Source organism: Periophthalmus magnuspinnatus, chromosome 9 (assembly GCF_009829125.3).
Source record: "Periophthalmus magnuspinnatus isolate fPerMag1 chromosome 9, fPerMag1.2.pri, whole genome shotgun sequence".
NCBI classification, from domain to species: Eukaryota; Metazoa; Chordata; class Actinopteri; order Gobiiformes; family Gobiidae; genus Periophthalmus; species Periophthalmus magnuspinnatus.
Genome location: NC_047134.1, coordinates 7,406,488 through 7,550,666, shown reverse-complemented (window position 1 = coordinate 7,550,666; position 144,179 = coordinate 7,406,488). Strand labels below are relative to the sequence as shown.

Genomic DNA, 144,179 nt, shown 5'->3' with positions numbered 1-144,179 from the left:
TTTTCTTTGTTTTTATGTCATTTTATGTTTTTATGCCGTTCGAAGTGACAGTATTCAATGACCAATACACACTGAGAGGAATCTGTATCTGCACACCCAGCTGCTCTATTACTGTACATTTACATATCATATCAAAACACAATGTATATAATGTGTATTTGCAAATAAAATATATTCAAAACAAGTGGTATAGGTCAAAATAAATACATATTTACAAACCACACACTGCAAACAGTGAACAAACACACACTGGAAACTAATAATACACTGTGCATGTGACAGTGTGAGCGTCATTCTGTGACAGAGGTTGGAGGATCGAGTCCCGCTCGGAACCAACGTCTGTCATTGTGTCCTTAGTTTTGTCATTGTGTCCTTAGGCGAGACACTTCACCAATCATTCACGCACACTTTGGTGTGTGCGTGAATGATTGGTGGTCGGAGGGGGGGGGTGCAGATTGGCATTAGCTAATGCTAATGATTACACATTTGACCCACAATTAAGTCAATAGAAGAATAAACCACGCTTACCGATCAGGAACAGCATCCTGTCCATCAAATCATAAGGTCCTCTGTTCCTCAGTCCCACCATGAGATTTTCACTCGGTTCCACGAACCGCTCCGGGTCCGAGATGCCTCTAGTTTAACTTGTACAAACATCCAGTGTCCTCGGTCACTTACTTCCTTTGTTTTGTCCGTTTCGTCATGTTTAAAACGAAAAACTGCTGCAAAACAGTGCGTAAAGTTATGCAATTGCGCGTGCGTAATTTTACGTGTGGATCTTTGCCTGAGGGCGGGCCGTCGGAACGTTAAGGGAACGTTAATCATTAGCGAGTTTTCACTCCACGTCGGCCACATTGGCTAAAACTCTGGTAGCTGGTGGCTTTCCAGTCTTTTACTTTTAGTCCATCTTTGGTGTCAACTTTGTAGTTTTCTTTCCCATTTTTATTTCCTCAAATTTAGTCCAGCTTTTAACTCCTAGGGAGGTCTCTATCGCTGGAATACAACAACAGGTTGGTACGAGTGATTAGTGTGGTATCTCTCACTTTAGCCTCAGCAGGCGGAGAGATCTTGCCTCTGCATCCACAGAAATACACCGTATTTTCCCAACCGTTTTGGTATGAGATTCATCACCTAGTGGTTCAGAATCTCCACTCACACATCTCTCTCTCACACACCCTTGCTTTTTTATTTACTTCCCACGGTTTTGTACCAGCCAGTAAAATGTCACTATTTTACTCGGTAACGGGACTCCGTATCCGTCCCTCTTGCCACGGTTTTGTACCAGCCAGTAAAATATCACTATTTTACTCGGTAACGGGACTCCGCATCCGTCCCTCTCAGTACTACTACTACTATTAAAGTTAGGAAACCCTAGTTACATACACATACTCTGAAAGGGAGGGGGGCATATACTTTGCAAGCAGTGTAAAAACATATGACGAAATTCACAGAGAAATATATTCTGTTTTTGCATTTCCAGAAGGTCACTCTTTCCACAAAACATCCTCCCATGATGTTTCTGTTTTAGGTTTCACAGTGACCTTCTTCCCGTGGGATCCTGCACTTTCAAAAGACATTTTCTGCAAGACTCAAGAACAAACATTAGTGCAGATTACATAGTTTACATAGTTGAATATAATGACTATAATAAGAGTGAACATTACAGTACCTACAGTACCTTTAAAATTAACAGTGAGATAACATAATATAACTTGAATATATATTTTGAATCCATCATTAGGCTTTAAGTGCCTTAAATGAGAGAACACTTTAGATCGCTTAACAGCACTCCCCAAACCTTTAATGTTCCAGCTAATAAATCTGACATTTGAGCCTGTTAGGCTATTCATAAAAAAATCAGTATAGAAATTTCCAACCACCAGCCTCAGGGAGAAAGGAAAAAAAAAATTTTTTAAATTAAAATATTAACATTAAATGTTCTGAACTCAAACGAAAACCCACAACCTCCCCCCAGTGCACCTTCCATTACCCCATCCCCAATCGATAGGATACCAGTGCAGACTCAAAAACCTAAAGGAAAGACTCAGGGTTTTGGACCCGACAGTTATTTTCACAGCGCTCCAAACTCAGCAGGAGCTCATGCATATCATTCACAAAACAAGATAAGGGCTTAAATGGCAGGGCAGCTAGCTCTATGAAACAAACTAAAAAAAAAAAAAAGTAAAATCAGAATAATAATAAATAGAATATTAGTTATTATTAGTGCATATAATGGTATCAAGTGTATGACTAAATCTAATGTCATTATAGAACGTTAACCGTGGCATAATGATCAAAAATATAATAACCACTATTGGCAAAACACAACATTTGACATTTATCATCATCATTATCACCTTTGATGGGACAGCTTTGTGGTCACAACACAAGTCTACTTGAGTGATTTGACAAAAGTGTTAGCCTCTTCTGGAGATGCAAACTACCTCGTGACACCCTTACTTGTGATCTGGAGACGAGCTGGGTGTACTATACCAAACCGTACATCTGGTATATCCTTGAGCTGGTGCCGGTCATCATTGAAGGCAGCGCAAGCTTTGGACTTAAGTGCCATATAGTCTGGAAAAATGGTGATCGATGCATCCTTAATCTTGATCCGGCTGCTGATCTCTGGCAGTCCGATGCAAATGCAAACACACCACGATGGGACAAGGACGCACACCAAACCTGGACTGAGGGGACCTGTGCATGTGGTCTACCAACGGTAGCGTATCCAGGCCGAGTGCCTCCTTCAGCAGGGTGGAGACAGAAGCTGTGGTGATGATGCCGTCTTCCTCAGGTAAGCCCAAAATCCAAATGTTTTTGCGGCAGGATCGCACCTCCAAATCGTTGCATTTGTTCTCAAGACAGAGTCAAATTGGGCTGATAGTTTATCGACTCTAGATCGGAGTGAGACAACGTCATCTGTACAGGTTGTTAGCGAGCCCTCCATTTCATGTACCGTCGCCTTTATATTGCCCATCTCTGCCTTAACAGTCGCAATGCTACCACTTAGCTCGGTTTTCACATCTTGCAGTTCGGACTTTATTTTGGTGTAATTGTCAGACATGGCTGTCGTCAGCTCAGCTCTAAAAATGCTTACTACCTCGTCTCGGAGGCTAGCGAGCAGTACAGTCTTAAAGTCTGCAGAACTCATGTCCGAAGCAAGTGTAGCCGCATCCAGAGGAAACGAGGGGGCCAGAGCAGAGTCTCTTAAAGGCGGGGATGTCATCGTGGCAGAGGGCCGAGCATGTGCTGTAGTGTAGATTTTGGAGGCATGTCGGTGCTCTGTCATGTAAAAAATAAACTCTTGTCCTAGAACGTCTTGCCACAGTGTCAATAAAAAAGCCCTTATAAACTTTAATTGTTTTTTGTGGGAGCCCCCTAGTCACACATCCTATTCCATCAGTCGCTGAACCGGAAGTCCTTAGCCAACATTTTTGCTAAAATTTTTTACATCTACCCACAGCAATGAAATAGGACAGTAGTTACTGCAAAGACAAGACTCTTTATCTTTCTTTAAAACAAAGGAGATAGTGGCTTGCCGCAGAGTAACTGGGAGAACACCAGAATCAGCAGATGCCTGTAACATGTTGAGCATCAGAGGGGACAACTCATCAATAAAAACCTTGTAATCAGGACCAGGAGTTTTCCCACTCTGCATAAACTTGACAGCATTCCTAAGTCCCCAACGGTGAAGGGCGCATCCAATCTAGTTGCTACATGCGGCTCAACTCTAGGCGTAGTAAGATGTGCAAAAAACGTTTCATAAAAGTTTCCGTTGTGTATTTTGTTAGGCTTATCACCAAACTCATAAGAGCCATGTCGGGTCTTGGTTATTGACTGCCCAGCCTTATCAGTGGCCGTAGAGTCGAATTCAGCCATTTTAATGAGCAGTTCTTTAGTTCTGCATTATGGGGTTCTGCACACTTAGTTTGCAATTCAGATATAGCTGTGCAGAGAGCATGCATCTTTTGAGAAGCAACCTTACTTTGGTGAGCTGTAAAAGATATCTCAAAAAAGCCTTACATGCTTCTTAAATTGTGGCTGCAGAAACATCTGGTGTGACATTAGTTGATATAAAAAGGTCTATATGCTCAGTAGTCATTTTGACAGATTCTTTGTCATTGAGCAATTGTGGGTTCAATCACCCTGGAGAGTGCAACAGGGAGTTGCCCTATAAAGAAATGTCCAAAGTACTGGTGCATGGTCCGATATTACTATGGGGTGTACTCACAGGATTTCACTGTAGAAAGCAGGCTATTGTCCACCAAGAAAAAGTCTATTTGAGAGAATGTGCTGTGCACTGGGGAGAAAAAGGAGAACCTTTGGGCACCTAGATTAAAATAACGCCAAACGTCTGAAACTCCTTATTTCTGCATAAATAGTTGTATAACTTTAGAAGTTTTTTTCGGGAACGGTCAAGTGCTGGATTGAGACAACAGTTAAAATCGCCTCCAACAATAAGGCTATTCTTCAAATCAGGATGTAAAAAAACATTTTCTCAAAAAAGTCCTCACAGTCATAATTCGACATTTATACATTTACTAGAGCAAGGCTGTTTCCACCAATTTTATATAAAACTATAACATAGCTTCCATCGGGGTCTGATATCACCTCAGTCACTGAAATGGAACAGCTTTATGAACAAGGACAGCAACACCCTGTGCTTTGCTGTTAAAGGAGGATTAGTATAATTGCCCCACTCACAAAAACCTGATGATCTACCATTTTCAAATGTGTTTCTTGCAAAAAAGAAATTTTTGTGTTTAACAGTTTTAAATGATTAATTACTTTCTTCCTTTTTACTGGAGGAGTTCAACCCCTTCACATTCCAACTAACCAGCCTTAGTGCACCAACTGGTGGCAAAGAAATTTTAGCACTCAACATACCATATTAAGTGGCACAGGCCTTTATTAATTCAATTCATTTATTTTTGTAACGCCCAAAATCACAACAACAGTTGTCTCGAAGGGCGTTCATGTTTTGGTTGATGGGGGAAACCGGAGTACCTGGAGGAAACCCATCCAGACACGGGGAGAAACATGAAAAACTCCACCCAGAAAGGCCTGGGCGACCCGGGTATCAAACCAAACCCTCTTGCTGTGAGGCATGAGTGTTGCCACTCAGCCACCGTGCTGCCTACACACAAAAGCAAAACAACAGGAAAAATCAGGCAAAACAAGAAAAATCAGCCAGGCGAGGAGGAGGAAGACCAGACCAGGAGGAGGAGAGCCGGGCGAGGAGGAAGAGAGCCAGGCGAGGAGGAGGGCCAGGCGAGGAGGAGGAGAGGGTCCAGCTGTCATCAGGGCATCTGAAAGAGTTACACTCCACAGGGGGAGTGGGACAGGGGACAACATGTGAATAGCATTGCTGATGAGAAAATAGGACAAAGCAGAGGATAGTGCTCAGGTTGCCATACTTCCCCCAGCTAGTCAACTCCTACTGCAGCCTATCTTATCCCGGGTTTTAATGTCCCTAACTCCCTCACTATGTAACCTGGTCATACGCTATACCGAAGAGGAAGGTTTTAAGCCTGGTCTTAAATACAGAGACTGTGGGGGCCTGTTTAACATCAGCAGGGAGTTGATTCCATAGCACAGGAGCTTGGTAACTGAATGCTCTCCCTCCCACTGTACTTTTGGACACTCTAGGAACCACTAATAGTCCTGCATTCTGAGAGCGGAGTGCTCTGTTTGGCCGGTACGGGACAATAGCATCTTGCAGATAGGATGGGGCCATACCGTTTAGGGCTTTGTATGTCAGGAGGAGGACTTTGAATTTGATTCTAAGCTCAACAGGAAGCCAGTGCAGATATTTTAGTACAGGACCGATGTGGTCTCTTCTTTTAGTTCCTGTTAGGACTCTGGCCACTGCATTTTGGACCAACTGGAGGCTCCTTATAGTACTTTTGGGGCAGGCGGCGAGCAGAGAATTACAGTAATCAAGTCTGGAAGTAACAAATGCATGGCTGAGTTTTTCAGCATCGTTTTTAGGTAAAATATTTCTAATTTTAGTTCTATTTTGCAGGTGAAAGTATGTGGTTTTACAAGCTATGTTTATATGGGCTGTGAATGAGAGATTTTGATCAAATATTACTCCAAGATTTTTTACAGTAGGGCTAGAAGCTATACTCACATTGTCGAGTGAGATTATCTGGTCCGACAGAGAATCTTTTTGACCTTTGGGACTAACGACAATGACCTCTGTTTTTTCAGGATTTAAGAGCAGGTAATTCAAGGTCATCCAGGTTTTGATGTCCTTCACACAGGCACTGAGTTTATCTATTTGATCAGTCTGATTTGGTTTCATTGATAAGTACAGCTGAGTGTCATCAGCATAGCAGTGAAAAGTAAAATTAATTTTCTGATAATGTTACCCAATGGCAACATATACAGAGTAAATAGGATTGGACCAAGCACAGATCCTTGTGGAACACCACAGGCTACTTTAGAACAGGGAGAGGTGCACTGGTTTATACTAACAAACTGGTACCTATCTGATAGATAGGATTTAAACCATTTGAGGGCAGTCCCTCTGATTCCAATGTCACATTCTAACCTCTGCAGTAGAATGTTGTGATCAATGGTGTCAAACGCTGCACTGAGGTCCAGTAGGACCAGGACTGAAGCCAGCCCATTATCAGCAGCTAGTAGTAAGTCATTTGTTACTTTAAGCAGTGCAGTCTCTGTGCTGTGGTGAGCTCTGAATCCAGATTGAAATTTTTCAAATATATTATTGTCCTGCAGGTGGCGGCAGAGCTGTTTCACCACCACTCGTTTTCGAATTTTTAAGAGGAAGGGAAGATTAGAGATAGGTCTATAGTTGACTAGTTTATCAGGATTTAGGTTAGGTTTTTTCAAAAGGGGTTTAATCACAGCATACTTAAAGGACTGAGGAACGTAGCCATTTTCTAACGACATATTTATTATGTTATGGATGGAATCTATTATTAGGGGGAGGGCTTCTTTGAGGAGTCTGATTGGAATAGGGTCGAGCATACAGGTTGATGGTTTGGACGACATGATGGCTGAGGTAATCTCCACCTCATCAACAGGAGTAAATTTATCTATATATTATCTATTATTAGAGGATCCATGTGGGATATTGGCATTACAGACTGGATTAACTCAGAGCTGATTTTTGGAGTAGCTTTGTTGATTTTGTCTCTAATGGTTGTAATTTTGTAATCGAAGAAGTGAAGAAGTGAAGATTTATTAGTATCCAATGACTGAGATTGATACACATTTTGCAGCACATGTCAGCTCTTTCACAAATAATAGCAAAAATAAATTAAAGCCGCAAGCGGTGATGATGGCCCTCGCCCCCCCGCGCGACCGCCCGGGGCCGGCCACCACCCCCACACACCATTTTCCCCGCCTGGCCACCCCACGGCCGCAATCCGCCCCCCTTCACACAGTTTCTATATAAATATGTGTGACCAACACATTATAATGGAGGTCCACTGCGTTGAACCGGCAACCTCGTGCACAATAAAGGTATAGTGTAATGGACTTTTTTTCCTCTTTTGAGGTGCACAATGATCTCATCAACTTTCATGCCAATCGGACAAAGTTGTGTTTTTTACCTGTACAGTAGGGGGCGCTATGGAGGTCACTGGCCACATGTTTATTATGGTTCTCTATTCACAATTTTAATCCGCATCAGTGATTAGAATTTGAGCTTTTTAGGCTGATCCATGTGTCTGTGAGAGGGAATCAAATATGCAGGAAAGCAGTCATATTTTGACAGTGTGCTGTGCATAAACCAGAAAGAATATCCCCAAAACGTGGATGATTATTGACAATAATCATGTGTACATGCTGTATGTGGAGTTTGAGGTAATTTGGATGAAAAACCTAGGACTAGATAGGTTTCATTTGCACTTAAGTGAAAGTTTCAATCCAATGATGAAGTCATACTTTGAGGGCCTACTACATGTAAACCGTACGAAATATCCACAAAATGTGGATGATTATTGACAAACAACATGTGTACATGCTGTATGTGGAGTTTTAGGTAATTTGGATGAAAAACCTAGGACTAGATAGGTTTCATTTGCACTTAAGGAAAAGTCGTGTAGGAATTTAAATCCAATGATGAAGTCATATTTTGAGGGCATCCTACTCATGAACCATAAAGAATATCCCCAAAACATGGATGATTATTGACAATCGACATATGTGCATGCTGTATGTGGAGTTTGATGTAATTCGGATGAAAAACCTAGGAGTAGATATAATTCATAGACATGCAAGTCAAAGTGCCAAGTGCCAATTTCTTTTCAATTCATTGCGCCCATGGTGGCCAACAGTGGAAACAAACCCATGGCCATAATGTAATTTTTTGTTTCTTCTGAGACCATGAATTGATTCCCCAAATTTCATAGGAATTGGTAATGTTGGCGTTTCACCTCTATGGTAGGGGGCGCTTTAGTGTTCATTTTGATTAAAATTAATATTGCATTCCATTCATGCCCCAACCACGCATATGTAATGTGAATGTGAGCTCTGTAGGGCAATGCCTGAGAGGACATTGAAAAAACAGGAAACAAAGGCGTTTTTCAGCGGCGGTGTATGGGCGAACCGTGTGGAATTCGGAGAAAACGTGGATATTTTATGAAAACCTACGTGTTTGGATGTGGCATGTGAAATCTGAGTTCATTTGGACTAAAAACCTGAGACTAGAAGCGTTTTGAAAACATGCTGCGATTGAAGTGGCAAATATTTGATCCAATATGGCGGACTTCCTGTCCGTCATACAGCAGCACTATAATTATGTTTTTGGCTTCTCACAATGAGCTCTGTCACTGGTGTGAATTTCGTCAAAATCTGAGTCGGGCCTTCAAATTAAATTTAAAATGTCAAAATTTGTAGGAGGCGCTGTCGAGCCGGTACACTTTGGAAATAGTTGCGATACACATTTTATGAAATTTTTCACCGAGCCGGTCGATTCTATACCTATATGTGGGACTTTTCGTCGATGTTCAGGGGGTGAAAACTGTGATTGTTTTGGCGGAAAAACAAGAAGAAGAAACCCAGCAAGAACAATGCCCCTCTCCATCACTTCGTGAGTGGCGAGGGCCAATAATCAAAGATAGCAAAGATAACAGGGAATTGCGAGGTTCAAACGATGCAAACAATAAAACTAATTCGGCAGCATGCAAACGTTTTACGCTAGCTCCAGTGTCAGTGTCATGTCTAAGCTCATGTGTTCATCACTATCATGTCTAACCTCATGTGTTCATCATTGTCATGTATAACCTTTCTTCTGTTCTAGGGTCCTGCTGGTACCCATGGAGAGAGGGGCTTCAGGGGAGAGCCGGTAAGGACTTTTTCACATAGGTCTGATGTTTGTTTCTTTGTAGACAGTGCATAATTTTCATGGTCGCGAGGGTAGCAGTCTAAGCAAGGACTTCCAGACTTCCTTCACCCCAGACATGTCCTCCAGCTCCTCTGGTGGGACTCCAAGGCATTCCCAGGCCAGCCGAGAGACATAGTCCCTCCAGCGTATCCTGGGTCTTCCCCGGGGCCTCCTCCCTAGGGAAGCGTCCAGGAGGCATCCTGAACAGATGTCCAAGCCACCTCAGCTGGCTCCTCTCGATGTGTATGAGCAGTGGCTCTACTCCGAGCTCCTCCTGTGTGACCAAGCTCCTCACCCTATCTCTAAGGGTGCGCCCAGTCACTCTGCGGAAGAAACCCATTTCGGCCGCTTGTATCCGTGATCTTGTCTTTTTGCTCATTACCCAAGGGAACGTATACAATGACCGCACCACTGTGAACATTGCACCGATCTGCCTGTCAATGTAATGCTCCATCCTTCCCTCATTAGTAAACAACACCTTGAGATACTTGAACTCCTCCACTTGAGGCAAGGACTCACCACCTACCTGGAGAGGGCAAGTCACCTTTTTCCGGTCAAGAACCATGGCCTCAGATTTAGAGGAGCTGATTCTCATTCCAGCTGCTTCACACTCTGCAGCAAAACTGCCCCAGTGCCTGCTGCAGGTCCGGGCTTGATGAAACCATCAGGACAACATCATCTGCAAACAGCGGAGATGAGATCCTGTGGTTCCCAACCTGAGCCCCCTCTGGCCCCTGGCTGTGCCTAGAAATTCTGTCCATAAATACAATGAACAGAATCGGTGACAGAGGACAGCCCTGGTGGACTCCGACAGGCACTGAGAACAGCTCTCACTTACTGCCGGCAATGCGAATACAGCTCCTGCTTCGGTCATACAGGGACCAGACACTCTTAGCAAAGGGCCCCGGACCCCATACTCCTAGAGCACGCACCACGACCCTAACTCTTCTCCAGATATGTGGACTGGTTGGGCAAACTGCCATGAACCATGAAGGATCCGATAGAGAGTATAGAGCTGGTCCAGCATTTTGCAACCAGGATGAAAAACACACTACTCCTCCTGAATCTGAGGTTCGACTATCGGCCGGATTCTCCTCTCCAGTATCCTGGAATAGACCTTACCGGGAAGGCTGAGGAGTGGGAGATTCCTCTTTAATTGGAACATACACTCCGGACACCATTTTTAAACAGAGGGACCACCGCTGTCAGTCCAGCGGTACTGTCCTGGACCGCCATGCGATGTTGCAGAGACGTGTCAGCCAAGACAGTCCCACAACATCCAGAGACTTGAGATGCATAATTTGATTGAAAAACTGACAGCAAAATGGTATCTAATGTTTTAAGTACAATCAAATCTCACTATATACACATTGAAAATGTAATGTAATGGTGCCAACACAGAAGTTTTAGGGACACCATTAAAGCTTGTAGAATAGAGACTGACATGAACTAATTTTGAGAGGTACAGAGTGTACAGATTGTCATGATATCATATTTGATATCATAATATGACATTTATCTAAATATGTCCCCAGGGAGCACCAGGTCCAAAGGGAGAGCCTGGAGAGAAGGGGTTACCGGTAAGATTGAGTACAAGATCTTTCATAACTGTGCAGATATGTGTCTAATCTCACTGTTCTCTTTACCTCCTGCTCAGAGCAATCTCAATGTAAGACTTTTTCATTTACAGTTTAAAGAAAACATATTATGGCAAAAAAAAAAAAATTGACCTTTTAACCATGTTATATTTTTGTCCCCTTGTCAAAAACATACCTAGTTGTATTTTGTTTCATTCACTCTTGTTTTATTAATGCATTAATCGTAAGGAAACTCCTCTGAGCACTCAAAAATGCTTTGTTTGCAATTTGCCCATTTATTTGCGTCATAGATAAAACTCTAGACTTTTCCTGTGCAGTTTTTAAGCTCATAAACGACCACAAGACTCATTCTATGGTCAAATCAAACAACATTTTCCAAATTCAGATATTATTAGAAGTTAGAAAATGTAATATATTTATCCCAAGGTGACCAAAAGCATGTTTAAAAAAGAGTTAAAGCCACACAAATGCATAATATGTGTCCTATAGGTGTATTGGCCAGCTGTTTTTGGTGACCCTTTACCTCTGCAGCCTGGGGTGTGTGTAGTTCTTTCAGAAGAAGTGTGGTGTCTCATGTACATTTGTGCTGTGTATTTCTCATCGGGACATGTTTCATATATTCATGTTCATGTTGTTGTGGTGTTTGGGGTGGGGTTTGTGCCCTGTCCTGCTTCTCACTTCTGCCCACGGCTTCTCTCACCGCTCTCTCTGTCTTTGACATATACATTCACCATATTAAAATCCAGATTGATAAGGGACAAGCGCAATGTGTGACTAATCCATTTGTCACAATATTTTAAAAAAACGTATTAAGCCAAACTAGACTTCAGAGTCTACTATTGCACTTCAGAGTGCAATAGTATATGCCAAAGAGCCACATTTGTCATATATATGTGTGTAGTGTTTGGTATAGTGGGGACACAGGTTTTCAGTGGAGTGGATACAGCTGCCTTTACTACTCCATAACAGTGCATGACTATGAACCAATCCAATAACTCAACTGTTTGAAATGTGCTATATATTAACCTCTTGTCCTCCTGCATGCGCCTTTTGTCCTGTCTCTGCCTAACCATTCTTATTTTTTTCAGAATACGTGTATGAATGTTTCACTTTGGGTATAACAATTGCAATGGGATAAAATATAATGAGCCTCATTCACCAATGTTCTTATGAAGTCTCTTTCACACACACTATATCATAATTTGGATCCCATACTTAGACTAAACCGGAAATAGACCAGGATTACAACAGGATCAATTTAAGTCAACAAAAGATTTTAAAAAGTAGCTGCAAAAATGTACTTGATTACAATTACAAGGCCAATACAAAGTATACGTGAAAAATAGTACTCACTTTTCTTTTTTATTCGATTTTATTAGCATCTTAGACCAGCCTTTTTGCCAAAATTTGATTAACTAAACTGTTAAAGCTGAATTAAGTTGCTTTGAACCACTCTGCACAGCCAATCACAGCAGGCAATGCAGTGTTGTTACGTGTTTGTAGAAGAGAGGAAACAGTTAGAGTTATTTAGTTTGCTGTACAGGACCCATGTACAGAAGCATTAATCAAAGAAACATTGAGGAGATGCTTTGTACCTGACTCTGGCTCTCTGAGCTAATTTCCATGTGCAGAGCCTGTGACATACAAAACACAGAATACACAAATAGAGATGTAGACAAACAATGCCATCTCTATACACAAATAGTATAATTATTTCATAATAAAATTACAATGACAATGACGTGGTAAGACAGCAATGCATTGGGGCAGTGCTGTACTCAGGAACTCCTATACTCTGTAACTCCTATGGTTTTAAATGTAATGAAGTACAATTACATGGCTAGAAATATACTCAATTACAAGTACATTACATGTTTCAAAATCTACTCAAAAATACAGAGTATGTGTTACTCTTTACATCTAGGATTAGGTTTAGGTATAGCACAGTAAGACCCTCAAAACTTTTAAAAAATATATTTTACAATGCACTTGAGGAAAGGGGTCTTAAGGACACTTTGGTGAATATGGCCTCATGAGTATAGTATATAGCACAGTGACTCCTGTATACCTCTGGATGTAGAGTGGTTTGGACTGGAGCCATCTGCCTGTACTACATGGCATGAGCGATCCCACAGTGGTCTCCGACATGAGCTGTGCATGGAGCAGCATGGTCCAGACTGACTGGCCAGTGTAGTGACCAATGTATGCTCAAGGAGTTAACCCTCTAACTGCCTGTGCCTGCTTACTGCTGTATCTTTCCACAGGGAGACGGCATACACCAGATCAGAGAGGCCCTGAAGATCTTAGCCGAGAGGGTTTTAATCCTCGAGACTATGATCGGTATCCATGGTGAGTAGGGCTGTAGGTCGATAAGAGTCTTAGACAACCAAAATCTGTATTACTCAACTAATCATTTTATTTAGATGATGAGGAATTATATGGAACAACAGCAGAAAGAAGTTAATGAGTGAGTTAGTTTAATCTTCATTCACAAGTTTAAAGGGCCCATATTACAGTACTTTCTGATCTATGTGATAATGTTCTCATCACAACCATGCCTGGAGTCATGTTTTGTGTCATTCACATATGTTTAACACACAAATCATGCATATTCAGATTGAGTTCTTCCCTAAAACAGAAAACACTCTGTTCCATCTTGTCATGTTATAATACAGGAAAAGCTCCACTGTGTTTTTAAACTCCATACACCTTCAATAGAGAGGCCAAAAGGCTGGTATGAGCCTCAATTGTGAATCAGAGTGCCTATACTAACTGTGACTGTTGGTACTGAAAGCCAAAAGAAGACTACCAACACGACACTGGAGGCCCTTAACACAGCAAAAATAAAGATCAATTTTTTTTTAAGTATTGTCTGAAATGCAAAGACACAGATTCCATATTCTGGGAGTAAGTGGAAGCAGATGGACAGAGACAGAATAAGAGCGGGACAAGATGATGGACAACACAAGGGCTTTACTACTCAAGAAAGCAAAAGAAAAATCTCTAATGGAGTGGAAACCAGTATCAAGTAGAATAATAACCATGCGGGAAAGGGAAAGTAAGTCTGTATGACTGTATTCCAGTTCCAGTCCAATTTAAATGCAAAGGTAGGCTCCAATAATGAACTTTTCAAAAGAGCAATGGTACCCTTTAATGTGGAATAATGAACAAAAATGGAGAAATGCTTGTATAATTCTGCCTAAACTACAATTTTGTTGTAGGAGAGACTCTGTTTCCCCATCGAGATATTTACAAGTTAAGGTGGTATCTCCACAATTTAAGAGACCGAAATCAAAGTGATCATATCTTTATTAATGGTACCTGAAGATGGCCCCTTTTAGATATTGAAATTAAAAGTGGAGCTGATGTAGAAAGCGTGCCTCTATCAGACTTAAATTGCCCAGAATAAACAAGTCGAAAGCACTTTGTAAACAGTTCAACATTCAAAAATTTAAATACAATTATATTAGGAAAGAATATGCCATTACTAAAAAAATGCATTTGTTTAAATATTGAATTATTTGGAATCTAATACATTTACGGAAACCAGTGAGAAAATGCTTAGCAACAACAAGAAAAGAATGGCTAACGGCAGTGACATGGGATGAAGTCGGTAACAGAAAAGGCCTTAAGAAGAAATGAGAGAATCTCACAGCCTGAGTCTCACAGGCTCAAAGAAAGATTGCAAGAGCAGTATGGTGAGTGCCAATGAAGAGTCAAGAAGCTAATAAGAAATGACAGAACACCTAACAATTTGGCCTCAAGAGCACAGAAGCTGCTAACAAGGTTGAGCAATGGTAGGTTTACAAGAACACAAAAAGGTTTAAGCCGAAAATCAAGACCAACTTGAAAAGGCCTAATTAGAGACAAGAATGGTAAATGACTTGCCTCAGAAAAGGAGATAGCACTGTTGGAGTGAACATTTCAGTGAAATCCTAAATAGACCAGCCCAACTTAATAAACCATCAAGGAGATAGAGCTCTGTTGGAGTGAACACTTGAGTGAAATCCTAAATAGACCAGCCCAACTTAATAAACCCACAACTGAAACTGAACTAGCTATTTCTATCAAAGCCCCAGAAATACCTGAAATAATAGAGGCAATTATTCAAAGTCTGAAATGTGGTAAGTGATCATCTAAATGCAGAACTATTTAAAAACTGGTTTAAGGATGTTGGTCACCTGCACTGGATCTACTTTAAAGACATAAAGATACTCAAAAAGTGATCCCTGTTGGACTGTAATTACTGGTGGGGAAACACCTTGCTGTCCATTCCAAGCAAGATCATTGCAAAAACAATAATCAGAAGAATGAAAGCAGCCTTCGGGTCGGGGACAGGTCTCTCACTGTTGTGTCGGCCTACGGGCCAAACAGCAGTGCAGAGTACCCGGCCTTCTTGGAGTCCCTGGGAGGGGTACTAGACAGTGCACCAACCGGGGACTCCGTCGTTCTCCTGGGGGACTTCAACGCCCATGTGGGTAACGACAGTGACACTTGGAGGGGCGTGATTGGGAGGAACGGCCTCCCCGATCTGAACCCGAGCGGTGTTTTGTTATTGGACTTCTGTGCTAGTCACAGCTTGTCCATAACAAACACCATGTTCGAGCACAAGGGTGTCCATCGGTGCACATGGCACCAGGACACTCTAGGTCGGAGGTCGATGATCGACTTTGTCCAAGACACGCAGTCGAAGGTCAGATGACACGACAACACTCGGGTGAAGAGAGGGGCTGAGCTGTCAACTGATCACCACCTGGTGGTGAGTTGGATCCGCTGGCGGAGGAGGAAGCCGGACAGACCTGGCAGACCCAAGCGCATTGTGAGGGTCTGCTGGGAACGTCTGGCGGAGCCCTCTGTCAGGGGGGTCTTCAACTCCCATCTCCGGGAGAGCTTCTCCCTGATTCCGGGGGAGGTGGGGTGGAGACATGGACTCCGAGTGGGCCATGTTCTCCACCTCTATTGTCGATGCGGCTGCTCGTAGCTGTGGTCGTAAGGTCTGTGGTGCTTGTTGCGGCGGCAATCCCCGAACCCGGTGGTGGACACCGGAAGTAAGGGATGCCGTCAAGCTGAAGAAGGAGTCCTATCGAGCCTTGTTGGCTCGTGGGACTCCTGAGGCAGCTGATGAGTACCGGCGGGCCAAGCGTGCCGCGGCTCGGGCGGTCACAGAGGCAAAAACTCGGGGTTGGGAGGAGTTCGGAGAGGCCATGGAGAAGGACTATCGGACGGCCTCAAAGAGATTCTGGCAAACCGTCCGACGCCTCAGGAGGGGGAAGCAGTGCTTCACCAACACTGTATACAGTGCGGGTGGAGAGCTGCTGACCTCGACTGGGGATGTTGTCGGGCGGTGGAAGGAATACTTTGAGGATCTCCTCAATCCCACTGTCATGTCTTCCGAGGAGGAAGCAGAAACTGGGGACCCAGATGCGGACTCGTCCATCGCCCTGGCTGAAGTCACTGAGGTGGTTGGCAAGCTCCTCGGTGGCAAGGCTCCGGGGGTGGACGAGATCCGCCCTGAGTACCTCAAGTCTCTGGATGTTGTGGGACTGTCTTGGCTGACACGTCTCTGCAACATTGCGTGGCGGTCGGGGACAGTACCTGTGGAATGGCAGACCGGGGTGGTGGTCCCTCTGTATAAGAAGGGGGACCGGAGGGTGTGTTCCAATTACAGGGGAATCACACTCCTCAGCCTTCCCGGTAAGGTCTATTCCAGGGTACTGGAGAGGAGAATCCGACCGATAGTCGAACCTCGGATTCAGGAGGAGCAGTGTGGTTTTCGTCCTGGTCGTGGAACACTGGACCAGCTCTATACTCTTCATCGGGTCCTCGAGGGCTCATGGGAGTATGCCCAACCAGTCCACATGTGTTTTGTGGATCTGGAGAAGGCATTCGACCGTGTCCCTCGTGGTGCCCTTTGGGGGGGTGCTCTGGGAGTATGGGGTCCGGGGCTCTTTGCTAAGGGCTGTCCGGTCCCTGTATGACCGGAGCAGGAGCTGTGTTCGCATTGCCGGCAGTAAGTCAGACCTGTTCCCGGTGCATGTTGGACTCCGCCAGGGCTGCCCTTTGTCACCGGTTCTGTTCATTATATTTATGGACAGAATTTCTAGGCGCAGCCAGGGGCCGGAGGGGGCCTGGTTTGGGAACCACAGGATTTCATCTCTGCTGTTTGCGGATGATGTTGGCTGATGGCTTCTTCGAGCCAGGACCTGCAGCAGGCACTGGGGCGGTTTGCAGCCGAGTGTGAAGTGGCTGGGATGAGAATCAGCTCCTCCAAATCCGAGGCCATGGTTCTCGACCGGAAAAAGGTGGTTTGCTCTCTCCGGGTGGGTGGTGAGTCTCTGCCCCAAGTGGAGGAGTTCAAGTATCTCAGGGTCTTGTTCACGAGTGAGGGAAGGATGGAGCGGGAGATTGACAGGCGGATCGGTGCAGCGTCTGCAGTGATGCGGTCACTGTATCGGTCCGTTGTGGTAAAGAAGGAGCTGAGCCGGAAGGCGAAGCTCTCTATTTACCGGTCAATCTACGTTCCTACCCTCACCTATGGTCATGAGCTCTGGGTAATGACCGAAAGGACAAGATCGCGGATACAAGCGGCTGAAATGGGCTTTCTCCGCAGAGTGGCCGGGCGCACCCTTAGGGATAGGGTGAGGAGCTCGGTCACACGGGAGGAGCTCGGAGTAGAGCTGCTGCTCCTACACGTTGAGAGGAACCAGTTGAGGTGGCTTGGGCATCTGCTCAGGATGCCTCCTGGACGCCTCCCTAGGGAGGTGTTCTGGGCATGTCCCACCGGGAGGAGGCCCTGGGGAAGACCCAGGACACGCTGGAGGGACTATGTCTCTCGGCTGGCCTGGGAACGCCTTGGGGTCCCACCGGAGGAGCTGGAGGACGTGTCCGGGGTGAGGGAAGTCTGGGAGTCCCTGCTTAGACTGCTGCCCCCGCGACCCGGCTCGGATAAGCGGAAGAAAATGGATGGATGGATGGATGAAAGCAGCTGTGCATGATAAACTGAGACAAGAACAAGCTGGTTTCTGAAGGTTGTATAGATCAAATATTTACACATATTACCGAAACATTATTGAGTAACACACAGAATGACAAAGGACTCTCTATATCAATTTAACAGATTTTGAGAAAGCTTTTGATGGCATACACAAAGTTATCCTACAGAAGATCATCATGTTATGGAATATCACAACCCATTTGTTTTTTTTACCATAACTGGTGCAAGGTTGGTAATAGTGAGATCCTTTTCACTGTTAAGTCTGGTGTCAGGCAGGGATGCATAACGTACTCTATTCTCTTCATCATTGCAACAAGTAAGCACCAGTAAAGCAATGACATCCTTCCCAGTACCAAATCATTCATCTACCTAGACAGTGTAGATGAAAGCGCAGAGCTGGATATCCAACATTGCCTATCCAAAGTAAGAGCAGAATCATTTGGATAATTTCAGCACTGGAATTACCAAGCTCTACTGAACTAAAGGTGAAAAATAGCTGTTAACTTGAAAACTACCGCCTTATGACATCACAAGGTGGAGCAGAGCATTTTGAGCTTTGGAGATGTAGACAGACTAATAATAAAATGTAATTAATTACTCAAACATGTGTGAGGTGAAGGTAACCGCATTATAACATGGCTAAAAGCTGTCAGGAATACATTTTGTGTAATATAGTATTTTTAATCTGTTTTTAAATAAATACACAAATATTTCCTGGTACTTTTTTTCTGCATGAACTCTTTTCAGAGCAAATTGGGTCAGGTGCATAGGGAGACGTAACAGTTTGGCAGGTCATGTCTTCAGTCAACTACAGCCCTAAGGGTGAGAGCCAAAGCAGCTTGTAGGCAGGGGTGGGTCTCAGCAGACAGACAGGGCACAGACAGGGCACAAACCCCTGGAGAGTCCGTCCCGAGTCCTGCTTTTGGTCCGATCTCGGGGCGGGCTTTTCCAGGACTGGTCGGTCCGGTCTGAGCAGTCTGTGTACGTGTGTGTAGGATGTTAGCCTGCAGATGATCCAGGAGCTGCAGGCAGACCTGGAGCTTCTGGCTCGCAGGGTGACGCTGCTGGAGGCCATCATCTGGCCAGGTAACATGGACACACTCACTACTGCCACAAGGAGAAGGAAGGACTGAAAAACACATGACCTTTACAGGGACATAAGGCAGAGGAACAGAACAGGGCAAAGGGCCTTCTCTGTCAAAGACCTTATTAGAGACAGCATGTATCCACTGTCTAAAGTGAACCATAGCGCCTTGTTTGAAGAGTCCGAAGTGGACCCTGGACCCAATGAGGTCTGGGTCGCTTTGGTTCCCAGATCAGTTTTGCTAGGATATTATTAAAACAACAAAATGACATAATTGACGAGAGATGACGCAGACTCCAGTAAAAACAAGTAAGCAAAAAGCAGATACAAACAGGAAACAACCATTTCTCACCAAAAGCTGACTTGATTTTGTGATACCAGTGATGTGACTTGTGTGTTTTTCTTATGTGTTTTTTTGCAAAGCATGTTGGCTTACATACGACATTTACAGGGGCATAGGACAGAAGAACAGAACAGGACAAAGAGTCTTCTCTGTCAAAGACCTTATTACAGAGAGCTTATCAAATATGCAGAGGTCGCTCGAGCTTATCAAACACTCTTTCTGGTATGACTGTGAGGAGAACAAAACAAATATAAACATTCAGACACATAAGCCTTGTTTCACTCAGGGGCAGACTGGCAAGTGTTTCCACTGTCTAAAGTGAACCCTAGCGCATTGTTTGAGGGGTACGAAGCGGACCCTGAAGGGTACTAGCTCCCAGTGAGGTCTGGGTCACTTTGGTTCCCAAATCAGTTTAGCTAAGACGTAGTTAAAACAACCAAATGGCATGATTGACAAGAGAGGACGCAGACTCCGGTGAAAACAAGTAAGCAAAAAGGAGGTACAAACAGGAAACTATGATTTCTCACCAAAAGCTGACTTCAATTCATTTTATTTTTGTAACACCCAAAACCACAACAACAGTTGTCTCGAAGGGCGTTCATGTTTTCGTTGATGGGGGAAACCGGAGTACCCAGAGGAAACCCATCCAGACACGGGGAGAAACATGCAAAACTCCACACAGAAAGGCCTGGGCGACCCGGGGATCGAACCAAACCTTGCTGTGAGGCATGAGTGTTGCCACTCAGCCACCATGCTGCCTACACACAAAAACAAACAGGAAAATCAAACAACAGGAAAAACCAGACAAAACAAGAAAAATCGGCCAGGTGAGGAGGAGGGAGGGGGGCGGAGGATGGCCAGGTGAGGAGGAAGTGAGCCAGGCGAGAAGGAGAGGGCCAGGTGGGTGGAGAAGGGCCAGGCGTGGAGGAGGAGAGGGTCAGCTGTCATCAGGGCATCTGAAAGAGTTACACTCCACAGGGGTAGTGGGACAGGGGACAACATGTGAATAGCATTGCTGATGAGAAAATAGGAGAATAGTGCTCAGGTTGCCATACTTCCCCCAGCTAGTTATCTCCTACTGCAGCTTATCTTATCCCGGGTTTTAATGTCACTATCAGCCAATCTGGTCATAGTTAGTTCGGAGTGACATTAAACTAAGTAACCTGGTCATAAGCTATACCGAAGAGGAAGGTTTTAAGCCTGGTCTTAAATACAGAGTCTGTGGGGGCCTGTTTAACATCAGCAGGGAGTTGATTCCATAGCACAGGAGCTTGGTATCTGAATGCTCTCCCTCCCACTGTACTTTTGGACACTTTAGGAACCACTAATAGTCCTGCATTCTGAGAGCGGAGTGCTCTGTTTGGCCGGTACGGGACAATAGCATCTTGCAGATAGGATGGGGCCATACCGTTTAGGGTTTTGTATGTCAGGAGGAGGACTTTGAATTTGATTCTAAGCTTGACAGGAAGCCAGTGCAGATATTTTAGTACAGGACTGATGTGGTCTCTTCTTTTAGTTCCTGTTAGGACTGTGGCCGCTGCATTTTGGACCAACTGGAGACTCCTTATAGTACTTTTGGGGCAGGCGGCGAGCAGAGAATTACAGTAATCAAGTCTGGAAGTAACAAATGCATGGATGAGTTTTTCAGCATCGTTTTTAGGTAAAATATTTTAAAATATTTTAGTTATATTTCGCAGGTGAAAGTATGCGGTTTTACAAGCTAGGTTTATATGGGCTGTGAATGAGAGAATTTGGTCAAATATGACTCCAAGATTTTTTTTAAATTTTTTTTTTAAACATGTGTTTATTAAGATTTTCATTTTCATTTGAACAAGAAAAAAACAAAAACAAAACAAAAAAAACAAGGCACTTGGACAAAGAACATAAACAGTAATAACAAAGGTGGTATGAAACAGAAAAAGTTGTATTAGTAGTTAGAATAATGATACTAATAGTAAATTATAAATAAAAGACAATGTGGAAGAGAGAGGCAGATAGAAATTAAATAACAATTTTATATATATATATATATATATATATATATATATATATATATATATATATATATATATACACATAAAAATATATACATATATAAACATGCATACATACACACACACCTACACTTATATACATGTACACATATTCACATACATACACATACCCACAGACTTATATAATTAAATATAATAGTATTGCAAAAAATAATTAAACAGTATCGTTTACCCAGCCGTCAACAGATATGTTATTATTCACCAAAAAATTATAGAATATTGTCCATATTTCCCAAAACTCCTATGTCAAATGTGTCTCTTGTAAAAACACTATCTTAGTTTTTAAATCTTGAATTCTACTCATTACCTGTTTAAGCTTAACAAGTTTGTTTAGACCCCTCACATTCCAAGATGTGAACTGTAGTTCAGACATGTTGACAAACTATAATATTGATTGTGCTCATTATACAATGATATACAATAATAAAATAAGATGTACCAAAAATAAACCACCACAAAACAACAGTGCCTAAAACCAAAACAAAACAAGGTGCATTCCCCCAAATGGAACACACACTACCCTTCCCTGGCTTACTCTTCCAAAAGACCCCCAATGGGTAAAGTCTGGCTATGGAACCAGGCTGGTCCACACATCTGAGGAACAGCATGCCAATAATGATCGGGATATAGCTCCATATATAGTTAAAAGTGTTTCTTTGAATTGCATTACAATCAGAACAGACCTCCAAGAGAGAGAGTTCTCCTCTTTTGTTATTTTCCCTTTAATCAAACATAATATAATATGTAACCTTATAACCAAAGTGCCTATCTCAAGGTATTATTTAGGAAATAGACTTATAGACTTAGGGCAAACAATTGAAGATAAAGAAACTAAAAACAAAATTGTCACCTGTAGATATTAGTCCAACCAAACTATTCAGCGTCAGGTGTTGCTCCGCTCATCTCCGCCCTCAGGCTCCGCACGAACAACTCCGCTGCTGCGGCATCAACAAAAGTGTGGTGTCTTCCTCCGACAGTCACAAGCATTGTGGCAGGATGAACTATTCCGTAGCACAAATCTCGAATGCTGAGATTCGCTAGCTCCTTCTTTACGTGATCAAAAACCTTCCTCCGCTTGAGTAAATCCGCAGACAGATCGGGAAAAAACATCACCTTCTCTCCATCGACGCGTATTTCACCCGTAGTCTTGGCTGCTCATCACACGGACTCTGTCAGCGTAGTTCAGAAACTTCATTACCACTGCCCTGGGACGCGCAGCAGAATCTCGATTCCCATATGACGCTCCACCACGGTCCATTCTGCCAACCCGGTGCGCCCTCTCAATAATCAGTGGTTGAGGGAAGTTATGTTCGCCAAGTGTATTTGGGATCCACTTCTCCAGGTAGGCACACATATCGCTTCCTTCTTTTAACTCGGGCAGACCCACCAGATGCAGATTTGAGTGGCGTGCTCGGTTTTCTAAGTCATCCACTTTACGCATCAGCTCCTCCACACCTTTTGTTGTGGAAGTAGTTTGCGTTTTCACACATGACAGGTCATCCTCAATAGAGCTTATTCTCTGTTCGGCGTTAGCCATGCGAGTTGCCAGTGCCTTTATCTCGGTCTGGACATTGTGAACAGCACTCATAATACCGTTAAATCGCGAAGTGAAATCCTCCTTCATTATCGTGAGATCACCCCTCAGTGAGAGAACAGCATCCAAGATTTCACGTGTACCTTTAGCATCCCCATTAGCTCCAGCGGCCTCGGGGCTAGCCCGACCAGTACAGAACTCAGCAGTGCTAGAAGATTCCTCCGCTGTTCTTGATTTGGGCGTCTTAGGGTTCGCTTTTGGAGGCATCTTAGTGTTTCTTGTGTTTAGCTAGCGTTTATTGGTCTGTAAGTCAACTGACGGAGGTTGTCTGATTGTTTTTTTCAAAAAATTAACTCCGGAGCCCACTTGTACGTCTGCCTAGTGGCGCGCCATAACCGGAAGTCCGACTCCAAGATTTTTTACAGTAGGGCAAGAAGCTATACTCACATTGTCGAGTGAGATTATCTGGTCCGACAGAGAATCTCTTTGACCTTTGGGACCAACGACAATGACCTCTGTTTTTTCAGGATTTAAGAGCAGGTAATTCAAGGTCATCCAGGTTTTGATGTCCTTCACACAGGCACTGAGTTTATCTATTTGATCAGTCTGATTTGGTTTCATTGATAAGTACAGCTGAGTGTCATTAGCATAGCAGTGAAAATTAATGCCATGATTTCTAATAATGTTACCCAATGGCAACATATACAGAGTAAATAGGATTGGACCAAGCACAGATCCTTGTGGAACACCACAGGCTACTTTAGAACAGGGAGAGGTGCACTGGTTTATACTAACAAACTGGTACCTATCTGATAGATAGGATTTAAACCATTTGAGGGCAGTCCCTCTGATTCCAATGTCACATTCTAACCTCTGCAGTAGAATGTTGTGATCAATGGTGTCAAACGCTGCACTGAGGTCCAGTAGGACCAGGACTGAAGCCAGCCCGTTATCAGTAGCTAGTAGTAAGTCATTTGTTACTTTAAGCAGTGCAGTCTCTGTGCTGTGGTGAGCTCTGAATCCAGATTGAAATTTTTCAAATATATTATTGTCCTGCAGGTGGCGGCAGAGCTGTTTCACCACCACTCGTTTTCGAATTTTTAAGAGGAAGGGAAGATTAGAGATAGGTCTGTAGTTGGCTAGTTCATCAGGATTTAGGTTAGTTTTTTTCAAAAGGGGTTTAATCACAGCATACTTAGAGGACTGAGGAACGTAGCCATTTTCTAACGACATGTTTATTACGCTATGTTATATGTTATGTTACTTGATTTTGTGATACCAACAGTGGCTCAGTGGTTAGAGTGTTGGTCCCCCAACCCGAAGGTCAGAGGATCCAAGTTTGTGTCATTGTGTCCTTAGGCAAGACATTTCACCCACATTGTCTAGTATGAAAGTGGTGGGTGTGCACGAATGATTGGTTATAATAGTAGCTCACCAGATCACCAAATGTGGAAATGAATGAATAATGACTATAGTGTAGCACTTTGAGAGGCTTTGACAAGCCTGTAAAGTGTAAGCCATTATTACCAGTGATGTGACTTGTATGTTGTATGTAAGCCAACAGGCATCGCAAAAAAATACTAGCATGAATGCAACAAATTTTTCCTTTTTATTAATACAAATACTTGATTGTATAAATATTGTATTTCCATTGCATAATACATCAAAAGTTAGCAAAATCCAACACAGTGCATAAAGATATGTAGTATAGAAGAGCAGAGAAGTTAAATAAGTGCAGAAAAAGGTGATAATAAACTGGAAGCAGACAACTCGGCAAGAGGGTGCTGCAGCAAACAGACCCGCTCCAAGGCAGCCCCAGAGAAGGCTATATGACCCATTACAAGACCCTGTCTGTTTCCTGAAAACCCAGGACTAGAATAAGCAATATTTCCACCAGCCCTGTTCTGATTGCTTCTACCACACATTGGACTGTTTCCGTTTATTCATCTTCAAAAGCATGCACTGTGTACGTTTTCTGGAGCAGAGTCTGCTACCTGCTTGTCTCGTCCCTTTTCCAAGCTCAGGCCTCGAGGGTTCTGCGCAATATCTTTGAGATATATATATCCTTCAAACAATACATAACAGCCCCAGGAATACACTGTGCTAATGATTAATGCATCCAACAGATACATATGGTCTATACACCCTATGCCCCAAAAATAGGTTGGATTGTATTTTCTACGCATGCACGATGTGCTACTCCCACATGCCTAAAGCACGGACAGTGTGGCCCTCCCCTTTCACCTGGAGGCTAATAAAAACTCCAAATGGCACTCATGTATAAAGGTCAAACATATTATATTTTTAGTGTGTAATGCATGAGCATGAGTGTAATGCATAACATGAGCCAAACATAATGCATTACATAAATGCATTATGTTTTTTTGTGAATCGCTGAGATTGACTATACAATTACAAGTACAATTTAGGTACGATTTAGACTGTATTAATTAAAAAATGAGTTATGTTTAACTGATGTCAATGTTTAACATAAGAGACTAGCTTGGCTGGCCTGGGGCAGACTGATGAAATTTAATGCCATACCATGGAACCTCCCAACCAAAGCCATAACCTAATTACATAGTGCACTTTTACCTGTACCAGGGACTTTTGGGGTACTGGGTTGCTTAGTCATGGTCGTGGTAATACACAGACTACTTCTTACTGCTCTGAGTGTTGGTGGTATCATTGGATATGGTGACACTGTGGCCAGTATGGAAAGAGAGTACAACCAAATGGAACAGGGGAAAGTAGGGCTGGTGGACATGTGGAACTGCACTGTTTGGAGTATTTGCTCTATTGTTGCTAGTACTTACCTTTAAAGCATTGCATTTATGCATGCTATAGCTACAGAGTTGAGAATTGAAATGATAAAACAATTATTTTAACTGCCCACTTGAACGCTCACTCAAACGGCAAATCCCCTTCCGACCGCTGTCTCTCTCCACAGAACCTGATCTGGGGTCTGGGGATGGAGCTTTCGGTACAGCGTCCCCTAGCTTCTACAGGGACAAGCGCACCGGATCCCTTCCACAGCGCCTGTCCACTCTGCTCTCCTCATCTGACAGTAAGCCCCGAAGGAACTAGAACTTTACCATGATCCTAAAGTATAAATAAAGAACTCCAAATGGGAATTATGGCTGGAGGAGGGCCAGTCAAGGAGCATGGTCTCAAGGAGAAGATCTCAGGAAACCCAAGCTGATTTATGGCGGGTTTCACATGGAGTAAGCAATAACCACTTCCATGACTGCTAGGGGAGGAGAGGGGGGTCTTGTAGGGTCTTATTTTAGAAATTTTGAAGAATTAGTTTTGAAAAAATTGAAATTTCTTGTGTGGTACGGCAAAGAACTTCTGGGAAAGGAGTGAGTTTTAAAGGAGACATATTATGCTACGTTTAAAGTGCGTTATGACAGGTTTCAGGTTTTTCTAATTATGACTTGGTTTGGTGGGATAGGCCTGAGGTAAATATTTATCATAGTTTTACCTCAGTGCAGTTTGTGGGGAAGAAAAAAGTTCAAAAAAGTACAGAAATACAGGAAGTAGAAGTTGTAAAATGGAATACCTTTACCTATGTCATAAAAATGGAAAGTTTCATCTAAAATGCAGGGACAATTTTCGCACAAGGAAGGCATTTTTTCTACAGTTGAAACCTTCATTTAACAAAATTTATGCATTGCCATTTATTGTTATGAATCTAATCATAGCTGACTATATATACACACGCACACACACACATTACCTGTGTCAGTAATCGGGTGCAACAACCTGTTTTATGGTCCATTTGAAATTAATTGTCTGGCGATTTGACACATAACATAACAATTGAGTTGAGCATGTAGAAATTGCCTGTGCTTCTAAGTTCATCATGTTGCTAACACATTTGGAATGCTCGGTAGGTTTAAAAGTTCTAGAAAAGTTAGCATAGCATAATTTTTTTAAGTAGACTAAATGAAAAAAGTGCCATAAACTGTAAAACATTTCATATTTCTACTTAGATGCTACATTAGAGGAATTGGTTTAATATAAGACTGTTTTAATTAATTAAATGCAGGTCTTGCCATAAACTTGTTCAATCTCAAAGCCCCAATATGTTACTTTTTGGACAAAAAATATAATTTTTTTTTTTTCATTAAGAATCTGTTTATTACACTCAAAAATGTATATAAACATGCATGCTTGCTATAAGACTTGCATCTCCACACACCTGACTTTTTATTTGGCCTGGAGAAGGGTCTCCTCCAGCTTGGTTCCAATTAAATATTGCTCCATTGAATATAATATTCCACAGTATGGCATAAAGGGTATCTATCTCCATGGAAAATTTTGCAAAATATGGTTTTAACTTTCTATTTACATGAAATCATGCAGTTGACTTTAAACCCCTAGAAAGTTACATACTGTCACTTTAAAGGAAATTCATTTTAATCCAATCAATATCTTCTGATTAAGTCTTAGAAATAATGAAATCTTGTGTATTATAATGACTTGGGAGCAGATGTAATTTATCTCTGATGCCACCTGCTGGTTTCATGTGGCAGATCCTGAGTATGAAATGAAATAACATTATGCAAAATCAGCCAAGTAAACCTGGGCATACATGACCAGTAAATACTTTTACAGAAATGTTTAGGGTTTTTTTTGTTGTTGTTGTTTTTTTGCAGTTGAACTGTCCATAAGTTGGATTCGCATGATGTCTCATCATTCTTGAACGGCTTTTGTTGGTTTACTTAAACTGGAGGACAGGTCAGAATTCTGGGGTTTTCTTTTTAACTGTCAGATTTGTTGACCTGGTTTGTGGTTAATTTCTCTGTAATTACTGGGCTTATCCACACTAAACAAAACAGGCACAAAGTTCAGTGTCTTCTCTGTCAGTATAAGTAAACAAAAGTGAAATTATTCAAGGACGTGATTGTTGACAGTTGAAAGGACTTTAAACAATAAGATTAATATGACAAGTTTGTGGAGCCAATCCCAAACAAATAAAAAGGTTCAGCATTTGTGCATCATAAGTTTGAATATTTTTCAACAACATTGGATCTCCCATAGAGTTATGCTGATAGTTTGCGGCTGGTGTCATCACCTCTGTAGTAGCTGTTATTCAAGTTAGACTTTAAACTGAGCTTTATTTTAATAGACAGAAAGAGTGGACTTGATTGGAACTACAATAGGTGAGCCAATTTGTGTACTTAAAAAAAGTCTGATCCATAAAATTACATTCATGACCCAGCTAGCCAACAGGTTTTCAGTTAGTTACTCTCACCTTTTTGTTGAAAATCAAACACTAAACTGGACCATGAATACTGAATACTGAAAATGTATTGTTAAATTAAGTAATTAAGTAATTTTGTATAGTTTTCAGCAGGGATGTCACTAGACCCTTCCCAGTATAAATCAGGTGTGCCCCAATATGGAAAGATGTACTGCGCAGGAGGCAAGTGCCAAGAGCACATAATGGGAGCCCTGCCCCTGTGTGCAGCTCACAATATAAGCTCTACTGCACATAGGTACAGATTGTAGGTCACAGTTCTATGATGTGTGTCAACCGTAATCATCAGGTCAAATCGGGTCCAAACGATAATCCACTTTATTGTAGTCAGCACAATAAGAATCTCCTGAAGCTTTGGAGCCAAAATATATGAACTTTCTTTAAGCAGTAAAGCGCATTTTAATAAAATGAATGTCACCAAACAATAAAAACTAAATATTTTGCTGTTTTAGTCAACATTGCTGTAGATAACACCATTCAGATCATTGTCAAGATGACAGAACAGACAGCGCCAGAGAAAGTTCAATAGTTTGGATGTGAGAGAAGTGGTGTAAATGAATGAAAATAATAGAACACTGTTGACATGGCGCAGACGCTCCCTTCGAAGTCTGTTCCATATGTGCTCCAGGCGGTGTGTGCAGGACACTTGGCTCTGCTTCAGAGAAGCCCACTCCAGAGGAGTGCTACAGAGTGGTCAATGGAGGAACGATCCTGGAAACATCCATTGTGACTATAAAAGTGATGCTCCAGCATGAAAAAACTAGTCACAGAACAAAGTGTGCTTGTGCACAGAGCATATAGTCATGTTCCTCAAATGGACTTGACTTGAAGTCCACTTCATATTGGCGTAGTCTGATGCATAAATGATTAAGATAGAATAACCATGTGGATTTAATAGTTTTAAGTACTGCAGTGAAGTTTTTCACTACATTTCAGTTGCATTAAAAGCAACATAAAACATGAGGCCAGGTGTCCTAACAAATGTTTGAGGCTTTAGTTTTCTCCAGACTCTGGAGGGTCTGTCCACAGCCCAGTGTGAGGCTGTGACTCACTGACAGGGTGCACTGGAGAGAAAAATGTAGGTACAAATGAAAGGGGCTGGTGGGTCTAGTGATGTCCCTGGTTTTCAGGCTTTTTTGGCAGTGTTTGTGCATTGTGTCACCATTGTAACTGCTGAACATTCTGCCAATTGAGATGTACATAGAACAGCTTCAGCTTGATGTCACTGCAAAGTATCAATAGGCCTCTGCCCTCCATGTGGATTATGACACCAAAATCTAGAACATGAACACATTCACATCAATTTCCTTTTCATCTTCCACTGTGAATGGTTAAACCATCTGTCCCTCACTGGCTGGCCAATAGGAGTATGTGTAAGAGGTGTATTATGTAGCACTGAATCACTCCCAAAAATCTCTCTACAGCCGGTTTCATTCCCACTCTGTAATTACATTGTCTGCTGGTCATCAAAGTAATAATATTTAGATTTTTAAACTGCATTTGTGTAGACTTATATTAAACTTCACATGTATACTGATACTATTTAATTTGTGACCAAAATGGCTACTTTTTGGTCTGTTTAATGTTTATTTAATGTACCTATTCAAATATGATAATAATTATTAAGAAATATGCTGAGCTTGTACAGTCTCCAGTCTTTACTTATGTTTTTATGATGTGTTGGGTATCATGTGGTGCTGTTATAGCAGTTATGTAGTTTTCACAAGTCTTTTTGGTCATTTGGTGAACTTTTGTCTGAAACCAAATAGAAAAATCACGTAAAAAGAAGAAAAAAATTTAAAAAACACTATGCAAAATCTATGTTATGTTTAGAACTTGAATATATTGTATGACTGCTACAGTGTTTTGTTTTTTTTTCATGTTCATGCATAAGGTGTATTGTTTCAAATGGATGCCAATGCTGTAATCTGCTGTGTAACCACTTTATACTTTTGTCATGTGGCCATGTTTGAAACATTCTTGACTAATATAATAAATATTTGTTTTTTACTTGAAGTCCTGGTTTAGTTCTGATTTACACTTTAACGCCTTTGTTTGTTACATTGTTGTGCTTAAGGAATGTATGTACCCTGTGCCCTTAGAGTAAAAATAACAAAAAAAACTATGTACTACAATCACAACTGAACCTGTGTCGCCAGTGCTGTCTGTTTTGCATAGTATAGTTTAAGGACTTTAAATTTTTTCTCAGTAAAGACCAAAAATGTTGTGCATTTTAGAGAATCATTCTTTTTATTTTAACCTATAGTTTCAAAAAGAAGCCTCAGGATATTAAAGCTGTTACAGTAAATTAATGAGCGCTCACAGTAGTTTCCCATTTATCTGTGTGGAGCAAACCCCAGGGCCTTGGCTCCCACTACCACTGCCTCTGAGCCGATACTGTCGTCGATGAGCAGCGTCACGGCACTCTCTAGCTGTTTAGAAGCCGCCAGTGCCACCACGGCCCTCTCTGTGGGGAAGCCCATTCTCTCCAGCTGCTGCAGCCTAAAGCAGGGATCAACAAGCTTTTGGTACATTTAGGACATTAAAACACACCTATCTACTTGTGCTTTGAAGCATTTATTCATCCACAAATCTTTCTCATTTCATCAATACCACTCCCATTGTAACAGACTTTCTAAACTGGATGGAAACTGGGACAACAAGATCACTGGATTTCTTTGCAGTTTAACATAACCCTGCATAGTACTTTTTCCTACATATTCAACTGCACTGGACAAAACAGCCCATAAAACATTAGACAAAAAAAGATGGAATATTTTTATATACATATTACATTTTATATATATATATATATATATATATATATATATATATATATATATATATATATATATATATATATATATATATATATATATATATATACACACACACACACAAACACAATATATAAACAAAAAAATTACTATTGAAATGTAATTGCTTCTAAAAACAATCACAGCTAAAAGTGTTGTGTTTTTTTAAAAGTGTTTTTTTGGTATTTTCTTTGTCTTAGGCCATATTAATATTATTTAATTCTTAAAGTTTGACTTCATAAAACTGGTCACATATTTGAGGAGGGGTAAGTGATAAGGCAATTTGAATTAAATAAAATGAAGAATATTGTTTGGTCAGGGTATTGGTAATGTGTCATCCCTAGTGAACAGTTAATTTGTGATGATTACTAAAATCTTGATATCGGCAAATAGTGTTTATTATTTTCCATAATAGCAAGATTTTTAAAAAAGCATTTCAGACCATCCTTAATCAGCATAGCCACAAAAGACACACAGGCATGTCTTCTCACCTGAGAGAGGACACAGAGGACTTGAGCAGCTCCACTTTAGCCTCTGCTGTGTCCAAGAGTCCAGCTCTGGCACCAGGGCTGTGTGCAAACTCCAGGAGCCCCTTTCCAGCTCCTGGATGAGGACTGTCAGAGGCATCCTGCAGAGACGCCAGCATGCTAGCCTGGAGCATTTGGTCCTCTAAGAGCTCGACTTCAGTTGAATTGTGAAACCTATCCCACATGAGACCTGCCCTGGACTGTAAATGGTCTATCTCCCAACTAAGACCTTCTCTGGACTGTACCTGCTCTATGACCCAATCAGGGCCTTCTCTGCTCTGTAACTGGTCTGTCTCCCAGCCAAAACCTGCTCTGGACTCTAACTGGTCTATGTCAAAGCCAGGACCTTCTCTGGACTGTAGCTGGTCTACCCTCGGGCCTGTTCCAGAGGATAGGTCATAGGAACTCACAGAGGAGCTGGGGTCTTCATTGTGTGGTGCCTCAGAGTATGGACTGTATCTGTCAAACATATGAGAATATGAGCATTATCGGGACATCACTTTGTCACCTTTGTAAGCACAGGTATTGATTAAGTTTGACAATCCAGGTAGTAAACAAGATTAAGGTGGGACTATTACACTTATATGGTGTATTAATTGTTAACACATAACATATTTTGATCACCATGTTACCTTTTATCAAATGCTATATGTGCAGAACACAACATATTAAAATCTGTAATTAGTTTTGTTTTTGACGCTCTGAGTCCTCCCTTGCCATGGGGGAGCATGAGTGACGTAGGTTTGTGGACTGCCCTTTGGCCAGGATCATACTGCTAATCGTAAGGAGGGTTCAAATACGGCCCAGGAGAGATTGCTTGATTACACAAACATGCATGGATGACATCTAAAACCTCTTCAGGCATGTTTTTAATGAGGGAATAAGGTTATAACATGGTAGAAAGCCTCAAAAAGTATGATAGATTAGATTTAAAGCTACCCTCTGTAATTAGACTTGCCTGTTGTATTTTCACATAAAACCACTAGATGCTATCTTCATTACTGCTGTCTGATAGTGTGTCCGCTTTGGCCTGACAGTAAAAGACCATAGAGTGAAAGAGTGGCTGAACAAAGGCCGGGTAATGTGGGAGGGGTTAGTTGATGGGGGAGGGAACAGGTTTCACATGTACTGGTAAACAAAAAAATCAAATAAACATGTGGATGGTATCTTTAAAGTATTATTTTTAATGGCAAACAAAAGTAAAAATACAAATATTTCTTACTAAACTCTGTTAATCAATAAAAGCCCAGTACCAATATTTTCTGCTGCAATGACTATTATGATTTATTATTGTTGTACAATACAGCTACAGGCAGTATGTCAGTAGTAATAGTATTATGGACCTTACCTTTGTGAGGTAGAGTGTGTAGGGAGCCGGAGTCTGAAGGAAGACACATAAGCCCACTCAGGGATGTAGTGCACAGGGCAGAAAGTCTCCAGCCCCTGTAGTGTCCCAATAAAGGATGCACTATCTGGTACTGCTATTAAGAAATATCAACAGGTATTAACCTCAGATAATACATGATAGAGAGAATGGTTAACTAGTAATTGTTAGTAATGGTTACTTTCACTTTAAAAATAACTTTAGTTTTGTGTCAATACCATCTGTGATCTGGGTGGTGGTAGAGTTGCCAAAGATTTTACTCAAGTAAGAGTAATATTACTTCAAAATAATATTACTCAAGTAAAAAGGTATTTGGGAAAACTACTACTCGGTAGGATAGGAGTACTTTAAACAGTAGCTGTCTGGATTTAACATCTGATTTATAATTTGAAGTTAATGTAATTGGAAGTGCAAAATATTAAATAATCTGAAGGAGCAGTGCAAGAAACACAAATGTTCATTTCATATTGTCAACATAAAGCTTCAGTCACTTTAGACTTACTCACAGTAGGAAGAGTAATCTAAAGGTATAATCAAATAAGAATACTGTTACTTTAAAAACAAAATACTCAAGTAGGAGTAGAAGTATGTAGCTAGAAAGGAACAATACAAAAGTACAATTTCTTTAAAAAGTTACTCAAGTAAAAATAACTACCCACTTCTGTTTAGTTATATATTTATGCTTACTACTTACTGTTTACAGAAATAAACCAGGGTAAATTGGGATTGAATATGACCTATACAAGGACTAGGTTCTAAAGGATATAACTGACAAATTCATTCAAATGATCAATATCACTGTATAGAAACACAGCTGTAGAACTGTAGAGTGTAGAACGTCAAATGGATTTCATAGCTACAAGACCAAATGGAGACACAATAGTTCTCTTATCATCTAAATTTAAAATCAGATGTGTAACAGTTTATGGGAATGGACTCAGTGGTGAGATTAAACAATATGGTGATATAACCTGATTTTTAAAAAATGTATACAAAAGTGTTAATTGAGAATTATATATATAAAAAAATATGTTAACATAAGAACTTGTGTTGCTTGTGTGCAAATTGTAAAATGGGTTGACAATCAACAAATAGTTAAGGAGTGGAACTAGAATAAGCTTTTGGCTTCTACTTCTTCTCAAATACTGACTTCAGTTGAACGTTACATTAGACTATTGTTTTGGTTCCTAATGTTTGAGACAAATAAAATTCAATTCAAAATTAATTTCAAAATAAATGTAGCATTTGTTATGAAATGAATGTTTCCCATTATTTGCGCTTACAAAAAACAAAAGATTGTACATTGTAATTTAAATCAACTTATGACAGGGCTGGTGCCTGATTTTAATGTATTCTTCTCAAAATAAATACTCTTTACGCTGTATATTGTATAGTAATAGCTGCTAAATAAGAAAAAAGTAATAATAATAAATCTATTAATTTTACATAGAATTTTCTCAGGTAATAACTAATACCTGACAGGATCACCTCTATTCATCCAATTAGGGACATTGTTGCTAAGAATCAAGGGAAACCAAATGCCTGACACTATCTCAGACACTTGATTCGCTGTCATGGCACATTGTCAAGAGTGAAAAAAAAAATCAAATAGTAGGCAAAAATTAGAGAACTATAACAAAACAACTGTATGCTCCCTCCAGTGGCCAGTGCAATTTTAAGTACTATGTAACATAACACAACACTGCCCTAATTAAGACCAGGTGTTTCTGATTACAAACACCAGGCTGCAGGGCCGGAGTTTGAAGTGTGAATACCTGTTAGAATAACCACACTGTTCCTTACACCTCCAGACCCTCCTCTCCCTTCACTCTTTTCTTCAGTCCTCCAGGTACTGCCCAGTTTAGGAGCTCTATTCGAAATGAAGTTGTGGGCAGAGTGTAGGTGTTTAGTCCTACTTTGAATTGCCCTGTTTAAATGTAGGATACAGTTGTGTCCAATGCAGATGGCACAGAAGTGCAGGAGCACAGGGGTCCCAGGCAGCAGCAGCAGAGCCAGGAGCAGGGCCATCCAGGGCAGGAGCCACACAGGGACACAACTGAGCAGCCTCCTGCCCTTCACCTGGGAACAACAACACAGTCATGCAAATGTAACAGAGAATCAAACCATGAGAATCAACCCTGGCTGAGTCAATGCTTAAATTTCACAGTAGTTAAATAGTTATAAGACATTAAACTGCCAGAAAAATGTGTTTCTTGTGCGTAAATTGTCTCTACGTTTTGGATGGAGTTTTTTGTGTTGATGACATAGGCAGAGAGATTCCATTTTAGAACTCAGCCATATTTTCTGCATTTTTAAACTTTTATTTTTGTTCATTTTTTTACTGAAAAACTGTATAAAAAGACTGCCACTTAACTGATGTAAAACTGTACTAAATATTTACCACAGGTATTATCCCACCAAACCAAGTCATAATTACAAAAACACAAATGCCATTGTCAAATGCACATTAGCTGTGTATATTGCATTTTTGAAGCATTCTCTACTTTTCTTAGTTCATTTATTATAATGTCAGAGTAAACAAGGTTCATTTGCAGCTTTGTGGTTTAAAACTGGGTTAAAACTTAACTACCTAACACTACTAAACAGTAAATCTCCTATAGAAATAGAACCTATAGAGTTACATAGGCCCCTGTCCTCTATCTTAAATTATAACATCATCAAATTCTAGAACGTGAACACAACCTATAGTAATCATGGTGACATGTATCACCTGTCTGCACTGTGCTGTGAAGAGAGCCAGCTGCACTGCTGAGTACCCACACACCCGGCTGGCATCCCCCATGCCCACCCAGAGAACCAGGCTGTAGGCACAAGGTAGAGCAGCCCAGGAGAGAGCAGACAGGGAAAGGAAGGCTACAGTACCCCAGCGGTGCTCCAGACATGGCCCCACCACCAGGAGGCAGCACAGGTTCACCAGCAGAGAGGGGGCGTCATCGTGGCTCAAGGCATAAAGGAAAACATCTACAGAAAGAAAAGTACATGCTCCACAGTACAGCAGTGGTCCTCCAACTACTACAGCTACACTAAGTACCAACTACAAATATTTGGCTAAACAGGACTACTGTATAAGGCCTGTCAAGATAATTAGTAGGGAGCTCAACAGTCCCATCCACTTCAAGTCTGCTATGGCTCCAGAAGTAAAATTCAAATATTAAATGTTCAAAGACAGATTTATATATATATATATATATATATATATATATATATATATATATATATATATATATATATATATATATATATATATATATATATATATATATATATATATATAAATTTTTTTTTTTTTTTTTACATATTTCCCACCACAAAATGCAGCAATACAGACTTGTACTACCATTTGAGACACCTCAATACATCAGGATCCCCTTCAGTAAATAATATGTCATTCAATATTATTCATTCAATTTTGTCTGAAGTTTTGCACTTTTTACACTTTAAGGGGCCCATATTATGCAATTTTCTGACCTATGTTATAATGTTGTTTCCTCCTCACAAACTTTTCTGGAGTTGTGTTCTGTTTCATTCACACCATCCTTGCATATTTAGGCTCTTCTCTCAAAATGAAAACACTCTGTTCCACCTTGTGATGTCCTGTGCAAATACAGGTGTTCCACTGTGTTTTTAAATTGCATACACCTTCACTAGAATCATTTGGACAATTTTAGGCCTGGAATTGCCAATCTCAACTCAAGGTAGCTGTTACCTTGAAAACTACCACTTCATGACATCACAAAGTAGAACAGAGCATTCTGAGCTTTTGCGATGTAGATGGAGTAATAATGCAGGATTATTCAAATGAATCAAACATAACACAACTCCAGGTATGTTTCGAGGAGGTAACATTATAACATGGATAAAAGCTCACGAGAGTCAACTTTGTGTAATGTAGAACCTAGTAGAGAAGTGTAGTGTTCTTTAAAAAGCCAAGAGTATTATGAGTGTGTGATATGAATCTTACCCTTGAACCGTGGTAGATTCCCTTCAGGTCCCAAACTAAGACTTGCTTGAATACCTCCTGCATGAACTGAGAGCATTACAACAACTAACAAAAATGTACCCGAAAAGGAACCAAAGCGATTTGAGCCAAACCAACTGCATAATGTCAAAATGCGAGAGATCATCGCTTGATATTAACTGTAGATTTCCCAAGCTCATATTTAATAAAACAGATTATCATTATTTGTAAGAGTATCAATGCGCACTATCATCCTGTCTACAAAGCACAACCTAAGATAAGCTCAAAGTCTTTACAAAGCCTCTAATTCAGTGTGGTGACTTTTAGAAGTACAATAAAGGCAGAAACGCGATTGCATCCAGGAGCAGTTTAGGTTCCTGATCACTGTTGCTTCCGTATTGTGTCACGTGGAAATGTGTATCTGTGCAGTCTCGCGAGGTTTCCCTGCAAACAGTTGTTCTTCTTCTTTTTAATGGCGGTTGGCAACTAGCTGAGAGGTGCATTTACCGCCACCTACTGGACTGGAGTGTGGACAGGAGCTAAAAAGCACAAAAAAACCCCAAAACAACTAAGTAAATACTATATCCTAAACCAAACTATACTCTATCAATTAAACCTGTTATTGTTAAGTAATGGACAATGACTTTCCAAAGTTTCTGCGAAGGGGCCCCTAGAAGATTTGTAAGAGGTAATTCTTGTCTGTTGTTCCAACACCATGTTACTAAGGTCGTATTCACACTAGCACTGGTTAGTACGCTTTAATCGAACTCTAGTTCTTTTGGCCACAAAGTCCGGTTCGTTTGGTCAGGTGTGAATGCGCAATCGAACTCTGATACGGTCCAAAAAAGCGAACTCTGGTCCGCCAAAAAACCTAGGTCTCGGTCCGGTTGAAGTGAACTCTGGTACTGTTCGAATGCATATGTGAACGCCAAGCGGACCACAGGCCGCTCCAAAGACAGGAAGCGGATTACATGCAGAGCATTCTGGGTAAATAAAACCAAAACAAACACGGGTGCAAAGCTAGCGGAGCGGAGAAATGGCTCGTGGTCAGACATGGAGTGAAGAGGAGGTAAAAGCCCTCATAGAAATATGAATATACGAAAATATATGTCAGTTACTCGTGACCACGCACAAAAACAACGAGGTTTATAAATTAATAAGTGAAAAAATGAAAGCAGTATGATTCCTTTTTTTATTATTATTATTATTATTTTTATTATTATACAATTAGATTAACAGTTAACAAGAGAAAGTACAGAACAAAATAAGAACACAGAATACAGAATGCCAGGGGGGTATACAAAAATAAAAGAAAATTAATTTGATCCACTGTGACCTTTAACAAAAATGTTTAAAGACATGCAGCTTTCAAATGTTAATATAGCTTTTTTGTTTAAGCTTTTGGAAATAGTGGAAATGTACGATTCTATTTGATTAATTAAAACAGGAAAAAAACAAGGATGCATAAGAAAATTTAGATTTATGAATATAAAATTTGCCAAATATAATAATTAAATTAATTGCTATTTTTTATTTGAATCTAAGTTTTTATCATGTATACCAAAAATGATATGTTCAAATTTTAGTAATAATTTAGAATCAATATGTTCTTTTCTAAATTTTAAGCAGTCTTTCCAAAAGGACTTTGTAATAGTGCATTCCCAGAAAGGATGACATAGTGTTTCAGGGTGTTCTTTACAAAAAGTGCAATTGGGGTCAATTGTTTTGATATATCTGAGCATAAATTGATTTGTCGGATAAATTCTATGCATTAGTTTAAAGGAGACATCTCTCATCTTATTATTTATCATAAATCTTTGGTTCAGAGTCCATCCTTTTTTCCAAATAGCATCAGGGACAAATTTTCTCCAGTAAAAAATAGCAGAGGGCACAGAGATAACATCTTGTTGTAGTAGGGTACGTATTTTTCGATTATTTTTACAAACAGTAGAAAAACAAATTTGTCCTACGGTGGTTTTAGTTACATTCAGTGAGCACATATATTTATCAATGTTAGTATTTTTAAATAATTCACATATTTCTTTGGTCACTGCATCAAACACAATAGCATATTCCCGAGGAGTTACAGCAAGGTTGTATTTCAAATTGAACTCATTGTACCTCAGCAAGTGTCCATGTCCGTCAAATAACTGACCCACCAGTAGGATGTCTTTGTTAAACCAGTGAGGATAAAATAATGATTTGTTTTTGTATAGAATGTATTTATTATTCCAAATAAAAAAATTATGAGGACAGAAATTATGTTTGTATGCAAGTACCCATGCTAAGAGAGTCTGCTTGTGAAATGCTGAGAGTTTTATTGGAATTTTGTCTACATTATAATTGCAAAGAAGTAGAAAATTAAGGCCACCCAAGTTTGAAAAGATGTAGTGAGGAAATATATTCCAGATGGAGGTTGGGCTTTTCAGATATGATTTAATCCAATTAAGTTTAAAAGTATTATTTAGGGTTGTGAAGTCAAGGAAGTTCAGCCCTCCATTTTCATAGGAGTTCATTAAGACTGATTTTTTTAAGTAATGTATGCGATTTTTCCAAATAAAATGATATAGAATTTGGTCAATTGATTTAAGTGTCTGATTGTCTACATACAGAGATAGTGCGGGATAAGTGAGTCGAGAAATTCCCTCTGCCTTAGAGAGTAATACTCTGCCTTTTAAACTTAAGTCTCTTTGGAGCCATAAATTAAACTGTTTTTTAGTCTTATCAATTAATGGATTGAAGTTTAATAAAGTTCTATCCTTTTCATTTTTAGAAATAGTAATACCCAAGTATGTTACACTTTCTTTAACTGGAATTTCACAAATAAATCCTAAAGTACAGTTTTTGACTGGAAGGAGTTCACATTTTTTAACGTTAAGGTGAAGTCCTGAAGCTTTAGAGAATGTTTGTATTAGGCTTAGTGCACAAGAAATTTGGCTACTGTTTTTCAAGAAAAGAGTGGTGTCATCAGCTAACTGACTTATTAGAATGTCTTTGCCAAATACAGAAATACCTTTTAATTGACTCATGGATATGTAATCGGCGAGGGTTTGAGTGGCTAAAAGAAATAGGTATGGCGAAATCGGACAACCCTGCCGTATTCCTCTGTTAATATAGAAACGCGGAGAAGTACCATGTTTTAATTTAACTGAGCAATTAGCATTGTTGTATAATAATTTAATTGCATTGCAGAAGACAGGACCAAACCCAAATTTATGAAGGCAACTGAAGATAAAATTGTGATTAATTGAATCAAAAGCTTTGTAGAAATCTAAGAAGAGAATAAAACTCTCATCAGATATAAGATGTGAATAATCTAAAATATCAAGTACAAGCCGAATGTTATTTGAAATGTGTCTGTTTTGCATTAACCCAGATTGTGTTTCTCCAATGATAGAGTCCAACACAGATTTTAATCGTCGTGCAAAAATTGAAGCAAAAATTTTGTAATCATTATTTAGTAGACAAATAGGCCGCCAGTTATCAATATTAAGAATGTCTTTTTTCGGTTTTGGTATCAGGGTGACCACTCCTTGGTTTAATGTTGGAGGAAGTGTGCCTTGGCCAAGGCTTTCTGAGAATACTTTTATTAGAAAGGGAGCAATTTAAATAATTTATAAATCTCTCCTGTTAGTCCATCTGGGCCAGGCGATTTATTATTTTTTAGTTTACTAATAGAAATGAGTATCTCATGAGTGGAAACAGGAAAATCACATAAATCACGTTCAGAAGGTTGAATTGTTTGAGAATTTATATTATTTAAAAATGGTTCAGGAATTTCAGATGAATCATTTGGAGCATAGAGTTTGCTGTAAAAAGAACTTACAAATTTGAAGTTACTTCAGTGTATTTGATTTGGCACGATGCTTTGGCGCAGCCAGGGGCCGGAGGGGGTCTGGTTTGGGAACCACAGGATTTCATCTCTGCTGTTTGCAGATGATGTTGTCCTGATGGCTTCTTCGAGCTAGGACCTGCAACAGGCACTGGGGCAGTTTGCAGCCGAGTGTGAAGCAGCTGGGATGAGAATCAGCTCCTCCAAATCCGAGGCCATGGTTCTCGACCGGAAAAAGGTGGTTTGCTCTCTCCGGGTGGGTGGTGAGTCTCTGCCCCAAGTGGAGGAGTTCAAGTATCTTGGGGTCTTGTTCACGAGTGAGGGAAGGATGGAGCGGGAGATTGACAGGCGGATCGGTGCAGCGTCTGCAGTGATGCGGTCGCTGTATCGGTCCGTTGTGGTGAAGAAGGAGCTGAGCCCAAAGGCGAAGCTCTCGATTTACTGGTCAATCTACGTTCCTACCCTCACCTATGGTCATGAGCTCTGGGTAATGACCGAAAGGACAAGGTTGCGGATACAAGCGGCTGAAATGGGCTTCCTCCGCAGAGTGGCCGGGCGCACCCTTAGGGATAGGGTGAGGAGCTTGGTCACACGGGAGGAGCTCGGAGTAGAGCCGCTGCTCCTACACGTTGAGAGGAACCAGTTGAGGTGGCTCGGGCATCTGCTCAGGATGCCTCCTGGACGCCTCCCTAGGGAGGTGTTCTGGGCATGTGCCACCGGGAGGAGGCCCCGGGGAAGACCCAGGACACGCTGGAGGGACTATGTCTCTCGGCTGGCCTGCGAACGCCTTGGGGTCCCACCGGAGGAGCTGGAGGACGTGTCCGGGGTGAGGGAAGTCTGGGAGTCCCTGCTTAGACTGCTGCCCCCGCGACCCGGCCCCGGATAAGCGGAAGAAAATGGATGGATGGATGGACGATGCTTTTCCAATTGAAAGAAATAAGATGAGTTACATTCACCCTCTTCTAACCACTTTAAACGAGATCTTACAAAGGCACCTTCAGCTCGTTTTTTATAAAGATCATCTAGTTTATTTTGTAAAGAGGCTAAACTAATTTTGTCTTCTTCTGAGAGATCTTTTGGATTTATTGTAGATAAGGTCATAATGTCCTGGATAATTTTATCCTCTTCTGCTCTCCTATATTTCTTTAACTCTGAACTATGTTTTCTTAGGTATTTTGTTATTTCATATTTGAAAAGTTCCCAGTTTTTATTATAACAGTTTTCAGAGTTATCTTTATCAAAATAGTAAGAGATAGTTTCAGAAATCTTTTGTTGTACCATCTCCAGTCTAAATAAAGAATTATTTAGCATCCAGTAGGCTTTCTTATTTTGGGATTTACTTTGAGGTAATTTGATGTTAATGTAGATAGCTTTATGATCAGTGAGTGGAGTAGGGAGAATATCAACGTTAACATCGTCTGTATCTAGACAATCAGACACCAGCCAGTAGTCAATTCGTGACTGCCTGGAACCATTATTGTTACTCCATGTAAACAGTAAATCTGTTTGGAATTTTTCTCTCCAAAAGTCTTTAAGACTGAAACGTTGCATAAATGTAAGTAATTGATTATCAGTACTATTGGTCTGTGGTGGCCATCTATCTAATTGATTATTCAGTACCATATTAAAATCTCCTCCAATAATTATTATTGCATTAGGGTACTGGTTTAGTAAGTCAATTAAATAATTTTCTATGGTGGATAGGAGTTCAGAATTTGTATGTTTTAAGTTGTAACCATAAATATTAATAATAATGAAAGTCTTATTATAATAGTCCAACACCATGAATACAAAATGTCCCTCATTGTCACATTTGTGTGAGAGGATATCACCTTCAAATTTGTGCTTTACCGTGAGAGTGCCAGCCGAATGTTGACTTCCATGTGAAGGGAAAACATTATCATTATCATATAAAAGAAAAAGTCTGTATTTAAGTTTTTAGCAAACAGAAATAATGCTTTACGTTTTACGGCATTTTTTAACCCCCTGGCATTCAAGGAACCTAAAGATAAAGACATAAAAACAAGAGCAAGAACCTGAGTACAGAAGTGCGTGCGCTGTGTTACTTCAATCCAGCGCCATTATTAACAAATAGAGTGGAAGAAAAAAAATATATTAAAAAAGTGAAGAGAATTAACGTTACCTCATATTGCAAGTAATGAAAGATGCTAAGATAAAAAAAAAAAATGCATCACAACCTTTTAGCTGCTAGTGAGATTTGGTAAAAGCTCAAACCAATAATATAGAACAAAAAGTTTGCGTCTAGGACCACAAAAACAAAAAAATTAAGAATATTGGAACAAGTGGTCAGTATTCTTCAAGTTGTAAACAGTTGAAAACAAACGTGAGCTTATACTGGGTGTAGATCAGACCCTCACAAAATCAGGTTCCTGGGAGGCCGACTTCTTTGCCGTTGATGTACGCGCGGGGACCAACGTAGTAAGCGATCTTTCCCTCTCGTCGGGCCGCCTGGACCACTGGCCATAGCGCTGCTCTCCTTTCGCGATCCGCTGGGCAAAGATCCTCCGTGAAGAAAAGATGGCAGGTAGGTTCTGGACGAGAATTGCAGGATGATCCCTCTTGGTCGGCTCTCGTTCTCCTTCAGTTTCCCTAAGCGGTGCACAGTGTCAATCATATCAGGGAGCTTTTGTTTACCTTCAGGGAGAACACTCTGGCAGATTCGAATAGTTTCTTTTTTAACATCTTCTTTGTACACAGTCTCTGGTACCCCGTAAAGTTTCAGATTCCAGCGTCTAGAGTAGCGTTCAGATTCAACAAGTCGTTCCTTTAGCTGGAGGATAGTACCATTTTCGATCACATCAACTCTTTGTTTAATGTCTTTAATCTGATCATAGGCGAAGTCTACTGATTTCTTAAGACCCTCAATCTTCATTGTGTTCGCACTGATCAGTTTTTCTAAGTCGTCAAAACGGGTGTTAATCAGATTTGACAGAACTCCAATAACATCTTGGTCACAGCCACATTCTTTCTTCTCTTCTCCTCCAGGCATCGCAAACAGAGCTTTTTTGTGTGCTGGTTCTTTAGAAGGGGTTCCTTCGACTGAGAGAGGCAGGGAAGGGAATTCTTCTTCTCACGTCATCATATCTTTGTCATCGGGTATTTTGATGTAGTCATGTTCCGCGCTGGCTGTAGTCTTGTTGTTGCTAGCCTTAGCCATGGCCGTGGAAGTAGCTAGATTTTTTTTTCTCTTTGGAGGATCTTTTCCTGTCCCGAGAAAACATTGGGACTTCAGAAAGTGTTCCAGCAGTTTATCAGTAGCGAAAAGGTTTGGAGTAGTGTTTAAAAGCAGTTTTCCATAGCAAAATACGAGTTTTGGCGCAGCCGATTGAAAAAGAGCTACCGCCAAGCAGTAGGATTCCCCAAGCAGTAGGATTCCCCTGCACTGTAGCGCAGTGTTGTTTACATTTCCCTGCGGAAAAGAAGTTGCGTTGTATTGACCAATAGACGAGCGCCGTTTCTTCTTCATGTTTTTTTTGTCTCGTTTCCTTCCATGGTTTTTGGTACAGCGCCACCACATGTGAAGGATTAGACAAGCTTCTCAAAAGGTTTGGTTCGTTTGACAAAAAGCAGTGTGAAAGCAAACCGCTCCAGTTGAAAATGTTAACAATGTTTCAATTTTGGTCCCGAATCGAACCGAGTCTACTGGACTATTAGGTGTGAAAATGACCTAAGTCTGCCCTCTCTCTCTCATATCTGCTGCAGTGGACTATTACATGTTCAACGGTTTCTGGGTTGTGACAGTGGTTGCATAATCCAGTGGGGTGCTTGCGTATTTTATGGAGGGAATAATTTAATCCAGTGTGGCCTATTCTTAAATGGGTGTAAACTCTCTCTTCCCTTGGGCTCCTGCGCAGAGAACTGCGTGAGCCAACGTGTTGCTGAATTCTGTAAAGGTGCCTTCCCGTGTCTGAGATGTCCCAGTATTCCTGCCAATTTCTCTGTATGTGGCTGTTAATGATGGTTTTAACCTCAGATTTACTTATTGGGACAATTACATCAATTGAGGGTAGTTTCAGAGAGTTCTTAGCCAGCATGTCCACTATCTCGTTACCTTCCACTCCAACATGGGCAGGAACCCAAAGAAAGGAGGAGTTCAAGCCTCTGCTATGAAGCATAAGGACTGAGAGAATGAGATCCTGTCTACAATCAGATTTTCCAGACTTGATGCTCCGTAATGCTGAAAGACTGTCTGAGGCTATTACTATGCTTTGATTTGGTGAGTTTGTTTCTGCCCATTGCAGTGCCAACTGTATTGCCATTAGTTCTATTGTGAAGACTGAAAGATGGTCTGCCAGTCTCCTCTTAACTGCTATCTCAAGGTGAGGGATGAAAAAAGCTGCACCAGTGCACCCACTCTCGGGGTCTTTTGAGTCGTCTGTTAATATATGAACAGCTTATCAGAAAGCTGATTGATTTGCTCTTGGACAAGAAACTGAGGTGACTTTTTAGATTTTCCTTTAAGCTTCGGGTGTAGGCTAGTATCTACTGGAGCCAAAATGAATTTCCATGGGGCAACAGTTGATAAAGGCACAGTGGGGCTTAGATTAAGCTCACACAGGCCAGCGAGCTGTGCTTTTGCAATTGCTACCCAGCCAAAGCTGTGGTAGTCAGTTCTGTAATGTTCCCAACATTCTTTAATAATTTCTTTTGCAGGGTGAGCCCCAGAATGACCTTGGACATTCACCCAGTAGGCCAGCATGAGTTTAGGCCTTCAAAGCCGGAGTGGCATCTCTCCTAACCTGCATTGCAGAGACAGGAGACGTCCTGAAGGCCCTGCTACAGATATGAAGGGCCTGGGCCTGCTCTACCTCAAGCTTCTTGAGGTTTGTTTCCGCTGCAGACATGTAAGCAATAGAACCGTAATCCAACGTGGCTCTCATAATGGCCCAGTAGATGTTTAGGAGAGACCTTCTGCTAGCTCCCCAGTCCTGCCCTGTTAAGCACCGCAGTAAATTATTCACTTTTTTACACTTATTCTGAACTTTTCCTATATGTTGCGTTCAAGTGAGCCTTTCATCAAAAATGACTCCCAGGAACCTAACTTCTTTGACCTGTGCAAGCTCCTGTCCATAAAAATTCAGGGATACTTCCTTGTGACGGCTATAAAAGCAAATTGCCTGGGACTTTGCCACAGACAATTTAAATCCCCAATTCAGTGCTCCACTTGCTTTATTGCCCCTTGCATTTTCTTCTGGATATACTGCAGATTCCTTCCTCTCAGCCACAATGCACCATCATCCGCATAGAGTGACCTGCCAATTGAGCCATCATAGATGTCATTATTCATAACATTGAACAAAATAGGACTACACACACTGCCTTGTGGAATTCCATTTTCTACAGCATATACATCAGAATATTCTGTACCTACCCTTACTTGAATTTGTCAGCCAAACAAAAAACTCCTCACCCAATTGAACATTTTCCCTCCTACTCCAAGCTTGCGTAATTTAATGAGAAGACCCTCCTTCCAAACCATATCATAGGCCTTTTCAACGTCAAAGAACACTTCAATAATCATTTCTTTATTTGTTTTGGCTTTTTGGATTTCTGACTCAAGACATAATATAGAATCCATAGTGTTTCTGCCTTTATGGAAGCCGCTTTGGTGAGTGGAAAACAGACTTTTACTTTCTAAAAAATAGTTAAGCCTTTCTGTTACCATGCGTTCCATTGTCTTTCCTAGCTGCGATGTTAATGCTATAGGCCTATAACTCAAGGGGTCTGACGGTGGCTTTCCCGGCTTGAGTATTGGCACTATCACTGCCTGTTTCCAAGATGTTGGAATGCACCCTGTATCCCAGATGCGATTGAAAAGTCTCAGTATTACAGCAAGTGTATGGTCAGACATATGGGCCAGCATATCATAGCACACATCATCCTTTCCTGGAGTTGTTTGTTTAGCCTTCGAAAGCGCTCTCCTTAATTCAAACTGGTTAAACGGGAGATCAAGGTCGTCCCCAGATGCTGGCTGTTGTTCTATTAAACCTGGATGCTGCGCCAAAGTGTTGTCTCTACACTGCCTTGCTGCTGGTGAGAGATTGTCTGAAATGTGAACTGTTACGAATGTAGAGGCTAAAAGTTTGGCTTTGTCTTCACTACTGTTTGCTATTTCATCATTTTTCATTAGCACTGGCATCTCATAGTTCCTTTTAATTCCATTCATGCATCTAATCATCCCCCAAGTCTCTGTTAGTTGAGTTTCCCTCCCAATTTTAGAGCAAAACTGCCTCCAATATACTCGCTTAGCTGTTCTTATTGTTCTGCGAACAACTGCTTGAGCTTTCTTGTACTCAACTAGAGACCCTACATTGTCTTGTGACTTTAATTTCCTAAATGCCTTATTTCTAGTTTTAATGGCTTCAGTACAGGCATCATTCCACCATGGTACACACTTCCTGTGGAGTGTTTTAAGTCTCGTCTTAAGACCCACTTTTACTCTCTGGCTTTTAACTCTGCATGAGTTGTATGATCCTCGGTTGTCTTTTATTGATTTGTTCCTATTGATTTTATTTGCTTGTTTTATTTGATTTTGTTTTATTGGTAATTGTTTTATTGCTTTTATATACATATTTATTATTTCAATTTTGCTATTTAATTCCAGTCTAATGTTGATTTACTTAATTAGTTGTTTATATTTATAATGTATTTGTGCAGCACTTTGGAAACTGCATTTCTTTGTGAAATGTGCATTATAAATAAAGTGGATTGGACTGGATTCCTGCCGCTGTTACCTTTGCTCTTTGGAATGGTTTCCTTTGCTGTTAAGACAATGGCTGAAACAATTGCTGTGTTTAATTCCTCCACATCTGACAACTGTACTGAAAGTACAGCTGCGCCACGAACATCTGTTTTATTTTGAAAGGTTTCCCAGTCTGTGCTCCTCAATATCCACCTTTTGTCGTAACGGGTGTGTGTAGCGGACCAAAGGATGCAGACTCGGGGAATATTTACAGGATTTATTGTAGGAATAGGACAAATACAAACAGAGGGTGAACCGGAGGTGAGCAGGTGAGCAGGTGAGCAGGAACACCGGAAACACAAGGACCGGGGACATGAAGGGACCACAGGACGACAGGCAGACCAGACGGGCGTAGGGCAGAGTGAGCAGGAGACATCCAGGGCCGGAGCACGACAGGAACACAGGGATGACAGGAACACAGGCACGACAGGAACAAGTGAGGACGACACAGACAGGGTCAGGACATGCAGACGATCTCGCACCGAGTGTCTTCCCCCATCTCCTCTTATCCATGGCAGGTGTGGTGATTAGCCAGATAGAGAGCAGGTGCGCGCGGGAGGAGCCGAGAGCTCCGCCCAGCTCCAGGTACAAGCAGGTGAGGGAGGGGGAAGAGCTCACAGGGAGGAAAACCAGGAGCGGACAGTGCGGATCATGACACCTTTGAATCCTTGTTCCTTTATCCTGGCATATTTCTAAGCAAACTTTGATGCATATTGGATAATGGCCACTTCCTAGCAATGACTGATTAAGAACTTCCCACTGATTGATGCCTGCTGTCTCACTCGAGACAGCAGGTATGTAAGGTCTATTGCACTTTCTGTGTTGTTTGTAGCATTGTACCGAGTACCTTTTCCATTGTTCATACAAACCAGGCCAAACCACCTTTTGATCAATAAATTCCTCCACCACTAACCCATTATTATCAGTATTTCTACTACCCCATAGTGCATTATGTGCGTTAAAATCTCCACACCATATAGTTTTCCCCTGTGCGCTCTCATCCACACTATTTAACAAATTACAAGTTAAGTTATTACATGGATTGTACAAATTGACTATTGTGAGGCTATCATTACCTGACCAAATTTTGACCGAAGCAGCCTCTTGAGTTTTATATATGCTCACAGTAGAGTAATTAATCCCATTCTGTATAAATGTAGCTACGCCTCCACCTTTTCCTTGTTCCCTGTCATTTCTTACATAAGTGTAGCCTTGGATGATAAAATCCCATTGTGGCTGTAACCACGTATCCTGTATGCATATGATTTGGGGCTTAGTATGTAAAGTAGAAATAACTTGCTTGAATTCCTGCCCATTAGCAACAAGGCTTCTGGCATTCCATTGCAGTATAGTTATTGCCATCAGAAGCCACCAGCACATGACTGTGAAACGGGGGTTCCCCACATTTCCTCCACTGTTTCCCAACAAAGCCCTTTGACTCCTAGGTACTTCTCCGCAGCCTTAACGATGACTTTTTTTTTTTTTCAGTTTTCCTGTCTGTCTGGGCAGAGCAGTTGATAATATCCACAATAAAAAGCACAATGTCAGTGTGGCTTACAACCAGGGTATCTTCTCTGATTTTAGAACAACTCTCACACTGTCTTTGTACAACTTTAACACTACTTCTTTCTGGGTTCACTCTCGTTTCCTTACCTGACACTTTCTTAATTGCTTCGGCATAAGTTATACCTTGGGAAACTTTAACTTTCTGTACCTCAGCTGCTTTTTTATTAGCTTCACACCCACGATAGGCAGACGTGTGTTCTCCCCCGCAGTTGCAACACTTTAGTTTAGCCCCTTCCTGATATTTACCATATTCGTGCTCACCTGTACACCTACCACACCTTTGTTTGCCTTTGCAAATAGCTGACACATGACCAAACCGCTGGCATTTAAAACACCGCAGGGGTGGCGGAACATATGGTCTAACTTCATAACTCATAAAGCCAATAAAGACTTTATCAGGTAAATGCTTTTCATCAAACTTCAACAGTACTGACAAGCTGTCATATCTTTCCCCAAAACGGGTAGTTTTAAGACGCCTTGCGTCCACGACCTTAGCACCAACTACGCTCTCTTTGATTTCTTCTACTGTCACCATTGTCGGAATACCAGTGATAACACCTCTGACCATCTTTTCCTCCACGACCAAGACCACAATTTTCCCATCTAAACTTTTGAGCCTGATGGCTTTCATTTGCTGTACAGTATCTTTACAAGCAATCAACAATGATCCGTTTCTTAGAACTTTTGCATTTTCAATCTCACCCAACACCTTATTTAGGGACAATGTTAGTTGAATCGGATTCCACTCACCAAACGACACGCCATCTTGTACCAGCTTAACAATTACCTTCCTATTTTTCCTTTCTCTTTCCGGCGTTACCACATCTCATTCTCCATTGCTACTTTCTGAGCTGGACTGATGTGTCGATTGTTTTTTACATTTTCGCCTACTTCTGCTTGAATCTGCAAGAGCAAATGTTTCATCTTTCCCGCTATCCCATTCAATTCCCATCTCACTTCCTGATCTGTCACTTCCCTCTGCCATCTCCTGTCCATTCATAATCCAGTTGCCACCAACCCCGCCCGCAAACAGTTGTTGCTGTCAAACCTATATTATAAGGGCAAGCCATCTTGTGAGTGGCCCAAGAACAAAATTCTGATTTCAACGCAACCTAAAATGAAAAATAAATAAAAGTCAAGATTATTTCACAGTAGTTTGGTAGAAAATGGGTATTAAATAAAGTACAAAAATAAAAAGCCCATTTGTCAACGTATTTAATGGGCCTATGGCAGGTTGGACTGCCCATTTTATTAAAACACAGTTAAGATTTTGCTCCAAAAAAAAAAATGTAAAAATGCACCAATTCTGAAAAAAAATTGTTGGATCGGATATCCTAGTCGAGCATACAACTTGATGTAATAAAAATGATTTACTGGTTGTACTTGGCTCAGAAAGTCTCATAATGTTTAAACTTTTATTTACACAAGCTGTACAGCAGTTCTGTCTTATGCTATTTTTGGCTTTAGTTAATAAATGCTAATTTCAGTCTCTGTGCTGCTATTGATTGATATCGGATATCAGCTGATACTTAAAGCCATACTATCGGTATTGATATCAAAATTGAAAAAGCTGGATCGTTGCATCCCTATTTTGAAGACCATGCAAAATATATATTTTATTATAAATTGTTAGTTGCTATGGCGATAGTGGTCAATAGTTCCCATTTCATATCTTTTGAAAACATTACTTTTACTGTACAGCAGTGGTTTTTAAACAAGCTCCTTCTGGAGGTATGTGGATTCTTCCGCAGTTCAAATATTTGCTTAACATATGGTCAATTTAGTCCACATTTTTGGTCAGTCTTTGTTTAAAATTTATAGCAAGCATATAGTCTCACTTTAGCCCTAGTTTTGACCTAGAGTATAGGCCAACACTGTAACAAAATTTGAAACACAATATATTGCTACAAAGAAAAAACACAATAAACAATATTACTGAAACTACTTTATGCCACTGATAACAAATAAAGCAGGTTAGTCCCAGTAAACCATTTTTAAACACAGTATCATTAAAAAGCGTGAGCTTAAAAAAAAAAAAAAAAAAAAAAAAAATGGAGACTGAACAAATAATTAGTGAGTCCTGGAAGTGACTTTTTCATTGCTCTACAGCTCAAATCTTACTGTACTACATAAAAATAGCAAAAATCCCCCCACTGTTGCAACAAAATATTGCACACAATAAATATTGACCCCCCAAAATATTTTATTCCAACTTTCATATATTGAAGTCAATATAGAGCTCAAGAGTGACAGTCCGGCCCCGGTTCCATAATTTTCCCATTCATTTTTGTCATAGACTTTCTTTTTGTTGGTAGTTGGTAATATAGTTGTCGTAGTTGGAGAACCACTGCTATGCTGTATTGTGGAGTGTGTACTTTTTCTTTCTACCATCAGCTCCCTCATCAAGAAAGCCCGGCACAGGATGTTCTTCCTGCAGCAGCTGAGGAAAGGCAAGCTGCCGGTCCAGATGATGGTGCAGTTTTACACGGCCATCATTGAGTCCATCCTCACCTCCTTCATCACTGTGTGGTTTGCTGGGTCCACTGCCAGGGGCAGACAGAGACAGCGTATTGTGCCCTCTTCTTAGAAGGTGATTGGCTGCAGCCTTCCATCTCTAGTGGACCTGTACATCTCCAGGACTCGGGGGCGAGCAGGCCGTATAGCAGCTGACACTTCTCACCCTGGACATGGATTATTTGAGCCACTTCCCTCTGGCAGGAGGCTACGATCCATTAGGACCAGAACCTCTCGTCATAAGAACAGTTTCTTCCCCTCTGCTGTTTGTCTCATGAACATTTTATAACATCTGCACAAAACTGGACACTTTATTATACCGGTCACTTTAATAAGCCATGTTGGCACTGTTTCTCTGATGCTGCTGTTGCATATATTTTCTACCTCTAAGTATTCCATTTTATTTTTAAGCATATCTTTTTTTAACTTTGTGCATGCCCTTATTTGTATTTGTATTTATTCAGTGTGTTTTATGTTGCACTTCATCACCGCAGTAAGTTCCTAGTTTGTGAACTGTGTTCACAGAAAATGGTAATAATATGTACAACCACACTTTATGTAGAACAAGGCAAAGGTATTTTTCTGACATTATTGGAAGTTGAGGTAACAACTCTTGTGTCCTGTTTGCAACGGTAAACAGATTAACAAACCCCCCAGCTCCACTGCCATTAGAACTAATTTCCACATCTAAGTGCAATGAGTTTGCAGTGTTCTTTAATGACAAGGTTCAGGGCATTAAAAATGCCATAAATTCCACAACGCAAATAACAACCCAGCACCCACCTAGACACTTAGAGCTGACTCACTTTGCACCTGTAACTGACAAAACTGTCCAAGAGATTGTCACCAGTCTGAGTTCATCTACATGCTGCCTCGATGTGTTACCCAAAGTTGTTACTACAACTTCCTAAATTTCTAAAGTCTGTGCTCAACACCACTCACTCACATAGTTAATATGTCACTTAAATCTGGAACATTCCCAAGCGCTTTGAAAACTGTGGTTATCAAGCCTTTCCTAAAGAAGAGCAGTCTTGATGCCACAATATTGAACAATTATCGACCGACCTCAAATCTGCCGTTTTTAGGCAAAGTCCTCGAAAAAGTTGTTTACCAACAACTTATAAACTTCCTCGAAATGAACAACTCCTTTGATGTCTTCCAGTCAGGCTTTAGACCCCACCACAGCACTGAGACTGCTCTTATCAAGGTGACAAATGACATCCGCCTGAACACTGATGCAGACAAAGTCTCAGTCTTGATCCTGTTAGATCTGAGTGCTGCCTTTGACACTGTGGATCATAGAGAAGAGATCATAGAGAAAGTGTCAGCAGTCACCTCCAGTCTCTCTCTCTAAAACCTTCAAATCAGGCTAGAAATCTAGGGGTAATAATGGACTCAGACTTGAACTTTAACAGTCACATCAAATCAATAACATCTGCAGCTTTTTACCACCTAAAAAACATTGCAAAAATCAAAGGTTTACTGTCAAAACCAGACTTAGAGAGACTTATCCATGCATTTGTCTCCAGTAGATTAGACTACTGTAACGGCCTGCTCACTGGCCTCTCCAAACGAGCCTTAACACAGCTGCAGTACATCCAGAACGCTGCTGCTCGGGTCTTGATTAGAACCAGAAAGTACGAGCACATAAGTCCTGTGCTCAGGTCTCTGCACTGGCTTCCTGTAGCTCAAAGAATAGACTTTAAAGCAGCTCTGCTTGTGTATAAGTCTCTCCATGGCCTAGGTCCAAAGTATATCTTCGACATGTTAGTGCCATATGAACCATCTCGCAATTTGAGGACTTCAGGGACCGGCCTCCTGCTGGTGCCCAGAGTCAGGACTAAACATGGGGAATCAGCGTTTCAGTTTTATGCAGCTAAAACTTGGAACAGTCTTCCTGAAGATGTGAGACAGGCCTCTACTTTGACAATATTTAAATCCAGGCTCAAAACGGTTCTGTTTAGCTGTGCATACGACTGAAAGGTTTTTATTCTGCACTCTTCTTCTTTAATGGTAATTTTATGATGACAAAAGAAACATGGACTGATGGACTTTTATTAGACATAGTAAAGTGACAGGAAAGTATTTGAGAAGTGACAGGAAAGTTTTTTTTTTTTTTTTTGTTTTTTTTTTTTGTAAAGTAATGGGAAAGTTCTTAAACTGAGCAAGACAATGTTTAAAGAGTGTGAGAGAGAGTTTTTAAAGGGTGCAAACGAGTGGGTGAGAGAGTTGCAGATTGGGTGATTATTTATGTTTTGATTTGTGTGATTTTAATGTCCTTCTTATTCTGTAAAGCACTTTGAATTACCTTGTGTACAAATTGTGCTATACAAATAAACTTGCCTTGCCTTGCCTTGCCTTGCCTAATAAAAGTCTTCTGATTCTGATTCTGATATATCATACTGTACACTGGGCCACAGCTCCACTAATGTACACAAAATATTATACAAACCACATTTATTTTGTTGAAATAATTCTTAAAGTGTTGGAAAATGTGTTTTGGACAGAATTCTCCCTAGTGTGGTGTCATCAACACAGAAATAAATTAGAAACTAGACTCTCTACTCTACAAAATATTTTTCAACTTGGCTTTACAAATTTCTTCTTGATTGGTGTAAAACTGTAATTTATATTTACAAGTATTATCCCACCAATTTAAGTAGAAATTAAAATTAATTCTTTAAAGGATAATTAAAATTAAAAAAATCCAGCTCCTTGTTTGTCTTGAACAGAATTCTACACTCACAACATGTCTGCTGGAACGCCACATTCTTTCCTTTAGGTTACAATGGCGATAGTCGCTTGGTTGCTAATTTATACTGTATACATGGATCTCATAGGCTGTTGCTGCTGCCTCAGTCTCGCGATAGCTTCTACTCCAGGCTCGTATGAGTGCAGCGCTGCGTTGCCGCTTTGTTCAGTCTCCTGCAAACGACCACAGCAAAATGGCGTCTGCTCCAGGCAAGTCAAACTTAAGCCTTTTCAATTGATTTACGCGCACTGAATTGTGCTTTTCAAAATGGGCCTTTATTTTGATCTTGGCATGAACTTTAACAGGATTATTTAGTTGTTAGTTAAAGCTACATGGTGTTCCTCTGCGATAGTATTTTTCTGCACTGGCCTAGGCCCCAAAGCCCCCAGCGCCCGGTGTTTTCTGTCACAAGATTTCTTCGTTTTTCTTGTAAAATGATAATCATTGTGGGCTAGTTAATGTGTTTGCACGTGTTGTTTCATTTTCTGCTCTTATTTCCGTTCATTAATAGCTGTTATAAACATTAGCACCGGCGAAATATGGTTGGCTAGCATAGCGGGGCTCGCGCGCAAACCTTGTGTTGTTTTAACTCTCGGTGTTTCCTCGCAGATTACAGCTCCTACAACCAGGCCGGTGCTCAGCAGGGGTAAGTAATCCACCCAAAACGAACTTGAAACTTTTATTTGAAGGTATTTTGACTTTAAGAAGTATTTTCTAAATCTGGAAAACTGTATTTCAGGTATGCCTCCTACAATGCGCAGCCCTCACAAAGTTATGGACAGTCTGCCCAGGTCAGTTGTGCTCTATTACTACACCATCTTTTACTGTGGTTGATGTAACGCTCATGAGGTGTTGTTTCCTCAGCAGGCCTATGGGCAGCAGCAGGGCTACAGCTCCTATGGTCAACCCACTGCAGCAGACAGCAGCTACAGTCAGGCCACTCCAGCAGCCGGAGGCTATGCTCAGCAGCAGCAGCAGCAACCTCAGCAGTATGGTTCTTCCTATGGACAAGCTGCTTCGAGTGAGTCCAACTGTGTACGCAACCTTTGCACTGGAACCTTTACTGACTATTCCTTTTGTCTTTGTGTTCACAGCGGGATACCCTGCAGCTCAGTCCACCACAGCCCATGGCTACTCCCAGTCTGCCCAGGGTTATGGCGCCAGTGGATATGACAACACTTCTGCTGCTCCAGCTGCTACTCAGTCATATGGTTCTCAGTCTGGTTACTCTGCCCAGTCCACCTACCAGGGCTATGGTCAGCAAGCTGCCACCGCTGCTCAGCAAAGGTATTTTTTGCAATAAGTAAAGTAATATTCCTGTTTTCCACAAATTTGAATTCTCATTATGCAGTTACAGCGCCAATGGCCAACCTGCCAACTACAACCAGAGCAGTTACTCTCAACCAGCGGCGTACAGCCAACAACAGCCTGGCTATCAGGCCCAACAGTCGGGCTATGGGCAGCAACAAGGAGGCTATCAGCAGCCAGCCCAACAGCAGCAGGCTCCTCCTGCTTATGCCCAACAGAGCACGGGCTCCTATGGCCAGCCTCCAGCAAACCAGTACAGCCAACAGGGAGGCCCGGCCAGCTACAACCAGGGCAACCACTATAGTAAGCCTGTTCTGTGCTACTGGGAATGAATGAGATGATATGTGGAAACTGAATGTGTAAATATGACTTCTCCTCAGACAATTACCGGCAGGACACACAGGGTGCAGGCTCTGGTTATGCGGGGCCCGATGGTTCCAGGTACCCAGGAGGTGATGGCAGGGGCCCGGGCAGGGATGGTTTTGACCGTGGAGGGATGATGCACAGAGGGCGTGGAGGCCGAGGCATGGGGTAAGTGTTGCTCTGGAGTGTTAACCCCATCTTTTTTTTTTTTTTTTTTACAGGCGCTGCAGCCAAAGGGGCAGGGCTGAGTCAAAACAAGTTAAGGAAGTTTAACTAATTGGTCAACCAATGACTGTTTTTTTTTAAAGGTTTTGGTCAGTCCTGCCTTCAATGGCAAGAGGTAAGAAACCTGTGCAATATGAGTAGGTTACAAGGTTTGAGTCTGAAGGTTCTATGATAGGGCATGTACAATGCTGAGAGCAACTTTCAGTTAGGGGTCTGGTTATTCACACATTTTCACTAGCGTGGGTCTATTGATATTTTTATAGCTTCCAAAGTAGTTTTCAAAATATCCACATGGTCAGTGTTCACAACTGAAATCAGGTAAATTATTGATATTTATTTGGAATTTGCAACAACAAAACCTAAACACAAAGTATAGTATAGAAACAAGTGTTTTCACATCTTCATTATTTAACTCTTGAGGATTGTTACACTCTTGGGTAAAGATCCATGGTGTCTTCAAGACTTAAATCAAATTTTGTATCATGGTGTGACTGGAGTATTTTTTTTTTTTTTATTGGTCACAATATGATGTTGCACAAGTTTTCAAAATCACTGTGGCTATGGGTCATTAAAACTATGAATATTAGATTGAGTTGGTACCAGATGGCTTTGGAAGGGTTTTGGTGTTTGGTATTACTGAAGTCTGGGCATTGCACGCTCCAGTTCAGCCACTCAATTGGATAATAATACAATACTGTAACTGGATATACAGTTAACCTAAAAGGAAAGACAACACTGTCCCTCATTTTGTGATTCATCTTTCCTAAGCCACTGTAGTTTAGAGGTGGAGCTAAACAAGTGCCCAGGTCAGCATTAAATGAAAAATGGCAGAGCCCTGGCCAAGTTATTTTTAGAATTTTATTACATTCAGTCAACTATACACTTTTTGGTAAATGTACAGTGTCTGACAGAGAGCAAACTTTAGCCTTTTCATAGATGGGACTGCCTTTCCAGCACTCATTGTTCAGCTGTTAAATGAATCAAATTAACTTTTATTGGGTTGATTTATCAGCTTGGGTCTTTTTAATCGAGAGGTCTACAGCCAATCCTCTGTTCAAATCTTTCTGTCAAATGGCTATATATTAGAAGTCTATTGTTTATGTGCAGGAAAATAATATTGAAAGCCATTTTTGTTTTCAAGATGAATTAAATCAGAAATTGATCAATAAGATGGAGGGGAAAAAATGAAGGCATATTGCCCAGCCCTAACTTAGTGGTTTGATGCTTCTCACAGCTCTTGGATGTCCTGCACCACTTCATTAGCACTCAACATTATACCATACTTGTCTAAACGGAAGACAGTTGGTCAAATGCATAGTACACACATACACTAGTCAAACTGAAAATATCTGAGGCAGAAGAGTGAGTTATTATAGAGTAGAAGGCTAATATAAAAGTACTCTACACAGCCACACAATGGATCATTTGAACAAAGCCGTACTGTGCAGGAACCGCAGCAGTGGCAAAATTGAAAATCTTACTATTTGCTGCATCAAATATGTTAATATGAAACACAAGTCCAAATTGGCATTACAACATTACTATCATCTCAAACACATTTCAATGTTTATTCCAACAGTGTAACAGCAACAGTGGTACGTCTTTATTCACATGACTCCAGATGTTCAGGTGATACGGCAGGGTAGTTGAGTCAGTGTTGGCACAGGTCTGTTTTGTTTTGTGGGCATGTTGGGAGGGGTCCTGAATGTGTTTTCATTTTGTTGGTGTTTTGAAATACATTTTTAACATGCTTTGTCACATTTATACCGTACAGGTAACAGTGAGAGCCATTTAAAAGCATCTATTCTCTAAACACTATCTGTACTCAGTGCAGAGGCGCCAGCTTAAGCAGCAAGAGGGAGTAGAGCAAAGAAACGGGGATGCCTTTTTCAAGAACTCTGGATTTTTTGTTTTTTATATAAGCATGATGGGTATATAATGCCCTCAATGGTTAAATGTGTTCACATCCTGGTAAACTGTAATTTTGTTTTTGGTGTTCTAAAAAAATGTAAAGGTGAATTTTTATATGAATTACTTCAAATGTTTACAGTTTTGTACGTTTTCTTTGCAATTGTTTTATAAGCTCCAAACTGTTAAATGACACTATTGGGTAAAGCTATGCAAACCTTGTGCAAAGAACATTGTTTTTCCATGTTACAATGAGTTGTCTTATAACTTGTTCTGTTAACATACCAATTACAATAGATAAGTGGATACCCCCAGTTTACTTTGGGAAGTTGTTCTGTAAAATATTCCAAATGTTTGCATTAACCCCTCAATCAAGCCACTTGCTCGAGCCATGGGGAGTGGCTGTTAAAGAGAATTCGCCTTCATATCTGCATTTATTTCCCTAACAGCGCTGGAGACAGAGGTGGCTTCAGTAAGCCTGGTGGTAAGTTGACGAGTTACACTGGTTAGTGCATTCAAAGCTTTAAACTATTGTGTCAAGTATTTGAGTATTCACTGGTTTTATTAATAATGGGAGTTCATGTTTCAATCCCCATTCACTTTGGGTATCTGGTACCATTCAGCCTTGTATTATGGTCAAGGGAATCTTTGAAGGGTTTTGACAGTTTGTTCTGGTTACGGTGTATTTTTATGCAAATCCCATCAGCTTTTATCTGGGTTTTTGTTTACACATCTTAGATTCAAACACGTTCAAAAGGGTTTCAGGTATTTTAAAATACTACAATGAAGGTAATGGCAGTGTACCATAACATTCAATTTCAACATTCTAATATGGCTGACAGTATCTATACAGTGCCTATAAGTGATTTGATAGTGTTCCTCAGGTGTTTTAACAGTTTTCTGTTTAGTCACTCATTTTTGTCTCATTTGTTTTCTTCTGCGGAACAACAGGACCCATGGGCGGCGATGGAGAGCGTGAGATGGGTACATCAAATACGAGTTACTTTTCCTTACCTGTAAAGATTCATAAACATGCAGATTGAAATGTATGGCGTGTTCTTTTTAGGTCGTCCTGAGGAGCAGGATGACTCTGAGAACAGCACCATCTATATCAAAGGACTGACTGAGAATGCCACTGTTGAGGAGATGGCAGAGTTCTTCAAACACGTTGGGCCAATCAGAGTAAAGATTGTCCTACTACATCTTATGGTTCCTTCTATGAGTTTTTTAATATTAGTTTTTTTATTAACATTTGTGTGCAGATGAACCGTCGACTTGGAAAGCCTGCTATTAATCTATATGAAGACAAAGACACTGGGAAGCCCAAAGGAGATGCCACTCTGTCCTATGAGGAGCCAGTCTGTGCTAAGGCGGCTGTGGAGTACTTCGATGGTATGTGCATTTGTATTGATTCATGTTTTTAGAAAAGCTTTTTGATCTCTTGAACTGATGCAGTATTGTTGACTTACAGGAAAAGAGTTTCAGGGTAGGAGACTGAATGTGTCAATGGCCCGCCGTAAGCCTACCATGGGAGGGATGAGGGGAGGAATGCCCATGCGAGATGGGATGATGGGCCGAGGAGGTTGGTACATGCAAAGCAAGTACGGGTAAGAGACAAAAGCATTCTGAACGTAAACTTGCTTTCCACAGGTATGATGGGTCGTGGAGACAGGGGGGGGTTTGGCCCACGAGGAGGACCACGTGGAATGGGGCGAGGTGGACCAACCGGGGGCAACATGCAACAGAGGGCTGGGGACTGGGAGTGTCCAAACCCGTATGTCTGCTACTTTACGTCATACATGTCATATACTAGTCTGCAGTATAGCCTGGTGCTCAAGTAAAACTGACCATGAGCTATGGTCACATTTAAATGGGTCAAGTAGCTAAGCTGGATATTTTACAAGAACGTTTCATGGCTTATTTCATGGCCCTATTATCATTTGAAAAGAAAAATACTTGTCTGCCTTTTGGAAACACATGGTTTGCCTTGGTGACGCTGATGGGGGAAATGGAGAACTGACTTTGGTCTACTGTTTTTTACAGGGGTTGCGGAAACCAGAACTTTGCCTGGCGCATGGAATGCAACCAGTGCAAGGCTCCTAAACCAGAAGGCCTTGGTGGAGGTCCTCCATTTTCCCCTGGTGGTGACAGAGGCAGAGGAGCAATGGGTATGCGTGGAGGAAGGGGCATGGATCGTGGGGGCCCAGCCGGAGGAGGACCGAGTGGCCCAGGCTTCCGTGGAGGCTGGGGGGGAGATCGTGGAGGCTTCAGGGGTAGAGGGGGAATGGAGCGGGGAGGTTTCAGGGGCCGCGGGGGACCACCCATGGACCGGATGGGTGGCCGTGGAGGCCGGGGAATGGGTCCACCTGGAGGCAAGATGGACATGAGGTAAGGACCCTTGTTTTAGGGTTGTCCGGGAAGGACAACAGCCTTGAATTGTATTGTAATTCCCTAATGTTTCTGTTTAAGCCTTATTTATACTTTCTTCATTCCCTTATGATCCAGGGAGCACCGTCAGGAGCGCAGGGATCGGCCCTACTGAAGTACTTGTTCTTCTTGAGGAATGTTGTTTTTTTAATACCCACTTTTATTTATGATTCCATGTCTCGTGGATAAAGAAGTATCCTGTGAGATTTCATTCACCAACTTTTTTTTGTTTGCTCATGGTAAATACTTCAAACGTGTTTTCTGCATGTGTGTTGTCTTTATTTTTTAATACTGTTTCCACAATATACTGTCATGTGATATTTTTCATATTAGAAGTCTCCCCTTTCCCAAGAAATGTTTACTTGTATGAGAAATTTGGGAAATAAAATTTTACTCAATTGACGCTAAGATTCTTAATTTGTTTTTTTTTCTTGCAGAATAGAACTTTTTTATGCTGTTCAAGCTGCCATTTGGAGTTTGGCCTCAAGGGGGCATCCCATTCTACGCATAGATTTTGGTCCATTCTCATTAAGATATTCTATTTTGTGTAATGTGTTAGAATCACACATTGATTTTAATCGGCAATAGTTCTGCTTGATTAGGTCATCTGCCAAAGAAAACTTTTGGTAGTGAGCAGGACTAATCAGCCCCTATCCCTCCCACGTTTCAAATCTAAACAGCCGCTGTGGTTCATGGAGTTCGTGAGTTAGATTTGAAACTCCCTCCTGTAAAGGGCGGCACATTTGGAGGTTTCGTCTACTCTTATTATAGATACCGCTAAATTTTATTATTTCCTGGTTCATAAGTTAATATTTTCATAAGTTTAGAAAATATAATAGTTGGGTGTACTCACTGAAAATGAAACTTGACTGGAAAATGGCCTTTTTCCATTCTATTCATGAGCGTCAGATAAAGGACGTTTGACAATTCAAATTATCTCTTTTGAGGTGTTTGGAATTGTTAACTGCGAGGGATTGACCTAAGGATGCACATGGGCTATTAATTTTCTGAGATTCCTTCACTCGGAGGCCGTGTCCACGTCTCCAGTCTGTCTCCGCTTGCCGTGGGCCCGGAGCGCACAGGGTTAAATTGATCCTCATAATGGGATGTGGTGCTCTGAAGCGCAGCAGGTCGGACATTCTGCGGAGAGGCGGCGACATGGGCTGAGCATGTCCCAGCGAGTTGCTCCCAGACGCTGGCCAGTCAACAATGAAACGCCACACAGGACTCCCATACAATGACACGTGGATTATCACTCGAACCTAGGCAGGACTAACCGGTCGTCTCGTGCCCTTGAAGCGTTTTCATTCCGTATGATCTGAGAGTCTCCAGCAATGCATGTGCTAACGAACTTGGAAAAGACATCCGGCATCCATGCGCCACGGCAGCCCCACATCACAGGCGACGAGACTAGGCTATGCGGTAAGAAGAACCCCGCGATGGCTGCGTCTATGCCGTTATGTCCTTGCGAATCGTTCGTCAAGCTCAGGGCTACATAGAGCGATCCCTCGTTGATGCAGACAATATGGCTGATCAGAGAAACATTCAGTCGGCCGCCTCCAAGAGCATCAGGCCGTTTAAGTCCAGCGAGGAGTACCTGTACGCCATGAAGGAGGACCTGGCGGAGTGGCTTAACACGCTGTACGAGTTGGACGTGAGCGCGGACACCTTCATCGAGGGCCTGGAGACGGGCTGCGCACTCTGTCGGCACGCCAACAACGTCAACCGCGCCGCTCACGACTTCCAGCTGGAATACCCGGAGGCTGCCCGCTCCATGAAGTTGCCTTCCAAGGATGTGGTGTTCCAGTCTCGGAACGTTATTCCCGGATCCTTTCTGGCGAGGGATAACGTGTCCAACTTCATCAGCTGGTGCAGACAGGAGCTTTGGATCAAGGACGTCCTCATGTTCGAAACCAACGACCTGGTGGAGAGATGCAACGAGAAAAACTTAGTGTTGTGTCTGCTGGAGGTTGCCCGAAGAGGGTCCAAATTTGGGATGCTGGCGCCGATGTTGATCCAGCTGGAGGAGGAAATCGAGGAGGAGATCCGGGACCAGGAGTGCCTGAGGATGGAGGCCGAGGAGCCGGCAGTGGAGAGCTCAAAGAGCAGGTCCGTGAGCCGAGTGGAAAGCAGCCGGAGTCCCGAGGAAGAGGTCGAAACGGAGCCCTTCGTGTGGCCGCAGAGGAGAGTGCTGTGCGACATGAGGAACCTGGATGAATTGGTGAGCGGGTGTCATACACAGAATATGATCTCACTAAACACTACGTTTTTGGATTATTAGGACTGCTATTGCAGTAGACTTGAAAGGCCCTACATTATCCAAAATTGACTCTTGTGACCTTTTAATTAATGTTTGAATGTTGTTACCCCATTAAAAACATACCTGGATCTAGTGAAGTAAAAGTCAGCTTTAAAATAAATTTAAGTAAAAAAAATTAAGTAGCTATACTTAAGTATAGTACTTTACTGCTTTTACTTCATTAGGTTCCACCACTGGTCTGGTGCAAGTTGAGAAGATGAATAGATCTGATGACATCCAGAACTATACAGTACTTTAACTCTATGCTTTTTTCAAGGTTAGCCAGTAATATCCACTAACAGGTAGCTGTAAAATACTCATTATCTTAAGGATAGGGCTATTCATGTAAATGGCATCTAGCTCGATTCTCACAACACACTGGCTATTGTAGACGTTTAAATGTATAATTTGATTAAAGTTGTGTACTTTAGGTGTTTAGAATGACGATCCCAACCCTCGTCTGTGCATTGGGCCGAGGCTAGCCTGCCCTCTTTCTATTTACTGTCAATGGGATTATAAAAGAGACTGTCCACTTATGCTCTGACTGACTTACCTAAAGCAAACTTGAGAATAAATATTTCAACTAGATTTGGGAATTAGGCTATTTATTTATTTATTTTTATTTAATTTTTTTATTATCAACTATGAAATAACATTTGATAGAAGACTGCTAAACAAAAATCCCATGCATTTCAGAACATGTGTGTAAGTATAAACTACAAGGTTCATAGCTTTTACACAGAATAAGACCCATTGAAGACACATGGAGGGTATCTGACACACAGAAACATTGTAGAACATGTTTGTAGAAGTTTGAACTACAAGGTTAGCAGCTTTTACAAGAATAAGACCCAGTGGAGACAATAGACATGTTGCATAATATCTGCATAGAAAGATCTGTCTCTATACACCAGTCCAACTTGAATACGGCACGTCTTAAATACTAAATGGAAAACGAGAGCTGCATTTCTCATGAGATCAATGGCCTGTTAATGAGCAGCCTGTGTCACTGTAAAAGTGGTCACATACACAGGAGACGGTAATAACCAGTAATTGCATTGGTTTCTATAAAGGATCTAATCTGAATTATTTAAATTCTAAACATTTTTACCCCCTTATATTTATTTTAAACATTTTCTACTTTCATAAAGTACTCACCCAAAGAACTAAAAGCTTGTGCTCCAAATCATGCTTAAAACAACCAAATTCAAATTGTCTTTGCTCCAGAACCTGTCAGACCACTCTGGTCCCAGTCTACAGCAGGTCAAAGAACCAAACAAAGACATTGAAGTTCCAGTAGCTTTCAGTTTCACTTCAACATAACATACCAATAAAATGAAGCGACCCATGCTACTCTCCTCTGAAGGGACAGCTTGTCATCTAGCTTGTGATCTAAAATGAGTGAGTACATAAACATGTGTCAAATGTTTGCCTGGCTCTTTCTTACCTTATGCAGTTGAATGCCCCGTGTATATGAAATGCTAGTGTTACAATTATGAGAAAATAACAAATATGGATTAACAGATTAATCTTGACATCCTCAAATCGAAGTACATTTGATACATTTAAATGACCACACTGGTAATTCTTGCAAACCAACAAGTGCTCATGTTTAACATAAAAAACTCATGCTTTATTCATGCGGTGTGAACATTGAGAGGATCTAGCAGCTCCATTGATTGCGTCAGTTTCATCTGAGCATTAGGCTAGGAGACTGGGAGGGTGGGTGTGTGTGTGTGTGGGAGGGGCTGAGTTCTGAGCTGTAGACTGACCATGGGGAGATGGCTCAGGTTTCTCTGACTGGAGAAGGGCTTAAAGGAACTGTATACAGCGTATACAGTAAAAAACATATATAAAGTACTAGTATCACAACTGAATCAGTGCCTTAATCTGCAGATTGAGGACACATACAAGTTTTTCTCATTCTCAGTAAATGGGCAGGTCATGCCTCATGTAAAAGCTCAGAACCTCCAGAATTCAGTCACTAAGCTGCAGAGGCTGCACTAGCACTGATTAATGATTTGCTGCAGGTGCTGGGGTTTAAGTAACGATTGATGACGATTGATGATTCAAATCAGAGAGACTCATTTTGGGTTTAAACCACCTGCATTGAAACTGGCAACTCAATGAGAGACTCGTATGCTCATTCTCTCATTCTACTTCCTGATTGGATAAACATCATGAGAACCAAAACACCAAATTATAACATGCATTGGAGAGGGTCAGACATTGCAGAGGATGCAGAGGACAGGGTCAGATGGGGCAGAGTGTAATCTTATGTACTTGTTTAGAGAATTTTCCTTTTGCTCACCACAGCAGTGATGGGATTAGAGCCTTTGTGAGTGGGTGGATCCTAAGCAGAGGTCATCTGACTAATTTGATCAAGATGGCCTCTGTGCTGTTATCTTGGAGAAAGACTTCATTGTTCCCTCACCAAAAACATATCTGAAGAGGTTTTATATGTCGTCCATGCATGTTTGAGTAATCTAACAATCTCTCTCAGGCCCTATTCGAACCCTCCTTACGGTTCCTAGTACATCCTGTACAAGGCTTTGCCCACAAGCCTACGTTATCCATGCTCGGACATAATTCTCCATAAATGTACAAAAACATGATATAAAATAATGCAGTACGACTTCATAAACCTGATGCAATGTGCAGTGAAGTTTCTCTACAAGTTTAGCTTTGCCAAGAAGGAGGATCTAAGGACAGTGGATGTCCTAGGACAGTTCACCATTTGCTTGTTGATTTCTGTTGATTCTGCTTGTCTGTTATTGACCAATGTCTGTTTCATTATTAATTTTCTAACTTTCTGTTGGTTAAATCACTTATCATGTCCAGCCCTAAAAGGTGACTGCTGTTGTGATTTTGGGCTTTACAAAAATAAATTGAATTGAAATTGAGGCATGCTTATTGTCTTATGAGGCACAAGAAACTGAAAGTTATTAAACAGTGTTTTTATCTATATATGTTAACAAGTAATACCCCTCATTTAATGTCTTTGTCAGCCCAAATGGTAAAGATAAAATTAAGGTACATTTGCAGCTGTCTGGTCAAATACTGCCCCCACTGGCCACTGCAATTTCAAGTACTATGTGACATCACAGAAAACTGTCCTGATTACAGACAGGTGTTTCTGAGTACAAACTCCTGGCTACCGGGGCAGAGTTTGAAGCGTGAATCATACCTTCAGACTCCACCCCTCCTCTCACCTCTCTCTTTTCTTGAGTCCTACAGGTTCTGCCCACATTAGCAGCGCTATTTAAAGTGTGGTTGTGGGAGGAGTTTAAGTGTTTAGTCCCACTTTAAGTATTAGAATAAAATGGAGGTTGGAGGTTCTTGGATACACCCAGGCATAGTTTTGAAATTATTTAACTACCGTAGTAAATTTACTTTAAATGCTACATTGTCATGCACATGACCAATCACCATGACGTACATGTGCATGCGTTAGCGGCTGCTCAGGATTATAGCCACAGTCCTGTCCTCTCCTCAGGCTGTATGCGCTAACCTTTGTGTGTGTGCATAGGGCTAGCATAATGTCTCCATTCTCCATCATTAAACTTGAATCACACAGCTAGTGTGGCTAAGAGAAGCAGGATACAGGGTACCTACTGACCTAGTCACCTCCAGAGTAGAAGGGCCTAGATGAGGTCTAGAGGAGGACATGGAATGTGGATGAGTGTTAGGCATGTCACAATAATAATAATGACTTGTTCAGTATATGAAGCAGGAACAATCTTTTTGGGGGGTCAATATTTATTGTGGGGTGATTAAAATTATTTTTTTTTTTTGCACTACTGGGACATTTTTGGTAATTTTTTGACAATGATTAGTACTTGGTTTAAAATCTATAATGAGTAATAACAGTAATTTTTCAGCTTTTACATCTTAAATTTTAAGTGTTTTCATTCTGCCATTTCTTTATTGCAGCTATTTTTTTTTTTAAATCATTTTGTACATTTAGAATATTTTTTGGGGGGAATAATTTTACTTTTGGGTTATTGTGACAGTAATATAAATTAGTTTCAATATTTATCTTTTTTTTTTTCTTCATCAGTATATCACGCATCAAAATTTGATATTGTGACAGGCCTAATGCATGTAAAGGACATGCAGATGATGGAGCTGGATGGATAGTGTCCACACCATCTCTTAAGGCACTGTTTAGGGGGTCATACCATTTTTAGTGGTGTCCAAATGTTGGTGGAGAAATAGTGCACTCAAAATTTCCCACAATACACCTTGAAAAGTAGTGTCCAGCGCTGATCACTGTAACAGTCAATATAGACCACAGTGCATTGTGAGAGTTGTAAAATCAATAGTGGACAGTGACAGGTCTGGACACAACATAACTGAACGAGAGCAGATTGAAGTGCTGTTTTAATTTATTGTTGACTTGTGATTATGAATAAAACGCTCTTAAATAAATTGCTGCTCTGTAAAGTTGCTAGAGTTAGCTGGTTACTTAAGCTCGAGCTGTTGAAACATCAAGAAAATCTACTGAATTGAATGTCTGAATCACTCTGTGAATGAGGCACTATTTAGTTCATTAAAAAGTGCAGGCCTATGTAGTGAGTGATGTAGTGATGTATAGATGTCTGGAATTTATCTTTTTATTGATTGCTTTATAGTACATGGAACAAAAGATAATCATTAACAATTATAGAAGCCCAAAAGTAATCTGTACAAATATTTCAATCATTAACTTTTTTAAGCTGGACTAAACACCTAAACCCCGCCCACAGCCACATTTAAAATAGAGCTGCTTAACTGGGCAGTACTCAAGAAAAGAGTGAGGATGGGCGGCGTCTGGACATACGAGGAATAGCCCCTGCAGCCAGGTGTTTGTAATCAGAAACACCTGGTTTTATTCAGGGAAGTCATGCATGATGTCACATAGTGCTAGAAATTGCAGTGGCTACTGGAGGTGGCACACACTCACACACAAAAATACCAAAGCAGTCTAAGATCAGTACTCAATGCTATTAAAGCACCTACACAGTTTACTAGCAAAAAAAAAAAAAGCTGATTTAGTGTTTAGTTCCACTTTAAAAGGTGCTTTTTGCATATTAATTGTCTATCACGTGGTTCCAAAATATGACTTTGCAAGAGTATTTCTAAGCACAATAGGCAAATTGCAAAAGCTACTCTTTATATTCTGTCTGCATGGGGTCTTATTCTATCTAAAACCCGATTGAAAAACAGGAATATTTAGTTCTCAAGAAGACGTTATAGCTGCAGGATTCAAACCACCAATTTTATAAGTTTAACACCCAGTCTATGACTTGAGCTACTGACAAAAGTCTGCTCTGACAGATTGACTCTAATAATACAAGGACTACTATGCAGTGGGGTTGTCAAAAGTATCGAAAAACACATACTAATCTAAACTAATACAGAAACTAGATCAGACATGTGTGGCCCCCAAACAAGACCAAATTATATTAAAATAGGTAAGGGTAAACCTTGTTCAGTTTACCTTTTCAACAAGTTGTAGATCTTTTGGCACTTGATAAAACTGAATGAGTTTTTCTGCTGTGTTTATTTAACTGAAATTTAATAAATTAATTATTAATGTAATTAATGCATTTGTAAAACAATTTGTACAATGAGCCTTGCATATTCATACTTTGCTACATGCTAAAGGCCAAATCTATAATGTAATGTATACATGTATATTTCCTTGTCTGGCCCCTCTGTCAAATTTTAGAACCCATTGTGGCCCTTGTGTCAAAAAGTGTGCCCAAGTGTGCCCACCCCTGAATTAGATACTCATTTAAGCAAGTATCAACACTTAAAAAGTCACATTGACAGGACAGAAATGAACCTTTTCTGAATAGCTTTAGAATGATCTTGAGCTATATCAGAACAAGTATAAGATCACATAGACTAGTACATGTTCATGTAATATAAAAGAATGTACAGTACTACCATTTCTTGTAAAAAATCTCTTTCTATATTGTCTAGAAAGAGTGTTATTTGTTTTGGTTTTTTTTTATTATCATTGTGGTATCAGCATCAGCATCAGTATCGAGTCTTTGTATCAAAATCGGGTTTGATATTTTAGTATTGTGAGCAAACTAATATGCAGGTGCAGCTACACACTCATATCTGCATTGACACCCACACCCCACCCACACCCCTCTCCTGCTGCAGACCCTTCAGTATTCTTCCTCAGTGGAGTGGAAGAAAAGACATGAATAGCGTTCCCAGTCTGTTGTATGTCCCTTTATTACAGAGTGTGTCTCTATAATGGTAAGGTATCTAAGCCTGCGCGGTACGGTTCAGTTCAGCCTGGCACACTTCCATTATGTGGGTCAGACTAAACCCACTGAAACAACCCACTGCCCACTTTACAATTGTCAAAGAGGCTGTGAAGATGAATGAACTGTGTAGGAAACATGGCTGTTTGTAGCTTTGTGAAGGCCCTGTGCAAGATTTTCCTTAGGGGCCCTAGATAAAATGAATAAACTTATAATTTATTAAAGAGGGGGGTATTATACTTCTATGGGGTATTAACACATCGCATCAGGTTTGTGAAGTTGTAGTGTATTGTTTTGTGCTTTTGTATATTCATGAAAATTAACATTCAAGAGCATGGATGATGCAGGCTTGTGGGCTGAGCATTACACAAAATCTTACAGCTATTACAGCTGTTAGGATGGTTCGAATATGACCCGGGAGAGATTACTAGATTTCACAAACATACATGGATGACATTTAAAACCTTTTCAGACATGTTTTTGATGAGGGAACAATGTTATATCATGGTAGAAGGCTCCAAAGTAAATTTTACGTAATAACCCCTTTTTATATTTGTTTATGATATGGAAAGGAGTTCTAAGCCATGTTTTTCCGAAAAAAAAAAAAAAAATTAAATTATGCATTATGATGCAATTCTAATCCACCAAAATTTTCACTATTGGCGTGATATCCGATATAAACTGTAAGAGTGCATCCCTACTCTTACAGTTTTACAAAAGCTACAATCACAATGAACCTGGGTTGCCAGTTTCTTAACCTGCAGATAATTTTACTTTTTCTTATTCTCAGTATATGGACAGGTCTTGCCTCATGTGAATGTTCAGAACCTTCAGAATTCATTGACTGAGCTGCAAAGGCTGCACTAGCACCGATTAAAAATTGGCTACAGGTGCTGGTGTTTAGTTAATGACCATTCAGATCAGAGAGTTCTTTTTAGAGTTAAACCAACTGGATTTCAGCATTAAAACTGGCAACCCAAATGGGAGACTCATGTGAGGATCATTCTGCTTTCGGATTAGATAATCATCTTGAGAACCAAAACAACAGATCATAACATGAACAACTTGGCCATTCATGTCCAATGTTTCTGTATTTAAGAATAAATCAACATTACAATTATTACCTCGTATCTGGGGACACAGATGGGTCTTGTCTTGGAAATACAGTGTTTCCTCGTTTATCGCCGGGGTTATGTTCCAAAGATAACTCGCAATAAACGAAATCTGCAAAGTAGACAACTTTATTTTTTATAATTATTATATATATTTTAAGGCTGTAGAACCCTTCTCCACTCACTTCATACACTTTTCTCAGACAAGCATTAACATTTTCTCACTCTCAACGTTCTAACCTTCATAGATTTAAAAAAATAAGCATAGTATTATAGAAAGAAACCAAATACTATACTGTACTATAAATAAAAATCACAGCTTTTAGAAATACTGTAACAAATTTAATTTTAATGGTCAGCCTACAAGGTTGGGCACATAAGAAATGGTTAATAGTGACTCACATGTATTTCACAGATCCTCTGACCGTGGCTCTTCGTCCTGGCGCCGCTCCGCTTAAATGTCTCGTAATGTTCTTTTTCCTGCAGTCACTGATCCACAAGGCTAAAGTAGACGCCATCCACGCGATGTTTACAACCCTTTTTGCATCATTGTTAAAACTTATTGCTGCTGTCGTCCTTAAGTTATTTTCCTCCTCCTTTATGTCGAGTTCACATGCAAAGTCTCTAGTGGACGTGCGTATTGGCCGCGCTGCGTTTCTGTGGTGCGTTTTCAAGCGTCAAAATGGCGAATCTTACGTTGACACGGCGTGTCTTGAGCGCTCAGGCATCAGATGCTCTGTTCACGCGTCCAAAAGTTGAAAAGGCTAAACTTTTTGCCGTTAGACGCACAGCGTCAACCAATCAGAGACTACACTCCAGTGACAAAGCAACGTCATTATCCGGAACAAGTAGAAAGACATCAGCCACAAACTAGCGGCAACTTAATTATGCCGGGCACACCGGCTAGTTTAAAGGCTAGTCATGGACCCAGGCACACCTCCACAGAGCTGATCACCTCCGTTGATGGGTTTTGTGTAATAAATACATTAAAGTAACTCTCAACCTGGTCTGCAGCGTTCACAATGACACAGGGAAAACAAAACATCCAAAGACACTCGCAAACTGCAACGGCTCTGGACATGCGTCAAGATGACGTGCGTCCAGAGTGTCCATGATGTGCGTCGGAGGCGTTTGTCCTCAAATGCAAATGCATCCAACTAGAGGCGTCCAGCGCGTTCTTGACGCCCTGGTGTTTCAGAGTCACACGGCTAGCATTGAACTTTTATGTAAATTTGGCTGTATCCATTCTGTACTGTACAGAAGACATGGCACGTCCCATTGCCAATCAGGATGCAGAACACAATGCGCCTTCATACACTCTTAAAAAAAAACATGCAAAATTGCACAAAAAAAAATCTGCGAGACCGCGAAAAGTGAATAGCGATATAACGAGGGAACACTGTATACAGAATATACCTTGTCTCCATTGAAAGCGATAAATTTATTCCATGCTGTGGTATTATTCTAGGCACAGCAATAACATTCATGAAGATACGTAGGTAGCAGACCATTCACCAGACAAAATTGCACAGTACACCTTTAAATACAGTGTCGGTTTGTGCTGGCTTTTGTAAACATAGATGTGACATGATGGTGTAAACTTTCAATTCAGTTGAATTTATTTTTGTAAAGCCCAAAATCACAACAGCAGTTGCTTTTTAGGGCTGAACATGAGAATTGATTTAACCAACAGAAAGTTATAAAATCAACAATGAAAGAGAAACAGACAAGTAAATTAATCAACAGAAAACAAGCAAATGGATAACTGTCCCAGAACATCCCCTGCCCTTAGACTCTACTTCTTGGCAAGGAACACCCTCCTTCTTTCTCATTTACTTTTAATGCATTCTGTTGCAACTGTTAGGGCAGAGGTGCCAAAAATGTGAGATGATGTAAAAGTAAGGTATTCTAGGATTGTCAAGTTTTAATTATTTTATAATCATTGTGGTATTGGAATTGGTTTTGAGTATAGAGTTTATTTTTTAGTATTGAAATCGAGTTGCTTGCTGGTTTATGGTTCTTCTCTCCACTCTGCATCCATATTTCATAACAGATCTGCAGATTATTTTTATCCATAAGAGGACACGGCCTTTGCCTGATGACGTATTTTGTGAGAAGAAACTGTGTCAATATGGAAGGTTACACAATGGTTTCTGTGTACGATTATATAGATCCTTCTGGAGATTGAAGTCAGGCTCTTGGTCAAGAGCGGCTAGCATCTCAGATTTGAGTGTATGTTTTCAGTTACCTCACATCACACATGCAAAACCACATGGTCCAACCTATAACTTTCTCTGGAGGATAACTGCTGACCATGCAGTCTAAAAAGCTAAGCTAAAGTGCATATGATGTTAGCTCCTTAGCTAACTACCCTATCAGCCCTTAACAACCCTGCTATTGTTCTGGGTTGACCCAGAACAAGGAGAACGGTAGCAGGGTCACTAAGGGCTGAATGGGGTAGTTCCAGCTGAAACTGATGTTTACAGTTTCAGTGTAATTAGCCCTTCCCTTCAGATAGATATCTGACCAGAACTGAAGAAGTGGCTTGGATGAGCAGCGAAACGTCTTCACTCTTACAACGATTTGTCCAGTTAACAGATTTTAACTTCGTCTTTTGCCATTTTCTTGATATGCTTCATTTTCCTGTCTGTGAACATAGAGCGGATGTGCCTTGGCAAAAAGTTCAATTTTTGCCTCATCTGTCCATAGGACATACTCCCAGAAGCTTTGTGGCTTGTCAACATGTAGTTTGGCAAATTCCAATCTGGCTTTTTTATGATGGTGTCCTCCTTAGTCGTCTCCCATGAAGTCCACTCTGGCTCAAACAACGACTGATGGTGCGATCTGACACTGATGTTCCTTGAGCTTGAAGTTCACCTTTAATCTCTTACGAAGTTTTTCTGGGCACTTTTGTTACCATTCATATTACCTGTCTCTTTGATTTGTCATCAGTTTTCCTCCTGCAGCCACGCCCAGGGAGGCTGGCTACAGTCCCATGGATCTTAAATTTCTGAATAATATGTGCGACTGTAGTCACAGGAACATCAAGCTGCTTGGAAATGGTCCCATAGCCTTTACCTTTAACATGCTTGTTTATAATTTTCTTTCTGATCCCCTGAGACAACTCTTTCCTTTGCTTCCTCTGGTCCATGTTGGGTGTGGTACACAACATGTCACCAAACAGCACAGTGACTACCTGTAGCCCTATATATAGACCCACTGACTGATTACAAGATTGTAGACACCTGTGATGCTAATTAGTGGACACACCACACAACATGTCACCAAACAGCACAGTGACTACCTGTAGCCCTATATATAGACCCACTGACTGATTACAAGATTGTAGACACCTGTGATGCTAATTAGTGGACACACCTTGGATTAACATGTCCCTTTTGTCACATTATTTTCAGTCTTTTTTAGGGCTACCATCATTTTTGTCCAGGCCTGTTTCATGACTTTATTTTTTTAAGTAATTCTATTGAAGCATGGTTGAAAAGCAATGTCTGACTTTCATTGGTTAAATTTCATAGATTTATGTGACCATTGTGAGATTTTCCTTCATTATTTTGTTTACGTGTGTAATTGCTAATAAAAATTACTGTCATAATATAAACACACTTTTGGCACAAATAGACAAGCAACATCTGTTATTTTTTAGAGAATTTGATTTTCAGACATGCTAGGAACTGTGTTACAAGTTGTTGATTGTTTTCTGCAGCACAAATAAACACATTGATGCTCCCAGTAGATTTCACTATAATGTAATGTACCAAAATAAAATGTGCTAGTCTGTGGTGGATGTATTGTTGTAATGACATGTACTCACATAGGCCTGTTACGATAACAAATTTTGAAGCACGATATATTGCTGAAGTAAATATAGATGATAAATGATAATATTTAAATTAATTTATGCCACTGACACAATAACTGAAGAGCAGATTTAAACCTATACTATTGTTAAAAAATCATGAGCTCTAATAAATAATCAGCAGAATGAAACGCTAGTAGTTATGTTTGTTTTATGTATAGTGAGTCATTGACGTTATTAATTCAACCTTCTATGGCTCAACTCTTGTCATACAGCCAAAAAATAACAAAAAATGTCCCAGTAGTGCTAAGGAAAAGTCGATAAATATTGACCTTAAAAATATTGTTCCAGCTTTATATATTGAACGATATATCGATATAGTGATTATTTTGACATACTCACTTAAGTTTAGATTAGCAGCGATGAGACGCACAATATTTCCCTGTCTGTTCCTTACCTCCTGCAGTTTGAATGCCTCTCCTAGTCTGCGCCTAATGTAAAGTGGACTGCACTGTTACACACTTGGATACCTCCTTCATGTATTGGCTTTCTGGGATCTGGCAGAATTGAAATGGTTTACATTTGAATATTTGGTTTAAATTGGCCTTGGCCAATTGCCCGGTTTTCCTGGCATTCACATAAACAAAGTGGCTATCAACACTATGGAGAGGGGTGTATGCTCTGTAGAATGTGATTTTTCCATTAGTATTTATATCAGAAATATCTTATGGGCTCTATAATAGTAATGATAAACATAAATGAAACATATTTCTAATTATTCTACAATATTTCAGTGGTATTTTGTAGTCTTTTAACAGAGCCTTTACAGTACCTGCTCAAATTGATTATTGATGTCTGATACATGTTTGTTTTTATATGGCAAATTGCATTTAATTTTTCAACAAGTATGATTCATAGTGCACATTTTAAACTCCAGGATTAACAGGCTTGGCTGGGAAATAAGACCCCTATTATCCTTATTAATAAGGGGTCTTATTACCCCTGGAAATTAAAATAAATGCAGTTTTGTGATCTGCTAACTATAACTTTTAAAAGTCTTATAGATCAGAGTACAGTGTTCCTATAGATAATAACCTGTATGTTACAGTTAGGCCTTTGGTTTATAGAATTTCCAGCAACACAGCCTGCAATTGGAAATATTCCAATGATGAGGCAGGTTCATGGCAAACCCCCTATGCGTTGTATGCTCTCTAATTAAAACCTTTAAAACCTGACAGGGAAGTAGTAGTTTATTTAGACAATAGAATGTGATTTTCAACATTGAATCATAGTACTTTCTTTGATATGGCTTGGCTATGGATGTGGCTTTCTATCTGTGTAATCACTTTGTCGTTCTAATCTATGTGGTCTTATACTTGTTCTGATACAGCTCAAGATCAATCTAAAGCTATTTAGGAAAAGTTAATTTCTGGCTTGTAAATGAGCAGATATCAATACTAAAAAAAACACAGATGAGTATTCGTTTTGGTACTAGTTTTAGTATCAATTACTATCTGATTTTCAGTACTTTTGACAACCCTACATGGAACTAGTACATTTGATGAACTAGCTTGTGAAAAAAAGATTAAGGAAGCACTTTTTGTATTTGTGGACAGGGAAGATGTCTTTGTTTTTTCTCAACTGGATATAACCAAAGTTAGATTTTTATGTCTGGTTAGTCTCAAACCTGAGATATAGAAGAGATGGGATCAGGAAGTTTAATGAAATTTAATTGTATTAGCCATGTATTCAGGAGTTACTCCTTTTGGTGCTGGGTTAACTTGGGTCTAGTCCTGGTTTAGCTTGGGTCTAATCCAGGTTTAGTCCCAAGTTTGATGTGTGTGTGTGCAAGTATCATGCTGTTCTTTTTGGACAGAATCCAAATTGATCAGGCTAACCCAGTGTGAGATGCCGGGGGGGCGTGTATGACTCCGCGTATGACACTGTAGTAATGTAGGTAGCGCGTACGCAGGTCGCACACAGCAAAGAACAGGAGAGAGGGAACAGATCGTGACACGGGGCAATGAACAAGAAACACTTGAAGAGTCACTATGGAAAACATTTTAACAGGGATGAAAAGAAAGGCGGAGAGAGACGGGGGGAAGTCTGATGAAGCGTATTTAGCACTTGGCTTCACCGTGACTCCAGTGGGACACAAGGACAGACCAGTGTCTGCTGTGTCTGAAAATGTTGTCAGTGGACAGTGTGAAGCCAAATAAGTTAAGACACCTCATTACACCTCAGTCACGCTGATAAGACGCTGGAGTATTTTCAGCGTAAACGCCAAATATTGCCAACAATCATCCCGCTTTGTGAATGTCACTTAAACCAGCAAGCACTGTCAGCATCATATAAGGTCGCATACCAAATTGCAAAATTGCTTGTTTTAATTTGATAGTTATTTAATTTTAATGTATTATTTTGATATGTATTTAATATCAAAATAATACAGGTAGTAAACTACCTACCTACATACCTCCCTCCCACTTTGCCTGTCTGGCATATTTAATTATTCAGAATTCCCCTGTTCTTCCTGTAATTTCCTTTTCAAATAACTACACTTTTGTTCATTTTTATGGATGTACTTTGGCAGTAGGTGCAGTATTTTTGCACAACTCTCGACTCTCGAGAGTCGGACTGTGTATGGAATGTGCATAGAACCGTATGACAAACATGTGGAGCAGATCCTGCCCACTTCCTCATAAGGAAATATGGGACAGGAAGAGGAAAATTACTGGAGGTCTCAAGAAGGTGTGAGATGGTGTGAAGAGGTCTAACGAGGGCAAGAGGTTTCACGGAGGGCAATATAGACTTTTAATCATTCCAGAAATTCAAATTTCTTCCTCCAAACATAACCTACCTAATCCTAGCATGCTAGCATCACACTTCCTGATTCTCAGTCAATAAAAGGCTTTAGAATTGGATGCAGTTTGACCCAAATAGTTGCTTTTACAATATAGGGTTGTTAAGTGCGTGTCACTTCTGGGTCCAAGGTCCATCTGCTGAAAATTGGACATGTTTACAATTTTTTATTTATTTTTTTTGAGACAACATATCTTAGTGCTTAGAAGGTTATAAATGTGAAAAGAAGTGTATGAGGTTGACATAAGAAACTAGACTAGACTAAGCCAGTGTGACTAAGCCAGCTCTTTTAGTCAGTTAGTTAGACTTTTTTTTATCTTTTAACACAATCTCACCATAAAGAACTGATTTATTTGAAACTACAACAGGTGAGTTGATTTGTGCTTTTAACCAAATCCCTCTCAAATAATCTAACATTACAGTCACAAGCTAGCTAGCATTAATACATGGCCAAATTTGGGTACACGCCCTAATATACTGAAATCTTATGTTCAGTCTTGTAGCCCAGTGTTTTCTGCGCCTTCAGCTCAGAGTTGTGTACAATACACTCAGTTTGTCTTCCGCATGTTTTCCCGCTGACCTCCCACCCCCTAATCCCCCCTTCCTCTCTCTTTCTCTTCTGTTTTCTTTCTTCTCTCCCATTCTCCCTTCTACTGCTTCCCCTCTTTTCTCTCCTCCCCCTGTATTTCTGTCACTCCTTCCCACCCCTCGTTTCTCTGCTTTCTGTCCCACCTTTTCTTCCCTCCCACCTCTCTCTTCTCTTCTTTTTTACCCCCCCCATCTCTCTCTTCTACTTTTTTTTCTCCTTTCTTTCCCTCTCCACAATGTCTCTCCCCTGCCTCTCTCTCTCTCTCTCTCTCTCTCTCTCTCTCTCTCCCTCCCCCCTATTCTCTCAGTTTTTCCCTGCTTATTGACACGAAGACTTGGGAAGTGTCTCCTCTCATGTGTAATGTTTGCTCTCATTGTAACTTTTAGACATCTGAACTTGACATATTGGTGCAATAGTTCACAAGACACCATATGGTGACATTTCAGGGTTAGTATTACTCTCTGGATAAAGCTCTACCAGTGAAAAGTTTGGACACACTTTTCATTTCTTTTTTCCCCCTTGATTATTTACAATGTAGATCACTAAAAGCATCAAAACTATGAATAACACATAACACACAAAAAATAAACTCAAAATAACTATACTTGTTTTAGATTTTAGATTTTTTTTTTACATAGTTTTTACCCTTTGCTTGGTTTCTCTGCTTTGCACATTTCTTTACTCTAACAAAGCAGGGCTGTGAAGTGAAATCCATTCTCCGTTCTTAAGTCTCCATTCAGGAGACTTAATCATGAAGCTCATTGAGAAAAGCCCAAGAGTGGATACTTTAAGGAATATAAATCAAAATAATATGTGGTGTCTTCAGTATCTAAAATGTAGAAAGAAGTAAACAAAGAAAAAAAAAAAAGAACACTGAATGAGAAGGTCTCTCTGTCCAAACTTTAAACTGGCAGTATCCAGAAATTCATTTTTATTGTAACACAAACTCGTTTGACCTATATTTAATATATTTTAACAAATAATGAGGGGTATTTTCCAAACTATAAGTTGCACTTTTTTTCATAGTTTGTCTGGGAATGCGACTTATAATCAGATGCGACCTATATGTGAAATTATTAAAATACATAATTTCACATCTTTGTTATTGTCACACTGATAACTGTGTGAGGACATTCTAGGCTTGTGTACCAGTATAACAGCCATGCAGAAGCGGTGCTTCTGCAGACGGAGTTGTTCAGAAGTGACACTGAGGATGAAGAATTCAACGGATTTAGTGATTTGGAGCGAGACTGAGAGTAAACTTGTTAACTTGTTTTTTATGTTTTAGTTATCTGTTAATATCTTACATTAACATTCCAGACAAGTATTCCGTTAATTGTCTATGCTTCACATAGCGGAATAAATATTTGTTATATAACGGTTGATTATATATGTTACAATTCACTTGTTTGACCACTAAGAGACTATGGTATTTTTGTAATACCTGTAAGAAAATTTACTTGACTCGTTCTCTTTTATATATTTCATATTTAATTTCCCCTTATTTATTTCCCCTTCATTTATAAGACCATAAAGGTGATAATTTTTCATTTGGAACAATATTATAAATATATACTGTTAATATCTTCCATAAACATACCAGACACGTATTCGGTTCATTGTCTATGTGTTATGTTAGCATGCTGTAGTGCTATTCAGCCTGTTGTACTCCATTTTCTTGTTATTATTATAACTTGACTTTAAATATAAAATGTCTATTCTTGATCTCAGATTTTGTAAAATAAATTTCCCTAAGTCTAATGTGACTTATATATGTTTTTCTCTTCATTATTGTGCATTTTTTTGTTGGTGCGACTTATACTCCAGAGTGATGTATAGTCTGGAAAATATGGTACTCCTTTTGAGTACCAATACACACATTTACTTTTATGTATTATGTAGTTGGTGGAATGTAACTAATTATAAATACATTAATGTAATTGGGTTGAATTTTGGATACTTGCACTTTTTATAGTTGATTTATAAACTAATGGGCTCGACACATGGGGAGTGACATCACATCAACCAAAACATGAATGCCCTGTATGAACTGTTGTTGTGATTTTGGGCGTTACAAAAATAAAATGAATTGAATTGAACTGTGGACACTGTGAAAATCGCTAGTCTCTCTCATCTCTCTCATCAAAGTAGTGCATGTGAAAACCTCGCGCCCGTGCACGTCGGCGTGCACATGCGGGCTTGTGAGGCGATTAATGAAAGTTGCGAGAGTTTGATTGACGAGCCAATGCACTGTCCACTTCAGAAACATCATGGAGGAGAAAATCATACTCGCCGTGGATTTTCCAATTCTTTTTGACATATCTCAAAAAGACTACAGAGATATATCAAAAAAAGCAGCTGCCTGAGAAGTCGTTGGTGCCAGGGTGAATATGAGTGGTACGTTAACATGCGCAAATTTGTTAATCCAGATAACTTTTTGGAGGCTAGTAACCGAATGTATTAAAGTCTGATTCAACATTTAGAAATATATTTATTTAAGGTTTTTATATTAAACAAAATGACCATATGGGGGAAAAACGTAAAATAAAGGCATGTCTTTTTTTCATAAATAGCATACATGCTGTTTTTTCATAAACAAACGTATGTATTTCATTTTGGCGTCTTTTTTCCCATCTACCACCATTGCAACCTCAAAATTCTCTCCAAATAAATAGCCAATCAGATGTGTAAAAGGCTCTGGAACAGCACGACGTGACAAGCTGCCGCTAGTCGCTGCCCGTGTGTTTGATTTAAAGCCCATGCGATGAGTGTCGCTGCACGCTAGCACAGCATCTCCTCCTCTGATTGGACAGAGCTGACAGTTTAATTGATGAAGTTTTGTATAAAAGTGTGATCTCAAAGCCTTCTAAAATTGTGTCTAAAAGTATCTAGTAACTAGTACTGAGTAGTATTTTTCATGCATACTTTTTACTTTCACTTGGGGTCCATTTGGCATGAGTGCTTACAAGTTTGTAATTGACTACATTTTAGCCACGTAACTGTACTTTAAAAAAAAAAAATTCAGCACTCTTTCCACCGGTACATGTACTGACATCTTGCTCAAACAAAAACTGTTTATGTGTGCTTCCATAAATAGACAAATACCACACATTTGTGCCAAGTGTAAAAACTTGTGTAAGAATAAAATTTGATGTTTATGGTTGTCAAAAGTATCAAAAATCAAATGCTAATTGCTACTAAAACTAGTATCGAAACTAGATACTAATTTGAACAAATATAGATACTAAAAAAGTCATATTCACTGGACAAAAATTAAGCTTTCCAGAATAGCTTTAGAATGATCTTGAGGTGTATGAGAACAAGTATAAGACCACATAGACTAGTATACCCCATACACACACACACACACACATGCGTGAGTTGTATTTTTTTATGCACTTAAGTTGTTTTTGCCATATTTATCTGCCACGTGTAGAAAGCTTGTCCGTGAAAATAAAACCTACATTATTCCGTTACATTATTATTATACACAGTATTATCTTCATTTTAGATGTCAAAAAGTATTTGCGGCTCCCAGTGTTTTATTTTATGTGGAAAGTGGGTCCAAATGGCTCTTTGCGTGTTAAAGGTTGCCGACCTCTGCTCTATTTCCTTCTTTATCTTAAAAACTGCATCATATCCATTTCATGATGCGCAAAATGATCGTTCAAAATCGAAACTAGTGAATTCTTCAGAGCAGAATCTTTCCCCACGTCTGTCTCACTTTTACGTTTACAGTTAGAGAGCGCCCCCCAGGGGCCGTTATCCAGTAAAATTCCATAAATAAGCCGCACTGCTGTATAGGCCACAGGGTTCAAAGCGTGGAAAAAAAGTCGCGGCTTGTAGTCCGAACTTTACGGTATATCCAATATAGGTGTCAATCACAAGCTAATACGTGCTAGCTTGTGATTAGCTGAGGCTAACAAGTTTGGTTTACACTGAGGAAGAAAGTTGGCGCTGTCAGAGGTTTATTATGCCTGAAATCGACAAAAGAAATGCAAAAAAAGTGACGGAGCAGATTTCACGTTTGGAATACTTTCCTGCAGCAGATTGGACATGAAGGATTTAACTTATTTTATGGACATCATTTTTTGAATGTATTATTTTCTCTGGACCTGTACGGAATGATTGAGGCCAACTTTCTGAGAATATGTTTGACAGAACCAGAGCCCTCAAAGGTAAGTGAAGTCCAAATCAAAATGTTTGGCTTTTCTGTAAAAACATCTTTCCTGTCAGCACTGTGGTGATTGCAGGTGAAAATGGTTTGAGTATTCAGAAAAATGAGCACCGTAGCTTTCATTTGGTAGGTAGACTGTTTGTGTGGTTGACACAGAAGTATATGTACCTTGCTGTAGAGTTATAAAGTAGGAGATTGTAAAGTAGGACAGGTTGGTAATTATTGCGATAATATTGTTAATCACGATTATTTTGACCACAATAATCGTGAGTCAAAATTTTAATATCATCCCATTCCTAATACTGATTAGTGTTGAAGCAGACACACTGTGCTAAGTGGACTTTTAAGAGATTTTAACCATGTTATAGTTGTTCTTCTCATTTACGCACCCAAAGTTGTTTTTGGAGTCATTTGTGCATGTTTGAGCTATCTTTAATTGCTTATTTCACGCTATTTTGCTGATCAACCACCAATTTCACCAAAACCTGTATAGCCCGCTGCTCTGTGCTTACTTCGTTCTTCAATTTTTTTAATTATTTTTTTAAATCAGTGATATGCAAAGTATCGTTTTGTATCAGCGTTGCTTAGTCATTTTGGTGTAAATGAAAAAAAGAAACCCAACTCACGAGCGTAATGTACAGCTATTAATTGGAGGTGCCAAAAACTTAACGGCTCTTTGTTATGATGACGTTAATGATGATCAGCTACCATTGGGCACCGCAGTTTTCTAAAGTGGGGCTGTTTTATTAATCCCTTAGCATTCCGGGTCATTTTGGTGAAATTGCCTTTGTTCTGACCTCTCCAAATAAAAACGATCACCATTATTGAAACCTCAGTAGTAAATACACAAGTTTGGGGTCTTTGTAAAGGTAACACACTATAGTTTTACCCACAGGTGTCAGAATCACTGTAAGTATGTCTGCTGAGCATTTATACACTTTGGAACACACATAAAAAAATATTTTTCTCATCCTCGCCTAAATTTTTTTTTGTTAAAATTAAGGTATAGAAAGCTGTAGTAGGTAGCTGGGGACAGAAATACACTATACCTTAACTCAGGGGTGGGCAATTATTTTTCCCCAGGGGCCAAATGAGAAGCAGAAAATATTGTGGAGGGCCGGGCCAAAAGTTTGAAATCTACCTTGGTTATTAATTTTACTTCTACGTTGAAATAAGTAAATGGCATTGTTTACAGAAGCTGGTAAGAGTATATGTTATTGTTAGATAATGAGAAAGTGAGGTTGTTTTACAAAAAAAGGAATTTATTCAGTAAAATTATGCAAAACAATGGTACGTGCGCAACATTTGTAACTCTTTTTCAGTCACATTAACACCACAATGCTTTCTGTTTTTAACTTTCTTAACTTTCTATTAAGATGCAATGGTTTGTATGCCAACAATAATGTAACATAACTCACAACATTTTTGTCCAACTGCCAAACAGTGCAGAAAAAAATCAAAGTAAACATGTTTCAGTGTTTTTTTCTTGTTCAGTGAGAGAAATCTAGCCTCTGTTGAGCTTTAACAAGTGCATCAAAGCCAGGTTGAATGTTTGAGGTGGAGATGTGAAGCACATCTGACAGATGATCGTCAGTAAGAGAGGATCTGTACCTGGATTTGGTAAACTTCATTACTGAGAATGTTTGTTCACATGTATAGGTAGATCCAAAAAGAACCAACATCTTCTGAGCATGTTTTCTCATGTTTGGAAAATTCTCCTCCTTAAGAGATGAATAGAACTCCAGCAATGATGCTGACTTAAAGTGCTCTGCCAGTACTGTATCTGACTGCAAGTCTATGAGCTCCAGCTGAACATCAATGGGTGCATTATCCACATTGCATGCAAAGGGAGAGGAAATCAGGTGCATTTCATCCTCAATGTTTTTAAAATCTTCAAATCGTCTTGAAAACTCACTGTACAGGTCTCCTAACATAGATGAGTACCTGCACAGGTGACTAGCTGATGGTTTGACTTCTTTCAGGGTTTGCATGTGAGTGAGAATTTTGTTCTCTAGCTGATTTGAAAGAAACTGCAACTTTCTCATGAAAGCCTTGACCAAGTTATGCATTTCATGAACAAAAAGGCCCTTGCCTTGCAGTTTAGTGTTCAGTTCATTAATCAGAGCTGTCACATCAACAGCAAATGCTAAATCTGCAATCCAGTCTACATCTAAGAGCTCAGGGATATTTTTGCCTTTAATCTCACAAAACTCTTGAATCTCTGTTTTTAGGTCCCAAAATCTTTTTAACACTTTGCCCAGGCTGAGCCATCTGACCGCTGTATGGTACCTGATGTCACCATGTTCGTTATCATGCTCTTCTAAAAGTGCAACAAACTGCCTGTGGTTCAATGCTTGTGCTCTGATAAAGTTAACTGTCTTAGTTACAACATCAACAACATCGTTAAGTTTTAACACTGACTTGCACAAGGCATGTTGATGAATAATACAATGAATAAATACCAATTTATGCTCTGCGTCAAGTTCAGTCACTTTATCTTGCATCCGTTTCAAAAGTCCAACATTTTTCCCTGTCAGATTCGGACAACCATCAGTAGTGACTCCTACCAGTCTGTCCCATTTCAGTTCAAGTTTGCCCATGCATGCGTTTACCTCGTTGAACAAATCACTCCCCGTGGTTGTTCCTTTCATTGATCTCACTCCTGCAAGCTCCTCCATAATCTTGAAATCCTGCGTTATTCCCCGGAGAAACACGAGTAACTGTGCCATGTCGCGGACATCACAACTCTCATCCAAAGCCAAGGAGAAAAAGTCAAAACTTCCTACTCCACTTTTTAGCTGAATTTGGAGATGCTCCGCGATGTCCTCCACCCTTCTGGTCACCGTTCGCCTGGACAGCGGGACTTTCTCAAATGCTTCTTTTTTCTCCGGACATATTAGCGCTGCAGAGTCCACCAAGGACTCTTTGACAAACTCCCCCTCCGAAAATGGTTTACAGTTTTTAGCGATTTTGTGGGATATCACAAAGCTGGTCTTGGTTGCTGCATCCCGGGCTGCGTGTAGCTTGGTAAAATAGCCTTGTTGTTTTCCTAGCTTCGCTAGCAAATCTTCGGATATCCGCGCTCTTGCAGCCTCAGTCAAATGTCTGTATTTGTCCGCATGCTTCATCTCATAATGCTGACTCACGTTGTACTCCTTAAACACGGCGACCTGCTCTCCACAAACTAAACACACGGGTGTACCCCTGACTTCAGTAAATAAATATTTAGTAGTCCATATTTTCTTAAAACCACGGCCTTCAGCATCCACCTTTCTTTTTTTGGCATGTGCGAACATTTTGAAGAGTTACCATTACAATGACTTGTTGCTAATGACATGCACTTGTGCAGAGCACCTGTACGTAAACGATGCATGCACAGTGTAAACAGGTTTCAATGTAAAAGCGCAGCTGTTTTAGTGTACACGTTATGCAAAATTTTGAAAGTAGGTTTTGTTTTCTTAAGTCCAAGCAACCTTTCGCGGGGCAGTCAAAGCCGGGCCGCGGGCCGTATTTGGCCTGCGGGCCTTAAAACGCCCGGGTCTGCCTTAACTGAATATCTTGTTGGCCACTCACATTTCAAATTTGAGATCAATACCTATAAAAATGAGCGTTGTTTTAAATGAAAATGTGTGCTTTATAGTGTATAGTGTTCTAGCACTCACTTCTGCCTTGCTGTTTCCTTGAAGTACAGTTGTGAATCAGGCTTTAACTGCATAGTGTGATACATATGTTGAAGTACAGTATGTGCTGATGTTAAAACAGGAAGGCCTGTGTGTGTGTGTGTGTCTGTTACCATGGAGACTGCTCCATGAGGTCACTGCTCCTGGGTGTTTTTCCTAACTCGCCCAGTGTCTGCAGATTAGAGAGAGAGAGACACAACCCCAGGATATTTTAGACAAGAGGCAGAATATTGACCGAAGAGGAAAATTACTGAAGTTTAAAATATATTACTGTTTAAGGAAGTGGCATCCTTCAGTGCTGCTGCCCGAGGACCCATATTCAAATCTTGAGCTAGTCTTGGTCAGGACTACCTTAACTGGAGGATTTGACTTATTGTTCATGTTTTGGGTTGGAGGAAACCCACCCAGACACAGGGAGAACATGCAGATTCCACAGAAGGTGGTTCAGGGCGACTCAGGAATCAAACTTGGAACCTTTTTGCTGTGAGGCATAAGCCATTCAGCTATGCAGAAACTCAAGTAAATAAACTTGAATAAATAACTTCCTACCTGCTTGTCTCCATAGAAATATGCAAGTTTAATACCATACTATGGAACATTACACAGGCTAACCATTAACATTTCCGTGAAGAAAAGCAGGTTGAAAAGAAAAGTCACATAATGCACCTATAACTTGCAGTCAATCGTGGTTTGTTTCTCATGTCTATTCTATTTTCCACAGGTCCAGTAACTCATCCTTAACGTAACAGTGTGAATATCTGTCTGACCCACATTCAGTGTATCATGTATAAACATGAGTGGTGGCGTGATGGGGCATGCACAAAGAAGCATGAGATGTGTTTGCTTTATAGGGTTGTCAAAAGCATACTAATATTTGTGTTTTGTCTCATGAGTGTCATGAAAAGCGCTATTTAAGTCTTGTGTATTATTATTATTATTAGATACTCATTTGAGCAAGTATTGCTCTGTAATAAATAATGGGGTAGTTCAACTTAAAAACAGGAGTTGAATTTCAACCTTTAAAGTTTTGGGTTATTTTAACATACTTATGTGTGTTTAAAGAAATTATAAATCTGAGTTATAAATAGCATTAATTGTTCTAAGACATTCTGAGTTCTTACCACTTATGTTATGTTTTACTTCAAGAAGACTTGGCACCTGAGTTTAAAAGTCAACATTTTAGTCATTTTAACTTAGTCCAAATTTTACACCATATTAACTAAAAACTTTGTCAATTGAACTTAAGGTCTTCCCTTATGGCGACTTATCATAATAACTTATACATATTTAAGGACTCATAGTTTCAAGTTAAGCTTGGTCTTTTTATTTTCCCCTTTATTCAATTCAATTCATTTATTTTTGTAACGCCCAAAATCACAACAACAGTTGTCTCGAAGGGCCCATATTATGCTATTTTCTGATTATTGTTATAATGTTTATTTATCATAAACATATTGGGAGTTGTTTTGGTTTTTTTATTATTCATACATGTTTAACCCACAAACCTTGCATATTTAGGCAACACTCCAACTGAAAATACTTGGAATGTGGTAATACAGGAAGAACCCCATATACCTTCACTAGAATCATTTGGATGATTTCAGCCCTGGAATTGCCTATTTCAAAGGTCAAAAGGTAAAAGGTAGCTGTTTACTTGAAAACTACCACTTCATGACCTCACAGGGTGGAACCCGCTAGCATTAGCATTAAGTTTGATTGACAACGTTGCTAAGTGCCCGCTAGACCCGTGGTGCGGGCTGGAAGGGACGTTGCCTTCAACAGCCTCGCTCTGGATTGGCTCTTTTGTTCCTATGGTACTTGTGCCCAGAATTCCAAACGTGGAATTCTCTTCTCCAAATTCTCCCTTGTAACTGCTGGCCTCTATGAGCTTGATTTGACTGGAACCAAACTCTAGGGATGACGTCACTCTCACTAAGTTCACTTCTTTATACAATCTATGGCTGCATCCCATTTGTATTAAATAAGTATGCCCCTTCTCCCTCCTCCCTCCTCTCTCAAGTCTCAGACACTGGTTTTAGACACTGGTACCCAAAGTGCTCCACCCCTCCTACAACCCCTCCCCCTCTCTCACCCCTCTCTCCCTCCTTATGACTCCACCACATGATCTCACTGTACCATGATGTCACCAAACTAAAACAAACAAGGGGATACAAAGTAGATATTAAATTGTGTACATAAGTGATCCCTTATGTTCTACATGCAAATTAAAAATATATAGAAGTACTTTTGGGGTGGAGGGGAAAGTAACGCATCCATCTGATGTGGTCCCGGGATGAGTGGGCGTCACCGTGGAGATGTAATTCACTTCTTTCCTTGAATATTTTTAGTGGCGTTTAGTAGTGTGCCTTAAATAAACTGGCAGCTGTAGTTTGATTGGTACAGACGGTCACTCATTAACTCAAAGCAGTTCCTTACCCATCATCAGCAATGCAGTCTCTTGTTGTGTTGTTGGGCACCCAGCTATTTATTTATTTATTTATTTATTTATTTATAGCGGACAGTGCATGTTGACCAACAGTAACTGTTTAACATGCCAGAATTAGCCAAGAAGCTAGTTTTCATCTGTTGTCCGTTGCCATGATGTACAGATGGCTCCTTGCAAATTTAAATAATTTTGAATAATATTGAATGTAGTGTAGTGGGGGACTGAATTTAAACCGTAGACTTTATATATTAAATTGACATAGTTGCCCTTCTAGCCGCTGCATTCCACATAGGAAGTGAGCATTGGCACGCTTCGAGTTCCATCAGCTCCAATTCACTTTCAATTGAAACACTGCCACCCCTCTCTCCATAACTGCTGCTGTCAGACTTATCATTTTGGTCTTAAAATGTTCATATCAGCCCGCCCTACATGATCCTGCTGTTTTTTTATTTAGCAATTTTGTCTGTAAATCATAATAATAACAGACTAATCAGGAGTTTTCTTTCCCCGAGGTTGCTCCCTCTAGCGTTAGCCAGGTTTGATCGGCAACATTGCTATGCGTTCACTCCCTTCTGGTGGGAAGGGTTGTTACCTACAGCCATCTCACTCCTGATTGGCTCTTTGGTTCTTATGATACTCGTGGTCAGAATTCCAAATATGGATCTCCAAATTGGCCCCTATAATTGCTAGATGAACTTCATTTGCTGGAGCCAAAGACTATGGGTGACATCACACTCTCTTAATCCACTTCTTTATACAGTTTATGGTTTAAACCTAAAAGGACTCTCTCCGATTTGAATCATTACAACCTAAACCTCGGCACCTACAGCCAATCATTAATCAGTGCTAGTGCAGCCTCTGCAGCTCAGTAAATGCATTCTGGAGGTTCTGAGCTTTCACATGAGGCATGGCCTAGCCATATACTGAAAATGAGAAAAACGTATATGTGTCCTCTATCTGCAGGTTAGGACACTGGCAATGAGAGTCATATATATGTTATCAGTGATATCAGAGGATTTACCTAGATATCAGTATCTGTCTGATATTGAAAATTTTTCCAACCTTTGGCACCAATATTTTTTCTGCACTGTTCTAGTCTGTGTGCCCATGTATCATTTACAGTTTGCCCTCAGTGCATCAGATTTGGCTTTTTGAGTAGACTAAATTAATGAAAAATATTATTTTATACCCCTGATGAATATATTTTGTTATTTACAAAAGTGATTTTCACTGTCATTGAACATAAATTTGGTCTCTACTATAAATTTTATATGCTTAATGTTGGTACCCATGTTCAGTCGTGATGATACATTTTTGGAACTGTAAGAGCATAGACTACATACAGTATTCTTCATGGTAATCAGGGCATATTTTGCAGTCGGTCATAAACTGTAACGATGCTTTGTGTGTGTTGCAGGTACGTGAGATTTTGGGCCGCTGCTCCTGTCCTGCTCAGTTCCCCATGATCAAAGTGTCCGAGGGCAAGTACAAAGTGGGCGACTCCAGCGCCCTCATCTTCATCAGGGTGAGTACTACACCAGAGAAAATGCTCAGCTCTAAGTAGTACCATCCAATACCGTGATACACTAAATAGGTTTCAGGTAATCAACAACTCTAGCTGTATTTAAAGAAGACACATGCTTTTTTGTCATCTAGTATTAAACTATTGCATTCATAGATCTTTAGTTTACATTTGTTCATCTAATATGGCTTCATACATTTTCTGAATATTTCCCTGTAAATACAGAGCAGTGGTTGGAGACAAGGGGAAGGTGAAAACAGACATTTTTTGAGCACTCAAGCCTTCAGTGCAGGACAAAATAGGATTACTCAAACATGCATGAGTCAATCATAATTACAAATTTGACTAATCTTATGGTGAGATAACATGGTTAAAAGCTCATAAAAGTTGATTTTACATGTTCCCTTTAACTTAACCCCTTAGCATTCCGGGTAATTTTGGTGAAATTGCCTTTGTTCTGACCTCTCCAAATTAAAATAATCACCATTATTGAACCCTCAGTAGTAAATACACAAGTTTGGGGTCTTTGTAAAGGTAACACCCTATAGCACGGGTGGCGAACAAGTTAGGTACAAAGAGCCAAAATTTTCAACCGTAAGAGTCAAAGAGCCACACGACACACTGACCTGCCAAGACAGACAGACACACACACACACATTACTTCCCATAAAACACTCCTCTCCTTACAAAACAACAGCAAGCGTTGTACTTCTGTTCATTTCAAGATAAGTGTCCACCCTCAACAGACACATCAAATGCAGCTTAGCCAGAGTTAACACAGCACCTACCCAGAGGTCAGATACCCCCCCACATACACACATAAACACAGACAGGCATCTCTTCCTCTCTCTCTTTCTCTCACTCTATCAAACACACACACACATTTTCTCTTTATCTTCATCTCTGTCTCTCTCTGACACACACAACTACTGAACACACTTCAGAAACACATGTAGGGCCTGTATAATATAAACTGATGGAATATTTTTAGTTTATTTTTTAAGTCTATTTTTTTTATTATTCTAAGCTATTTATCTATTATTTTTGTTTTATTGCATGTACCATTTTCCTTCTGTTCTTTAACTGTGTGGTGCAATACTGGAATTTCCCCACTGTGGGACTAATAAAGGCATATCTTATCTTATCTTATTAAAATATTAACACAAGCATAAGTCAGGTGTTATTTCCAAACTACATCACAGATTTTCTTACCTTTCTAACCCGTGCAGATGAATAGCGGTCACGTGTCAGACGCAGCGTAAAAAAAGCTGATAAATCAGTTTTTATATATTGTTTATTGTTTGTTTTAACAAGCCCTGGTGGATTTGAATGTGTTTTAAGAGAGAAAAAATTAAAAGAGAAAAAATAAGTGAAACATGAAACGATGCAAAGAGCCATAGTATATTGAAAATATGATGAGAGGCAAAGAGCCGCATTCCTATTGGCAGAGAGCCGCATGCGGCTTGAGAGCCGCTTGAAGCTGCAGTAGGGAGCTAGGGCCAAAAATACACTATATCTCACCTGACAAGATTGTTGACCACTTACATTTCAAATTTGAGGTCAATACCTATAAAAATGAGTGTTTTACAATCATTTTATCATGAGTAAGTCCAGGCCTCTCCAAACCTATCCAAATGAAGACATTTGGAGAATGTTTGGAAAAACTGCAATAACTTTTGAATGTTTCAACCCACAGACATCAACGAGGGCTCTACTGAAAGCTCACACTGAGAGGAATCTGTGTTTGCACACCCAGCTGCTCTATTACTGTACATTTATATATCATATCAAAACACAATATAAAATGTATATTTGTATATAAAATATAGTCAAAACAAGTGGTATGGGTCAAAATAAATACATATTTACAAAGCACACACTGCAAACATTGAACAAACATACACAAACTTCAAAATGTAAACAAACACACACTGGAAACTAAGAACACACTGTACATGATTGTATAGTGTGACACTCATTCTGCAACAGTGGCTCAGTGGTTAGAGCTTTAGTCCCCCAACCCGAAGGTTGGAGGATCGAGCCCCACTTCTGTCATTGTGTCCTTAGGCAAGACACTTTACCGTGATGCGTGATGATTGGTGGTGGTTGGGGGGCGCAGATTGGCATTAGCTAATGCTAATGATTACACATGATACACATTTTACCCACATTTAAGTCAATAGCAGAATAAACCACGCTTACCAATCAGGAACAGCATCCAGTCCATCAAAACTTAAGGTCCTCTGCTCCTGAGTCCACCATGAGATCGTCACTCGGTTCCACGAACCGCTCCGGGTCCGAGATGCCTCTAGTTTAACTTGTACAAACATCCACAGTGTCCTCGGTCGCGTACTTCCTTTGTTTTGCCCGTTTCGTCATGTTTAAAACGCAAAACTGCTGCGTAAAATTACGCAATTACATGCGCGTAATTTTACGCGCAGATCTTTGTATCCAGTCTCCCCCTTTTTACGCGTGCAGCAAACTCCGTCTGTTTACAGTATGGGCTTTAAGGGGAAAACATCACTAAACGTGTGTAATGTAACAGCTTGATTCTACAAGGGGGAGAGTGGGGCGTACTCTTTCAGTCACCTGTAGCACTCATTTACTGTCCGTGGCTCCAGTAACCCACAGCCCCCACCTTATTGGCCAACTTTGGTGTCAATCACAAGCTAACAAGTTTGTTTTGCGCTGAGGAACAAAGTTGGTGCTGTCAGAAGATTATTATGCTTGAAATCGACAAAAGAAATGCAAAGAAGTGACGGAACAGATTTCACTTTCCTGCAGCAGATTGGACATGGAGGATCTAACTTCCTTTGTGGACATTTCTTGACTGGGTTATATTCTCTGGACCTTTACAGAACGAATGAGACCAACTTTGTGTCAATATGTTGATGTTTGACAGAACCAGAGCGCTCAAAGGTAAGTGAAGTCCAAATCCACATTTCTGACTTCTCTGTAAAAACGTCTTTCCTGTCAGCACTGTGGTGATTACAGGTGTAATTGGTTTACATATTCAGAAAGATGAATGCCATAGCTTTCATTTGATGTGTAGATTATTTATGTGGGTGACGCAGACATACACGTACATTGCTGTAAAGTTGTAACGTCCGCGTTACAACTTAACGTCCGGCCCACCCGCGTTCTGACGGCCCGAACGCCAAGTGGTTAAGTATCAGAAAACTATGCTGGCTGTATAAATTTTTTTGTACATTTTTCTATGAAAATTATGTCCTGTCCAAACTCTGAAGGATCACAGACAGTTCCTTTTACCCTCAAAACACTAAAGCTAAATGTCTGTAGTCAGAGGAGGATGTGGCAGTTTGAAATTACCATGAGTTAAGAGTTGAGAGTTAATTCACCTCCTTTTTATCACTGTTTTTATTCTTAACATAATGTGGCAGCGGTATTTGTACAGCTGCTCACCCACTAACCAAATGTTTGGCATTCCAATACCTTTTAGCCATATACTGTATAGCAGAGAGAGGAGTGCGGGTGTATAGATTGGTATTATTGAAAAAATATTGTATCACCTAAAATGCAGCGAAATACAGAAATTCAGTTGAAAATGGCAGAGCCCCATTTCACTTTGTTTAATAGCCTTTTTTGTTGCTTGGATATAAAATGTTTTTTGTCAATACCAATATTCAAAACCAATATTTTCTCCAGCGCTGCCCCATTCTTTGTGTGCCATGTGTCATTCCCAGATTTTCCTCAGAGCATCAGATTTGTCTTTTTGAAGTAAAACTAGAAAAAGAACAGTGTTATATGGCTGTATGTTTTACACATACAAGTAAGACATCATTTTACATCCACGGACTGCAGATGGAAAGTAGCAGTAGCTAAATCTGGTACAGATCATCTCTTCTTTTGTAAGATTAATGAATCTGTACATGGTCCCTGGCAAATAAAGAAAAAGGATAGAGGATAAATAAATGCTTTTATATTTACAAAAGTGAAAAGTTAATTTGTGAACTTTACTTCAATTTAAAATCCATGTCGTGGCCCATAAATGTATCTTAAAAGTGAAATAACAGTATTGCAAATAACAATTATTGGTATTCAGCAGCAGGTCAGATGTCAGATATACTGTATTTGCATTGGCTGTCCCTTGTACAAAAATGCTATTACTAAAAAGGGTTTCATATTGCCAACAGCTAAGAGGAGAAGGCATGCTAAAAGTACTTCTCTGTATGCATAGTCAGAATTGTCTTGTACAGTTGTTCAGATGCATAGTCAAACCTTTGAGATACAAGATAGTTTTGAGAGCTTTCAACACACCACTTTTAGTTGACCCTCTGATGCATTGGGTATCTCTTTAGTCGACTAAGCATTTGTTTAATCGACTACAACCCTACACATTTCACAAGACTATATATAATATATACCACAGCCATATGGAGCAGACCTATGATGTCTGTGGAGGAGCAGAGCCTGAGCCAGGCTGGAGGTAAGGCCTCAGCATGGAGTCTGGGCAGAGAAAATTTTACTTGTTCAACAAAATATTAGAGTAGAAGTACAAAGTAGAGCCCTGAGAAATTATTAAAGTAAGAGTAAAAAGGTATTTTGGAAAAGTACCATTCAAGTGAGAGTAGCTGTCGAGACATAAGCTCTGAAATATAGTGAGGCAAATAAGTATTTGAACACCCTGTGATTTTTCCCACTTAGAAATCATGGAGGCGTCTGAAATTTTCATTTTAGGTGCATGTCCACTGAGAGAGACATAATCTAAAAAAAAATCTGGAAATCACATTGTGTGATTTTTTAAAATAATTGATTTCTATGTTGCTGCTGCAAATAAGTATTTGAACACCTGAGAAAATCAATGTTAATATTTGGTACAGTAGCCTTTGTTTGCAATTACAGAGGTCAAACATTTCCTGTAGTTTTTCACCAGGTTTGCACACACTGAGGAGGGATTTTGGCCCACTCCTCCATGAAGATCTTCTCTAGATCTGTCAGGTTTCTGGGCTGTCACTGAGAAACATGGCGTTTGAGCTCCCTGCAAAGATTTTCTATTTGGTTTAGGTCTGGAGACTGGCTAGGCTAGGGATGTCAAAGTCAAATACACCATCTCTATCTATCTAAGGCTCCAGCAAAGGGGAGGGGGGCATCCCGTCCCCACGCGTTGAGCCGACCAGGTGAACCAGTTTTTTCCAATGCTGGCGGTCTAGGGCAAGCTGCTCTGCGTCCTCTATGGTGACTCCAAGTTGTTGGAGGTCGCCCGCAATGACGTCAAGCCATCGGGTGCGGGGCTTGCCTCGTGGTCGTTTCCAGCCTGCCGCCTTTGGGTCAAACTGGAGGATGGCTCTTGTGGGATGGTCAGCAGGAAGGCGGAGAACATGGCCAAACCAGCGGGTGTGGCGTTGCGCAGCCAGGCAGGATGCTCTGGGTTGGAGCGTGCGAGCTCTGAGCCCCTGGTTGGAAACTCGCTGGGGCCACCTGATATTTTCTATGGTGCGGAGAGCTCTGCTATCAGAGCCATCTACTTTGGCAGCCAGAGTCTTGTTCAGGGGCCATGTCTCCGAACCATACAGCAGGATGGAAAGTACGGCAGAATTATATATCCGGAGCTTTGTCGTGCGTGAGATGGTGGAGTGTCGCCAGAGTGGTTTCCAGAGGGACTGCAGGGCTGATGCTGCCAGGGCTCTTCTGCGGTTAATCTCTGGATTTAGGTCCCCGTTGTCCGTCACTATGGACCCCAGGTACACAAAGCGCTTCACAGGCTCTACAATGTCATTGCCGAGCTGCAGGGGGGGTGGATCTGGCCCATCACCGACATGTATAAATTTGGTCTTAGCCCAGCTCACTTGGAGGCCAAGCTTGTTGGCAAGTTTGAGCTCCCTCCAAAGATTTTCTATTTGGTTTAGGTCTGGAGACTGGCTAGGCCAGGGATGTCAAAGTCAAATACACAGAGGGCCAAAATAACAAATTTGCTACAAGCCGAGGGCCGGACTGGTTCAATGTTTCTTAAAACATATTGAAATGATTGCACATAGCCTATTGAACCAAGGCCTAACAGAGTGTATATTATTTAATGGTTAAATGAATAAAGCAATATTTTCTTATGGCTCTGTCAGTAACTTCAAGTGAAAACATTTTTCAACAGGCGTACAGACAAAAACGAACTTCCTTCAAAGAAAAATCACATGTCCTATACATTAAATGAATAAAGCAATATTTTTATGGCTCTGTCAGTTACCTCAAGGGAAACATTTTCAACAGGCAAACAGCAAAAAAGTAAATGTCCTTCAAAAAGAAAATATGTTCCTTAATATCAAGATAAATGCATAAATGAAATTGCATGCATTATAAACTGAAAATGCATTATTGTGCTGCTCTGTGATCCTACCAATCGCTGCTTTCAAATAGTAAAATGAGAAAAAATAAAAATCTGTTGTATTCTTTCTCATGGCTCTTATCTGCAATTTTCCCTGAGTCCATTCAACTGAAAAAGAAATATAAATAAATATAATACAAATAAAACAATTTATTTAAAATAAAATCAAAAAAATCAAAAAAATCTATGGCACACAGACAAAACAATACTTTGTTCAATGAAAAATCATGTCTTTTCAAGGCTTTTCCACACAACGACTCCTGGTTTATGATGCAGTGATAAGCTGTCAGCTCACCTGTGACGTTTTCCTCCCGCATCCTCTGACACATCCTTGCCACCAATCCACTCCTGTGCCCACACATTGCAGGTGCTCCGTCTGTTGTCAATCCCATGAGTTTTTCCCAAGGCAGCCCCATGTCAGTAACACATCTAGATACCTCTTCATACAGATCTTGTCCTGTAGTTGTGCCATGCATAGGACGTAATGCAAAAAACTCTTAGTTTATGCTCAGGCTGGAGTCTACTCCACGGACGAAAATTGACAGCTGGGCAATGTCAGATGTGTCCATGCTCTCATCCACAGCAAGGGAATATGCGCTGGTCTACATGTTCAGCAACGGTATTTCTGCTTAGGCTCACCGGCAGTGATGTGGACGCTCACATCACTGCCGGGACTTAAGACCTTCAAACAGAAGACACACAGGTTTGCCTTTTACCTCCGTGAATATGTAGTCTGCCTCCCACCTGGCTTGAAACCCCCTGTTCTCAGCGTCCACCTTCCGTTTAGCCATTTTTGAGGAGAGGGGTAGCTGAAAGTTGACATCTACTCTGACTGCTGATGAATAATGAAGCTGAGGCCCGCTTGCTGCGCTGCAGTGAGTTCGCGGGCTACCGTTGCATTGTGGGAAATGTTGTGTTGGTGGTGCAAACCCCTGCGGCCTGCGGGCCGGTTCTAATAGTAATTAAATATCCCGGGGGCCATAGATAATTCATTCACAGGCCGGATCTGGCCCACGGGCCTTGACTCTGACATATGCTAGGCCACTCCAGAACCTTGATATGCTTCTTACGGAGCCACTCCTTGGTTATCCTGGTTGTGTGCTTTGGGTCATTGTCATGTTGGAAGACCCAGCCACAACCCGTCTTCAATGCTCAAGTCCCATGTGCAGAAAAACACCCTTAAAGCATGATGCTACCACCCCCATGCTTCACAGTAGGAATGGTGTTGTTTGGAATGTACTCATCGTTCTTCTTACTCCAAACACGGTGAGTGGAATTAAGACCAAAAAGTTCTATTTTGGTCTCATCTGACCACATGACTTTCTCCCATAACTCTTCTGGATCATCCAAATGGTCATTGGCAAGCTTAAGATGGGCCTGGACATGTGCTGGTTTAAGCAGGGGAACCTTCCGTGCCATGCATAATTTTAATCCATGATGTCTTAGTGTATTACTAACAGTAACCTTGGAAACGGTGGGCCTAGCTCTTTTCAGGTCATTGACCAGCTCCTCCCATGTAGTTCTGGGTTGATTCCTCGCCTTTCTTAGGATCATTGAGACCCCACGAGGTGAGATCTTGTATGGAGCCCCAGTCTGAGGGAGATTGACAGTCATGTTTAGCTTCTTCTATTTTCTAATAATTGCTCAAACAGTGGATCTTTTTTCACCAAGCTGTCTGCAATTTCCCCGTAGCCCTTTCCAGCCTTGTGGAGGTCTACAATTTTGTCTCTTGTGCATTTTGACAGTTTTTTGGTCTTGGCCATGTTAGTAGTTGGAGTCTTAGTGATTGTATGGGTAGGTGTCTTTATGCAGCTAACGGCCTCAAACAGGTGCTTCTAATTTAGGATAATAAGTAGAGTGGAGGTGGACTTTTTAAAGGTGGACTAACAGGTCTTTGAGGGTCAGAATTCTAGCTGATAGACAAGTGTTAAAATACTTATTTGCACCAGTAATATACAAATAAATTATTTTAAAAAATCATACAATGTGATTTCTAGATTTTTTTTTTAGATTATGTCTCTCACAGTGGACATGCACCTAAGATGAAAAATTCAGATCACTCCATAATTTCTAAGTTGGAGAACTTGCAAAATCACAGGGTGTTCAAATACTTATTTGCCTCACTGTATAATTTCAAGTTTATGTCATTGGAAAGTTAAAACACCAACTAATGTATAAAATTTGGTATTTTCAAAGGATAGACACAATAAAGACAGACATACTAAATCATATCTGAAGAAGCTGTGCAAGAAAAACAAATGCTCAAATAATTTCACATAAACATCAACATAAACCTTTGTCACTTGTAGACTTATAGTGGGAAGAGAGACCGAAACCTTTACTCAAGTAAGAGCACTACTACATCAATAAAAATATTACTCTAGTTGGAGTAAAAGTGCTGCTAGAAAAATACAATTTATTTTAAAATGTTACTTAAGTAAATATAACTGAGTACATATAACTGAGTAATAATGTTTATAGCAATAAAAATAGTAGCCAGTAATTGTTCATGGTACATTTTGTATAATTGTGAAAATCACCAACAAAGAGAATTGCTCCTATATCATCAGATTGTGTAGAAATAACTTTGTTTTAACTATATACATAAGTATGTACATAATCTAGAAGATAATATCATGCATAATACTATAATAATTGGTAAAACATGAAACTTATTCTTAACTTATTTTAAACTGTCTGACATTTTTTAAACAATATTGTGGTATTATTTGCAATTGTTTTTTTTTTTTTGATTATTTGAAAATGGTGAAAATGGTGTGTCGTAACGTTGGGCACGAGGGACCAAAAATACAGAACTCGGGGAAGTTTTAACAGTGTTTATTTACGAAGTGTAGATAGGCGAATGATGGTAGATCAGACGGTGGGTCGGGAGCGGGGGTTAGCCGTGGTCCAAGGGAAAACATGAGGAGCAGAATCTGAGATGAGGAGAACGGTACCGGTACAGGGAACCAGGGTCGAAGGCGCGAGTGCTGAGCTGGTCCAAGGAGCCGGATCTGGTGAGGGGCAAAAGGTATCCGGTAAGCAACGTAAAAAGCAGGGAAAAAACATGAACAGAGCCAAGTAAGGTATATTCACATGAACATGTGGGCGATCTGGCGCCGTATGTCAGGTCCTGGCTCCTCTTATCCACCGCAGGTGCAGCTGATTGTTATTGCCTCCAGATGCGCACGAGAAGAGCCAAGATCTCCGCCCAGCTCCAGACTCAGACACATGAGGGAGGGGGAAAGGACAACAAACGAGGCAGGACAGACCGGGATCATGACATGGTGATACAAAATTTCCATTGGCGGTTTTCAGATTCTAGAATGTAATGATTGTATACTTACCACTATACTATACCAAATGGGGGCAAGAGACCTATTTCCCTATTGATTACGTCCTACTTTATCATGAAATATAAAAAATAAATAAATCCACAAATGTTGAACCCGATTAACTTCTTATTCATCTTAGCTGCCCCCATCTATTTTAAATATCATTGGCTTGTAGAATTTTGTGATGTCATCTGAAACACAGCAATGCCTAGCTGGGTGTGCCGCTCCTCCTCTGGGAACCCTTCAGTCTCCACTCATTTCCTGTGTTCTTATCAGGAGCCTGCCTGTGATACAGACTGAACCACATCCTTTGGAGGGACAGGGGGAACAGAGGGGGGGTCATGGATTTGGGCTGACATTCCTCTCTCAGACCCTCATGCTGATGGAAGCTGGTGGCTCTGGCAGTGATATTATGATTGCACTGAAAAGCTCCAGTCCAGACACAAGTATGTGATGGAATCTACTACACACTCAGCAGAATGTTACTACAATGATAGCCATTAAAGTTACTATAGATACATGTTACAGGTAGTGTTGTTCGGATACCAGTACTTGGATTGGTATCAGTTGGTACACTAAGGCCAATACTGCATAGTGTCAAGAAGTAAGCTAAGGCTCCACAATTTTGTTACAGAACAAGAATAACTGATAGCTGAAAGAGGCAAAAAAGTCACATATTTTAAAAAGTATTTCCGTGAGACCCACACAATATTTTGAATACAACTAAATGTGTGAATTTTTAAACAAGACCAACAATTTTAGACTAGTCTCTGAATTTATATATTTTTTGTAATTTTGTTATACTGACGCTATTCAATATATAAAATACTGCTTACTATTAAAGTAACTTCTAGTGCTCCATGATGGTATGTGGTAAGGTTAAGATTCATGCAGGCATTGAGGCTTTTATCTGTTAATGTGATCGTAGGTTGCTCTTGATGTTTTGTATATGTGAGGACTTGCATGCATACGTAGAGCCAAACAGTGCCAATACGGCAATACTCACGCTGCAGTGTGTGGTATGTGACAGGATTTCTGTCCATTTGTGTTTCCAAATATTCATCCAGTGATTTGAAATTATTCACCCACATGTCTGAGGCCTTCAGGTCAGCAACTTCTACCCCAAAATCTCTGATAGAGACACCCGGGATGTAGCTGACGTTGACCTTTTACACTGCACACTTGTGTGGATGAGCGATGAACTTAAAAAGACCAGTGTGCTCAAAATTCTCTGAATCGTGTTTTGAATTGTGTTCCTGCTCCTTGTTTTGCCTCCTGTGTGCTCCTTCCCCTCCCTCACCTGCCTGAGTCTGGAGCTGGGCGGAGTTCCTGGCTCCTCCCACGTGCACCTGAATACCATCAGCGCAATCTACGCCACCTGCCGTGGATAAGAGGAGCCAGGACCAGACACTAGGTGCCAGATCGTCCGCATTTCAAACATTCCTGCTCCCTGGAACGTCCCAGCTCCTTCGTCTCTGGTTCCGTTCCTGGCCCTGCCTCCCCTCTCCGGTGTTGGTCACTCCCTGTCCTTGTTCCTGCACTCCGCATCATATCCCTGGACCCTGGCTCGCACCCTGCTCCTTGTCTGTTCTACCATCATTTGCCTGTTGTTTCACTGACTGTAAATAAACACTGTAAACTTGCTCCGAGTTCCGCACTTTTTGGTCCTGCCTGCTCGAACATTACGACATGAATGAATGCAGGAGATTAGATGTGGAGCCAGCTAGCTGCTGGAGATCAAAATGTTGAGCGGGGACACTTGCTGTGCACGTACCTTTAAATTTTCAGTTTTAAGTGTAGTAAATGAAAAGTTTCAATATACACAATGAAGAGCTCCAGCTTGTTTTCAAATTCAAACACTGTTTGTTGAAGGGATAAGTCTATTTCCAGTGCCTTGCATTTTCACATTGAGCTGGTTCAGATGTTCAGTCATGTCCATGAGATAGTAAAACTTCAGGAGCCACTCAGTATTAGCCAGCTCCGGATGCCCAATGTCTTTCTTTTCAAGAAAACCAACCAACGCACATTGCTGTGCAAGAGCAGGCCAGGATAATTACTTCCAACTTCATCCAGCAGTGTTTTAAACTGCCGATCATTTAAAGTTTGGGCAACAATGAACTTGTCACCCCAAATGACCAGCGACATCACTTCACCAAGCTGCTTGCCACACAGTTGAGCACAAAGCGCCTTCTGATGTAACATGCAATGAAAACTTAGGACTCGTCTATTTTTATTTTCATGAAGAAGCACGACAAATCCTCTGTTTTCCCCACCATACATGGCGCTCCATCGGCACACAACGAAATGACTTTATCCATCTGTAGACATTTTTCTTTTGGGAACTCCATGAAAGACTTGAATAAATCCTCTCCTTTTAACACTTTCATTGGCAAAACAGCAAGACTTTCCACACACAGTGTGTCACCGGCAGCATACCTTGCAATCACACTGAACTGTTGCTGCATTTATGTCCTTCACTTGTTTTTCCTTCACTTGATTTGCCATCATGATGGTACGATTGTGAATTTCTTGCTAATAAAGGCGTTTTGGCAAACTCGTCATCTGTGAATGGCTTTTCACTCCTCACTATTGCTAAAGAACCAGCAGAGCTTGTCGAATTCCGTCATCTTGTTGGGTTCATACACGGAGTTGCTGCTGACTGGCTTGCACTCTTATTTAATAGCTATTGGCAGACCTTCTTCCTGCTGTCCCTCGCTGGATGCAAATGTGGCATGGCGTGTCGAAGTGTCGCTTTATATTTGATCGTTTCAGCAATGCAATTTTATTGCATATTAGCAAAAAGGGGAAGTTTAAATCTGTCAACTAGACAAATGGTTGTAGGAGTGAAGACGTTTTGCTGTTCATCCAAGCCGTTTCTTCAGTTCAGTTGCATGTTGGAACCTGCTCTCTCCACAAAGGCAAATTCCTCGGTCCATTCGTCCTGAAATGCATGGTACTCCTCATCTTTTCTTTTCGCCATCTTCTTTGTCAAAAGGGTTTGCGCTTCATAAATCAGCAGGCTGACTTGCTGTTAAATCGTGGGAAGTTTACTTCTTTACCTCACAATGACTCACATAGGCTACCGCATATAATCCAATAAAAATAGAGGTGTCGGACACTCCTGTACCCTGAAGGACAGATGTGATTGGCTGATTATTTTTAACACTGTGATTTCTGTAATGTTTTACTTGAATGTCAGTGGATTTATTCATTACTTATTGTGTTAAGAAATGTCAGCTAAGACATTTATCTGAGAGCCAGATGCAGTCATCAAAAGAGCCACACCTGGCTTGCAAGCCATAGGTTCCCAACCCCTGATCTACAAAAATAAGTAAGATTTTACTATTAATATTAGAGTCAAATGTATAATGGTCTTGATGATATGTTGTGCTGATAAGCACTTTTATTTTTCTACTTTTTTCTACTAAAACAACAGTGAGGCCTCTAAAAAGACGCTCATACACAAAGCACATGTATGCTGTTGTTGGGCTGCACTGTCTGTAATTATCAAAGAGGTACTATAAATGTCTTTTCTGTCCATTATTGGCATGTTTTAAGTGTCTACAGAGCCTCCACAGTCTGCATTTAACCTGTTCTGTGTGTTAAGACTAGCATTAGCCACTGATGTCAAAAGTGGCACTGCTCAAATCTACGGATCCTCATTCTGGAAATACAAAGTGGGATCAGATCGGTAATTTGCTCTAAGTACTGACTGATACCGGTACCTGAAAAAAGTGCGGTATCAAAGCTTTTGCCAAGTATCAGTATTGGAACAACCATAGTAGAGGGAGTGATCTGACATGGGGAAAATATTGTTCAAGTAAATGGGAAATGTTTCGTTCCTTTAAGATGTTTTCAGATGGATGCTGTGTATTTTAAATCAGACCCAGACTTTTCAGAGCATTTAACCATGTTATAGTTTCCCCTTCTCATTGTCTCTCTCAAAGTTGTATTTGGAGTGATTTGTGCATGTTTGAGCAATCTTACACATTCACTGCTCTGTACTAACTTCATTCTCTAATTTTATTTTCTTAATCTGTGATACATATAAGATTTGTCAGCATCAGGTAGACATTTTGGTACAAATGGAAAAAAAATATCTGCTAGCGTGGTGTGCAGTTGTGATGATGTTTACTGCGATGCAGCTCTTATTGGGCACTGCAGTTTTCTAATACGAAAATCATCAAACCTGTTTTTTTTATCAAGTCGTTTTAGATTAATATTGTAATTTAAATGCCCATATTATAACATAATGATCCACAGGTGTCATAGATTATAAATTCTGTTTGAATTAGAATTTTTGAATTTATTTGAGTATGTTCATAAATCATGTAGTACATGTCATTACAGTCCATAAAATAAAATAAATTATCTTCCACAAAAAACATTGAACATTCTCAAAAGGGATGTGGGAAGAAGTGTAAATGTATTTAATCCCACCCCGTTCTTCTGATTCAAACTTTGAACAAAAATTTCATCCAGCTTCCTTTTACTTTACTTCTTTACTTCTTAGTATTAACTTCTTCTTCTTCTTCTTCTTCTTCTTCTTCTTCTTCTTCTTCTTCTTCTTCTTCTTCTTCTTCTTCTTCTTCTTCTTCTTCTTCTTCTTCTTCTTCTTCTTCTTCTTCTTCTTCTTCTTCTTCTTCTTCTTCTTCTTCTTCTTCTTCTTCTTATTATTATTATTATTATATATTCATTATTCTTGTTATTCTTATTCTCCTTGTTCATGTTATTATCACAACAATCACCATCGTCTTTCCTGTACATCATCACTGAACCATTCTATCAACAAAAAAGTATACATATAGCCACTGCTCCCATTAATTAGGATTTTCTTTTGGTATATCTGGACAGAATATGACATTTATACAGTTTAAATTGCCTAATATTTGAACATTGCCTTAAATCTTCACTCAGCCCATTCCATAATCTGACCCCACAGACTGAGACACAAAAGCTCTTCCTTGTAGTGTGCACTTTAGCATGTCTAAATTTTGCCGTTCCTCTAAGGTTATAATTCCCTTCTCGCTCACTAAATAAGTTTTGAATGTTTGGAGGCAATTGATAATTTCTTGGTTTGAACATAATAAGCATGGTTTGGTATTCCACCAAGTCCTCAAATTTTAGTAATCTAGACTGTGAAAATAAATCATTTGTGCGCTCGCTAAATCCCACTTTGTGCACAATTCTAACTGCTCGTTTTTGAAGAATAACTTCTAGCTACTTTTGTTTTAATATATTTAATATGTTCCTTCCAGTTTAATTTATCATCTATTATTACCCCCAAAAATTTACTCTGCTGTACTCTCTCTAAAATAGTTCCTTCCACTGACACCTTTATTTCGTTATCTATCTTCCTATTTCCAGAAAACATTATAGTTGTTTTGTGTAAATTTAATGTTAACTTGTTTCTTTTAAACCACACTTATAACTTTTCCATTTCTGAACTTATTGTTTCCATTAGTTTGTGCAAATTACCATCCGAACAAAAAATATTAGTATCATCAGCAAATAGGACCAACTTCAACATCTTAGAAACAGAACAAATGTCATTGATATACAGAATGAAAAATTTCGGACCCAATGCTGACCCCTGTGGGACACCACAGGCAACTCCCCGGATATAACTCTAGTTTTTGAATTTGAATTTGATGGTTGAGGGTGTCAAAGGCTTTTTTTAGATCAATGAATAATCCAACTGCAAATTTTTTCTTATCTAATGAATTTTATTTCCTCAATTGTATCAATTAATGCTAATGAAGTTGATCTGTTGGCTCTAAACCCATATTGACAATCAGAAAGCAATTTGTGCTTTTCTATGAATGATTCCAGACGATTGTTAAAAAGTTTTTCTAAAATTTTTGCAAATTGAGGTAGTATTGAAACAGGTCTGTAATTTGTGAAGTGATGCTTGTTGCCGGTTTTATAAATAGGAATTACCTTTGCCATTTTCATTTGTTTAGGGAAGGTGCCAGTTTGAAAGGACAAATTTCATCTGTAGGTTAGTGGCTTTGCAATTTCATTAATTACAGTTTTTATTAGAGCCATATTCAAGCCTTGATAATCAGTTGATGTCTTATTTTTACAACTTTTAACTACAGCAATAAGCTCAATTTCATCTACTGGTTTTAAAAACATAGACTGTGAATTTCTTTTTATAAGATTATGCTCATTACTATCCGTAGGATCAATATCGGGAATTTTTTCTGCGATCTCTTTTCCTATATTAACAAAAAAAGTTTTGAATTTGTGGGCAGCCACCTTCATATCATATTCCTTTTTGTCCTTTTCGATGAAAAACTGAGGATAACCATTTTGTCTGGATTCCTTTTTTATAATGTTGTTTAAAATTGTCCATGTCCCTCTTATGTTGGTTTTATTTTTTTCTAGTTGAACTCTATAGTACTCTTTCCTAGCGCTTCTTAGAATATTAGTTAGTTTGTTTTTATACACTTTGTATTTCTTTTCAGCTTCTTCAGATCCTTTCACCAAAAATTCTTTATATAACTTATTCTTCTTTTTGCAGGCTTTAACAAGTCCCTCTGTCATCCAAGGCCACTCTTTAACTTTCTGTTTGCTCTTACATCGACGTATAGGGCAGTTTTTATCATACAATGAAATAAAAACCTTTAAGAATTCCTTATATGCACTATCAACATCTGATTCCTGATATAAATCCTCCCAGTTATGTTTCACTTCCAAGGAATTCTCCACAAAAGTGCTACACCTCCTCCTCCTTTATTCTGTCTATTGACACCAATAAATTCATATCCTTCCAGCTCAAAAGTGATTTTATTTTCATTCTTAATCCACGTTTCTGATAAGGTAATTATGTCAAATGGTTGTGCAAATTTATTTAAATAAGCTTAAATATTATAGAAATTCGCATTCAGACTTCTACTATTGAAGTGGATAATAGACAATGTCTCATTGCTTTTAGCATTCTGTGTGAAATGCTCCTCTGAGTAATAACCAAAATTATTCTTAATAGTAGAAAAAAAGTTATTATCTGGGTCTATTTCATAATCCACATCATACATACATGTTATGATCTGTGTATTCAAAATTAATTAATTCTTGTTGATGAAAATCCCTCATTTCCTGCTCCATACGACTTTGCTGTCCTGGTAAGCTTTGAATGTCTTCAGTCAATGGCATATTAGTAAATGTTTGTGTGTAAGTGCGTGATACTTATTCAGATCTTCAATTTTCCTGATCAGCAAAACTTTCGCCTCCTTAGGTGTGCCATTTAACTTTATGAAAACTTTACAATTACTGGTCCACGTATTTTGAATTTTCTTTTGTTTTCTGAGCTCTCTGGCTTTTTTTGGCAATGTCAGCATTCTGTTTGGTGAGATGCTCGTTAATGAACACATTTGATCCTTTCAGCTTTCGTCCTTGTTTGAGAAGTGCAGACTTGTTTTTCCTGTTCACTTATCTGATGATGATGGCCGGGTTGTAGATGACATTACTTGCGGTTTTCCTCCTGGGTAACGGGTGGCACGCCTCGATGTCGCGGCAGTCCAGCTCGATCCCCCTGGACCGCAAAAGGGCAGCCACCTGTTGCTCCGTTGAGCTGGCGATGGCATCCTGGTCTCCGGCTTCTCCTCCTCGGTCCCCAGCGACCGCGCCAGCATACGACCTGGGTTTAATGTGGAGCCCGGTAACAATGACATCGTTCCTTCTGTACTGTTCCAGGTCCTCCACTTTTGTCTCCAACTGTTCAATTCTCTTGTCCTTCTCCTCGATAACACTCCGCAGGGTTTTCACCTCTTTCACAAGATCCAAGATACTTTTCTGCTGTGTTCTGATTGCGGTAATTTCATCCACTAAAAAATCTAGAGACACTTTAATCTGGCCAAGATCATCCATCTCTGCTCCAACTCTTGTAGCCTTTCACTGCCTGGATTGGTTTCTTGTTGTTCACAGTTGAACCGCTACTCGCCGGGTCAGCTGTTAGCGCGTAGCCGAGCGGCTAGTTTTCCGACCGCCACCGGCTTCGCTGAGTTTTATTCTCCCTTAGTGTGATATATTCACACTGCTTTGTGCATGGCTCGGGAACTCAAGTGTGAAAGAGGGATGGTAAAATCAGATTTTCCAGCACTGGAAGGAGTAAAATGATTAAAAAGCAAAGTAAAGAAGAAAGCAGCTGGAACAAGCAAGGATAGCGTCCGCCATGTTCCAAAATAAATTCTGTTGATGTTAAAATACAGCAGGCGACATTCAGATATCAGTGGCTTGTAGACCACAGCTACTGTTGGCATTCTTGAGCTTGAGCTGTTGAGCTGTCCACTTAGTTTTTTTATGTAGGTATTTAGCACTGCATATATATCATACAGTCTGAGAGAGCCACTCTTCTCCATTCGGATCAATAGAGGCGCCCTCCCTAAATATGTATGCTTTTATTTAATAGTTTAACTTTTAATTCTGTCATAATGTAGTTTTCTCATTATACCACAATGTTTTTGGAGTAATCCTTAATATAGTTTTGCCTTGCTCTTCAGACTTGAGGAAAACAGCCTTTTCCTCTTGTGTTCGTTAGTTTCTGCTTAGATAAAGAATACACTTGAAAGAGAAATAAAGTCCAGAGAATTTACTTAATCAAATACTTGAGCAATACTTGTACAAGGAGTCTGTGTTGACATTCTCATGCACGGTTTGGTTTACGGCTATACAATATGTTGAATACACAAACTATAATGGGAGGCTACCATGGTTTAGACTTAGCATCTCTTCATTGGTGCACAGGGTAGTCAGGCCTCTTGGCACGTCCAATCCGACTGCAACAAGCATCCTTCTGTGGTGTCTGGGTAACATGATATCATCTTTATCAGTAGTTCTTGTCCTATTTAGTTAGTTTGCAATGAAATATGGAATTGGAATATCATCTATTGTCTTGACATATCTATGAGTCTCACAGCCATGATCACAGTCCTTAACTTTACATGACCTTGGTAAAATAATGACTGTAGTGGTTAGAAAAAATAGCTAAGCAGTTATTTATCCTAACACTTGCTCAATCTGCCAGCTAGGTCAGATTTAGATTGGCTTTTTAAAAAAAAGAGAAATAAATGTTTATCAGGAGGTAGAAAGGCAAAAACACATTCATATCTACTCTGATAGAGTGACAGAAATCCGGCAGAGTTCTGGAGAACAGTAAGATCCCTCTCAGAACCTAGTATTCATATATTACCGACCAAAATTTTATTAGATTCAGCTATTGTAAATTCTAAAGAGGAAATATGTGATGTTATGTTGAATCTGAACCTCTGGCAGATAGCAATCAGACCTTTTACTTACATGGAGGTCTTAAATGCTCTCTGCTCCATAGATCCAAAGACGTCCACGGGGAAATGAAATTTATCTATAAAGAACTACTTTAAAAACTGCCATAATACCTCACCTGATTGTTAATCATTGATACCGCAACATTTAATACTAGATCACATGACTGCATAAGGCTAAGGAGTAGCCGGACCAAAATTGAGATGGGAAAGAAGGCTTTTAGCTGTTTTGCAAAACTGGATACGTTGCAAACACAATTAATAATCTGGTAACAAACTTTTATGCACATACCTGCTCCTGTTTTTAATGTTTTATATGCATATATGTATATATGCATATACTGTTGTTTTGTTTTGTCCCACTTCTGACGGACACTTTTGCTCTGGAATTTCCCCACTGTGGGACTAATAAAGGCATATCTTATCTTAGTTTTTTTCAGCTTGTATACCTCATTGGGTCTCCTGTATAAATAAATAGAAATAAATAAATGTGGCCTTCTCTGCCTGCGTCTCCATGGTGATCAGCACTCATACTGTCCTCCCTGGTCAAGTGTGAAGCGAAAATACTGGAGAAGTATAGGCAGGCAAATGTATGAATGTTAGCGATAGACAGACAGACATATCTGTCTGTCTGTATATCTAGCTGCCTCTATATCTATCTGCATATCTGTCTGTATGTCTGTCTGTATATCGTTATATCTATCACCTATACCATCTATCACCTATCTATAAATCTGTCTATAAATCTATCTATAAATTGACAAGTTAAATTTGAGTGCACTAAAACAGTACACACTTGTAATTCAATAAATGCAAGATGGATAAGTTGCTATGTGGAACATTTCTGGCAAAGCAATATCACCATGATGACGACCAGGTTGCGCACCCCTTCGCAACCCAACTCCTTTAATTATGATATCGTTACCTACTTACGGGTTTAGTGTACTCTTTATTTGGTCAATGAATGACTTGAATTTAGGTTATTATTATTAGGCCCGAGCCTGGGACAACGTCCCGGTGAGGCAGTGAGTGGTGTCAAAAATTTGAACTCGACGGCCTCTAATTGTCACAAAAGACCCCGAGAAAAAATAACGAAAGACGACTCGGTAGCGCCACCTCAAACTTTGATTTTCATGGGGCCAATGGGAGCCCAACTCAGAAAAAAGTCAACGTAAATATCCGAAACTCATATCAAAAAATAGAACATGTCAGGACATGACAAAAATGATATTATGGCCCCGCCTTAAAATGTACAGGAAGTCGGCCATGTTGGATCAAACCCGGGAATGACAAAAGTGCACACCCTTGCATTCAGGACAACTTCTCGCAAAGTTTTCATCACAAACACGTCAAATTTGGCCAAATCCCACTAAACCCATGTGTGATTAAAGATTATCAATTGCATTTAGATTATGACTTTGGGTGTGGTCAGGGGGAATTTTCAAGAAAATGACAATTTTTGGAAAATTTCAATGAAATATTTCTCTTTCACACATTTTTTGTTGGGAAAACGCTAATACAGCGTTTATGCACATTTGTGAGCTGAACGCAATGATACGCAAATCAAGGCACTTTCTCACAAAATGGCTCTCTAGCGCCCTCTTCAAATTTCATTTTCAAAAATTTGTAGAAGACAATCGATTAGTCGTGGACTTCAAAAACATTCACAGGGACCTTATTTGTGATGGGGCAAAATGTGAGAAAGTCACATGACTGTAGCTGTTATGGTTTAGGAGAAAAATAATGGGTGGAAAATGCGTTTCCATTCTTCTTCTTCTTCTTCTTCTTCTTCTTCTTCTTCTTCTTATTCTTCTTCTTATTCTTATTAGGCCCGAGCCTGTGACTCCGTCCCGGCGAGGGACTCATTAAAACCGCGTCTGGAGCATGGAAAATGGCAAAAATCAAGTAGTAAACACGCCCCGACATGGCAGTGAGTGTCAAAAATTAGAACTCGACGAGCTCTAATTGTCACAAAAGACACCGAGAAAAAATAACGAAAGACGACTCAGTAGTGCCACCTCAAACTTTGATTTTCATGGGGCCAATGGGAGCCCAACTCGGAAAAAAAGTCAACGTAAAAATCTGAAACTCACAGCAAAAAATAGTACATGTCGGGACATGACAAAAAGGATATTATGGCCCCGCCCTAAAATGTACAGGAAGTCGGCCATATTGGATCAAACACAGGAATGACAAAAGTGCACACCCTCACATTCAGGACATTTTCTCCCACAGTTTTCATCACAAACACCTCAAATTTGGCCAAATCTCACTAAACCCATGTGTGATTAAAGATTATCAATTACATTTTGATTATGACTTTGGTGTGGTCAGAGTGAATTTTCAACAAAATCGCAAATTTTGGAATAATTCAAAAAAATATTTCTCTTTCACACATTTTTTGTTGGGAAAACGCTAATGCAGCGTTTACGCACATTTGTGAGCTGAACGCAATGATATGCAAATCAAGGCACTCTCTCACAAAATGGCTCTCTAGCGCCCTCTTCAAATTTTATTTTCAAAAATTCATAGAAGACAAATGATTTGTCGTGGACGTGTGAAAAAATTCACAGGGACCTTATTTGTGATGGGGCACAATTTGAGAAAGTCACATGACTGTAGCTGTTATGGTTTAGGAGAAAAATAATGGGTGGAAAAATGCATTTCCATTATTATTATTATTAGGCCCGAGCCTGGGACTCCATCCAGGCGAGGGACTCATTAAAACCGCGTCCGGAGCGTGGAAAATGGCAAAAATCAAGTAGTAAACACGCCCCGACATGGCAGTGAGTGGTGTCAAAAATTAGAACTCGACGAGCTCTAATTGTCACAAAAGACGCCGAGAAAAAATAACGAAAGACGACTCGGTAGTGCCACCTCAAACTTTGATTTTCATGGGGTCAATGGGAGCCCAACTCGGAAAAAAAGTCAACGTAAAAATCTGAAACTCACAACAAAAAATAGTACATGTTGGGACATGACAAAAATGATATTATGGCCCCGCCCTAAAATGTACAGGAAGTTGGCCATATTGGATCAAACACAGGAATGACAAAAGTGCACACCCTCACATTCAGGACATTTTCTCCCACAGTTTTCATCACAAACACCTCAAATTTGGCCAAATCTCACTAAACCCATATGTGATTAAAGATTATCAATTACATTTTGATTATGACTTTGGGTGTGGTCAGAGTGAATTTTCAACAAAATTGCAAATTTTTGAATAATTTAAAAAAATATTTCTCTTTCACACATTTTTTGTTGAGAAAACGCTAATAGCGTTTACGCACATTTGTGAGCTGAACGCAATGATATGCAAATCAAGGCACTCTCTCACAAAATGGCTCTCTAGCGCCCTCTTCAAATTTTATTTTCAAAAATTCATAGAAGACAAACGATTTGTCGTGAACGTGTGAAAAAATTCACAGGGGCCTTATTTGTGATGGGGCACAATTTGAGAAAGTCACATGACTGTAGCTGTTATGGTTTAGGAGAAAAATAATGGGTGGAAAATGCATTTCCATTATTATTATTCTTATTATTATTCTTTATTTTTTCGGTGGCCGGATTGAAGTCACTTCCCCTGAACGTTAACGAAAAGTCAATTTTATTGTCAACCAAAATTGGTGAAAATTTTTTTATTTTGATGTTCAAAAAAATTATTGTATCAAAATAACTCAATAGCGCCACCTCAAAATTTGAAATACATTACGGCAATGAGAGACCTTTTTCATCGTAGACAAATTAAATTTGGTACAAACACAGAACATGTCAAGACAAGTAAAAAATTATATTATGACCCCACCCTAAACCCTACAGGAAGTCGGCCATTGCGGGTTGAACCCCATTTTTCCAAAATGTTTTCTCTCACATTTGGATTTTTTGCGCCTTCGATTTTCATTCAACAAACTTGCAAATTGGTCAAAATGAACTAGACCCATGTGGGATTAGAGACTACTCTTCCTAATTTTTTTAATTTGTATAATGTGGGTGTGGCCAGCCTGGAATGAAAAAAGCAATATTTTGAACTATTAAATTGCGCGTAACTCACACATGCAGTGTCCTATTTCCCGGCATTAATATACATTTTTTTCAAAATGTGGATCTGAACACATACATATACAATTCGCATAGGTCAGACATTATATTGCTCCACAGCGCCCCCTTGAACTTTTGAATTGGACCAAAAAAATTTTTTTGACATAAACATTCGAAATTCGGCATGGACATTTGGCGTGGCAAACTGAACAAAAAAGCCAATGAGAACATACCTCTGTCTGCAACTATCTTACCGTGGTAACATAATAAATGTGTCATTGAAATGAATGGGGTTCAGAGTACTGGACTTTGTTGTAGACTAAATAGATGCTCTACATTCATCAAACTATGGCCTAAAATTCAAGATTGGCAAAAAATTTTCTATTTTGATGTTAAAAAAAAAATAACATCAAAATGACTCAATAGCGCCACCTCAAAATTTGAAATACATTAAGGCAATGAGAGACCTTTTTCATTGTAGACAAATGAAATTTGGTACAAACATAGAACATGTCAAGACAAGTAAAAAATTATATTATGACCCCACCCTAAACCCTACAGGAAGTCGGCCATTGTGGGCGGAACCCCATTTTTTCAAAATTTTACCTCTCACATTTGAATTTTTTGTGCCTCAGATTTTCATTCAAGAAACTTGCAAATTGGTTCAAATGAACTAGACCCATGTGGGATTATAGGATACTCTCCTGAATTTTTTTAAGTCATAAAATGTGGGTGCGGCCAGCCTGCAAAGAAAAAAGACGTTTTTTGAAGTTTTGAATGGCCTGTAACTCAAACATGCAGTTCTCTATTTCCCAGTATTAATATACATTTTGTTCAAAATCTTTATCTGAGTGCATAGATATGCCATTTACATATGTCAAACTTTACATTGCTCCACAGTGCCCCCTTGAACTTTTTAATGGAACGCAAAAAAATTACTTTGTCACAAAGTTTTTCAATTCAGCATGGACATCCATATTGCCAGACTGAACAAGAAAGCCAATGAGAACATACCTCTATTTTTAAAGGTGTTGCCATGGCAACGTCTGACATTTCTCATTGAAATACATGGGTTTTGGATAAATGGGATGAAAAATAATTACCGTAAATTTCAGACTACAGAGTGCACCTCAATATAAGCCGCACCAGCTAAATTTGAAAAGAAAATCAATTTTGTCCATATATAAGCCGCACCTGAATATCAGCCGCAGGTTTTCACATTGTAACATGAGATATTTACACAGAAAGACGGTGCACCGACATCTGCCTGAAAATTGGCACCAACATGACATCAACACGGGATGAACGCACCTGCAGGTTTAGAAAATAAAGTTTCACCAACACGGAAAATCTGCTTTTATTTCCTCTGAAAACTTTTGTCGTCTTTTTACATTGACCAAGTTGGATTCATTGATGCCGAGCTTACGTGCAGTGGCTCTATTTCAGGGGTCGGCAACCCGCGGCTCCGGAGCCGCATGCGCCTTTTTCAGCCTTATACTGCGGCTCTGCGTGGCTTGGGAAAATAAATTTTAAGTATTTAATTGAAATGTATTTTACTTGTGTTAGCTCTTTTTTGTTGTAGTTTAAATTGGAAGATTATTATGATCTTAAAATAAAATTATATTTTCTTATTTTTCGTTGCTCAAAATAAGCGTCACACTCGCAGAACAATGCTCAAAACAAACACCGCTCACGTCTCACGTCTCTCAGACACTGACACAGCTCACAGTCCTGCGTAAAGAGCCCTGATTTTAAGACGCTGTGCGCACAGGGGTCAGGAGCAACTTTCGCCCATCCCTAATGACAACCTAATAAGCTCGTCCGTAGATGTATCATGAAAATCCTGCTGGGAATCGCTACAGAAATCTATTTGATGTAGTAGCAAGTATATTATCTGCTCTTGTCTCCGCGATGACGTATCACGTATAACACATCAAACATGTCGCCCAAAAGTAGAACCACAAGCGAGTGAAGATGAGTGAAAACAAAAGTCTTTGGTGAGCTTTTAACAAAGGGGAAAAGGACAACTGAGGAGCCAGAAGAGGAGACTACGACCTCCAAGAAAAAGAAAGATAAATTTAACAGACAATGCCTACTTAAAATCTGGGTTTGTCGCTACAGGTGACTCTCACGCACCGTCCGCTCTGCGTAACATGCGGGAAAAGCAAATGAGGCAATGAAACTTTCAAAACTGCTTTAGCACATGGAGAATAAGCACCTGGGGTTAAACAATACGCCTTTAGAGTTTTTTGTTTTTTTTTAAAGAAACTGCGGAGCAGAGTAGACATAATCACATAATCAGCGCAGGGCTCACACTGATGCAGTGGTTTGGTGAGTTGTATTTTTTTATGCACCATATTTATCTGCCACGTGTAGAAGGCTTGTCCGTGAAAATAAAACCTACATTATTCCATTACATTATTATTATTATTATACACAGTGTTATCTTCATTTTAGATGTCAAAATTTGCGGCTCCCAGTGATTTATTTTACGTGGAAAGTGGGTCCAAATGGCTCTTTGCGTGTTAAAGGCCGACCCCTGCTCTATTTCCTTCTTTATCTTAAAAACTGCATCATATTCATATTGATGTGCAAAATGATCGTTCAAAATCAAAACTAGTGAATTTTTCAGAGCAGAATCTTTCCCCACGTCTGTCTCACTTTTACGTTTACAGCTAGAGAGCACCCCCCAGGGGCCGTTATCCAGTAAAATTCTATAAATAAGCCGCACTGCTGTATAGGCCGCAGGGTTCAAAGTGTGGAAAAAAAGTCGCGGCTTATAGTCCGAAATTTACGGTACTTTGTCATAGACCATTGAAATTTGGTACACATATTCCTCTCATCATACTGAACACAAAAGCCAAAGAAGACATAGCTCTATTTCCAACCGTGCAGGCGTGACAATGTCATAAATTGTCTCATTGGAATGAATGGGGTAGTATTACTGAGACACTGATTTTGGGGGGAGGGGCGATGTAAGCGGGAACGAAAGGTAAGATCTTCGTGATGGCATGTACCCCGAGGTCGCAAGGGGTGGCGAGGGCCTTTATCACTGCTTGCAGTTTTTATTATTATTATTATTATTATTATTATTATTGTTATTATTATTATTGTTATTATTATTAATTATATTTTTAATAATAGGTTACATTATAATAGGTTACATTATATTTTGGTGTTTTTCATTATACATACCAGCTTATGTTACAAGAACGAACAATAATTCAACCCTGCACTATAGTAATTTCTGGAATAGTGCCTGTGCCCTCTGCTGGCTACAGGAGTCAGTTAAAGGGCTGATATTGCGTTATTTTCTGATCTATGTTATTATATGTCCTCATCACAAACATTGCAGGAGTTGTTTTACTTAATTCACACATTTAACACACAAATCCTGCTCATTTAAGCTATGTTCTTCTCTAAAACAGAAAACACTCCACTGTATTTTTAAACTCAATACACCTTCACTAGAGTCATTTGGATGACATCAACTCTGGAACTGCCAGTCTCTTTTGAATAAAAGGTAACAGGTAGCTGCTAACTTGAAAATTACCACTACATCACAAGGTGGAAAAGAGCATTTTGTGCTTAAGAGATGTGGACAGACTAATAATAAAGGATTACTCAAACATGTGTGAACAAAACACAAGTTCAGGTATGAACATGGCTTAAAGCTCACAATTGTGCCTGTGCCTGTATAGTTTTATGCTCCCGCTCCATTTTTTTTTTTTTTTTTTTTTTTTTTTTATCTCAGTGAGGTTTCTTTGGATAGTTTTAAATAAAATCAAGTGAGGTTAGTCTCATTCACTCGGCCTCTTATTTCACACTGTGGACTCAGACATGAGCCGACCGGGGCAGACAGGACCGGTTCAGATCTGCTCACGCTGCAGGACAGACTGTGTAGCTTGAGTATATGAGGTACAGTGCCCCCCTTTTTCTCTTTGTCTCCCCATTTCCGCCTTCTCCTTTCTCCCTCTCTCCAACACTTCTCGTCTCACTCTCTCCAACTCTTCTAGTCTTCTTCTCATTGACAGCAACATCAGTTAGCAGGGCTGCTGTCAGCTGTTAGCATTAGCTGTTAGCATGCTGATGTGGAGCTGTGGAAGGCCTGGTGTGCCAACCTTCTAATGCAGGGCTGTGTTTGAAAACCATGTGGCACGACTGAAGACTTTGCTTTTCACCACATTCACATTAGTTTCTTCATGATGTTTATATGATTCTTCTTTTTTGGGTGATCTGCATTCACATAACTTTTTTTGAACTCATATAGGTCTATTTCCATGAAAAACAACAGATCAGAGTATTTCTAAAGAGAAATACCCTGATCTGTTTTTAGCTCACAGTGCGATTAAAGAGTTGTGTCCTGTTCTCCGGCAGGTCCTGCGCACCCACGTGATGGTGCGGGTGGGTGGGGGCTGGGATACGCTGGAACACTACCTGGACAAACATGACCCGTGCCGCTGCACTGCCTTTGGTGAGTCAGACAACACTTCCTGTCCTCTGTCCATGCTCTGTGACATCACTTCTTGTCCCCTGACACTTTTTTAGTCTGATGCAGTCACAGCCTTTAAATAGCTTCCTGAAATGTATACTCAATATATAAAATATGTGCGTGTGTGTGTGTGTGTGTATATATATATATATATATATATATATATATATATATATATATATATATATATATATATATATACACACATATGCAGTGAGGCAAATAAGTATTTGAACACCCTGTGAAGTTCTCTCACTTAGAAATCATAGAGGGGTCTGAAATTTTCATCTTAGATGCATGTCCACTGTGAGAGACATAATCTAAAAAGAAATCTGGAAATCACATTGTATGATTTTTTAAATGATATAATTGTATGTTACTGCTGCAAATAAGTATTTGAAAATCAGAAAATCAATGTTAATATTTGGTACAATAGCCTTTGTTTGCAATTACAGAGGTCAAACGTTTCCAGTACTTTCTCACCAGGTTTGCACACACTGCAGGAAGGATTTTGGCCCACTCCTCCACACAGATCTTCTCTAGATCAGTCAGGTTTCTGGGCTGTCGCTGAGAAACACAGAGTTTGAGCTCCCTCCAAAGATTTTCTATTGGGTTTAGGTCTGGAGACTGGCTAGGCCACTCCAGAACCTTGATTTGCTTCTTACGAAGCCACTCGTTAGTTATCCTGGCCGTATGCTTTGGATCATTGTCACGTTGGAAGACCCAGCCACGACCCATCTTCAATGCTCTAACTGAGGGAGGGAGGTTGTTCCCTAAAATCTTCCAATAAATGGTCCCGGCCATCCTCTCCTTAATACAGTGCAGTCATCCGGTCCCACCTCCAAAGCATGATGCTACCACCCCCATGCTGGTGTTGGTGTTCTTTGGATGCTACTCATCAGTCTTCTTCATCTTTTTCCTCCAAACAGCGAGTGGAATTAAGACCAAAAAGTTCTGTTTTGGTCTCATCTGACCACGTTACTTTTTCCCATGACTGAATCATCCAAATGGTCCATTGGCAAACTTAAGACGGGCCTGGACATGTGCTGATTTAAGCAGGGGAACCTTCCGTGCCATGCATGATTTTAAACCATGAGGTCTTAGTGTATTACTAACAGTAACCTTGGAAACGGTGGTCCCAGCTCTTTTCAGGTCATTGGCCAGCTCTTCCCGTGTAGTTCTGGGTTGATTCCTCACCTTTCTTAGGATCATTGAGACCCGAGGTGAGATCTTGCATGGAGCCCCAGTCCGAGGGAGATTGACAGTCATGTTTAGCTTCTTCCATTTTCTAATAATTGCTCCAACAGTGGATCTTTTTTCATCAAGCTGCTTGGCAATTGCCCTGTAGCCGTTTCCAGCCTTGTGGAGGTCTACAATTTTGTCTCTTGTGCATTTTGACAGTTCTGTGGTCTTGGCCATGTTAGTAGTTGGAGTGATTGTATGGGGTGGATAGGCCACCCCATACAAAAACCTCAAACACGTGCTTCTAATTTAGGATAATAAGTGGAGTGGAGGTGGACTTTTTAAAGGTGGACTAACAGGTCTTTGAGTGTCATAATTCTGATAGACAGGTGTTCAAAAACTTATTTGCAGCAGTGACATACAAATAAATTATTTATCTAGTTTTGGGGATATTTTGTGAGACCCAGATTGTGCACATCTTGTACCTCTGGCCCAGAGGTCATGGTCCTTTGAAAAATCTGGCTTTCTGGAAAATTTTGTTGAATAGCCCTTCACTAAATGGATCAAAAACTAGTAAAACTATATTACTATATATTCTTTTCCTGTGACTATATAATAACCATATGTTGTTGTCTACCAGCTCACCGGTATCACCAGGCCAAAGGTAGTAGCCACAGTCAGGGAGCCAAGAGCAAGTCCTCCAGTGCCCAGTCATCCCGATCCACCAGCCCAGGGCCCCAATGGAGGAATGAGCCAATCAGCACCTGTAAAGCCAGCTCCTCCCCTAGCCGTCCCTCTGGCTCCTCTCCCTGCCGCTCAGACTTCTCCCCTAGTCGTTGCGCCGAGGTGGACAGCCATGCCCACAGCATGCTGCCCCGCCCCCCTCGGGACCGCTCCGAGCCCCAACACTTCAATTGTCTCAGGTAGGACACTGCTGGCCCTGCATATGTGCCAAAATGCCTTTGTGACACTGCTGAGTTCTAGGTCTATTTGGTACTTAACTGCTTATTTATTTCACAGGGACAGTATATATTTATCAACATTACTATAAATGTACCAGAATTAGCCAAAAGGCTTGTTTCTGTTCCTGGACAAATGTTAAAACTGTACCTGAAAACATTATGGTTAGACAACAAGCCCTATACCAACATGTATAGTTAAATAACAGTGTACAGGAGCAGTACCACAGAATTACAGAAAAGGTCATTGTGTAACTATTATAAGAACTATATTAAAACACTGAGGGTTTTTGTCCAATATCTTTATTGTTTTCTTTGTACAATGATGCTATTGCTTTAAGTGAGGTTCATCATACAGCCTGATTATAGCCAGGTATTTCTGAGTAGTGTGGATAGCTGTTAGACCAATCTCACTGTTCCCTATACCATCAGAACCTGCCCCTCCTCCCCCTACACGCTTCCCTTTAGTGCTCCAGGTACTGTCCGGTATGACAACTCTATTTTAAGTGTGGTTGTAGTCAGAGTTTTGGTGTTTAGTCCCACTTTAATTACTAAGCACTTGGGGTGTATGAACGGTAGGGAAAAGAATAATTTTCAGAGCAATGGCGTCTTGAAACTAAGAGAATAAAGATTACTCAAACATGCATGAATCACTCTAAATATAACTTTGAGAGAGTAAATGAGAAGGGAAACACTTCCAAAAAGTCAAATTTTGCATAATAGATGTTTAATGTTTTGGGATCTTATTGGAAAAAAATGTGTAAGTGTATTGCATAACATTATACATTCATTGTTAATTCATTAGAGGGGTTGGACTCTCCATTTCTCTGGCGTTGCCCGCGGGGAGCGGCGGCGAGCTGGTGTGGGCTTGCTCATTGCCCTCATTGTACCCGGCCTTCTTGGAGTCCCTGGGAGGGGTACTAGACAGTGCACCAACCGGGGACTCCGTTGTTCTCCTGGGGGACTTCAACGCCTATGTGGGTAACGACAGTGACACTTGGAGGGGCGTGATTGGGAGGAACGGCCTCCCCGATCTGAACCCGAGCGGTGTTTTGTTATTGGACTTCTGTGCTAGTCACAGCTTGTCCATAACAAACACCATGTTCGAGCACAAGGGTGTCCATTGATGCACGTGGCACCAGGACACTCTAGGTCGGAGGTCGATGATCGACTTTGTTGTCGTGTCATCTGACCTCCGACCGCGTGTCTTGGACACTCGGGTGAAGAGAGGGGCTGAGCTGTCAACTGATCACCACCTGGTGGTGAGTTGGATCCGCTGGCGGAGGAGGAAGCCGGACAGACCTGGAAGGCCCAAGCGCATTGTGAGGGTCTGCTGGGAACGTCTGGCGGAGCCCTCTGTCAGAGGGGTCTTCAACTCCCACCTCCGGGAGAGCTTCTCCCTGATCCCGGGGGAGGTTGGAGACATGGACTCCGAGTGGGCCATGTTCTCCACCTCTATTGGCGATGCGGCTGCTCGTAGCTGTGGTCGTAAGGTCTGTGGTGCTTGTCGCGGCGGCAATCCCCGAACCCGGTGGTGGACACCGGAAGTAAGGGATGCCGTCAAGCTGAAGAAGGAGTCCTATCGAGCCATGTTGGCTCGTGGGACTCCTGAGGCAGCTGATGAGTACCGGCGGGCCAAGCGTGCCGCGGCTCGGGCGGTCACAGAGGCAAAAACTCGGGGTTGGGAGGAGTTTGGGGAGGCCATGGAGAAGGACTATCGGACGGCCTCAAAGAGGTTCTGGCAAACCGTCCGACGCCTCAGGAGGGGGAAGCAGTGCTTCACCAACACTGTTTACAGTGCGGGTGGAGAGCTGCTGACCTCGACTGGGGATGTTGTCGGGCGGTGGAAGGAATACTTTGAGGATCTCCTCAATCCCACTGTCACGTCTTCCGAGGAGGAAGCAGAAACTGGGGACCCAGAGGCGGACTCGTCCATCACCCTGGCTGAAGTCACTGAGGTGGTTGGCAAGCTCCTCGGTGGCAAGGCTCCGGGGGTGGACGAGATCCGTACTCTGGATGTTGTGGGGCTGTCTTGGCTGACACGTCTCTACAACATCGCGTGGCGGTCGGGGACAGTGCCTGTGGAATGGCAGACCGGGGTGGTGGTCCCTCTGTATAAGAAGGGGGACCGGAGGGTGTGTTCCAGTCACAGGGGAATCACACTCCTCAGCCTTCCCGGTAAGGTCTATTCCAGGGTACTGGAGAGGAGAATCCGACCGATAGTCGAACCTCGGATTCAGGAGGAGCAGTGTGGTTTTCGTCCTGGTCGTGGAACACTGGACCAGCTCTATACTCTTCATCGGGTGATCGAGGGCTCATGGGAGTTTGCCCAACCAGTCCACATGTGTTTTGTGGATCTGGAGAAGGCATTCGACCGTGTCCCTCGTGGTGTCCTTTGGGGGGTGCTCTGGGAGTATGGGGTCCGGGGCTCTTTGCTAAGGGCTGTCCGGTCCCTGTATGACCGGAGCAGGAGCTGTGTTTGCATTACCGGCAGTAAGTCAGACCTGTTCCCGGTGCATGTTGGACTCCGCCAGGGCTGCCCTTTGTCACCGGTTCTGTTCATTATATTTATGGACAGAGTTTCTAGGCGCAGCCAGGGGCCAGAGGGGGCCTGGTTTGGGAACCACAGGATTTCATCTCTGCTGTTTGCAGATGATGTTGTCCTGATGGCTTCTTCGAGCCAGGACCTGCAGCAGGCACTGGGGCGGTTTGCAGCCGAGTGTGAAGCGGCTGGGATGAGAATCAGCTCCTCCAAATCCGAGGCCATGGTTCTCGACCGGAAAAAGGTGGTTTGCTCTCTCCGGGTGGGTGGTGAGTCTCTGCCCCAAGTGGAGGAGTTCAAGTATCTCGGGGTCTTGTTCACGAGTGAGGGAAGGATGGAGCGGGAGATTGACAGGCGGATCGGTGCAGCGTCTGCAGTGATGCGGTCGCTGTATCGGTCCGTTGTGGTAAAGAAGGAGCTGAGCCGGAAGGCGAAGCTCTCGATTTACCGGTCAATCTACGTTCCTACCCTCACCTATGGTCATGAGCTTTGGGTAATGACCGAAAGGACAAGATCGCGGATACAAGTGGCTGAAATGGGCTTCCTCCGCAGAGTGGCCGGGTGCACCCTTAGGGATAGGGTGAGGAGCTCGGTCACACGGGACGAGCTCGGAGTAGAGCCGCTGCTCCTACACGAGAGGAGAGGAACCAGCTGAGGTGGCTCGGGCATCTGCTCAGGATGCCTCCTGGACGCCTCCCTAGGGAGGTGTTCTGGGCATGTCCCACCGGGAGGAGGCCCCGGGGAAGACCCAGGACACGCTGGAGGGACTATGTCTCTCGGCTGGCCTGGGAACGCCTTGGGGTCCCACCGGAGGAGCTGGAGGACGTGTCCGGGGTGAGGGAAGTCTGGGAGTCCCTGCTTAGACTGCTGCCCCCGCGACCCGGCCCCGGATAAGTGGAAGAAAATGGATGGATGGATGGATGTTAATTCATTTGCACAAATCACTGCAAATACCATTTTTAATGAAAAACACACGTGGTCTCGGCCGTAAAAAAAAATGGGCTACCCTTTCCAGGTGGGTGGAGAGTCCCTGCTTCAAGTAGAAGAGTATCTTGGAGTCTTGTTCACAAATGAGGGAAGGATGTAGATTGACAGGCAGACCTGTGCAGTTTCTGCAGTGATGCGCTCCCTTAGAAATAGGGTGAAGAGCTCAGTCACACAGGTAGAGCCGCTGCTCCTCCACGTTGAGTGATTGGAGCTGAGGTGGCTCGGGCATTTGCTCCGCATGCATTCCAGAGGTCTCCCTGGTGTTCCAGGCATGTCCCACGGGGAGGATGCCCCAGGTAAGACGTGTCTCTTGGCTGGCCTGGGAATGCCTTGGGGTCCTTCTTGAGGGTCTGGAGGAAGTGTCTAGGGTGGGGGAAGTCTGAGAGTTCCTGCTTAGTCTACTGGCGCCACAACTCGGCCCCTGGATAAGTGGAAAATTAATGGATGGACACTTGATTAGTAAATACATCAAGAAGCCGGAGGAGAAGGAGAATGGACTCTTGTCTGTCACAAAATGATCAGTTTCATCACTTGTATAGTGAAATCTTTCACAGTAGGGCATTAAACAATAAATTTATCTCCTTAGAGACAAGTAGGTCAGATCTATGGCGAAGCGACCCTGCTCACAATAAGAATGCGTGCTTTTTGAGGTAATTTTTTGGCAAATAAAACACCAGTGATAGAATAAGTGCATTATAGATACGTTTAAAGCTATACTGTGCAACATTAGAGGTAAAGCTTTCACATTCCCATGGAGACAGGCATCATAAACATACCCGGAGTTGTGTTTTGTTTCATTCACACGTTCACACAAACCCTGGATGTTTAGATGAGTTTTTCCAACAGTAAACACTCTGTTCCACCTTGTGATGTCATGTGGTAATACAGGGAGTGCTCAGGAAGTGCTCCACTGTATTTTTAACTCCATACACCTTCATTAGAATCATTTGGATGATTTAAGTTCTGGGATTTCTTTTCTGAATCTCTAATGAACAAAAGGTAAAAGCTAGCTAGTTAGTTAAAACTACTGCTTCATGATATCAGAATGTGGAATGGAGCATTTTGAGTTTTGGAGATGTAGACAGATTAACAATAAAGGGTTACTCAAACAACTCCAGATATGTTTTCAAGAAGGTAACAATGTTCTAACATGACTAAAGGTTCACAGTCAATTTTGCGTAGCATGCAGACTTTGTGCAGAAGCTTTAGTAGTTGGCTTGGTTCTGAAGTATAGGATGGAGGGATGAGGCTCAAAGGCACGATGGCAGGGCGCGTGCGCATTAGCCCTGTTTGGACGGAGCTCTAATCTGACAGCACAGACACTCCTGTTGTGGGGAAGTAGGTCAACAGGTGGAACCAGACATCAACGGCAGCTAATTATGTCTATAAATAGAATGTATTGGAGATGAAGTAATGCTGTTCATTCAGTCTAATTCCTGTGTGTCAGATGCCCTCCCATCCTATATATTCCTGTGTCAGATGCCCTACCCGTGAACTCCTGTATCTGTATGTCCACTGCTCTCCCATCTTCTTGTATCATATCCCTGTGTGTCCGATGCCCGTGTGCCTTACCATCCTCCTATATCCCTGTGTGTCCGATGCCTTCCATGCTTCTATATACCAGTGCATCAGATCCCTTCCCATCCTCTTATATGCCTGTGTGTCAGATGCCCCCACATGATCGTCCTACACATGAAAGAAAAACTCACAATGGTCACAGAATGGTCCCGCACAAAAGTAATAATAAATACAAATTCTATGACATTTAACCAATGAAAGTCAGACATTGTTTTTCAACCATGCTTCAACAGAATTATTTTTAAAAAATAAACAAAAAAATGATGGTATCCTTAACTTAATATTTTGTTGCACAACCTTTTGAGGCAGTGAAATGATTCTTGTAACTGTCAATGAGACTTCGGCACCTCTCAGCAGGTATTTTGGCCCACTCGTCATGAGCAAACTGCTCCAGTTGTCTCAGATTTGAAGGGTGCCTTTTCCAGATGGCATGTTTCAGCTCCTTCCAAAGATGCTCAATAGGATTTAGGTCAGGCTCATAGAAGGCCACTTGAGAATAGTCCAATGTTTTCCTCTTAGCCATTCTTGGGTATTTTAGCTGTGTGTTTTGGGTCATTGTACTGTTGCAAAACCCATGACCTGCGACTGAGACCAAGCTTTCTGACACTGGCCAGCACATTTCTCTTTAGAATCCCTTGATAGTCTTGAGATTTCATTGTACCCTGCACAGATTTAAGACACCCTGTACCAGATGCAGCAATGCAGCCATAGAACATAACAGAGCCTCCTCCATGTTTCACAGTAGGGACAGTGTTCTTTTCTTGATATGCTTCATTTCTGTGAACATAGAGCTTATGTGCCTTGGCAAAAAGTTCAATTTTTGCCTCATCTGTCCATAGGACATTCTCCCATGAGCTTTGTGGCTTGTCAATATGTAGTTTGTCAAATTCCAATCTGGCTTTTTTATGATTTGTTTTCAACAATGGTGTCCTCCTTGGTCATCTCTCATTATGTCCACATTGGCTCAAACAATGACGGGTAGTGCGATCTGACACTGATGTGCCTTAAGCTTGAAATTCACCTTTAATCTCTTAAGACGTTTTTCTGGGCTCTTTTGCTACCGTTTGTATTGTCTCTCTCTTTGATTTGTCATCAATTTTCCTCCTGCGGCCACATCCAGGGAGGTTGGCTACAGTCCCATGGATCTTAAATTTCTGAATAATATGTGCAACTGTAGTCACAGGAACATCAAGCTGCTTGGAAATGGTCTTATAGCCTTTACTTTTAACATGCTTCTCTATAATTTTCTGTCTAATCTCCTGAGACAACTCTTTCCTTTGCTTCTTCTGGTCCATGTTGAGTGTGGTACACACCATGTCACCAAACAGTACAGTGACTACCTGTAGCCCTAGATATAGGCCCACTGACTTATTACAAGATTGTAGACACCTGTGATGCTAATTAGTGAACACACCTTGGATTAACCTGTCCCTTTGGTCACATTATTTTCAGTCTTTTCTGGGGGTACCATCATTTTTGTCCATGCCTGTTTCATGACTTTATTTTTTTTTAAATAATTGTGTTGAAGCATTGTTGAAAAGCAATGTCTGACCTTCATTGGTTAAATTTCATAGAATTTTTTTACTACTAATTTATTACTACTTTTGTCAGATTCAAATTATTTCTGTGACCATTGCGAGTTTTTCTTTCACTAACCAAAGGGTACCAACAATTTTGCCCATGTGTGTATATTCCAATGTCAGATGCCTTTACTTCCTCCTATATCCCTGTGTCAGATGTCCTCCCAACTTTTATATCAAATCCTTCTATTCTCGTGTTTAACTGGGATGGCCCCAGGTTGAATGTTTCTAGTGAATCTGCAGATGTTGTGGTGTGGCTGGATAAACACAGCGGGAGAATGGATCTTGTCATTGATAGAAATGATCAGGGAAAACATTTATGGAATTTCCTTGTTTGTTTTTTTCTGACAGGCATTCAGATTAGATTTGTGATTTATATTTTAACTATAGGATTCTGTTCAAAGTTCACATTTTAAACATGTCCAGAGGAATTGACAAAAAAACTGAATGGACTAATACAAGATTCATATTTTAGGATTTTTTTTATGCAGAATAAGACAGCTTTGTTATGTGTGGAGGAAATTATGGCACTTCAAAAATTGCAGCCTTCGTGATTTGCTAATGCCATCCATTCAAATGTAGATTTGTTCATCTCACGGCTCTAAGTATTATGTTTTTTAAGCTAACTATTAGTCACACCACTGCCATTTAATGCAAAAAAGCCCATTTTTTGTCTTTGGTCTGATCCCAACCATAGGCTTTTACTGACAGGATTGGCTGTAGACTAGGGTATCAAAATCTTTCAAGGTCTTCCAAACCACATGCTTTTACTGACAAAGGATTGTCCATAGACCTCTCCATTAAAAGGACCCAAGATGATCACTAACCATTAGAATCTTGATTAAAATGATATATGCACCGTTGTCTGTGCTGTGTCTGACCAGTGCGTGACAGGACAACGGCCCCTCAGCTTGGCTCACAGGATGATAATCCCTGACTCCGGGTTTGTATCTCTGCTAATCCTTGACCTTTGCCCCCTCTATGGTCACACACACCCTTCACTGTGTCCAAGCAACAGTTTGCATCACTAACGTAGATAGCATCTAGTGGTGCTATGAGAGTAGAAGACAATAGAAGACAGCCAATCTAATTACAAATACAGACTTTAAAGAAACTGTGTGTAAAATTTTGATTTAAAATTTCATAAACTTGCCACATCTGTCTCCAGATACGAGGTAGACATGTTCAAATCAAATGTATAAAAATAATATTAATAATAATAATAATAATAATAAGCAATCATTATCATACTGATTATTATTATTATTATTATTATTATTATTATTATATAAAGCTTTTACTGATAACAGTTGTAATGCTGATTTATCCTTAATTACAAAAACAATTAACATTGTGGTCGAGTTGTTTGTTATAATTTTGTGTTTTATGTCTTAAAACAGATTATCCAATGAGAAAGCAGAATAAGCCTCACATGCGTCTCTCACTTGGGTTGCCAGTTTCATTGCTGAAAACCTGTTGGCTTAAAGCTAAAAGGACTTTCTTCGATCTGAATGGTCACTACCTAAACCCTAGCACCTGCAGCCAGTCTTTAATCAGTGCTAGTGCAGCCTCTGCAGCTCAGTAGAGTGAATTGTCCATATTCTGAGAATGAGAAACACTTTTGTATGTGTGCTCTGTCTGTAGGTTAAGGCAGTGGCAGCCCAATTGTTTAAAATAATTCAGTAATGTGCCAAATAATCTTGATTATAATGTGTGCAAAGCCTAATCAAGAAGCCCTAACTGAAATATTATAATACAAAATGAATCTAGCCATAACTGTCCTGAAGCTGAATGAAAACTCATCCCTTCTCATTTAAGTTGTATTTGGAGTGATTCATGCTCTGTACTACCATTTATTATTATTTTTTTATTTATAATAAAACATTTTTAAAAATCAGTGATACACGTAGGATTCGACAGTGTCATGTAGCCATTTTGGTACAAATTAAAAAATAAAAAATCTGCTACTCGTTAGTGTGATGTGCAGCAATCCATTGGACGGTGCTGAAAGCTACACGGTTCTTTGTTGTGATGCAGTTTTCTAACACAGAAGTCAGCTGACTCTCTTCTTTCATCAAATCGTTTTAGATGAATATTGCTTTGTGGTTGTAATTGCATATAAAAGCTGCAAACATACATATCCATACTTGCAAATATACAACCCCAATTCCAATGAAGTTGGGATGCTGTGTAAAACTTTAAAAAATAATACAGAATACAATGATTTGCAAATCCTTTTCAACTTATATTGAACTGAATAAACTAGAAAGACATGATATTTAATGTCCAAACTGATATGGTAAATGGTCACATTTTTCTATAAATGTAATTTTTTTAATGCAAATTTTACAAATTTTACAAATACAAATAATACAAATTTTCAATTTGATGTCTGTACCACGTTCCAGTAAAGCTGGGACAGGGGCATGTTTACCACTGTGTTACATCACCTTTACTTTTAACAACAATCAATAAGTGTTTGGGAACTGAGGACATTAATTGTTGAGGCTTTGCAGGAGGAATCCTTTCCCATACTTGCTGAATGTACAACTTCAGTTGCTCAGCAGTCCGGGGTCTCCGTTGTCGTATTTTGCACTGTCTCCCATTGGTCTTGACTGCAGGAAGGCCAGTCTAGTATCCGCACTTTTCTACTACGAAGCCACGCTGTTGTAACACATGCAGAATGTGGCTTGGCATTGTCTTGCTGTCGTAACGGTGCGGATAGGACCAAAGGATGCAGACCAGAGCAGTTTTAACAGTGTTTATTTACAGCGGTGAAAATGCAGTCTTTAAACAGGTCACAAGAGCAGGTACAGGAGCCGGGGAGCGGGAGACGGGTCAGGCGGGTGCGGTGCAGGTAGAGGCGGGCAGGACAGGACCAGGACGGGGATAGAAGCAGGTGCGGTACCAGGGCAGGCGGATCAGACGAAGACCAGAGCGGGGAGCGGGTGACAAACCAGAGACCAGGACCGGACAGGAGACGAGACGAGCAGGAGACGAGACGAGCAGGAGACGAGACGAGCAGGAGACGAGACGAGCAGGAGACAAGACGAGCTGGAAGCGATCCCGGGACTGGAACGTGGCGGCAGGAGCTGGGCGAGTAGAGGCAGGAATCTGGAGGGTGCATAAATCCAAATGAGCATTTGCCGGAAAGTACCATATAACAAAGCTAAGCAAGAAACATTCACGTTTTACACGCGGACGGTCTGGCACCGAGTGTAGACTGCCAAGCCTTCTTGTACTCAGCAGCAGGTGGTGGTGATTAGGCTGATGCACCCCAGGTGTGCACGGGAGGAGTCAGGCACTCCACCCAGCTCCAGACACACAGGTAGGGGAGGGGGAGAGAGCACGGGAGGACAGGGAAACTGACATCATGACAGTACCCCCCCCCTAAGGTCCACCTCCTGGTGGACCCCCAGGCTTGTCAGGATGAGCGCGGTGGAAGTCTCGCACCATGTCGGGGTCCAGAATGCGTGCCCTGGGCACCCAGGATCGCTCCTCCGGACCGTAACCCTCCCAATCGACGAGGTACTGGAGGCCCCTACCACGGCGACGAACGTCAATCAGGCGGCGGACGGTGAACGCCGGGTGGCCGTCAATGACTCGGGCGGGCGGTGGGGGATCGGCCGGAGGGCACAGGTCGCTGGTCCGGACTGGTTTAACCTGGGAGACGTGAAAGGTCGGATGAATCCGGAGAGACGGGGGTAACTGGAGGCGCACCGCCGATGGATTTATGATCCTCATGATCTTAAACGGTCCCAGGAATCGGGGGGACAGCTTACGGGAGTCCGTCTTCAGCGGGACCGTCTTGGCGGAGAGCCAAACCATCTGGCCAGGTTGGTATACGGGCGCCGGGACACGGTGGCGATCGGCCGTCGCCTTAGTGCGCGCTCCAGCCCGAAGAAGGGCCGCCCTGGCCTTCTTCCAGATCCGGCGACAGCGCTGGAGATGGCGCTGAACAGACGGGACGGCGAGGTCCCTCTCCTCCGTGGGAAAGAGAGGGGGTTGATATCCCAGCGATGCCTCGAAGGGGGACATACCAGTGGCGGAACTCACGAGGGAGTTGTGAGCGTACTCTATCCAGGGTAGGTGAGTACTCCAGGTCGCGGGGTTGGCGGAGGCTGTGCACCGTAGGGCCGACTCCAGGTCTTGGTTGGCCCGCTCCGTCTGCCCATTAGATTGTGGATGGAACCCGGACGTGAGGCTAACCGTGGCCCCCAAACTGTCGCAGAAAGACCGCCATACCTGAGAGGTGAATTGGGTCCCTCTGTCGGACACGATGTCCACCGGGATGCCGTGGAGTCGGAAGACATGACTGGTCAGCTGGTCGGCAGTTTCTTTGGCTGTGGGGAGCTTAGGCAGGGCAACGAAATGGGCGGCCTTGGAGAAGCGGTCCACAATGGTGAGAACCACCGTGTTCCCCTGGGAAGGGGGAAGGCCCGTCACGAAGTCCAAGGCGATGTGGGACCAAGGGCGACGAGGAACTGGGAGAGGATGCAAGAGACCAGAAGGGGGTGAGTGGGAGGCCTTGGCCCGAGCACATACCTGGCAGGCGGCGACATAAGCCCGGGTGTCTGTGTCCATCGTGGGCCACCAGAAGCGTCTCCTGAGGAGGGAGAGAGAGCGACCGGCACCAGGATGGCAGGCGAAACGGGAGGCATGGACCCACTGGAGCACCTGAGACCGGACAGAATCGGGAACAAACAGTTTATCTGGAGGGCCGTTACCTGGGTCGGGGTCGTTGGTCTGGGCCTCTCGGACGGTGTCCTCGATATCCCAATGGACCGCGGCCACCACACACGAGGAGGGGATAATTGTTTCTGCGGTGACCGGGCTATCCTCCAGGGCGAACTGGCGGGAGAGGGCATCCGGTTTGACGTTCCGAGATCCGGGGCGGTAGGTGAGGAGAAAGTTGAAGCGGCTGAAGAAGAGGGACCAACGAGCTTGACGGGGATTGAGGCGCCTGGCGGACTGGATGTACTCCAAGTTTTTATGGTCGGTCCAGACGATGAATGGTTGCTCCGCCCCTTCGAGCCAGTGGCGCCACTCCTCCAAGGCCAGCTTTACGGCAAGGAGCTCCCGATCCCCCACATCATAATTGACCTCGGCCGAGGACAGTCGCCGGGAAAAGAAGGCGCAGGGACAGAGGCGGTTGTGGGGGTCGAACCTCTGCGAAAGCACGGCCCCCACTCCCGAGTCGGAGGCGTCGACCTCCACGATGAATTGCCGTGAAGGGTCGGGCTGGTGCAGGATGGGAGCGGAGGTAAATAGTCTCTTAAGCTTCTCGAAGGCTGTCTGCGCCTCAGGAGACCAGGCAAACGGCAAAGCAGGAGAGGTGAGTTTAGTTAAGGGCGAGATAACCCTACTAAAATCCCGGATGAAGCGTCTATAAAAATTGGCAAAGCCGATAAATCTCTGGAGCTGTCTCCGGCTGGTAGGAACGGGCCACTCAGTGACAGCCTGGATCTTTTCAGGGTCAGCTCTTACTTGGCCCCGCCCCACAATGAAGCCCAAAAAGCTGACCTCCTCTGCGTGAAACTCGCATTTCTCAGCTTTCACGAACAGTTTATTCTCGAGGAGGCGCTGGAGAACCTGGCGAACGTGCTGATGATGCTCCTGGGGGGACCGCGAGAAAATCAAGATGTCATCCAAGTAAACAAAGACGAATCGGTTAAGGAAATCACGGAGCACATCGTTGATGAGGGCTTGGAATACGGCAGGGGCGTTGGTGAGACCGAAGGGCATAACCAAGTATTCGAAATGTCCCAGGGGTGTCTTGAAGGCCGTCTTCCATTCGTCTCCCTCCCTGATGCGCACCAGGTGGTACGCATTCCGCAAATCCAACTTTGAGAAGATGGTCGCACCGTGGAGGGGCGTAAATGCCGAGTCCAGTAAGGGAAGCGGGTATTTATTCTTTACGGTTATATTGTTCAGACCCCGGTAATCAATGCAAGGCCGCAGGGATTTGTCCTTCTTAGCCACAAAGAAGAACCCCGCTCCCACGGGTGAAGTGGACGGGCGGATGATTCCGGCAGCCAGGGACCCACGGATATAGTCCTCCATTGACTCGCGTTCAGGTTTAGACAGGTTATATAGCCTGCTAGATGGTAGTGGGGCACCCGGCAGGAGGTCAATGGCGCAGTCATATGGACGGTGGGGCGGTAAAGAGAGGGCCTTGCTCTTGCTAAAAACCTCCCCCAGGTCGTGATATTCAGCAGGCACCGAGGACAGATTGGGGGTGTCTGGGGACGGATCAGCGACAGGAACGGACCTCCCGGCCGGAGGGAGGGCGGACCGAAGGCACTTGGCGTGGCAATCGGGACTCCAGCCCGAAACTCCGCCCCTGGCCCAATCGAAAACAGGGTTGTGGGCGCGTAGCCAGGGGTAACCAAGGACCAGAGGAGAAGCGGAGGAGGACAGGACATGAAACTGACGGTTCTCTTGGTGGTTGCCGGACAGAATCACGGTGACAGGTTCTGTGATGTGAGTGATGTGCCCCAGAAAACGTCCATTGAGCCCCTGGGCATTTAAGGGGCGTTCGAGGGGCTCCAGGTAGACCCCGAGCTGCTCCGCGACTTGGGCATCAATAAAGTCCCTCTCAGCCCCGGAGTCAATAAGGGCGGAAACGCATAAGGTCTCTGTGCGAACGCACAGGGTGGCGCTGAGCCGCAGTCTATTAGAAGAGTCCAGGATGTGTTGCTCGCCCACCAGTACTCCCAGTGCTACTGGTGGGCCCCCCCTTTTGGCCGAACTGGGCAGGTGACCACATAATGTCCGCGCTCACCGCAGTAGAGGCAAGCCCCGGCCAGACGACGCCTCCGTTGACGCTCCTCGGCCGACACAAGGGTCCTGTCGAGTTGCATGGGCTCATCCGGCGGGGGCGGGGCAGCGCGTGGCTCCGGCGGAACCGGTGACCGGCGTCTCTCTCGGCGACGAGCCCGTAGGCGGTTGTCTATACGGTGAGTGAGGGAGATGAGGGTCCGCAGGTCGGGGGGTTCGTCCCGGGAAACCAATTCATCTTTCAAAGTCTCGTTCAGGCCCCGCACAAACACAGCCCGCAGCGCGCTGTCCGTCCAGTCCAGCTCCGCCGCATGTGTCCAGAATTCAATGGAGTAATCCGCTACCGTCCTGGAGCCCTGGCTGAGAGTCAATAACCGGGAGGCAGCATTGTCCTGGTAGTGCGGGTGGTCAAACACCAGCTTAAACGTGGACACAAATTCCTTAAAATCCAGGCTATCCACAGACGTCTTCATTAGGCGCGCCTCTGCCCACTGGAGAGCTCTGCCCCGGAGTAATCCACATATATATCGGATCTTGGAGGCCCCCGAGCTGAAACGAGAAGGGCATTGCTGGAACATGAACTCGCACTGGAACAGGAATCCGCGACAGAGGTGAGGTTGTCCAGCATACGGCTCCGGATCCGTGCCTCTCGGCTCCGGGAGGCGTGGCGGCGCTCCAGCTGCAGCAGGCGGGGTGACGAGGAGCGCGGCCACCTGGTGGTTAAGCTGTGCCACCTGCTGGGACAATGTCTGATTTAGCTCCAATAGAGTTCGAATGGATTGTTCATGCTGACCCAGCACCGCCTCGGGGTGAGAGTGCGTCAGGCGGCGCGTCTGGTCCGGATCTGAGCCTGCTTGGTCCATAGTGGCCAGACCGTTCTGTCGTAACGGTGCGGATAGGACCAAAGGATGCAGACCAGAGCAGTTTTAACAGTGTTTATTTACAGCGGTGAAAATGCAGTCTTTAAACAGGTCACAAGAGCAGGTACAGGAGCCGGGGAGCGGGAGACGGGTCAGGCGGGTGCGGTGCAGGTAGAGGCGGGCAGGACAGGACCAGGACGGGGATAGAAGCAGGTGCGGTACCAGGGCAGGCGGATCAGACGAAGACCAGAGCGGGGAGCGGGTGACAAACCAGAGACCAGGACCGGACAGGAGACGAGACGAGCAGGAGACGAGACGAGCAGGAGACGAGACGAGCAGGAGACGAGACGAGCAGGAGACAAGACGAGCTGGAAGCGATCCCGGGACTGGAACGTGGCGGCAGGAGCTGGGCGAGTAGAGGCAGGAATCTGGAGGGTGCATAAATCCAAATGAGCATTTGCCGGAAAGTACCATATAACAAAGCTAAGCAAGAAACATTCACGTTTTACACGCGGACGGTCTGGCACCGAGTGTAGACTGCCAAGCCTTCTTGTACTCAGCAGCAGGTGGTGGTGATTAGGCTGATGCACCCCAGGTGTGCACGGGAGGAGTCAGGCACTCCACCCAGCTCCAGACACACAGGTAGGGGAGGGGGAGAGAGCACGGGAGGACAGGGAAACTGACATCATGACACTTGCTGAAATAAGCAGGGACGTCCCTGAAAAAGACATTGCTTGGATGGCAGCATATGTTGCTCCAAATCCTGCATGTACTTTTCAGCATTAATAGTGACTTCACAGATGTGCAAGCCATGGGCCCTAACACACCCCCATACCATCACAGATGCTGGCTTTTGAACTTTGCACTGATAGCAATCCGGATGGTCCTTTTTCTGTTTGGCCCGCAGGACACGGCGTCCATGATTTCCAAAAACAATTTGAAATGTGGACTTGTCAGAACACAACACACTTTTCCACTTTGAGTCAGTCCATCTCAGGTGAGCTCGGCCCCAGAAAACCCGGCGGTGTTTCTGGGTATTGTTGATATATGGCCTTCACTTTACATGGTACAGTTTTAACTTGAACTTAAGAGATGTAGCGATGAACTGTGTTAACTGACAATGGTTTCCTGAAGTGTTCCTGAGCCCATGTGGTAATATCCCATCTCTCTGAATCTTTGGATGATATTATGGACCGTAGACGATGAAATCCCTAAATGCCTTGCAATTGTACATTGAGAAACGTTTTTCTTAGTCTGTTGGACTATTTGCTCACCCAGTTGTTCTCAAAATGGTGAAACTCGCCCCATCCTTGCTTGTGAATGACAGCCCTTTGGGGATGCTCCTTTTTATAACTAAACATGACACTCACCTGTTTCCAATTACCCTGTTCACCTGTGGAATGTTCCAAACAGGTGTATTTTAAGCATTCCTCAACTTTCCCATACTTTTGTTGCCCCTGGCCCAGCTTTATTGGAACATGTTGCAGGCATCTAAATGAAAATGAATGAATATTTGCATAAAAACAATAACGTTTATCAGTTTGAACATTGAAATATCATGTCTTTGTAGTTTATTCAGTTCAATATAGGTTGAAAAGGATTTGCAAATCATTGTATTCTGTAATTTTTTCACAGCGTCCCTTCATTGGACTTTAACTTAATTGGAATTGGGGTTGTAGATGTACAGCAACTGTGAAACTACAGCCATTTACTCTCAACATTATTTTCTCAGATTCTAGCAAATGAGAAATGTTCCCAGAATCACCTTAGGTCATTAAGCTCTGTGGAGTTTAGTCCAGCTTCATAGTTTAAATGTTTTTCAATACAGTTCAGAGTATAGAATTCTGGAGCTGAGCGCTGTCTATTTGTGAGTTGCAGGAACAGAAACACCACGCTGCCGCTGACCAGGCGTCTCTCCGGGGACAGTGACTCATCCACGGTGTCCTCAAAAGGGGGAGGGGCATCGTGCACACGACGCTCTGGTGAGGAGGTTATTCTGATGGTCAACCGCAAAGAGGGGAAGCACATCATCGAAAGACCCGGAGCAACCATCCCAGCCAGAACCACACGCCCCTCCCCCCGCGCCCGAAGCCAGTCCAGAGAGCCCAGCCTCAAACCCAGCCCTCCCACTACGATGGAGGAGCGACCTGAGAGAGGCCGCTCCCTTGGCACTGATGGGCCCCGCAGGTTCCATGTCCCTCGCTCACACAGCCAGGGAAAACTCATCAGTCGCACCCGCATCAGTGATGCCAGCCCTGAGCCGGCATCTTGCTTCAGGGACCCCCAAAGAGACGATCTGAGGCCTAAAGGGACGCTCTCCTCCCCCAGAACCATCAAGAGACAACCTCCAAGGACCATCAACTCACCGTTGAAGGGTGCATCAAATAGCAGCTGTCCCAGTAAGAAGATCAGCACACCCAGACCTCCAGCCCCTCGCTCACCCTCCTTCGGAAGAGGACGCCTCCCTCCAGTGTCCATTGGGGGCCGGCGCTCACCTCACTCCTCCCCCCACCACAATCACATGGCCCGCCCGCTCCGGCAGTCAAACGGCCAAGGAGCACTGTATCGGAATGGCTCAGCAGAGGAGCCAAGGGGGCTGGCCTTCCACATGCTGCCTCCTCTGGACCCCCAGAGAGAGCAGGACTTATACCGCAGTCTGGAAATGGAGTTCTTGGAAAATACTCGGCAGGTGATATCTGGAGCAGGAGGTGGGGCTAGAACCCATCTGGCGCCCAACTCTGATGTCACAGACTCCGCCTCTAACCCCTCTTCTTCCTCACTGAATGTGGGCACTAAGGCTGGATCTCTTCCAGACCTAAAGGACTCAAGGCGGACACACAGGCCCCTCCCTGTGGATGACCCTTTGACTTTATTGTCGGGACAGAGCTCAGGAGCAGGCATAGGGGTGAGGCAGGCAGAGCCTGAGCACTGGGTGGGCCGGGGGCTCAGGAGGCTGCCTGCCATCTGCGGGTCCTCTGCAGACACCTCCAATCATGTACGGGACCCAGCACCTGTCCAGGACCCAGCACCTGTCCGGGACCCAGCACCTGTCCAGGACCCAGTATCTGCCCAGGCCATGAGGAGCCTGAACAGGGCCCCATGTAGGATCCTAAATGGGGGCCGTGCACCTGCAAGAGGGTCAAAGGGAGATGTCCTGAGTGTAAATCAGCATTCAGACTTCCCTTATGAGGAGAATAGCAGTGAGGACCTCCCACCTCCCGAGGTGTGCCAGTCCCCCTGCTCCCTACCCCTCTCAGAGGAGTACGCCGACTCTTCCAGTGAGAGCTCCTCCATGTGCTTCAGTCTGAGCGAGTCCTCCCCTCCGCCCTCCCACTCAGGCCTGGTCAATGGAGAGACAGTGTCCTCTAGGAAGGACCCCCACAAGCACAAGCTGAAGGCCCGAGTAAGGCCTCGTACTGACCACCGACCTGCCCACAGCCCCTCCAGGATCCCCACCCCCGTCAAGTACAGATCCCCCTGTCACACACCTGTCTCCTTCAGATCCCCCTGTCAGACGCCCCCTCTGTCCCCCCAGGGCCCTGCAGGACATGCTGCCTCCTGTAAGGGCCTGCAGCAGGCCTTCCCTGGACAGTCGGGGAGTCTAGACACTGAATCTTGGATGTAGAACAATTGTGTTTTTTATGGGTTGAATACTGACTACTATTGTGTCCATGCTGATGCATTTTTATTTCAAAAGATTTTGCAGAGGTCCATCATGAAAAGAACAACTATTTTGTTTAATATTTTTAATCTGAGAATGTCTTAGAATGCTACGTTTTCAATATTGCTTTTTGCTCTCAGTACAGTTCAGTGGTGGGTGAGAATTGTATTTGAAATGAGAGGACAGCTTGGCTACTCGAGTCAGTTCTGTAGTTTAAAAGCCATAGTTGGCATAACTGTTATTGCCTAAGCAGTAAAGAGGAACATATATATTTTTCTAGCATCAGTTACCGTGGTATCCTAGTGATCTAAATGTTCCTCTTTATTGTTCCATAGCATGTTTACAGCTCAACAGAAGCTGGCACTCAGTTTAAACACTGCAAAGGTGTCTGTGTCATCCTGGGACATTATAGGGTCATTTAATTAAGTCCATCTGGATCACATCACAAGAGGGTTGATATGAACTGTATTAAATGTACTAATTAGAATCATATGAAGGCGTATTTCTGCCACTTTTATTTGATAATGTCAACACTATAACTTCCACAGATGCAGTTGTGATGGTCAGGCTTGGAATCTAAATGCATGAGTATGGACATAGTTTTGTGAAAAGACTTTGAATGGGGCGATACATACTGTTTTTACTGCATGACGACTGTTTTTAATCTAAGTTTTACACCCGCTGAAATGTAGGGCGCATCATGTTGCTTTTTTTGCACTCAAGCCAAATTATTTATTACCAAAGGAACTTTTTACTTTGAGATTATCTTGTGCATGGACTTTGCTTTTTGCCTCTCACCCGGTTAGTACCTGAAACAGACTCTGTTGGTGATTCTCCACATTTCAACCAGATTCAAATATTGGTCAAAACGTTTCCACTACTCTCTACCCTCTAGAGCATTCTAGTGTTGTAATTATAGCATTAGATTTAAGTGGACTATCTTCCATACACTCTGCTGTCTGTGTACTGTCTGCTGGCTTCATATCACAGCGAACCTAGCTTTTATCATATTTTATTTAAATGAGATTATCAGTTTGACTTATGCCATTGTAACTGAAACAATTTTTTCACCCAATTTTGAACCATAAGAAGCATTAAAGAAGACCTATTGTGCTTGTGTCTGCTATATAGTTATTATCTATGACACCCATGGGGTCATTATGTTATCATTTGGAAATTTTAAATCGGAATATTCATCTGAAATAACTTAATAAAAGAAACAAGTCAGCTGACTTTTGCATCAGAAAACTGCAGTGTCCAGTGGGAGCTGACGTTGCTGTAAGCATCTTCACAACAAAGCCATGCAGCTATCGACACATCACATCATGCTAGAAAGTCTGCAGATTTTTTTCCATTTGTACCAAAGCGACTTCAGGAGTGTAAATGGTGAGGGGACACAACTAGACAACTAGAAAAGTAAATTTGGCAGAATAATTCTGTTTAACTAACTGGAATATTATTTGAGGAACAATCAATTTCAAAACATTTTTTTGATATAAATAAGATCAAGATTTATTTTTTATAGGATATTTTCGCACCGTGCACAGACTCCTGTATCCTAGCAACCCATGCCGTAGGCATGGGACATCCATATTTGTTCTTGCTAGCATGTCAGCGTCAACATTGAGTCTTCTTCCTTCTGCTCTTTGAGCAGGAATTTGACCCCCTGAACATATTCAAAAACTCCCCAAATTTTGCCCAAAATTCAGGCCTGGCGAAAAATTTATTTTTTGTGTGTTGCATTATTGGGCATAAAAAAATGGCGCGACAGCGCCCCCTGCAATAGTCAAAATACATTGCGTCAATGGGAGACGACCCGATGTCAACTTTGGCGTAGAGCCACGAAATTTGGTACACGCATTCTTCAACTAATGCCAAACAAAAAAGATTATTATGGCCACGCCCCCTGACAAACTGGAAGTCGGCCATCTTGGATTGACAATTCCAAAATGCAAAGTCAGCGTTTTCGCTGACTTCGCATTTTAATCAACTCCTCTGAAGGAGCTTCACCTGCAGGGCTGAAAATCACTGTACATCATCTAGACAAGTGGGGCATCAAAAGTTATCCAACTCATGATGATGCCCATCACGGTTTCTGTGTTGCGAAGCCGCAAATTTCCATCGGAATTTTTGCAATTTTCTAATTTCATAATTTGCTCCCGTTTGCGCAAACACAGTCCGATTTGGCTCAAATTCGAATCAGTTGTAAAACGTTCGGACCTAAAGCTACTCATTATGACAGAATTTAAATTGGCACGATAGCGCCCCCTACAGAATAACAAATAAATTTGTATGGAGGGCCGAAAATTTTGTTTTCCCAAATGTTACCAAATTTGACACAAAATTCCATTGGGTCATCGCAATCAATAAAGTCAATCAGAACTATGTGTTTTTTTGCTCCGTGCTGCCATGGCAATGCGCCAAACTGCCAATGTTATCCTAATGGGAAACCTCCCTATTTTTCCCATGAATGGGAAAAATATTAGTTTCATGGAATAATGTACAATTTGGCACCATGACTCGTCATGTCATCCTGATGAAAAAAGTCAATGGGACCCATGCAATTTTTTTCACTGGGTTGCCATGGCGATGTGCGAAAGAGCGTGACGAACATGAAGTTTGGCACAGAGATTCTTCAGATCGTTACCGTCAAAAAAGTCTGGGGGCCAACTTTGTATTTTGCACAGTGTTGCCATGGCGATGCCTGGAAAACCCATGTTTTTGCATTTTGTGCATCAGCACTTCCAATGTGTTTTGACTTATTCGGTGAAAAGTGCAGCCCAAAGCCGCAAAAAAAAAGTGACAAGTGGCACGTCAGCGTGACCCACAGGGAGTGTCAGAAAAGGAGAAAAAAAAAATAATAATAATAATTTTGGAGAAAAATAATGGGTGGAAAAAATTTCCATTATTATTAGGCCCGAGCCTGGGACTACGTCCCGGCGAGGGACTCATTAAAACCACGTCCGGAGCATGGAAAATGGCAAAAATCAAGTAGTAAACACGCCCCGACATGGCAGTGAGTGGTGTCAAAAATTAGAACTCGACGAGCTCTAATTGTCACAAAAGACCTCGAGAAAAAATAACGAAAGACGACTCGGTAGTGCCACCTCAAACTTTGATTTTCATGGGGCCAATGGGAGCCCGACTCGGAAAAAAGTCAACGTAAAAATCTGAAACTCACATCAAAAAATAGAACATGTCAGGACATGACAAAAATGATATTATGGCCCCGCCCTAAAATGTACAGGAAGTCGGCCATATTGGATCAAACCCGGGAATGACAAAAGTGCACACTCTCACATTCAGGACATTTTCTCGCACAGTTTTCATCACAAACACTTTAAATTTGGTCAAATCCCACTAAACCCATGTGTGATTAAAGATTATCAATTACATTTTGATTATGACTTTGGGTGTGGTCAGGGTGAATTTTCAACAAAATCGCAAATTTTGGAATAATTCAAAAAAATATTTCTCTTTCACACATTTTTTGTTGGGAAAACGCTAATACAGCGTTTATGCACATTTGTGAGTTGAACGCAATGATATGCAAATCAAGGCACTCTCTCACAAAATGGCTCTCTAGCGCCCTCTTAAAATTTAAATTTCAAAAATTCGTAGAAGACAATCGATTTGTCGTGGACTTCAGAAAAAAATCACAGGGGCCTTATTTGTGATGGGGCACAATGTGAGAAAGTCACATGACTGCAGCTGTTATGGTTTAGGAGAAAAATAATGGGTGGAAAAAATATTTCCATTATTATTATTATTATTATACTTACCGCTTTGAAGTCATTTTTGACCCCCTGAACATTAGCGAAAACTCAATTTTATTGGACCCAAAATTCAAGGTTGGCGAAAAATTTATTATTTTGATGTTCAAAAAAATTAATGTTTAAAAATGACTCAATAGCGCCACCTCAAAATTTGAAATACATTGCGGCAATGAGAGACCTTTTTCATCGTAGACAATTTAAATTTGGTATATACATAGAAGATGTCAAGACAAGTAAAAAATTGCATTATGACCCCACCCTAAACCCTAAAGGAAGTCGGCCATTTTGGGCGGAACCCCATTTTCTCAAAATTTTACCTCTCACATTTGGATTTTTTGCGCTGTGGATTTTCATTCGAGAAACAGGAAAATTGGTCAAAATTAACTACACTTATGTGGGATTATAAGCAACTCTTTTGGAATTTTCTAAGTTATAAAATGTGGGTGTGGCCAGCCTGCAAAGAAAAAAGACGTTTTTTAAAGGTTTTAAAAGCGTGTAACTCACACAGTTAGTGTCCTATGTCCCGGCAGGAATATACTTTTTTATTCAAACTTTTGATCTGAACACATAGATATACAATTTACACAGGTCAGACAATAAATTGCTCCACAGCGCCCCCTTGAACTTTTGAATTGGAACAAAAAAATTACTTTGACATAAACATTTGAAATTTGGCATGGACATCCCTATTGCTATACTGAACAAAAAAGTCAATGACACCATACCTCTATTTTTAAAGGTGTTGCCATGGCAACGTCTGAGATTTCTCATTAAAATACATGGGTTTTGGATAACTGGGATAAAAAATTATTACTTTGTCATAGACCATTGAAATTTGGTACACATATTCCTCTCATCATACGGAACAAAAAAGCCAATGAGAACATACCTCTATTTTCAACTATGTTACCGTGGTAACATAATAAATGTGTCATTGAAATGAATGGGGTTCAGAGTACTGGACTTTGTTGTAGACTAAATAGATGCTCTACACTCATCAAACTTAAGCCTAAAATTCAAGATTGGCAAAAAATGTTGTATTTTGATGTTCAAAAAAATTATTGTTTCAAAATGACTTAATAGCGCCACCTCAAAATTTGAAATACATTGCAGCAATGAGAGACCGTTTTCATTGTAGACAAATTAAATTTGGTACAAACATAGAACATGTCAAGACAAGTAAAAAATTATATTATGACCCCACCCTAAACCCTACAGGAAGGCGGCCATTGTGGGCAGAACCCCATTTTTTCAACATTTTACCTCTCACATTTGAATTTTTCACGCCGTGGATTTTCATTTAAGAAACTTGCAAATTGGTCAAAATGAACTAGACCCATGTGGGATTATAAGCAACTCTTTTGGAATTTTCTACGTTGTAAAATGTGGGTGGGGCCAGCCTGAAAAGAAAAAACACGTTTTTTAAAGTTTTTAAATGCGTGTAACTCACACATTTAGCGTCCTACGTCCCGGCATGAATATACTTTTTTCTTCAAAATGTTGATCTGAACGCATAGATATACAATTTACACAGGTCAGACATTATATTGCTCCACAGCGCCCCCTTGAAATTTTTACATGGGTTTTGGTCAACAGGGATGAAAAATAATTACTGTGTCATGGACCATTGAAATTTGGTACACATATTCCTCTCATCATACTGAACAAAAAAGCCAACGAAGACATACCTCTATTTCCAACCGTTCAGGCGTGACAATGTTATAAATGGTCTCATTGGAATGAATGGAGTAGTATTACTCAGTCGCTGATTTTGGGGGGAGGGGCGATGTAAGCGGGAATGAAAGGCAGGATCTCCGCAGTGGCATGTACCCCGTGGTCGCAAGGGGTGGCGAGGGCCTTTATCACTGCTTGCAGTTTTAATTATTATTATTATTATTATTTTGAATGCAGTGTCAGATATGGAACAGTAGTAAAATAGTTTGTAATCTAAACACGTGTTAAGAAGGCATTGACCAGTACAAACAATTCCAAGGTTTGAACCTGTCCCCTGAACACACCATTTAAATCATCTATGCATGTGTTGTTCTGTGCTGTCTTTGCTATGCAACATCAGTCTCGCAAATGCCTTGACTTTCCCTTTGCCTTAAAACTAACCAAATTTCAATTAGAATGTTCCACAATTCACAATATCAGTATTTTTTATGTGGCAACACAAAAAGAGCCTGATTGTTAGTGTCAGAAAGATGGAATATAGCCAATTCCTGTAAAGGTTAAGGTGAAATTAATTATTGGTGGTTTTCAGATACTAGAATTTGAGAGTATACACTTAGATGGGGAATAAGAGCCAGATTTCACAATTTGTACTTTGCAGCTGATGCCATCAACATTCCCTGGGGGTGATAAAACTAACTGGAGGTATTGCTCTGTCTGAAGCTCTGTTACTCAAGTTAGATGTTGCAATCTGACCATATAGAACTGACTTAATTGGAACTACAACAGGTGAGGGGATTTGTGCTGTTAAACAAGTTCCTTTAAAATAACATTACAGTGACAACCTAGCTAGCACTAGCCAACAGTTTTTCAGTTAGTCACTGTCACCCTTTTGTTGAAATTCAAAACAGGACCTTGAATGTGTGGTTTGAATCCATTTTGTATTGTTTATATGTGTTCTAAAAACATCTCAGGCCGCCTTTGCTAATGTGTGCATTGTGTAATCATGGATGAATATTCCACCATAAACATACATGCAGAAGCCACCCAGTGTGATGTCACTGCAGTGGAATACATTGTTTTTTGCCATGAAATGTCCAAAAGGTAAATTCATGTTGAACCTGATCATTTCTGTTAACCAGGGTAGACACAAGAACTTGTATCATAAAACAAATCTGCTTTTGAACAATATTAATTTTAGCTGCTCCTATCCGTATTAAATTGTATTGGCCTTTAGAATGTGGTGATGTCATCTGAAACCCAGCAATAGGAGTTTATGACAACGCACACTGCATGGCGACATCTAGCGGTCAAAAAGAGTATCGTTTGAAGAAAAGTTGAGGCACAACACAATGGTTTGGGTTGAATTATGGCTAAGAGTAGAGTAGTGGTAGCTTATGTAACAGTGAATGAAGACAAGCAGTGAGGAGGCCTGATAATATGTGAGACTGGGGCTACCTGTCAGGAGTATGTAGCTGGAGGATTAACTAACTGCATGTTTTATTGATGGGAAACTAGAGGAAACCTACCCAGACACAAGGAGACCATGCAAACTCCACATAAATGCATAGTCCAGGAATCAAACCAGTGACCTTCTTGATTTGTGGCAAGATTGCTAACCTCCTCCAGCACCCTATGCCTTATCATAGTGGAGCTGGTTGCAAAATGACAACAATGTGGCTCACTTATGATTTAATACAATACATGGCTCACGATACATTACAATTTAGCGATACATGGTAATTA

General features: G+C 41.4%; 4 protein-coding genes across 5 annotated transcripts; 3 read left to right on the top strand and 1 right to left on the bottom strand.

Annotated features, from left to right (window-relative positions):
- Nucleotides 1-9,158: 9,158 nt before the first annotated feature.
- LOC117376397 (EMI domain-containing protein 1-like) lies at nucleotides 9,159-26,239 on the top strand. Its single transcript, XM_055224037.1, has 5 exons — nucleotides 9,159-9,185; nucleotides 9,278-9,322; nucleotides 10,897-10,941; nucleotides 13,224-13,308; nucleotides 25,919-26,239. Exons 1-5 carry the CDS (start codon nucleotides 9,159-9,161, stop codon nucleotides 26,053-26,055), a joined length of 339 nt encoding a protein of 112 aa, XP_055080012.1. The 3' UTR covers nucleotides 26,056-26,239.
- A 4,230-nt stretch (nucleotides 26,240-30,469) lies between these two features.
- Nucleotides 30,470-37,337, bottom strand: rhbdd3 (rhomboid domain containing 3). Its single transcript, XM_033973006.2, has 6 exons — nucleotides 36,944-37,337; nucleotides 35,693-35,943; nucleotides 34,908-35,040; nucleotides 32,926-33,049; nucleotides 31,542-32,036; nucleotides 30,470-30,736 (listed from the first exon to the last, which is right to left on the bottom strand). Exons 1-6 carry the CDS (start codon nucleotides 37,104-37,106, stop codon nucleotides 30,571-30,573), a joined length of 1,332 nt encoding a protein of 443 aa, XP_033828897.1. The 5' UTR covers nucleotides 37,107-37,337; the 3' UTR covers nucleotides 30,470-30,570.
- Nucleotides 37,338-54,502: 17,165 nt separating this feature from the next.
- On the top strand, nucleotides 54,503-60,956 carry LOC117375910 (RNA-binding protein EWS-like). Of its 2 annotated transcripts, none has more exons than XM_033972290.2 (15): nucleotides 54,503-54,576; nucleotides 54,977-55,013; nucleotides 55,107-55,158; nucleotides 55,232-55,388; nucleotides 55,462-55,654; nucleotides 55,719-55,978; nucleotides 56,056-56,206; nucleotides 58,621-58,655; nucleotides 59,123-59,155; nucleotides 59,238-59,353; nucleotides 59,434-59,563; nucleotides 59,643-59,753; nucleotides 59,822-59,945; nucleotides 60,215-60,559; nucleotides 60,677-60,955. In XM_033972290.2, the coding sequence occupies exons 1-15, from the start codon at nucleotides 54,504-54,506 to the stop codon at nucleotides 60,711-60,713; spliced, it is 1,854 nt and encodes a 617-aa protein (XP_033828181.2). In that variant the 5' UTR covers nucleotide 54,503; the 3' UTR covers nucleotides 60,714-60,955. The 2 variants fall into 2 exon arrangements, with proteins under 2 accessions (XP_033828181.2, XP_055080472.1); XM_055224497.1 differs by having other exon boundaries at nucleotides 54,546-54,576; nucleotides 55,725-55,978; nucleotides 60,677-60,956.
- Nucleotides 60,957-61,739: 783 nt separating this feature from the next.
- On the top strand, nucleotides 61,740-137,073 carry gas2l1 (growth arrest-specific 2 like 1). Its single transcript, XM_033973304.2, has 5 exons — nucleotides 61,740-62,819; nucleotides 89,264-89,371; nucleotides 116,743-116,839; nucleotides 118,680-118,962; nucleotides 135,204-137,073. The coding sequence occupies exons 1-5, from the start codon at nucleotides 62,058-62,060 to the stop codon at nucleotides 136,948-136,950; spliced, it is 2,997 nt and encodes a 998-aa protein (XP_033829195.1). The 5' UTR covers nucleotides 61,740-62,057; the 3' UTR covers nucleotides 136,951-137,073.
- The last annotated feature ends 7,106 nt before the right edge of the window (nucleotides 137,074-144,179 follow it).

What these genes read in the sequence shown, in the direction of transcription:
- LOC117376397 (XM_055224037.1), top strand. Translation starts at nt 9,159, where the DNA reads ATGCAAACGTTTTACGCTAGCTCCAGT. An exon ending in CTGGAGAGAAGGGGTTACCG is followed by an intron (nt 10,942 to 13,223) that starts GTAAGATTGAGT and finishes ATCTTTCCACAG; the next exon opens with GGAGACGGCATACACCAGAT. An exon ending in GACTATGATCGGTATCCATG is followed by an intron (nt 13,309 to 25,918) that starts GTGAGTAGGGCT and finishes CTCTCTCCACAG; the next exon opens with AACCTGATCTGGGGTCTGGG.
- rhbdd3 (XM_033973006.2), bottom strand. Translation starts at nt 37,106, where the DNA reads ATGATCTCTCGCATTTTGACATTATGCAGTTGGTTTGGCTCAAATCGC. An exon ending in GAATCTACCACGGTTCAAGG is followed by an intron (nt 35,944 to 36,943) that starts GTAAGATTCATA and finishes TTCTTTCTGTAG; the next exon opens with ATGTTTTCCTTTATGCCTTG. An exon ending in ACACACTCTACCTCACAAAG is followed by an intron (nt 32,037 to 32,925) that starts GTAAGGTCCATA and finishes TATGTTTGACAG; the next exon opens with ATACAGTCCATACTCTGAGG.
- LOC117375910 (XM_033972290.2), top strand. Translation starts at nt 54,504, where the DNA reads ATGAGTGCAGCGCTGCGTTGCCGCTTTGTTCAGTCTCCTGCAAACGAC. An exon ending in CGTGGAGGCCGAGGCATGGG is followed by an intron (nt 56,207 to 58,620) that starts GTAAGTGTTGCT and finishes TTTCCCTAACAG; the next exon opens with CGCTGGAGACAGAGGTGGCT. An exon ending in GGAGGCAAGATGGACATGAG is followed by an intron (nt 60,560 to 60,676) that starts GTAAGGACCCTT and finishes CTTATGATCCAG; the next exon opens with GGAGCACCGTCAGGAGCGCA.
- gas2l1 (XM_033973304.2), top strand. Translation starts at nt 62,058, where the DNA reads ATGTCCTTGCGAATCGTTCGTCAAGCTCAGGGCTACATAGAGCGATCC. An exon ending in GCGCCCTCATCTTCATCAGG is followed by an intron (nt 89,372 to 116,742) that starts GTGAGTACTACA and finishes GTTCTCCGGCAG; the next exon opens with GTCCTGCGCACCCACGTGAT. An exon ending in GTGCCGCTGCACTGCCTTTG is followed by an intron (nt 116,840 to 118,679) that starts GTGAGTCAGACA and finishes GTTGTCTACCAG; the next exon opens with CTCACCGGTATCACCAGGCC.